The following is a 144,179-nucleotide window of genomic DNA, read 5'->3' as shown; positions in this document are numbered from 1 at the left end:
CTCTGTGATTCCGTGGTGAAAAGAGCTGGCGAGTGGCGACTGATAGATAATAAAGGAAAATAAATATTTTTTTAATTAATTGCATTATATTACTCTCAATATATATATATATATATATATATATATATATATATATATATATATATATATATATATATATATATATATATTAAGTAATTATATTAAGAAGTGTTGTTTCTTGATTATCTCAGCGTCTCGGTAAGTATCAATATGAATGCCGGAAACTTGTACAGTGCCGTCAAATTAGTTTGATTGAATTTCTTGTTTGATAATAATTCCATGACACAAGATTTTACACGACAGAAGATTATCATATTAATAATAGCAATATTGATAACGTAAAAAAAATCTTGTTATGACTACGATTAAACAACTGAAGGTTATAGAACGAAAATTAAATTTAAAAAGGTTAAGTCAACAAGAGGTATTTCCAGCTTATTACGACCCATAAACATTTACTGTTATGTTCACCTTCTGAGAACATGTAGTGTCCATTATTTACAAAGGCTCGCTGCTCGACTACCATATATATATATATATATATATATATATATATATATATATATATATATATATATATATATATATGAAAATAGAAACAACGGAGCACCTTGAATAAAGACGAAAGTACTGTTGTTTCCATTTTCCCGTGTGATTTTATCATATATATATATATATATATATATATATATATATATATATATATATATATATATATATATATATATATATATATATATATATATATATATATATATATATATATATATATATATATATATATATATATATATATATATATATATATATATATATATATATATATATATATATATATATATATATATCACTAACTTAATTGAAATTAATTTGTATATTGTAAATATGTTTTGTCGTATTTAAGACGTACTGTATGTTACTATCATAAGATAGTTAGGTGACGTTAGGTTAGGTTAGGATTGCTCAGCTAATATTAGGTTAGGCTTATATTAGGTTAGGTCTGGTGAGGCTAGGTTAAGTAATATGGCCAGTCTGTTTCTATAAAAATACAAAGAAGTTAAGGCTCATCTGTTTTAGTATCTACGGTTGTTATCATACATATTAACTGAGGCAGCGAATCAACTTCATAGTGAAAGAAAATCCGAGGAAAATGCCTTGTCAAGCAGTCAAGACTAATGGCGGCGTCACACTAGCACTTTTTTCGTCAACTTTCCCGGTTTCCAGCGTTTTTTCCACGAATTGTCATTTTTTCTAGCCCGTCTTGCTCAGACGAAATGTGTCGTTCCCGCCGGACTGGCTGGCTTGTGCCAATTTCCATGGTCAAATCAAGATCTACACTCGACATTGAGGGTATTTATATGAAATAAATATCGAACTGTATAAAATAACTAAATTTGATTTTAAAAGAATTCAGCATCTGCATTTTCAATAAACTGCTTTAGTGTAATTTATCATTGATGTTAATATTCGTAAATACATCTGATAAGTTTGTTTACGTTGAGTTATGCGTTCAATCTTCTTAACGGCCCAGCAATCTATTCCTGTGGACACGCCTGTCCGGAGAATACATGATAGACAATAATTTATGAGATCTCATCATTGCCTGTGGGACCCAAGGGTCGATAGATGCAGTGGAAAAAATAAGCGTGGAAGGCATACAAGGCTATCTTCTTTATTTATAATTGACGTACGTAGAAAGACTGGTGCCTTAGTTCTCTAGACTTGTGCGACAGGGTGTGCTCAGAATTTTTTTTTTAATTGATGTAATAAAATGACGGAAAATGTGCCACAAGTAACGCCTGCTGGATTAGATATTGAGGGACAGTGAACATTGTCCTGACCATCAAGTTAGTAAGTCAGTGACAGCAGCCCAAAGGTATGATAAGGTTAAAGAAAGAAGTTGGGAATTGAAATGGTACACCCCTTTTTTATTCTTGTTTTCCATTTTATTTCCCCCTCAGTATATATATATATATATATATATATATATATATATATATATATATATATATATATATATATATATATATATTGATAAAATCACCCAGGGAAAAGGGAAACAATGGAGAACCTTAGCTTTCGTCTTTATTCAAGACATCTTCAGAGGCAACTAAATTACAAAGACCAGGAGAGAGCTTATGTACACAGGGTGACCTTACAAAACATGAGGTCAGGTCAAAAAACATGACATCCACTAATCCACACACCAACCACACAGCAAACATTATCCAAGAGGAACTTTTCTGCCATAACAACTAATAGTCACGTCTGGGTTTGGGTCGGATATCTGCAAGGACACACAAACCGCCGTAGCATGTCTCTGTGATGTAGCAGTTCAGTTTCTGTCACAAGATCAAGGGTTGTGTCTGTGGGAGGAGGTGAGTTGTTTTTAACTGATGATGGAATCTTTATTGTCGTTTTCATTATTAATACAGTTTATTTTAATACCACTAATAATGTTAACAGCAGTGATAAATTTATTATTAGTAGTAGTAACAACTACTACTATTACTAGTAAAAAAATTGGCCTCCAGCCTCCCCTAATAGCCACGTCTTCGCCCCATTTTATTGCCTTAATATTAAACCAAATACAAAAGTAACTAGTAGGTAGTAGGCAGCTACCAAACAGGGAGGTACTACCGCCTGGAATGATATTAGAAGCATAATGTGTTGTCTAATGGTAGATCCTGCTGCCATATGGCATCACGAAAATTGCGACCAAGTTCCGTGTTACTGATCTGACTTTCTGCCTCATTCACACAAAATTGCAGGGTCTCAGTTGTTTCTCTTACCATTGACAACACAACATACATATATTGTTTCTCACTCCTGATCTTGTTTTCATTTTTGTATTTATTTATGGTTTATTATTATTATTATTATTATTATTATTATTATTATTATTATTACATTTTCGCCCCCCAGGCCCCGATGTGGGTCAGTGACCTGTGCCCGGGTGGGCTAATCCCCGTAAAAAAAAAATCTATGATGAGTTAATTAAGTCGCATATCTATGCGGCATTCAGTGATTGTTTCCTCAAAATCAATATCTGCGACCGTTGTCGACTTTGGGACTGAAGATCGTGTTCCCCTAGGGCAAAGCAGTGCAGACCTAAGCAGAGAGAGCAGTAGACATCTCAACCAGGCTGTAACATAACTTCTGGGCTGCTGCTGCCCTTCAGATAACACCTCCGCGAGTCTGGCATAGAAACATCTTGCACTTGGTCCCATCCCACCAGAGGTTGTGAACACCAGAGGAGTGAAGCTGCCTTGATCAACATTCTGAATTCTCTCCCCACACGTCCTGTTCTCGTCATTCTCGTTCCTCTTGTGTGCAGCATCGAGAGCTAGGCTACGGTGACATGCGGCCGTGGTGTCGAAAATCCTTATGTCAAAGAAGGCTCGCTGTCCCCACGTCCAGAATCCTCGAGCGCTGACGTCCACACGGGCTTCATTGGATGTGTTTGAAGTCCTGTGATGGAGGTTCTCACCATCCAATGGAAGGAGGATCGGTTCCACCGTGACATCATGGCAGATTTCCTTCAACATATTTGCTGAAATCCCTTACTTCGTCATGCCTCATGCATACGGAGCCCCCTTTCTTTCACACCACGTCGTGGTAGATGTATCACTACTACTACTACTACTTGCTAGCAGCATTTCCCCTTCCTAGAAGTGTAGCAGGATAAAAGTACTGTGTGCGCGTGTTTGCCTTCATGCAGTCATAAGTTTGTTTAATAAACTTATCAACGAGATTTAAACACATTTCCACACCATTTGATGCAAATGGTGGATATTAAGTATGCGGACTCCAAGTGGATAAAGTGTTCGCCCCCCATCGAAAATGTTATTGATTAGCGCCAGGCACATTTCCATTCTACCCCGCTGTGACTGGGTACTTAACTTTTCAGTTAGAGAAGGCAATGACGTCCAGACTGCAATCTTGTGTACCAAACCTTAGTATTCGGGCTGACACGCATAAACCAATTTGATTTCGCTTTAATAAGGTAACCAGTCTGTACATTCGTAAAATATTTTCAGATGCCTAGTGTTATAATATTATAATGGTTGCCTCACGTGTTTGAGGCGACTCTAGGCGTGACTTAGCTTAAAGTGAAGCTGTCGCCCACACAACAACACATCTTGAGTTAACGAACTGTATGACCCAGAACCTGAAGCTAAATCAATACCTGTTATGAGAATGTCAATGGATAAACATATCCATTGAATACATGTAGCGTAATTATGTAATATCATACATAAAGGTCCAGTATATGGAAGTTAAAATGGAACAAAACCTCGCTGTACTAGAAACAAATCTTAAGTTACCCAGGGGTGACTAGACATTGTGGACACGTTGTATACTGTAGTTTACACCTGTGAATTAAACTTCTTTTTTTTTAGTTTACTTGATATAAAAGAAACTTCGCTCTAAAAAGGTAATTCTTTTAAAAAGAAAGGGCAAAAAATTAACATTTGACTGTTTATTTAAATATGTTTGTGGATATCCTAACTACTGATACTCGAGCTATTGCCTTTAAAGTTTAAAGGGTCAGGTCAATTGTGAATTGCTAGATATGTGTAGCTTTATTGTATTTATATAGGAGGAGGTATCTCAATATAACTGTACGTATCGATTGTACTGTCAAGTAATAACATGTATCCTACTCCTCCTGGCAGTTGAAGCACACAAGACAAACGAACAACAGCACAAACAGAAATAGCACATACACACCGAGCAGTGGCAACATCCAGGTACGCGTTAGGTCATGGTATTCCCCACTTTCACTTAATTGTTTTCCTACTATCTTGCTCGACTTCATGGTGCATCACCATACTCCTGCTGTGATGCTTGTTTAATTTTGGTTCATGTTAGGTTCCCCCCCCCCTTCTCTTGTTCAGCTCCATTTTTCTTTATTTACATGTAAAACCATCTAGAGACCGGACAAATAGCTCGCATTCTGTATCAATTGGTGATGATATATAGAGATAATTACCGAGTAAGCCTTAAAGAGCAACTGAATTTTTTACCAAATAGGGAAAAAAATTATTAATATAATTTAATTGAAAATAATTTGAATATTGTAAAATTACTGTTTCATTTAAAGCGTCGTTTACTATAAGACAAAAACAATTACAGGAGGTGAGGTAAGGTTAGACTGGGTTAGGTTAGGTTTGGTTAGGTTGGGTTAGGCTTTCTTCGACACTATTAATTAATATATATATATATATATATATATATATATATATATATATATATATATATATATATATATATATATATATATATATATATATATATATATATATATTTGCAAGTAAATCACTGTAGGTGCGCGTGATCTAGGTATATGCTGATAACCGCAAGGAAACAAGAAAACACGAAGTTCCCAAGCGCTTTCGTGCAATTCATCTTCAGGGGTGATATATGATCTAGCTACATGATAGTTTATATATTTTTATCACGGTAGACAAAGCTATACAGGGTGGATACAGGTTGCATAACTCAGGTGGCGGCCATGAAAGAACACAATTACAGGTGATGAGTCAGAAATTCCTCTGTCGGACGTCACTAATTCACCCGGACTTACCCGCTATTATTTTACTTTTTTATCTCGCAAATTCTCGCTTGCCCTTGAAATTTCAGTTTATGTTTACATTAACGATATTATTAAGTTAATGCTGAATATTTCTGTACTAGACATGTTATATTTATTACAAAATACACACTGTACGGTACCAGGAGACTATTATCAAATAATACTGTACAGTATGTCGGAATGTAAACAGTTAGTGAAATTTTTCGTTACGTTGATATTCATAAACACTCCAGGTTTTATTCACGGCGCTACACAGAGGTTCTGATGCAGGATGAATCCACATGAAAGCTGAGTCAGTCTTGAGCTGTGTACAACGTGGATAAGTTCCTCCTTCACTCATTAACTTTTCCCCATAAGAAAACTAACGAATATGTTTTGTAGCACATTAATTCAGTTCCAGTGTATAATGAATAACTGTTCTTTAAAATATATAACAAGGTGTACTGAACGTCTAACAGATAAACATAACAGAAACACACGAACAGAGAGCAGCGCCTTGTTTAGTTTTATGTAAAACCTTTATGTACTGTAAGTATTAGAAATAACAATTTTATTTTAGAAGAAATATTTTTTAAGTTTTTCATAGGCGTGACAGGGTTACTTTAAATAAAATTACCAATAAAAGTCTTAAATACCAATACAGTATAAGAATATCCTATTATGTAATTAGTTAACTATATTTATCGTTGAGAGCCATCAGTTTCTGCTAGTTTATTGTCCCTATGTGGTGTAATGAATGCGCATAAGTGAAAACTGCTCTGGAATGGTAAAATACATATACAGTATGTAAAGTTTAGAGTTTAGGCAAGGATTTATATATATATATATATATATATATATATATATATATATATATATATATATATATATATATATATATATATATATATATATATATACACAGGAAGAGAATGGTGTATTGCCTAAGTCTTAATGAAGTGTCTATACGGTTATCAGAGTTCATAGTGTAGCCTTAGAATTTAATCGAAACGACTTTTACTTTACTTTTAACCTTTTACCCACTGATCGGCTTGTTAGTCGCTCGGGCGGTCGGTCACGTCTCTGTTACGCACTGTCGGCAAGTACTGGGAATGCACTGGCTCCAGAATGTATTTGTACCTGCTCCAGTGTTGGTCAAATCTGGTTTTGAATGATATCATACTTGGTGCCGTCACAATGCTCTCTGGCAGATTGTTCCAAGAGTTCACAATTCTCACTCCGAAAAAGTTTGTCCTCACAATTTTCTGAATTTGTGATTTCTTCAACCTTAAGACCCCTTGTGGGGCAGCGTCCGCCAACTCTAGATATTAACACCACGTTTCAGGATCTGAGTCCAAACATCAAGTATCTTAAGTAATTGCATCAAGCGGGAGCGTCCCGGCGTAACAGCCCAAAATATACCCCCTCCCCAGACTATACCCGGGGTTAAAGTGGGCTACCCTGTTTTATACCCCGGGTATATTATGGGCTAGTCCAGTTTATACCCCGGGGTGTAAAACAGGCTAGGCTTTTTCATACCCCCTAGGCCAGATTATACCCCCCCCCCCCACACACACTCAGAAACCAGCCCTATGAGAGTTCTGTTTTGAACTCAGTGGTCTGGCTAAACTATCTTAATTTAAATTAAAAAAACACTCGGATATTAAATTTTCACTTGTTCTGGCCCTGATGGGGTAATACCACCCCACACCTCATTCCTAAGCCTATCTCTTCAGCCTATAAAATTTGCTTTTCTGAAGTCTGTTACAATTCTATTATTTTCTTCTCATTTGTTAAGTTAAGGTCAAATCTGATGACTTTGTGACCGCTACTTCCTAATGTTTCTCCAATTTCTAAATTTGTAATTGTATTTTATCTATTACTTAATACTAAATCCCCCGAGTTACCTTATTTATGAAAAACACAAGGAGGTATAATCTGGACAGGAGAGATATAGTCTGGTCTAGCCCAAAATATATAAATTATGATGGAAAAAACTCTGGACATTGAAATACAGACTTATTTATGAAAAACACAAGGGGGTATAATCTGGACTAGAAAGGTATAGTCTGGGCTAGCCCAAAATATACCCCAGGGTATATTTTGGGCTAGCCCACTGTAACCCCGGGTATAGTTTGGCGGGGGGTTAATGTGGGCTGCTACACCGGCATAAAATCATGTTGACATTCCTTTACTGGGTTGTTTCGCAGTAGATGTTTCATCGTGGCATCTCTAGAACTTTCCACATTATTTGTGGATTGGTGATCTCTCTGCTTGAATATAGGACTCAGATAACCCATTTTCCACTCACTGGGGACCTTTTACTCATCCAAGCATCTGCAGCACACGATCTTAAGGGGCTCCGCGAGCTCTTTGCATAACTCTCTTAGCACTCTAGGATGCACTCTGTCAGGGCCAGGGGTCTTAAGAACCTTTACATTTGACAGTATTTTCTTATACACTTTTTGAGGACAAAACTTAATGTGCGTCAGCGCTGTGTCAAACCGTCTTCCCTCAAATGCAGGGAGATTTATCGCATCGTCTCTTGTGAACACTGAGGAAAATAATTTGTTTAACTCCTCCGCCTTGTCCTGATCTGAGTTCTGTAACTACCATCTTCAATTCTCAGAGCTGATACGTCCACACATGTCTTTAATTTTGACTTTGTGTAACGGTAGAAAGCCTTTATATTTGGTTTGGTCTGGTTTGCAATCCACCTCTGACACCCTTGCAGCCCTTCTACACTTCTACATTGCTTGGTTCCTGGACCTGGCATTCACCCTTCTGTCTTGCTCATCAGATACAGAAACTATTACTGAAACATTTTTTTTACTTCTTTACGAGCTCATATGATGTCTTACATATCATATGATCATTCTCCTTTATAACTATACAAATTACTTTCTTTTATCGGCATTTGATTTTTGTTTTTTCAATATATTTAATTATGGATAAATTTCAATGTCTCTCATTTTATTGTTCCCATAACAGACAGCGCTGAGACAGTGTACTCATTGGTGGACGTATACTGTAATGTTAACGTGCACCACACAAGGATCACCTGCACTTTTCCCTGGCCAAGAGGTGCTTTTTAAAGGCTGCAGCCAAACTTTTCACGGTGAGCTAACGTGTAGTATCTCAGCTACCTTCCCATTATAGGTGTCTCCATCACATGTTCCAAAATATCCGTATTCCTGTACCTTCTCAAGATCTTTACCAGTCAAAGTAAGTTTAACATTCAGTTCTATAATAGTATCATGAATTACTGAACCTAAAAATTTGGGGAATTTTCCTAACTGCCTCAATGGTAACTGTTTCCCTGTAACTAACTGGTTTATTTTACAGGAGTGTGATAGCAACCTCACATCTTTAGATTATTTTTCTGATGCATTGCTGTTCTTCAGTACTTTATAAAGGGTAAGACTGAAAACACTTCCCAGTGGTTTTCCCAAATCAAATTGTTTCTTTGGTGACTAATTTCTTAAAAGGTTCTCAAATACTGCAAGATTTGCCATCTACAAATAATCACATCACTCTCTTTATCAAAAGCTTATTGCAAAGTTAACAAGGAGTCTACACTTACCTGTTTCATAATTATAAAAAAATATTTCATCACACACACAGACACAACTGTGATGCTGTATTCTATAAAACAAAATAATTGGAGCGACTTTTCCAGGCCACCATTTTGCAGATATTTCACCAATTCCTATAAATACTGAAACTATTTTAGCTTTCTTTCGTTTTCTAGGTAATTCATCCTCATTAAAGCTTGAATATGTAAATCCAGTAGTTGGCCATTGTCTTCACTTACATAGCAGTCTAGCGTATCACACATACGGGTTCCCATCCTTAAGTAAGGCTGTTTAATGCCTTTTTCTTAATTGTATTCACCAACTGCTGTCTGGGAACAAACACTTCTCATACATTCACATTGGATTCTATCACTCTATGTCCAACAGTTTTCCGGGAATTTCACTTGTTTCTTAAGTCATTGGTAGGGAGGACGTATTATATACCAGCGCCACTCTCCTACTGATTCATGCGTCTTGACCCACACCTGCCGAGTCAGCTGTTGTGATAAAGTTCTCTCTTCTTCCTTGTTCATCTTTTTATTTTCCTTCAAGATGTCTTAACAGTTTGACTAGTCTGAACTTATGAGTAAAGAATGTTCACCGTCATATATAATAATAAATAATAATGATAATAATTAACGGTTTATTGAAAAAGTTCTGCAACCCGAAGGCTGAAAATATACATTGGACATAAAATGACTTATTACATACATTGGTGGTTTAACAAAAGCCTTCATTAGAGAAAGGTAAAGGAACATACAGTGAACATATAGATTAATGTAGGTGTTGAACAGCAAACATGTAGTGTAGTAACTCCCTCCCAGATGGTGTTAGGAGGAACTCACGTGGTGTAGTAGTTCCCTCACAGATGGTGTTATGAGAGACCTGACGTGGTGTAGTAATTCCCTCACAGATGGTGCTATGAGGGACCACGTGGTGTAGTAATTCCCTCACAGATGGTGTTATGAGGGACCTCACGTGGTGTAGTAATTACCTCACAGATGGTGTTATGAGGGGCCTCACGTGGTGTAGTAATTCCCTCACAGATGGTGTTATGAGGGACCTCACGTGGTGTAGTAATTCTCTCACAGATGGTGTTATGAGGGGCCTCACGTGGTGTAGTAACTCCCTCACAGATGGTGTTATGAGGGGCCTCACGTGGTGTAGTAATTCCTTCACAGATGGTGTTATATGAGTGAGGTGTGGTCCCAGGCCTTCCTATCGTAGACGGATTAACACATCGCTGGTTGTTGTTGGGTCTCACGGGCCGTTATCACTGGGTACCTGGGACCTCACTGTGTGAAGGTTAACTTGGGTACGACTGTTACTGTTGAGTTGTTCTCACTGACTTAAGCACTGTTCACAACTGTTCACCGTTGTTTAACACTGGTTCCATTCCTTTCCTAAATGAAATTGTAACTTCTGGCGAGAACTTGTTGATATTCCGGTGGGGAGGAGGGTTCAGGGGAGGGAGTTGGTATGGGCCAACTTAACAGTTGACCTGGCTGCTCCAAGAGGAGCGCCAGGTACGTTTTCCTGAAGTGTCGTAAAAAATACAAAATCTTGCCACTGTTAAAGATAATATTTTAGATTCCCTTATCCAATAAGTTTTCTTCTTATTTCACTCTGACTCCCGTTACCAAAGTAAGAAGAAATAAAAAACACATCAAACCTGAGAGGGACTTATTTATTCAGATTCTGTCAAAGATTTTTTTTTTTTTGCAGACTCAGTAGTAACTATCACAGTAGATATTATCACTTTCCAAAGGGATATATGTTATTAGAGGGCTCAACGCACACTCTACCACAACACACGCCAGTAGAACAACATTTCTTGGTACCCAAACAGTTCCTGTCACTCTCACAGTCACGGTTGTGTGTGTCTTCAGAGAATTCCCTGTGGCAGAGGTGAATTATGATTAAATTGTCATCGGAGGTTATTTATGGTTTACTATATTTTTTATGTATTGTTGATAGTGTTATTGTATACGTTATTTTCCTATTGTTTGTTACATTTTTTACTGCCATATTTATTATTAGTAGGAATGATTATATTACCTGAGTTGCTAATACATTATTTCCACACGATTATTCACTTCTCTATTTGCTTACGTTCATACCTTTACACTGATCAGCCTGGAACTTGACTTCCATAAATATGGCCTAGGGTAAAGTTCCTTGGTTGTGGTGTACCGAATCTTAACCTGGACCTGTGCTATTTACATTTCTTTTATATCTTGAGAACTGATAACGAGAATTTCTTAAAAATATAAATCTAATAAATTTTCTGGCAGAGTTCTTGATTGTTCGCCTGTCATGAACATTCAGAGATAACGAGTTGTATGTTAATTATTGAGTACACATTCTTCCTAGAATCTTTACATTTCTAGTTATCATTATTACTGCCGTTGCCATTATTACTATTATTGCATATATCACTTAACTAAAGAGTTAACGAACATGTTAAATTGTGTATCTGTTAAAATTTTAGCAGCCTACGTTTAGCAAAAGCTACATGTCAGTATGTTAAGGTATATACTAACTAAAGCGTAAGTAAACCTCGTTGTCACATCTGATACAGCAACACCAAACAAGAAAATACCTAAAGTCAGTAGTGGCAGAACGACGGAAATATATAATCTATAACTTTCAGAAGTATACGAGCATAAAATGTATAGGCTAAAATTACCACCAGCAGACATACTGGAAAGCAAAGGTTTATGCACCATACAGCTATACAGTACACCATATACCAAGCGCAAATTTTTCTCGCCAAACCAGCAGGTAAACTTCAGCAGGACCGACCCTCATCTTGAAAAGCTTACCTGGCGCGGTGTATTCCTGGGGGCGGAGCAGGGAAAAGCGGACATTCTCCAGGTTTCTGTCCGCCATAAAGTGATAACCCCTCAGCGGCAACTACTACCTAAGGATTAAATGGATATTGAGAAAAATCGTAATAATAGCATGGAATAAATCTGGGGTACCAAGAATGTGAAATAAATGTTTAGCTGTTGAGTCTATCTAAAACACAAATTTAGGGTCTTAACAGTTTAGCTCTGCTTTAACAGCAGACTGGTGTATTTACTTACATCAGCTACATGTACCTGACTTGACAGTAACTGGCGAACACCTTGGGACACAAATTTTCTATCACAAATATAACTACTTTAATGATGCTAGACACTGAAAACAGATTGTGAAATATTGCTTTCTAAATATTATTACTATTTTGTTAGGGTAGCTAAGTACAGTGTATCCAAAACTTGGAGTTGAACACCACCAACAAGTAACCCGCGTCCGACCTACCCGGACAGATACACATTATTATCTCTTAAGTCACAACCAAACATTGTATGGGAGGAAATGATATCGTCGGTATAAAAGAATTTAAATGTGTAAAAATAGTGTTTGTCAGGATTTATTAATTACTTGCTACAAGTTCCAGCTCTGGTCTGAAGATGGTCATTAAGCCTTATTATTCATGGTTCATATGATAAATTCTAGATTAAAAAAAATGCACTAAAAATATTATTAATGCCAAAACTTTATGCATTTAATTTCATAACAAAACGTCATCCCCGGAATTCCCTTTTATGTTTGTGTCCTGGTCTTTTGTTTCTCAAAAGCGCCAGTTCTTCTAAAGAACTGTAAAGTCACGGACCCCAGAATAAAAAAAAAGAAACAATATATAAAAAATCACAAAGTGACAGTTCGTATATCAGAAGCCTCTTGAGCATTATAAGCTTTGAACAGAAGTCAGCTGCTTCATGGATGTAGGCAACTGACACAGCAGTCTGGGTGCTGTACTGGAAAAAGATAGGACAGCGAAAGAACAATACTATATAATTCTCGACTTACCATAGCTAGGACGACCATTACAGCCACTGAGGCAGAAGCCAATTTTGTCAACATAATGAATGATCGTTGTCGTAGGTCGCTCACTGGATAACTTGATGAGTTGTGGGTCACTCACTAGTCAACTTGGGCTTAGAGAAGAACTGTATATCTATATGTGCTCAGATCATATTCAGAAGCACAAGTGAAAGCAAGGTAGTGGTCGAGTCATTTATATATGTTGTGTGAAGGCCAGCTAGCTTGGCCTGCGGTGTATTGGGATTCCCGTATGCTGACGTAATAGCCACAAATACTCTTAAGCCCTTACTTTTGTTTTATAATAGATAGTCATAACAATTATAGAATCATGTACAGGTAAAAACTTTGCCATTGTAGGGGTATCGAGATATTAATGTTGTCTCGCACTCAGGATGGAAGGAAACTCTAATGTGGTTTTCTTATATAATATAAGTTATATGATAGACAGTCTGGTGCTGGAGGTGCCGTGTGGTGAGGAGCTGCTCGGTAGAAGACGTTCGGTGAGTAGCGTGTTGAAGGAGGTAGATGTGCAGGATAGGGTGTGTCAATTAAGGGGGTGAACTGGCTAAATTGAAAATCGAGTAATTTGGTAGCAATTTATTGTAGTCTTTAAGCATGCAAAACAATATTCTGGCATAAATTTTTTTTTATAATAAGTCCTACCTACATCAAATGGATTTTTAAATGTACATATTTGTGAATTTATAACATAACCAGCGTTTGCACACATGTTACTGTTTCAAGTTTCAAATTATTATATTTTATTATCCGTAGTCTATTTGAAAGTAACCAATGCCTTCATACTCTCTTTGCTTTGGTTTCTTGTCATCAGTAGTCTGCTTGCTATTTGTGCTTTGATGTAACCTTCTCGCCTCTCGTGGCTGTAAACATGGCCCGCTGCTTCTGTGACCATTTTCACACATCTCTCCACACTTTGAGTGTGGGAAGGCCACTTCGGCACCTGCATTGGAGTCTCTTTAAGGTTTCTCAATTCTTGGCTAGTTAGACTTGTTGTCAATGGTGGCTCTAAGACTTCCAAACTCAAGTCAACCAATTCTGACAATTTGGTGGCATTGACGTTTATTGGGGGAACTTTTCTTGAATGAAACGAACAGTCTCCCAACTGGTCGTCATCTATTAGCGTTCCTCTAATCTTTAGAATGACTTCTACAGCCTCGGTTCGGAGATTGGTACATTGACTGCAAAGCATTGCTTGCAAAACTGCTTCTGATCGAGCATACCAAGCGGACCTTCTTGCCACAGGTAACACGATGTCCCTCACTACCTTCCTCTGTGTTCTTACTAGCTGCAATTGAAACAAAAGGTGATTGGGCCCATCCACCCACATAGGATTAAGTTTCACACTAAACCACTGGGGAAGATAAACTCCAATAATAAATTCAACAATTAACCTCAAATTCTTCAGCACTTTGCCCTTCAATTCGTGTTTGGAAATCCAAATCCTGCAGAAACGAAGAGCTGTAGTTAACCAACGGCTGTGACTGACAGGTCCAATCTCCAAGAGAGCCAATGACTGAGGCACTTCTCCTGATCTTATTGCTTGGGCAATACGATAAGCATAGGATTGATCTGTGCTGAGATCTTTGATGACTCCTTCAGACAACGCCGGAAGGGGAGGGCCAACTTCGACCTTTGGAAAGGTTGTATTTATTTCTAGTTGTGTTGCTTCATCCAGCATGATGCCAAGGGGACCTGACCACTTGTTGTTGCTCTTTGTAGGACCATCAAGTTCCTGGATGAGATGACGAAGAGGTAGCTCGCCTGTATGTAAATCACATACAATCCAAACAAGTCTTCTTCCTAGTTTTTTTTCTAAATGCGTCATTACACCCCCCTGCCGTCCGGTGTTCACTGCAGTTGAATCTCCACCAACAGCCTGCAGTGAACTGCCAAGTCCTCTCTCCTGAACCCAACATAAAATATGATCAGCAATGACCTCTGCATGTTTCTTCCCTTCTACTTCAGTTTCGGGAGCAAAGTGAAACAAAAACCGACCACCAGGCTCAGAACAGACAGAGTAGTGTTCTTCTTTGATGAGACCTGGAAACTTTCTGTTCACTCCCTCTACTTCTAGCAAAACTTTTGTGTCATCTATTCTTCCATCAAACAAAAGACAGGAGAGCCCTCCCTCGCTTAAATCTTTTTCATGCTGATCAGATATTTCCTTCATTATTTTTTCTTGTGCTCTTCTAATTTTATTATGATCTATCACCAAAGATACATCCTCTCGGCTGATGAGGCCTGCATCTATCCAAGCGGCAGTTGCAATTTCTGCAGCCTCACGAAGTCCAGCATGGTGGCGAATACTAGCTAAAGCAATGTTTGAAATATTTCTTGTGTTGTATTTCATTTTCTTTGGTAAAGGTTCAGATGGCTCTTTGGAAATCTGATAAACATCTTGACACATGATGGCTTCTTCACTCTTCATTTTCTTCTTTTGTTCCCTCTCTCGGATTTGTTCTCTCTTCTTGGCATTAGCAATCTGCTTCTTTGTTTCTGAATAATCTATTGAACCCATTTGCATACTTCCTTGGCCTTCTGCCTTTGTCCTCTGTGCCTTTATAAATTCAAGCTCTAAAACAGGGATCTTCTTTTCACGAGGACAACCACAATCAATGTGGGAATTATTTTCTCTCTTACCTGAGTGAGAACAGTTGGATTCAGAACATAATTGTATGGAGCACTTGCAGGTCAAAATGTCAAACAGAGTATCAAGTGTGTGCAGAAATTCATTTTTCCTGGCCAAGTTTCCTTTACCAAGTGATGTTTCAACTGCTTTGTGCCATAATTTCGTTAGTTTTAGCTCAATAGTTCGACACTGATTAATCACAGGTGGTTTGAATAGTGCATTAGCTTTTGTCCATTGATGCAGAAGAGGGACTATCATGTCATTTATGAGTTCTTTATCTGTATAGTTCCTTCTGTCCTTTGCATTTTTTTCTCGAAGGAGTAACCCTAATCTTAGCATGTCTCTCACTGTTGGAAGTTCTGATACAGGAAGCTCCTTCCCTTTACCAACTAGCAGGCTCAAGTGGGTTGACAACTGACTTCTTGTCTTCAATTTTGACATCTTCACACTATCTGACAAATAGAAAAATATTTCAATGTTTCATAATTCAATTGTTGTTTCAAAAATATCAATTTGTTTATCAAAAATGCTGTAACAGAAATAACATAATAATTTCTTAGAACATAATGTTTTATACAATGATATAAGTAACTGCGACAATCAATATGCCCTACTTACAATAATTAAAATGTAGAATTCGTCTGGTAGAGTAGGTGCAAGTGCAATGAGAGCAAACCACCGTCTATGATATCTAGAAGGAGAGTGAGCCGGGCGCCTTATCCTCACGCTTGGTACAAGTCAAAACAAGAATTAAACTGTCCCACACGGAGAGCCTGTTCATGTTCATGTTCTGACATGCATATTGTACACAAGCTATAGAACCATAAAATACTCCATAATCCATATGCTTACATGAGATTAGTTAATATCAAGTGAATAATTCTAATCAAGTCTAATTTGTTGAAATACTGATATTTGAAACTTTAAGGTATAATTGATGTAGGTGAGGGTTATTTCAATTCATTTTTGTTTGCTAATCTCAAGTTTAGACATAAAGAGGCACAATATTTTGACTACCAAATTTGATTTTCAACATGTTGACAAAATTGACACACCCTAGTGCAGGAGCTTCGTTAGAGAAAATGTTGCCTGTTGCTGGCCTCCTGGTTGAATGAATGCTAACAGCGTGGAGCTTGCTGGAGGAGGTGTTGCTTGTTCAGGAAGATGGGCAGAATGAGAGTTGGTTGGTGAGGAAGCTCAGAGAAGGACAGCTGGTGGGTCGCCATGCTCGCTGGCGGGAGCGAGGGCCGCCAGGCAGGCGAGGAGAAGCGAAGGCAGCCAGGCAGCGGCGGAGGAGGAGGTGTTGCTTGTTCAGGAAGAATGGTCAGAATGAATCTCAATGGAGAGAGAGAGCTTATATACCCAGCAGCCGCTATGAGTCATGTTGGGAAAACCCGAGAAGTCGCCGGTTCCTAGTTTCGTTGCTAGGATACGGCGGCCCATCTGGTTGGTTGCTAGGGAAGGCGGTAGCAGGTGGTGGCTGTGGCTACGCAGTTGTAGGCAGTTGTAGGGGAGACGTCCACTACACCATATTAGAAATCCATATTATACATACTGTAGATGAGCGTTTGCTCGAAAATAAGGCCAAAACCTAAGAAAAATCCAATTGTTGGGTAAAAGGCTACTCACTGCATTCATCTAATAGATTCGTTAGGCGAAATTTTATTTCCGTATATATTTTGTTATTGTCTATTGTCAATTCTTCTCCCCTCCTCCCCCACCCAGAGTCACACATACTCCACGAATTGAAGGAAATAGATAAGCAACGCTCGAATTACCTCAAAAACAAGCGAAAACTAAAATAAAATTCAACTAATGATGTTTGTGGTCAGCAGCCAGCATGTGGTGGAGACAGAAGCTCGCCTCTGACTCTTCGCCACTGTTCACCATACTAAAACTATTTTATCTTTATTATTCGTGATAGGAAGGTGAAGAAAACTGAAGAGACGCTGTGGGGTATGGGATGTTTGTGTTCACACTCAGGATGGGATGGAGAAAGGAAACTCACAATGTGCTCTCTGTATACATGTTGTATTGGATGTAAAATGCAGCTTGGTGCTGGGAAGTGGCAGCGTGGTTACAAGCGTGATGTAGAGAGAGCTGATTGGTGAGGGTGCTCAGAGGAGGACAGCTTGTCGGTCGCCATGCTCGCCGGCGGGAGCGAGGACCGCCAGGCAGCGGCGGAGGAGGAGGTGTTGCTTGCTGGTTGGTGTAGGTAGAAAAGAGAGATATCACCACGAGGTCGGGTCGTAAATAGCGGGGGGGTAGGCGTGGCTTTGTAGTTGACCTCCGTGATGTATGGAGGCGCTGGTTGACCCAGACCACGAGGCATACACTGGGGAATTCGCGGGGTCGGTACGCAGCGACAAACAGCGTTAGTAGGGGAGAAATCCACCACAATACTCCCCCTTCCCTCCAGGCGGTGTAGGAGACTTGTTGTCTGCAGAGTTGCATGGCACATGTGAGGCGGAACGGGCGGTGCATGCCTCATGTGGGACATAACGGCAGGCGTGGATGAGCTGGCCGCTAGAGGAGACAACTGTCTAGATACACAACATCTGTGGGAGTAGAGAGGGAGAAGGAGGGTTGTGTGGAGATGATGAATGTTGTGCTTCCCTCACGGCAGGTACAGAGTCATCAGATGCGCCTGCTGGGGTGTGTGGGCCTGGGTCAGGAGCAGGGGCTGCGTCAGCAGAAGCGGATGAGGGCTCGTGACAGCAGCTGGGCCCACGACAGCAGCAGGGTGCAGGACAGTAGCAGGGAGTACCTGAGGGAGAAAAGAGGGGTGTGTGGGTCCGCACTCAGGCGCATGGGCCACGTCGGGAGCAGGGGCTGCATCAGGAGGAGCGGCAGGGGGTACTGCTGGGCCGGGGGCGGCGTCTGAGGCAGGACGGGTGTGCTGGGGTCGGTATTGATTTTGATTTTGCCGCTTGCAGCGGCTACTTTATTGTGCACCCCACACTCATCCTGTGAGCGGTAGCGCAAAAGGATTACAGAGTAGGGTTTACAAAGGGTCATAATAATTAACCCCGGTTGTCAGGATATTATGGCACCGAAAGTTACACAGTATTTCATTTACATTATTTGTTTAGTTCTATACATAAGGGTAACTTATTCACAAATGCGTGAGAACAGGCGTGTGAGGCAGTATGTCTGGCCTCACACTTTGTTATTCACATTTACGTGGGAGGTATTCAAGCACATTGCGTATTTGGTTCTGTACATGAGAACTGATATAGTTACTGAGTGCAAAAAAGTGGATACAATCTTAATATGTCGGCTATCTTGCCATTAGAGATGAAGTGTTGTGCCATTTCACACACAGTGTGCTTGGACCTGTCCCTAAAAGGTTCTATCTTCACACAGTCGAGGACGTAGTGTTCAAGTGTGTGGCCATATGTATGGCCACACACTTTACATTTAGTTTTGTTTACATCTGCTTGAGGAACATACTGCCAGAGGTACTTATATCCTAACCTTAATCTAGCGGTTACAACATCTTGTAATCTAGTGATCTTGTTACTTGCTCCATATACATGTTTCACTTGATACATCTCATCATGGTAAACTATGGATCGACTAGTGCCTGTTTGCACTTGTCTACTTGCGTCAAACTCATCAATAAGTTCTTTCCTAATTACAGTTTTAAGGGTTCTTTTTGACAGACCCAAATTGTATTCAACAGTGTCTTTGTTAGACGCGAGTTTGGCGAGGGCATCAACTCTGTCATGTTTTATGAGGCCTATGTGAGAGGGGATCCACAACAGTTTGACCCTGACACCCCGGTCAACAAGGCACGCATATTTGTGTCTGGCTTCAGAGACAAGATCGTGACAACCTGAGTCGAGGGTACCAAGGGCAAGTAGTGAGGATAGAGAGTCAGTGATGATGAGACTGTCAGTAACAGTGGTTTCAATGAATTTAATAGCTGTGAGTATGGCAACTAATTCAGTTTGTAGAGTGGATGCCCAGTTGTTAATTCTAACTCCTTTCTCAATTATATTACCGTCAGGTTGAGTCACAACAATAGCACTTCCAGCCCTCCCACAGGCGGTGTTTAGAGATCCATCAGTGTAGATGGTCTGTGTGATATTATCATCAGTCTGTAGAGTGTGTATGTGTTCAAGAGCTCTCAATTTGGCAGTGTGTTGGAGATAAATGCTTTGTATAATTAATTTTTTAGGCGGATACGTCGGTATTGTGATATCGAAGGGAACTGTCCGCCAGGGTGGCAGGAAGCGCTGTTGTGTCTCAACTTTGTACAGGTGGTCTAGTCCAAATATCTTCATATGTGTAGCTGTAGTTTGGATCCATTTAGACTCAGTAGTCCCATGGTTCATACATTCTAGCAATTTTAAGGAAACAATGTTATCAGGATCACCACGCAGAAGCCTCAGGGCTATCATGAGGTTGACTTCAATTATTCTATCTTTAACACTGGGTATACCTAGTTCTTTCCTCATATTAAGTACTTTAGTGCTCATGGGACATCCTAGGATAATTCTGAGGGCTTTATTTTGCATTTTCTCGAGCTTGTCAACGCCTTTCCCGTCACGAATGACCAGGGCTGGTGCGTGGTAATCTATCAGAGATCTTATATAGCCTAGGTACATTGTTTTAACAATTCTAATATTAGCACCATAGTGCGGGCTGTACCCCGCTACACTTCTAAGAGGTCTCAGTCTGTCAGTACATTGGCGGGTTAGCTGTTGTATGGCAGGTAGGGTACAAGGGACGGAAACACCAAGATATTTAAAAGAAGAAACATAGTCAATAGTGTTGTTACCTATCTTGAACTTGGCGGGGCCGCGTTTGCGGTTACCAGCTTGTTTGTTGAACACCTTAGTTTTGTCAGTGGAGATAATAAGACCGAGGTGTTCACAGGCTGCGTATACATGGTTCAGGGTGGTTTGCATTTCACGATGAGTTTTAGTATGTATAAGAATATCATCAGCATAGCTGATTGAGATATTGCTGGGGTTGTCTGGTATTAAATTTAATAATGCATTCATAAGAACATTGAACAAAGTGGGGCTAAGTACTCCACCTTGAGGGGTACCAAGTTGCATATCTTTAACTTCACTTTTGTAACCCTGAAACAGTGCAGCAGCCCTTCTGTTGGTTAGGTAACCACTTATCCAGTGTAACAGCCTACCTCCTATATCCATTTTGGCTAGTTCGTACAATATCAGTTGCCTATTGGCAATATCAAATGCAGCTTTTAGGTCAAGAAATGTGGTGTATCTGTGCCTTTCATCACCATGCACAGTTAGGAATGTGGTGATGCAATTATGTACACCTTTACCATGGGTGAAGCCATTTATGTTAGGAGACATGTGTTCTCTGATTCTATATAAGAGTCTGCCAAGAACCATCCTCTCAAAGGTTTTACACAGGCAGCTGGTTAGTGATATGGGACGAAAGGCATCAGGCTGTCCTGGTTTCGGTATTGGTACAACAATACTGCTGGTCCATGATGTGGGTAGTTGGCCCTCGGCATGACTCATATTGTACAATACCAACAATGGATTGCCTGGCACGCGCCTTAGTAGTCTAATGATGTTGTAGGTGACTCCGTCCTCTCCAGGGGAAGTAGACCTACCCCTGGCGAGGGCGGCGTCAAGCTCCCACTCAGTATATGGAACATCACACTCATCGTGCTGTTTGCCCAGCATAAAGCTAATAAGATTACTTCTCTCTACAGACTTCGCATCAAGGAGTCCCCGAGTCCTAGCTGGTAACATGTCATAGCTCGACACATGAGCCCACTTTGTTATTAGCTCATTCGACTTTTGCAGAGGGTTTGGATGGGAGACGTGTCTTCTGTTTTTACCTCTGATTATGTTTATGTCTTTCCAGGCTTTGCTGAGGGATGTGTGTTGGTTCAGGCTGTTGACATATGTCTCCCATGCATTTTGTCTGAGTTCGTTTACACGTTCCCTGACAGCAGCAAGGGAAGCTTGATACAATTGTAACATTTGAGGTGTTCTACATTGTCTGTAACCCTTACCCACCCTCCTGACCCTAGCCCTGAGTTTTTTCAGCTCAGGGTCATTATAGCACTGCTGTTGCCTGTTCCCATTATGCTGACCACGTTTTCTCCTTTTTTTGGTGGAGGCATTGTTGGTGAAGTATACATAAGTCCTATCTATCAGATCGTCATGGAAACTTTGGTAATTGTCAGGCTTGTAGTCCTTGTACCAGTCATGGATGAAGTCTATGAACTGGCTTTCATGTTCTTGCTTGACTGTGATTCTACGTCTGTTGAGTTTACCACCAGTGGGGGTGTCATTGGCTACATGTATACTAGCTTGGATTGGGCTGTGGTCAGACATAAGATCAGTGACAACATCAGAGCTATGAGTTGTGTATGATAGATTAAAGCCAATACATTTGTCTAGACCCCCGCCATAGATGTGTGTTGGTTCATTATTACCTATAATTTGAACATCTTCATATGCGCTGAGAAGTGAGATAAGTCTCCTACCATTGGTGTTAGTGGTGGAGTCACCTAATTTCTTGTGTCTAGTATTCAGGTCACCCATTAGGACAGTGGGCTCAGTGTGTAAAAAGTCTGGGAGATCTGTGTATTGAAGCTGATCTGAGGGAGCATAGGCGTTTAGCACGTTGAGTGTGGAGTTGCCCAGGTGGATAGTGATCCCATGGTACTGAAGGTTGGTAGTCTTTTTGGATACAAGAGGTACATGCGGGAGTGACTTCTTAACATACATCAAACATGTGTGAGTAGAACTAGGATCATAATACACATAATTGGGCAGACTGGGTGGGGGCTTACCATTAGGTGTGAGACACTCCTGCAGACACACAATATCGATGTCCTCAGTCACAACTTTGTGGTGTAGGTCAGGGTATCGTTTTCTAAGGGATGAGATGTTCCAACTCATCACCTTCACCGCTCTGTATCTTTGTCTGGTATTAACACTGGCCATTATGAAATGTATTTGGAAAGAAGCAAAAGGCACTGTATGATACTGTTCTTTTCTGCGCTGCCTGTCCCTTCGGCAGGCAGTAGGCCAGTTAACCTTTTGGAAACATTTCTGGAGCACGTACGGCTCAACAATTGTTGTATTTCATTGGCAGACAACAACACACTTTGGTTACACTCGACATCACCACCATTTTCTGTTTGTGCTTGTTCATCTTCACTGACCATGTCCACAGAGGCATCAGTAGAACTGTTACCAGTATCACTATTTTCCTCTGCGTGGACACTAGTTCCTGGTGGGTCTTGAGTTTCCACATCTGGTACTGACATCTGAATGTCTTCAGTTTGACTGTAATTTTTCCGAAGTTGCTGCACTGTGTTGGTGGTGTTTTTTTCCTTTAGTGTATCACAGAGGCTCCCAAACATTTCAGTTAGAGCTGTAAACTGAGCTTTGAGTTCTTTAATTTCATTTTTCAAATCATTGATCTCTTCACGATGTGCAGGGAGTGTGTTGGCAGCTACCTGTTGTGTCGGTACGTCTGTGTTGCCCCATGCTGATCTTTCGATGACTGCTGGTGATGATCCTGGAGCTTTGGTGGGGAGGGCAGGCCAGGGGTTGGCCGTAGGGAGTACCCTAGCAGCATTAGTGTTTCTTGAGACCTGCCTGGGTGGCGGGTCTGGGCGCTGAAGGGGTGTAGGAGCTCTAGAACAGTTAGGGTGCCATACAGGAACTCCAACTGTTTTGCAGTTAATACACTTCTGTTGGATGACACCCCCTTGAGCAACTGTATCTCTGCAAACCTGTGTTGCATGTTGCCTTGAGCAGAGACCACACCACGGCTTAGTCGAGGGGCATAACCGGGCCACATGGCCCCAGTGCTGACAGTTGTAACACCTCCGGTTAGGGGGCTGATAGAGTGTTACCTTCAGAGTCCGATAGGCACCACGGACTCGAATGGTCTTGGGTGGGTCTTCCGAGCCAACCCAGTCTGCAATGACTGCATTCTTGCCCCTGAGTCGCTTCGTCCTTCTGATGTAGGGATGGGCTTCTAGTAGTGTAGGGGTCTGGTACTGGTCGAGCCCTATGATTATTATGGTTTTCTTGCTCGGTGGTTGGGATGATTGTTCCATGGTTATTCCCCTTATGCTATTGGTGAGGAGATCCTGTATGACTGCTGGGTCGTTTCTAATCAGAACATGATCTTGTGTACCGACTCTGAACTGAAACTCAGCCTCTGGGTGTTTGTCTTCCGCATCGTTCAGCCAGAGATACTTGTCTTCAGGTGATGTACCTTCAGGGAAGTATAATCTTACTCTCATGGGGGTTTGTGGTTGTAGTTGATTGTCTCTAAGTCTTTCTGCCTTTTCGGCCTTCCGCTTGTTCCTGGACTGAACTAGTTGAAAGCCATCTTCTCCGTTGGTGTCAAGGTCAACACCACAGTCGCCTGGCTCACTCAGTGCATCAGGAGAGTTAAAGCGAGCAGCTGGGTCTCCAGTCAACTCAGACATGGTGGAGTTACAGGGCTCGACTTATATGCCTACGTCAGAGGGCCGAGGACTGCTTGGCACTCCTAGGAAGTCAGCGGTGGTTGGGAGGCGTAACCCTCTTAGAGGACAAAGGAGATTGGCATCTACTGTACCGCGTATTAGCGGTGTGAGGGGAGGCCATGAGCGGGCCTCCCGCGGAGGGAGTGTGGTGTCGGGGGGACTAAGGTAACAGGAGTTTTCTCAGTTTATAAACACTTTTATTACACTACACTTGTTCTTAATAGCATGTCTGTTTTTCTGGTTAGATACAGTATCAAAGTCAATTTTAGTTTCAAAAGAACTAACCAGCTTGGCACACTATGAGGACGGGGGTTTGTGTAAACAAACCCTCACCACATGGCCGAGCGTGACCACAAGGGTATAGGCCTTGCCTCGCGGGCACCTACACCTACACACGACACAGTGCTCAACACACGGTAGTTCACTTGTTATACAGGCAACATATTTGCAGTTGTTGACCTATCCCCACCCTACTGGGTGGTGTTGTGTTATTTCGAAGTCAAGTGTGAAGCCGACCCACTGTTGTTCTCAGGTGGACTGATTAGCACCTCCTTGTCAGGAGATGGCGGTCAGTACCCAGCGGTGCTTATCTCACTGGCGGGTCACGGCTCTCACTGGTACTGTCTAGTACTGAATTCACTGGCTTAAACACTGTTCTTAACTGTTCAACACTGGTTCCACTTCTTTCCGAAACGAAATGTCACTTTTGATTATGTTGATATCCCGGTGGTGAGGATGGGTCGGGGAGAGGGACTTGGGGAATGGGCCGAACATTGGCCAAGGGTGAGAGCTGCTCAGCAGGAGCAGCGCCTAAATAGGTCTTGACCCTACGGTGGTCAGGTCATCACTGTGGGGTCGGTAGGACGTGGTGCTTGGGGCAGGAAGAGGAGCTGGTGTCTGCTTAGAGAAGCAGTGATGCTCTAGGGTGTCTAACCTGCGGTTTAGAGACAGTAGCTGTAGAGTCGATGAGAGCTGCTTCTGGGTGGATAAGCCAGTCTTCCATGTTGCTTGAAGACTGGGAGCGTGATCTGTTTCTCCTCCATCTTGTGTGAGTGCGATTCTCCGGGGGTCACCATTTGTTTCTCCTCCATCCTGTGTGAGTACGAATCTCCGGGGGTCACCATTTGTGGGGTACGGCTACGCAGCGACAAACAGCGTTTGTAGGGGAGAAATCCACTACAACACCTAGATGATATAAGTGAGAAGTCATTGGAAAAAAAAGAGAAAAGAAGAAGGGACGACACCGCCACCAGTACAAACACCAGCACGTACCTATGCCCCGTTGTTGTTATTATTATGATGTTATGGCGACTAAGCACCCACGCCTTTACAGCGTGCCAAGTTCAACCCAGCCCTTTATTACTACTATACACCTCTCCCGTCCAACCTTCAAACCTCTCCCGCACCAGTGTAACAGAGACGTAGCCGACCCCCCAAGCGGCTAACGAGCCGATCAGTGGTGACGAGGATAAAAAGTAGATGTGTTTTCTGCTTGGATATAGCTAATGTAAGACAAACAATTGCTTCAATAAGCCAAGCAGAAGCAACTCTTCAAAGCGAAATAATTCTATGAATAGGCAACGCACTCATCTTGAACCTTACGTAAATTGCAATACTGCACCTGAAATTCAGAAGTAAAAAAAATCAACATGTACAACTGAAAACAATGGTCCACGTGGTCTGTTACTTATATGACTATTTTTTTCTGAATAAATATCAATCTATGTTTCTCAGAAAGAAAATCTCTATTGAAGATACTCTGCTCGTAAATGTTATATACACCGCCCCTTGACGGCATGAGGCGGGAGTCTCACACCACAACACAACTGGTGGGAGTTGTTGCTCCTGGGCCTTGCTGACGGAATTGTTGTCAATTTTAACCGTTTCTACTGAATTAACTACCAGGTATGCCATTTTCACTGGGAGCAATATTACACATAAACGTTCAAAATGGATCGTTGAATTTATTGGTTATTGTTGCAACAGTATCCGAAGTTTTAAACGCCACTCAGAAAGTATATCATATACTGGTATATTTATGCAGTAAAGTAATTATACAGGGGCACAAGTCAGCGTTTGCAGGTTTATATATAGTTCAGCATGCATATAGACAACACAGGTGCATGCCCAGTACTTGCCAACAGTGTTTTACAGAGACGTGACCGACTACCCAAGCAGCTAATGAGCCAAAGGGGATAAAAATAAAAGTTATCAGTCTCTTATTTCCAGTGTCAATTTATATTAGAGGACATAATTCGGTATTATTGTAGTTTCACTCCCATTTGGTTGAGAGCAATTTTGGGTTCACCGGAAGTTACTATATCTCATCAATTGCAACACCCTTTTCTAATACCACTTCCATTGCAAGTGGATAATAACCAAGAAGTTAATTCACGTAGAAGTTCATGTTATCTCTACAAACTCTCTTTAGGTTAGGTTCGGTCTCGGTTAAGTTAGATTTGGTTAGATTAGGCTTTGGTTAGTTTTGGTTAGGTTAGGTTTTGGTTTCATTAGGTTTTTGTTACATTAAGTTTTGGTTACATTAGGTTTTTCTTACATTAGGTTGGGTTGGGTTAGGTTAGATTAGATTATATTATATTATATTATATTATATTATATAATATAAGCTTCCTCTTAGCTTCCATTTTTGCTCTCCCCCCACCCAAAATCCTCAATTTCCCATGGGTCCACCAAGATTGTTGGAAGGGGTAGTGATAACTCAAAATCGACTGATTTATGATGGAAACGAATTTCACAAAATACCGAGGGAAAAATTAGAATTCTGGTAAAAACTCAATTGGTAGTCAAATTGCGATTTTACCCATAATTCAATATTGTTGTTGTTAATGATAAGTTAAGACAAAAATCAAGACGAGTTTCATCTATGACACTTTTGTCACATTTTACCCATAACTGAGATATCAGGAGTTGAAAATGAGGGATTTTTTCCGGCTTTGAGAGACTCGTTTCGTTATCCGAAAATTTCTCGTTCCCGAAAGTTGCTCTGCACCAATTGTTCCAGGTAACAGAGATATCACTGTAGCTTTATCTATTATTTTATAAATACAGGAAATGTATTGATTTCTTTTATGGTTTAAATGTCCTGAATTTGTGTTGAAAATGGGTGTGGAACATTTCATTTTGGTTTATGGAACACATCCGAATTTTTCGCATTTAACAAAGTACCTATTTGGTTTATACGAGGGGTTTCAGGAATGCATCCCTTGCATATATTGAGGACCTACATACCCTGTATTCAAAATTCCAAATAAATGTATATGTGTTACTGTAAGATACCGACATATACAGAAGTTGAAACTTTCTAGATCCATTGAGAGTGGTGTTGAAAGCTTCAAGTACTGGTATATTTACACTTAGTGAAATTGTCAAATAAGTTGAGTGTTGGGGTTAGCAATAGAGGTGAGAATCCATTTTCTGCCCTATCTGAAACTGGCGGCCAGACACAGGTAAGTAATAGACTCATATTGGTTTCCACATTCTTGTACAGTTGGGGTCAAAAGTCTTGAACACTTGACAGTATTTGACATGTAAGTACTGATGGTTACAAGTGTTCCCTGAAGAATGCAGTGATGGGTAGGGAAACACCGTGTAACACTGAAGTCCGTTTATTATGGATGAGAGAAATACAAGTGGTGACTAGCGTGTGCCATGCACGGCTCACACAGTCAGACTGAGACTGCCTTGCCATATGGCAGCCTCGGGGCAATGTTGCCACATAACACGTGCAGTGTTGCCACGATTATATATATAAATGCTACTAGTATATACAAGGTTGCTACTCGGCACAGTAGCTTAGCATAACCTACATCTCCCTCCCCCCTCACGCTCATAGTCTTTGTCTTGAGCGGACTTCTTAGTCCTAAGTCGCTCCGAGCGTCGAGGTGCACTGTGGGGCGGATCCTCGTGAGGTGTAGGTGACTCGTCCTCGGTCAGGGGGCCAGCAGCAGGGGGTGGGACTGGCCGGAGGAAGCGGCGGTTCCTCCACCAGACACGGCCGCTCGGCATCCTGACCTTGTAGTCCCGCGACCGGCCGACGCCCATCACTATGCCCACCTTGTCCCAACGTGTCGTCGTCGGGTCCTGGACGCGGACAAGGGCACCAATCTCCACTGGCTGAAGAGGGCGGGCACGGTCGTCATACCGAGCCTTGGCGTCCTGGGCACGTGAAGCGGCGCGGCGGTCACAGCTCTCGGCTCTGGTCTGCCAGTCCTTCGCAAAGGCCTTGGCGTGTGTAGGAACGCAAGAGCGGAGAGGGTGACCATACAGGATCTGGGCAGGGGAGCGTCCTGTGTGGGTGGGAGTGGACGCGGGTTCTGGGCAGCTCCGTGTGGCAGCGCCAGGCGCGTCGCTCGTTGATTCACGCACCCTGCTGGCGGTGTACCGAGCAGCTGGGATCTGCTCGGGAAAGTCTCTGGGCACCACGCCTAACTCCTTGCAGTGCTCCCACGACAACAAGGGTGTAGCGAGAGTAGGCTGCACGTCGATCCATCCATGACACGACCTGTCGCCGTAGGTGATCTCTGCTTGAAAGGAGCCCACAGCGTCTGGCATCTGGGAACCGTCCGCATTGTAGTACTGCAGCTGCGGCGGTGGTCCCAGGTCGCGTTTGGTGAGGCCCAGTTTCTGGAGGTGCTTCAACCCAATCACCGTAGTATCAGCGCCGGTGTCCGGTATCACCTCGATGTGACCCGACACATCACCGTGTGTGACGGCGACGCGGATGGTAGGGGAAGGGGTAGCCCTGGGGCGTGTGGTCGATTCCACCCTCCTGATGTGACTCCGCTGCTGCTTGGGGCTGCGTGGGCCATCTGGAGGGGGCTGCGTGCGAACCACCCCGAGGGAAGTGCGCTGCTTTCCTCCTCGTCTCGGGCTTTTGGGCTTGGGTTGGCGGCAGCACTTGTCGTAGTGTCCATAGCGACCGCAGGCCTGACACTTGCGGCCTCGTGCAGGGCACCTGTCTGTGTTAGACCAGTGGCCCTTACGGTCACATCCACGACACAGTGCGTCGGCGGCCGGGCATGTCTTGGGGCATGCTGCTTTCCACAGCTGCCACAGGAAGCACTAGGCGGAGGCGTGGAAGAACGTGTGGCAGCCTTCGCGTTGTTGGCCGCCTTCTTACCCTTCTTGTACTGAGAGATTGCTCTCACAGCAGGAGGGGCCCGTAAGGCAGAGGTGGCGGACTTGGTGGCCTCGTATGACCGACATTCAGTCACTACCACCTGGAGTGTGGAGGAAGCGTCCAGGGGGATGAGTCGCTGCACCAACTCTTCCTGCCTGACACCTGCCAAGATCCCGTGCTTGATCCAGGCTTCCTCACATTCCCGGCTGTGCGCCTTGCAGACGTCGATCTCCTCTGACAAACTCTTCAAGCGTACAAAAAAGTCGTCAAAGGATTCGTTCTCCGCCTGCTTGCAGCTGGTGAAGGCGCGGCGACGCAAAGCCTCGTTATTCCGACCCTTAACATGCTCCTGTAAAAGGTCGAGCACATCCGTCACTGAAGAGGTAGAATCGGGAGGCACTTGCAACGTGTGCTCCAAAACTCTCTGGGTCTCCAGCGACAAACACATCCGCAGTTGGATGAGCTGTTTGTTTGGAGGCATGCTGTCAAGGTCCACCATCGTGGAGTAATCTGTCCAACGCCGCCTCCACTCACGAAAAAGCTGAAACGTGACGTCTGGTGAGAGGGCGGGTGGGGGTTGAACAGATGCCTTGGGAGCTGTTTGTTTGGAGGCAAGAGTACCTGGAGGACGCTGGTGTGGTGGAGGAGGGAGTGTACTGGCGCCTTGAAGCGCGCCACCTGCGAGTGAGGGAGGGTGGGATAGCGCCAGGGTCGCCAATAGTGCCTCAAAACGCAACTTTTCCTCCTCTCTTCGTGTCTCCTCCCTCTGAAGTTCCATCTCTCTGCGTCTCTCGTCCCGGTCGTCCATCCACCTCAGAATTGTGGCAATGTCCGTCACTGGAGGTGGAGGATGAGAGTCTGTGCCCGGTGGAGGAGAAGGTGGTGGGGAGTCGTGTCTCCCATCTTGACGTTGTCCCTTCTTGCCTCCCATCTTTGTGTGTGCGTGGACTGCACTGTTTAGTATATAAAGTGGCGCCTCAACAGCTCGAACCACATATATATGACATAAACAGCGCAAAAATCACGCATATGGTCCAGGTCCACTGTTCTGTCCGTGAGTGAGTGAGTGCGTGCATGCGTGCGTGTGTGTCTGAGAGAGCGGAGGGAGCGTGGTCCGGCAAGACCGTCAGTGTCCCCCGGATGTCGCACGAGAAGGGTGTACGCCTGCGTGCTCCGTGGGTACCACAAAAAAACAGGCCAATGCTCAACTCAGCTCTAGACACACACTAATACACTGACACTAACACTGCCACCGTCACTAAAACGCACTGTGACGGCCCAACACTGCACATCGCGGCGAAACACAGCGCAACACAACACAACACACTATGAGTCGACGCGCATCACCGGCAGACGTAACTGTCGGCATTGTTCACACACTTTGTAAGTCCACAGATCCTAGACACTGCGCCATGAAAGTTACTAGTGTGCCCTGAAGAATGCAGTGATGGGTAGGGAAACACCGTGTAACACTGAAGTCCGTTTATTATGGATGAGAGAAATACAAGTGGTGACTAGCGTGTGCCATGCACGGCTCACACAGTCAGACTGAGACTGCCTTGCCATATGGCAGCCTCGGGGCAATGTTGCCACATAACACGTGCAGTGTTGCCACGTAATTATATATATAAATGCTACTCGGCACAGTAGCTTATATGCATAACCTACAAGTACTGTACCCGAAGATCTTTGGTATTAAGGAGAGTTTTATCCTATTTTGTGGTTCAGGCATAATATGTGATGACAAGTGGTGTTATCAGTATATCCCAATCATATACAGGTACTCCTTGACTTGCGACCTACTCAACTTACGACCACCCGAACATACGACCGCCGCAGTCTTACAAAAAAATTTAAAATTGCGTATTTTTTAGTCCTGACGTTAGTGATCGCGCTGTGAACTGACAAAATTTTTGTTTGTAATTCCCTTTAAAATGGCTGGCAAGCATAAAAGTGAGAGTTCTCGTGGTGCTGAGAAGAAAAAGAGACACCCATTTTAGATTTTCTATATTATTTACGCATTTTCGACTTACGACCAATTCGACTTATGACCTGGTCGTCGTTCCTTAACCCCGTCATAAGTTGGGGACTGACTGTATGTACAGGTATAACTCAGAAGTAGATGTCAGATATTGCTAAGTGTTCAAGACTTTTGACCCCGACTGTACATAATATCTTTTAATCCACAAGAGTTAAAATGATGTTTGGGGAAAATTTATACAGTACAGTGACCCCTCGTTTAACGAACACCTCGGTTAACGTAATTTCGATTAACAAACTGCCTTCCATTAGGATCTTCAATTCGGTTAACGAAAAAAAATTCGGTTAACGAAGTTCTTACGAACCGACCTCAACATGTTTTCGCTTGCACTGACCGGGCAACCAGCTTTAGTATCAGTCCGCCAATACATTAATCGGTTCTAGGGCTTAAATTCCTTACTATTTTAGTAAATATCAAGAAGTTTATACTATTCAATAATTTTAAAAGTTTAATATTCAATTTTTTAGTCATTTTAACAATTATTGAACATAATTGAAGGTAAAGTGACTAGTTTAATGCGCTGCATCCAGCCTCTTAACACAGCAAACAGGAGTTAGTCTCTCTCTGTTTTCAGTGGAGGTAACATCTTGCTTGAGACTCTCTTCAACTAAACGCTTTTTTTCTGTGTTTCCAAGCAAATTATTGGTCATTTTGAAATATATTTTACATATTGACAATATATAATGCAGTGCAGTGTTGATTTAAAGAAACTAATCTTGAATTACACCAGAGAGCTAAAATTTTATGGGTGAAATGGTGCCATGGGGTGACTTCTCTTCCACCCCAATGCCTTCTCTTCTTCCTTCTCCTCCACCCCCATTCTAAACCCCATCATCATCATCCAGGAGCCTTCTACATACACACCTCAAAGTAGGTGAACTTTTCTACCATTTTTGTTGAATTCAGGAAATTTTCAGTGAGCTGGAACCAATTACCCAAAACCCATTGAAACAATGGTTTCGGTTAACGAACGACCTTCTGGAACGGATTGAGTTTGTTAACGGAGGGGTCACTGTACTGTATACAATAGTACTTACATGTTATTTTTTGCGCACTGGGGGGGTTGATCGGTGAATCACTTACCCGCAGTTATCGGGTTACGTAATGTAGGATTCAGTGTGAATTAATGAAAATCTCATGTGACATCAGGCCCAGTACCAAGCTACTGTATACAGGTATATACACTATATAGCTGGGGTATATTTTTTCATACTTTGTTTTTATTCATTTAATGGAAATTGTTAACAAGGAGACTGAAAAATATTACTGGAGTTGAACCTTTGAAAATATAAGATTTTATAATTAATCAATAATAGTCATTCTTTATTTCAGATTTCAAGGTTTACACTTCTGAAACACTGAGAACAGCTTGTCACCATGGGGCTGAAGCGACAGAAGTCTCCTGTCCGATCAGATCCTGACCTTATGAAAGAGGTTCAGAAGCAGTTGAGACTGAACCTACGCCTTTGGGGAACTACCAAGGAAGCTGGTGAGAGATAAGGAGGACTGTTGGTGGTAGATCCATCCCTGTAAAGTATGACTTGTTTCAGGTTTCTAGATTGACTTATGGTGATCCAAAGTTGTGCATAGCACAGTAGGTGAGGAACCTTTAGTATTTTGCATGACAAGTGACGTAACTGTTAGAATTTTAATTGAAATTGAATTGAATTGAAACAGTTTATTTAGCCAGAAAAACACAGATACAGAGTGCGTAATATTAACAATACAGTGGTCCCTCGGTTAACGAGATTTCGGTTAACGAGTTACCTTTCGTAAGATTCTTAACTTCGGTTAACGAGCAATCCCTCGATTAACGAGTTTCTTAAGAGCCGACCTCCACATGTTTTAGCTTGCATTTGGTGGTCCACCAGCTGTAGTATTAGTCCGCCAATACAGTAATCGGTTCTAGGGCTTAAATTCCTTACCCTTTTAGTAAATAACAAGAAGTTTATACTATTCAATAATTTTTAAAGTTTAATATTAAATTTTTTTAGTCATTTTAACAATTATTGAACATAATTGAAGGTAAAGTCACTAGTTTGTGGCGCGCCATCCAGCCTTTTAACACACCAAATAAGCGTTAGTCTCTCTGTTTTCAGTGGAGGTAACATCTTGCTTGAGACTCTCTTCAACTAAACGATTTTTTTCTGTGTTTGCAAGCAAATTATTGGTCATTTTGAAATTTATTTTACATACTGACAATATATAATGCAGTGCACTGTTGATTTAAAGAAAATAATCTTGAATTACACCAAGAGAACTAAAATTTTATGGGTGAAGTGGCACCATGGGGTGACTTCTCTTACACCCCAATGCCTTCTCTTCTCCCTTCTCCTCCACCCCAATTTTAATTCCCATCATCATCCAGGAGCCTTCTACATACACACCTCAAAGTAAGTGTACTTTTCTACCTTTTTTGTTGAATTTAGGCAATTTTCGGTGAGCTGGAACCAATTACCCAAAAACCCATTGTAACAATGGTTTCGGTTAACGAGTTTTTCGGTTAACGAGCAACCTTCTAGAACGGAGTGTGCTCGTTAACCGAGGGACCACTGTATTAACATGGCTGAGCCAGTCGAGAACCTGAGCTCTCTTTTAGGCACCTGATAATATATACTATACATTTATCTCAAGGAAGTATTATGTAACATTTAGTATCATCTGGAATAGTACAATAGCATGGTGGTAATAAGAACATCTCATAATGTTACCACGGTTATCACTTCAATATTTATTAATTTTGTTTACTGTATTTATAATTTTTTTTTTTTTTTGGTCCAGTTCTAATGGACCCTAATCCAAATTGGTCACAATTCTAATGTTTATATTTAATTGGGGACCATTTGGCCTGAAACTTTTTTCACAGTATCAGGGTTCAAAGTGTCTTCAAATTCTGTGGTGAAAAAGATGTTAAAGTCAGGTTCTGACTCAAATTTTATCAGGCATATGAGTTTTAATTTTTTTTATTTATGTCCGAGTGAGGAATAAACCTTCTTGGACAGCTAAGTTAGTGGATTGGTTAAAAGGTTTAGATCTTTATCATTTTATGTCGCCATTTGAAACCAGATTCAGAAATCCTTATCATAAGGGTGCCATGTACATAATGTGGCCATGGTTTATTGCTAAGCATGCATGTAGATGTTTGTAGTTTTGTGTACAGTATTTCTATTTTGGCTTATAGAGAATGCCGAGGTCAAGATGTAGATTTTGTTAAAATTTCATTCAAGGGTACTTCTTTATAAGCTGGTTAAGGATATTGGTCAAATTTTTTTAAAATTTGAGCAGTTAGTGTTAACCTGTACGTGGTTGGATTATGGAATGTTACGGTAAATGCCACCTCCTTTCCATCTTCTTATGATCTGTCACACTTCAAAAAGCTAGTTTTCTGGCATCTTCATAGTGTAGATTAACAAACTCCTTTTTTCCTCTATTTCTTTTTTATTTCCCGGTTGTGGGTCAATGACCTGTACCCAGGTGGGCTTTTCCCCATAAAAAGAAAAAAGAAAACAAATTGTTTGATACTGGTTTGCAAGGGGATCCAGATTAAGTGACTATGGGTTGGAGGGAGTTTACTGTATGTTTATTCCACTCTTTTGAATAATATTGAGAGAGTTTAGGCTGTCTGACACAGCTGGTTGCATTGTCTCCATTATCAGTGTTTGTTTATTTAGGTTTACTGTTTGTTTCTGGGTTGGTGAGAGGCAACTTAATCTGTGTAGTATGGCTATGCAAATATGCTGAAATAATAATACAAAAGAATTACAAAAGATAATACAGTACTGTATGAAAGAAATAACAAAATATTTGAAAAAAAACATCATGTAAACTGAATACAGTCAACCCTCGCTTTACGCGGTCCCACATTCCGCGTTTCCACGTTTACGCGGTACCCTGCCGAAACCAGGATGCTCACATTCCGAGGTGCGTGTACCCCTTTACGCGGAGAGCGGCTGGCGAGCCGCGCCATTTTTGGATCCAAACCTCCCGCCCTCTCCCGCCATCCGCCATGTTGTGTAAGCGGCGCGAGCAGGGTGTGCACAAGGTCGCCCAGTCATCAAAACATTACCGAGTTCTTCACCCGCCACCCACCACAGTCGGCCCAAGTCAGTGAGTGATAATTATAGTGAGGATATGGACTTTGAGGGGTTTGACAAAGAGGCCCTGCAAGCCTCTGTGGTGGATAGTGATACAATTGATACAAGTGATACAGGTGAGGGCCAATAATCTGCCCTCTGCCTCGGAACCAACCCCCCATCCCCGTGTGCCCAGCCATCTTTTCTACTAATGTAAGTGTTAAAAAACCTAATATTATTGATATTTCTCTTAAATATTAATTGTGTGTGCATACCATCATAAAGTTAAGATAAAATTTTTACTACAACATAGTTGTGTGTTGTCAAAAAGTGGAGTTTGGGGGTCGGCCCGGTCTCTATTTCAATTAATCCCATATGTTATGTTGTTCACTTTACGCGTTTCTCACTTTCCGTGGTACCCTGTGGGTTGAATTAACTGCTTAAAGTGAGGGTTGACTGTACCTGTACTGTACTGTACAATCTAAAACTATATAAGTAAAAAATTACCAAATGCATGATACGTACTTGTAAAATAAAATTCCTAATGTTAATAATAACAAATCATGGTATTTTATGTTTATTGTTTGCAGGTAAAAGGCTAAAATCTTTGTATAGTGAGGAAGCGCAGCACCTGAAGGACCTCATGACCCGAACACTCACCCTGGGAGAGAGCAACTCAGCCCTTGTACTTGCTGCAAGGGGCATGGGCAAATCATCTGTGAGTCCTTAGAACTTAGTTAAAAAGTTTACACACACTCTATAAAAAATTAATACAGTGAACCCTCACTTTATGCGGTCAATTGAACCCACGGCGGCCCACGTAAAGTGAGAAACGCTTAAAGTGAACAACATAACATATGGGATTAGTAATTGAAATAGAGACCTGGCCGACCCCCAAACTCCACTTTTTCAGACACAATACCTACGTTGTAGTAAAAATAACTTCTTAATTTTATGATGGTATGCACACACAATTAATAATTAAGGGCACACAGGGATGGGGGGTTGGTTCCGAGGCAGAGGACAGATTATTGGCCCTCACCTGTATCAATTGTATCACTATCCACCACAGAGGCTTGCAGGGCCTCTTTGTCAAACCCCTCAAAGTCCATATAAGTCCATATCCTCACTATCATTATCACTATCACTGACTTGGGCCGGCTGTGGTGGGTGGCGGGTGAAGAACTCGGTAATGTTTTGATGACTGGGCGACCTTGTGCGCACCCTGCTCGCTCCGCTTTCCGCGTAAAAGGGTACACACACCGCGGAAAGTGAGCATTCCGTGTTCGGCAGGGTACCGCGTAAACGTGGAAACGCGTAAAGTGGGACCGCGTAAAGCGAGGGTTGACTGTATATGTTAAGTGTAAAATAGTCCAGTTAGCCTCAGGGTAAATGAATTTAATTTCTTGGTGGACTTACCCTATTCCTTACCAATTTAGTTAGGAAGTGTGATAGATAAAGGAAGTTTTAGTAAAAGGATTTATTCTTTGGGTATGTGATTGATGTAGCACCATTATACCATGTGAATACAGTACAGGGTATTAAGTACGATTAATTTAATTACCATTATTACAGCTGGTAAATACTGTAATAGAGAAGCTGGAGGCTTCAGGCACACTGGGTGAGGGAGTGGTTGTCAGACTGTCGGGACTCCTGCAGACAGATGACAGGCTGGCCCTCAAAGAGATAACCTGCCAGCTGAAACTGGAGAATGCAACTGCTAATAAAGTGTTTGGTTCTTTTGCTGGTTAGTAATGTTATATTATTTAATATATGTGCACTGGTCTGTAGTTAGTGATTTTGTAACTTGCTGACCTTCCTTGGACTCAGCTATTTTTGTGTCCTTGTTCAACACTGAAGTTAATTAGGTTGTTTGATGATCAATATTTCATTTGTTTGCCATAAAGTTGAGGGAATATTGAAAATGCAAGTCCCAATTTTGAAGTATAAGAAGAACAGATTAAAAATAATTATCCTGCTACCAGTCAGGGCATCGTTTTTGGTTGTATGTTTAAAATAACTTGAGAATGGGTTTGTAGATTTTCATAAAATTTGGTAAATTTGGTGGACATGTAACAAGATCCTTATGATAAACTTTGGGTGGAAATGGCATCAAGGTTGACCATTTGTTGCCATGTACATTGTTAACATGTAGGGTTTTCAGGGATTAAAAAAATGATGACATAAGATAGTTTCTTGTGATGACTGCATTAATTTATGGTAACAGCATCACTAGTATTTACCAATTACACTTTTCAAATTATATGATCTCCCACCAATCACATTTCAGGGCACAATTATTCTGCCAAGTTTTAAAATAGATTTGCTAGGCCTCGCCATTTCCTCTAATATGTAATGGAAGCCACACATCCACAACATGGCTAAAGCTGCCTCCCAAAAGTTGGGAATGCTGTACAGATGCCGTAGTTACTTAACTCCTAAGCAGTTGCTTCAAGTTTATAAGGGATTTATTCATCTTAACTTGGAGTACTGCTCTCATATCTGGGGTGGCTCTTCTTCTGTCCAACTGTTAGATAGAGTGGAATCAAAGGCATTTCATCTTATTGACTCTCCTCCTTCAGTTGATAATCCTTCTTCCCTTTCTCTTGGCCACAATGTTGCTTCACTCTCTTTCTTTTACAGGTACTTTAACGGGCATTGTTCGGTAGATTTGGCATCCTGTGTATTGCTGGCAAGGCCGTGGGCTCGTAACACTCGTCTTGCTCGCAGTGCCCACTGTTTCTCTGTGGCTGTCGGTCACACTATAATAACCCATTATAGTATTCCTTCTTTCCTCACACAGCCAAACTGTGGAACGCTCTGCCTTCTTCTGTTTCAATACTCATACAATGTCTCACTTTAAAAAGCTGGTTTTCCGGCATCTTCGTGGTGTAGATTAATATAATCTTTTTCTTTTATATTTCTAATTTCTTTTTACTCTTATTTTTTCGCCCCCAAGGCATTGTGGGTCGATGACCTGCGCCTGGGTGGACTATTCCCCATAAAAAAAAATCAATATTTACCCTGATATGGTAACAGTTTGTGGAATAGATTCACAGCTGCTTGGATGGTCTTTGATTTACAATTGTGGTTAGTTGAAGTGACACCAAGAACTTGTTAATTCTTGGACTGCCATTACAACAAATAATTCCTGGTAATGGATTCTCTCCCCAGAAAATTTAGCCTTTCTTTTGGAATCTCTCCGCTGTGGAAGTAAAGAAACATCCAAACCTGTCATATTTATCTTGGATGAATTTGATCTGTTCTGCCATCATCGCAACCAAACACTTCTGTACAACCTCTTTGATGTTGCCCAGTCTGCACAGGTAGGTAAAACATTTCTAAACAAAAGAAACATACCCACTGTAAGACTTATCCATATTTTGTATTTTTTTTTTTTGTTCAGTGTTAACTAAAGAGAAGCACCATAGCAGGACATATCTGTTGCAGCATTTAGAGATACTAAATGATGGAAGGGTATAAATTTATCCTTGCTTCTGGCAAACCTATTTCATAATATAACAATCTTTATTCACTCACATGATGCATAACTATTGTAGCTGTGTGGCATTGTAAGGGATCATCCAGTTTCAATGTAATTTGCAGTCTTCACTAAATTTCCTCTATTAATTACATATGAAGTATTTTTGCTGTGTTCCTATAGAGGGGAGTGGAAGTTACCTATTCATTTTGGGGTCACTGGATTCAATGTCAAGTTATTAAAATTTTACAGTTTTTTCCTTATTTACCAGAGGCATTCTAATAATGTTTTATTTTGTGAGAATTAATTACAAAAATTAAATAAGCCATGCTCCAATATACAGTACATACAGTAGATATATAATCACTGCTCTGTGCATACTTGCTCAAATATGCTTGCAAGTTCTTAAAGCACTGTAAAGTACATCTTTTAGAAAATCAAGGGTCAGAAATATTGAAATTATGATTATCATTTAATAGGGATAAGTGGGACATTTGTCTCTCTTGCCCATTAGTGCCGTGTTCCTCTTTTTATGCTTTGTATGCATCTGTGTTCAAAGAGGTATTACTGTCAGATTTTATCCATTTTTAATTAATATTACTCTATATCATTATGTGAATATATATGAAACTAGATCCTCCAAAATGTATTTGTTATGTGTTGTATACAATGAACGACAAAACTATCTCCCCATTTTTGGGTAAATATACCGCGAAAAACTCGAGCCTTCTAACATGCTCTCTGGGAAACTTTTGAATAGTTAGTGGGTCTGGAGAGGGTGATCCTGAGTTTACAGGTGCATAATTTAACTCAGGTAGGGTAAATACTGTACCTTTGTATTAAGATAGGTAATAAATTGATGGAGAAGGTTTGGCTATAAGGGAGGTTGGAGGCCATAGGAAAAAATCTCTAGTACAGTGGTCCCTCGGTTAACGAGCGCCTCGGTTAACGAGATTTCGGTTAACAAGTTACCTTCCATAAGATTCTTAACTTCGGTTAACGAGCAATCCCTCGATTAACGAGTTTCTTAAGAGCCGACCTCCACATGTTTTCGCTTGCATTTGGCGGTCCCCCAGCTGTAGTATTAGTCCGCCAATACAGTAATCGGTTCTAGGCCTTAAATTCCTTACCCTTTTAGTAAATTTCAAGAAGTTTATACTATTCAATAATTTTAAAAGTTTAGTATTAAATTTTTTAGTCATTTTAACAATTATTGAACATAATTGAAGGTAGGGTCACTAGTTTGTGGCACGCCATCCAGCCTGCCAACACAGCATACAGGCGTCAGTCTTTTGTGTCTTTTCAGTGGAGGTAACATCTTGCTTGAGACTCTCTTCAACTAAATGCTTTTTTTCTGTGTTTGCGAGCAAATTATTGGTCATTTTGAAATTTATTTTACATATTGACAATATATAATGCAGTGCACTGTTGATTTAAAGAAAATAATCTTAAATTACACCAAGAGAACTTAAAATTTTATGGGTGAAATGGCGCCATGGGGTGACTTCTCTTCTACCCCAATGCTTTCTCTTCTCCCTTCTCCTCCACCCCCATTCTAATTCCCATCATCATCATTATCATCCAGGAGCCTTCTACATACACACCTCAAAGTAAGTGTACTTTTCTACCTTTTTTGTTGAATTTAGGCAATTTTCGGTGAGCTGGAACCAATTACCCAAAAACCCATTGAAACAAGGGTTTCGGTTAACGAGTTTTTCGGTTAATGAGCAACCTTCTAGAATGGATTGTGCTCGTTAACCGAGGGACCACTGTAAAACCCCAATAATTCAAAATAATTGGGGCTCTAGCCCTTACAAATAATGAGATTTTACGAAATATGAGGCGAGACCGTCTCCCAAGGGAAAAAATAAAACACTGGGCAATGATGGAAAAACAAGTGGAAAAAGCTTGCGTGGTAGACCGTAGATGTGCACTCCACAACTGACCGACATGCGTGATACATATAGTACTTGTTTACACTGAGGCGGGCAGCTGCATCCCATGGCAACATGTGCATCATATATACAATACAGTATGCAAGTAAATCACTGTAGGTGCGTGTGATCTAGGTATATGCTGATAACCACAAGGAAAGAAGAAAACACGAAGTTCCCAAGCGCTTTCGTGTAATTCACATCTTCAGGGGTGAGTACAGACTAAAGAGAAATACAAACCAAGGTGTATATATACAGAGGAGGGTGAGACCAGGTCCACAATGGTCAGGTATTAGGTAATGACCCTACTAATCTTTAAATAGCACACAACGGTTGGTGGTCAGGTCAGATGGTCAGGTGACCCGACCTTCTCACCTGGTTACAAATCTTCTTAATTACAAAATTGTCCAGCTTGTACATGCCGTTACTCAAATTCATGTTGAATGCTTCGGTATGTTTAATGAGACTAGATTCTATGATGTTCCTACTATCAGTTGAATTACAAGGTAATACTGAGGAGGCATTATCCCAGTCAATGCAATGCTTGTTATCCCTCAAATGAACAACCAGAGCATTGGATTCCTGGCCTGTCCTAACACTATATTTATGTTGTTTAAGTCTAGTTACAAGATCTTTACCTGTCTGGCCTAAGTAAAACATATTACATTCCTTGCAAGGAACTTTATAAATGCAACCAATTGTGTTGTTGGGGGAGTTCTTGGGAACTTCGTTTTTTCTTCTTTCCTTGTAGTTATCAGCATATACAATACAGTATACGTAAATATCCTACAATCCGAAATTTTACCAAATACTGTATAGGGTATTACAAAAATTATATATACAGTATATATATACAGGTATTTATATATATATATATATATATATATATATATATATATATATATATATATATATATATATATATATATATATATATATATATATATATATATATATATATATATATATATATATATATATATATATATATATATATATATAGTATATATATATATATATATATATATATATATATATATATATATATATATATATATATATATATATATATATATATATATATTATTACCTCTAGTCCGGCAACCTGGGACCTGACGGTGCCGAACCATGGAAGTGGGACCATGGAAATTCACCCTTTTCCTGGATAGATAGTGACTTGTGCTTATGCCTGGAAGCACTAGCACCACTTTTCCGTCATGGCCTCTTTGAAGACATATTGAAGGGTTAAATGTCGTATGAGTAGCTTCTCAAATTTCGGGAGTTTTAATTCTTAACGTATTTTATTGGAACACAAAAAATAAATAAATAAAAAATTTGGCCGTGGAAACTTGAATTTCGGCCAGGTTTGAGCCAGCCATAGCGTTGGGCGACATGCATGTCGTTGTAAACAGCGTCATTTCTCTTTATGTACAAAAGATTCATTATTGTTTATTACTGATTGTCTTTTTATTGAATTAATGTTTATGTGTGCAAATGAGCAATACAATTCATTAATAATCGTAGAATGTTAAAACACACGAAAATGACACAGCATTGTTTTCGTGGATTTTACAAAACCAGTGACTGACTGGTTCTACATATAAAACTGAAGAAAATAAGACCTTGGTTGTATAGTAAAATTAATATGGTTGTTTTAAGTAATGTTATTTAATGTTAATAAATGGAACAATAAGTAGCAAAATAATGGTAAAGAAAAGAGATCTGCATATGTAAGTGTGCATGCGCTGCGTGGCTATATCGTCATTACTTTACATAAGAATATAAACAACATATTTACTGTTCATTATATATTTTTAATTAATGTTTCTGAATTTGTTTTTATGAATTAATGCGTGTGTGCAAAATTAACAATACAATTTATTAATATAAGTGGAATATTAGAGAACAAAGGACGGCTGCGGCATTGTTTATGTTAAAGCATACGAAACCAGTGACTGATTGGTTCTACATGGAATTTGTTTTATTGAATTAATGTACGGTGCAAAATTAACAATACAATTTATTAATACCACGTGAATATTAGAGAGACAAGACGCGGCCGGCATTATTTATGTTAAAGTTATTTAAACCAGTGACTGATTGGTTCTACATATAAAACTGAATAGCAAATAAGACCCTGAGTTTAGCTGTATCCCTTAGCTGTAGTAAAATTAATGTAAAAAATTAATATGGTTGCTGAAGTACCTGTAATGTTATTTAATGTTAATAAATGGAACAATATAAGTAGCTAACCATTAATGGTAAAAAAAAGTGAGACTGCTCGTATGTAAAGACATGAAAATATATCGTCATTACTCTACATAAGAATATGAAAGCAACACTTATTTACTGCTCATATATATTGAAGGTTAAATGTTGTACTCTGTATAGACAAGCAGAGAGAGAGAGAGAGAGAGAGCAGTCAACTGCCGGATGTAAACAAACCTATTTCCGCTGATTAGCCCACCGGGCATAGGTCACTGACTCCACATTGGGGCCTGAGGGCAAAAATTTAATACTCCTGTAATAAATAATAATTCAGATAAGTAAAAAAAAAAAACTGCCTATCTACCTATCAGTCGACCCTGGTTTTTTGACCAAGAAATTGTTAATTTACGATATTCCTCGTTTATAGTTCGACCCACGTTTTTGAGGGTAATGGAACAACAAAACCTTCACTAAAAACGCTCTACGTCCTATAAACTGAGGCTCGCCGTGCATGAAATACGAGTGCCGAATGCAAATTGTTTACCATTTATTATTACGACACTTTACACTGAAACGCGGGTAGTTTAAAAAAAAATATTGTATATTTCCATTCAAGTATTTATTCAAGTCAATTAGGAGGGAATATTATTGTAATACAACAGTCTTTTAACTAAACCATTCAAAAAGCGATTACGGTAACATCTTTTGAACGAAAGAAAGCGAAAGTCATTGCTTTCGTCACGCTTTTCTCCCACTTTCCACTGTAATACGTACGTAATTTCAGCAAAAATATTACATTTCCGTGAATGTATTATATCAAGCACAGTATGAATAGAATATCATTGTAATATAACAGAATTTTAACCGAAAACTATTAAAAAAACGAGTAACATCTCAAGAACATCGGAAGCTTAGGTAAAGTCTTTTGTTTTCGTCATGTATTTTATCCTATTTTACATTGAAATACATCACGTTTCAGCAAAACTACTATTTATTTCCGAGAATATATTCATTCAGGCGCAGTTTAGGTAAAATAGACGAGTGATGTAATAGTTTTTTAACTGAAAACGATTCGAAAAACACGTACCCTCTAGCCCTGTTCAAAGAGAGGACTGGGAGAAGCTGTTTGGTGCTGCAGACGATGACAAGGAAAATGATTTTGATGGATTTTAATGAAAATATTCAGAAATATGGTATCGTAGTATTTATTCAAGTCAATTAGGATAGAATATTATTGTAATACAACAGTTTTTTAACTGAAAACCAATCGAAAAGCGATTACGGTAACATCTTTGGAACAGAAAGCGAAGGTAACATCTTTTGAACGAAAGAAAGCGAAAGTCATTGTTTTCATCACGATTTTATCCCACTTTCCACTGTAATACGTACGTTCAGCAAAAATATTACATTTCCGTGAATGCATTATATCAAGCACAGTATGAATAGAATACCATTGTAATATAACAATATTTTGAGTCCTACTCTTTCCATTTACAGAGTACTGTACAAGCCCATAATAATGGCTCCTAAAGTAGATAAACTTCGTTGTATGAAGAGAAAGAAGAACACATTGAAATTGAGTGACAAACTTGAAATAATTAAGAAACTAGATTGTGGTGTGAGCAATACTGTTCTAATGGAAACATACGACATTGGAAAGTCTACAATTTATGATATATAAAAGGCAAAGAATAAAATTTAGAATTCACAGCTTTTTCATTAAAACTGCTCGTTTTGATAAATGAAGCATGTTATATTTGCAAATGAATAAACTATCAAAATGTACCTGTTCATTTCTTCTTTATTCTTCATTAAATTTGAATTTTAAAAGTACTGCCTGAGAATCCGGAAAATCCGAAAATCCGGACCGACCCAATCCCCAAGCAGTCCGGATTTTTGGACTTCTACTGTATATATATATTATGAATTATTGGTGATTTTGAATTGGGTATATATATATATATATATATATATATATATATATATATATATATATATATATATATATATATATATATATATATATATATATATATATATATATATATATATATATATATGAATTATTGGTGATTTTGAATTGGGTATGAATTATGAGGTTTGTACTGTGAAATATATCATTTACCACATTAACCACTTTGGGATGCTTATGTTTTGTATAGAGACTCAGAGCTAGTAATTTCAGATGAATCATGCTACCTAGGGTACTGGGGTACTGTTCATATGTAGCTGAGGTAAATGTTTGATTATATTTTGCCAGCTTTAAAAAACCATCAGATGAAACTGGGAAGATAGTTTTGTCATTCACTGTGAGATAGGATTCCTCTTTTTGTTTTTCAAGTCATTTTATTATCATTTTTATTGACAACTCTTAATTTGCCCCTTAAGTTTTTACGAGATTGAACCTGCAGGCACCAATCTGCGTGTTGGGTCTGACTTGTCGTCTGGATGTAATAGAGCTCCTGGAGAAGAGAGTAAAGTCACGCTTCTCCCACCGCCAGATCCACCTCTTTCCAGAAGACAAATTTGACCCTCATTACCTGAACATCTTCGAACAGTTACTGGAGCTACCAGATTCATTCCCATCTAAGGTACAAGAAATGATAAAAACTACACTAATGTTTCTTATTTATTAAGTTCATATACAGTATTTGTCAGATTTTTTTGCTCATATTCATTAATTAGCAGAACTATTACCATTCCTCCAATTGGCCTGTACTCATATTCATTAATTTGGTGGACACAGTTGACCATATTAGTTTGTACAGTACTCTCAAACCCTCCTGGACTGTAACATCATAATGCATTCCTTAATCCTTCCCTTTTCTGTGCCCCACAATAGGCTTGGGGAATGATGGTATCTCTTTGTGTATGTATGTAACCATCTGCCCCAGTCTTGTGGACACAATAGCTTATCACTGGATTAGAGGATATTGACTGAATATATACTACAGGTGTAAGCCCTTAGTAGACCTTTGAGTGCTATCTGCAAAATCCTTCAACATTTGTGCTGAGTGCAGTTATTATTGTCACAAAAAACTGTAGACATATACAGTCTTTATGCTTACAGAAATTATCTCTAGAATGAGTAAGAGATGGGATATTGTGCTTTACATATGTCTTTGTTTTATATAGAAGGCCAAAGAAACTGTCAAATTCAATGACTGATAATAATGGAGGATTTTATTTTAAGCTGCTAGTTTGTCAGATTTATTTTTGTGGTACATGTATTTTATTTGCAGGATTTCTCTAGAAAATGGAACTCAGATGTGGCAGTATTGTTGAAAGACAGTGAGGTTATTCAAGTACTAAAGAGACTGCACAATACCACCAAAGATGTCAGAGCTTTGAAAACCCTATTGGTAAGATCATGATTAAATCTAGGCCAAACTCAACTGGTCCCTCTCCCTCTCCTTCAGTAACTCCAAAATTTTGTTCTGCCTAAATAAGATAAATTTATCCTCTTGAAAATCATAATAATCGATCTAGAACTACACTAAAGAAAAATCTGTATCTATTTCTTAATTAATTTTAACAGAAGGGAGTTCATCTTCCTGTGATCATTTGGTAGCCATTCAAAGTTTTCTGATATCTAAATACTGTATATGCAGTGCTTTCTTACTAAGTGTTTTTTACTCTTTGTCTTTTGTCATGCTTTAGTTACTGTGTGTTAGTCAACTGAGCAGTGACCAACCCCAGATGACTGGCCACATGTTCATGCGAGCTCAGTCATTGTTTGCTTCAGAGGCGAAGACCAACATGTTGCAGGGAATCTCTGTTCTCCAGCTTTGTCTGGTATAAATTTGTTCTTGGTATATGGCATTCTTTATATTCCATATAGGTATACTTCTGTAGAAGGAAATTCCAAGTTTTCTTCAGTATGAAATATAAAAAACATTTTTTGTAATGGTGTGAGGAATATAATTATTAGTATTATTTTTCAACTTTCATATTTTTGTCATCTCAAATTTGACCTGTGATGCAAAAAACCAGTGTCACATGTGAGCCTTAAAACAAGCAAGTGTAATTATTATTTACCACATGATATTCCACAGTATTTCTGAATGTACATTTTTATGCACAGATTATAGCCATGAAGCATTTGACAACAATCTATGAAGGGGAACCATTTAATTTTGAAATGGTGTTTCATGAATACCGAAAGTTCAGTCGGCAGAGGTCAACGATGCAGAGTTTTGAGCGACCGGTTGTATTCAAGGCTTTTGATCAGTTGAAGGTAGTGTGGATCTTTTATTTTTACTCATACAAACCTTTTCCAACCCTGATGAATGGTAGCTGGACTAGAAACATCATCATTGTTCTATGGCCACTTTTCACGCTTACTTTATCATTCATTCTCATTGCCATAACATATATGTTCTGTTATTATACCTGCTCTGCAACAAATATGATCATCATTGTTTTAATGGCCATTTTCATAAGGTTTAGCCTTGTTGCTTCATACAATTTTGGCATCCACTAGCAAATGGCAGTTCAGGAATACCTCACTATTTATAACCATGATTATCCACAATTGATGTTTTAGCACCTGTATATGATATTCACAAAGCATATCCTGCTTATTCGCAAAGAAAAATTACCCGCACAATACAGTAATATTTCAAACCGTGTGGGCTAACCACTGCTCTCATATTCAGCTGTAAGGTCCACTTCACACAAGAGTAGTTTTCCTGCATGTGAAGACCAATGTGGTTTAGAAATTAGTTAAGTTCAATGAGACCATTAACATGGAGCATGTGCAGGAGATGCTCAACCCACGCCTGTACCTGTATTCCTAAACCGAGGCATGAAAAAACAAGCCAAGCATTCTAGAATTCTTCATTTGGCAATGGTAAATGCAAGTTTAAATATTTACACTCATTTACAAATGTCACACACACACATGCATGCATGCACACTCACCCACACAGTTTTCTTTTGTTTTGTTTTAATGGTATTGTAGTTATTTTATTGCACTATATGGAGTGAACCTGTTTATCGAAAAATACTTGCGATTAAATAATAAATACAAAGAGCATAGGTGTGTGTATATGTGTGAAGTGAACGTATGTGTGGACTTGGCATGTCATCAAGTTAGTTTCTCGCTGTAGCTACATCCCCCTACCAGGCCAAGCTGTGTTGTTGTTATTTTTTCGACTCGTATTTTTGGGGACATACGAACGTAATTTTATTGTTTATTTATTTAAAAAATGTTTTAACTCTGTTACATGCACACACAATCGTTCATACAAAATGTGCAAAAAAATTTTTATCATAAGATTAAAAACAAAAAGATTAAATATTTCCTACATCTGTGGGAGTTAGTGCACCGATTGTGGGAGAGGAAGGATGGGTGCAGCATCGAGGAACTCGGCCTCCCCCTACCGGGCCAAGCTGTGAGCTGCATTATTGTTATTTTTCAACTTGTATTTTTGGGTAGATATATGTAATTGTTCTCGTTTATTCTTACAGTACACACACACATTTGTTCATACAGAGTGTGCAAAAAAAAAAAAGAATTATCATAAGGGAATAAACAGTTTGCACGTGCACAGTAGTTAGCATATGGATCATGGGAGGAGGAGAATGGAGCAGTATTAAGAGATCTCAGCCACTCCAGCCTCCCATGTCCTGTGTGTAGTGAAACTATTAATATACAGTGATAACTACATTAGCTTGAACAATTGGTGCAGAGCACTTCTGGGAATGAGAGATTTTCCGGTAACGAGACGACTCTCTCAAAGCTGGAAAAAAAATCCCTCATCCCCGGAATTTTTTGGGTAATGGAAAAATGATCTCTGAAGTTCCAGAAATTGCACATTACATCCTCTCTTGAGCCCAGAAAAATATACCTCATCCCCAGAATTTTCTGGAATTTTCCGAGTACTGTACTGGGAAAATTTTCTCAGAATCTTCCAGAAAATGTATCTCGTGGAAAATGTCTCCCAAAGCCGGAATTGTCCGGAAAATTACGGCTTTGGGAACGATTTTCTGAGAAAAATTCAACTCTGGCTATTGGAGAGTTCTGATTAAGAGAGATTCCGGCTAACAAAGATACTGCATTACTGATATCGAAAAACATGCAGGAAGAGTTGCTGGCTGGGAACTCATCACCCCTTATTTACATTAATACAGCTCCTCCCCGACTTACGACGGGGTTAGGGACCCAAATCCAGGTCGTAAGTCGAAATGGTCGTAAGTCGAAAATGCTTAAATAATACATAGCAAATCTAAAATGGGTGTCTCTTTTTCTTCTCAGCACCACAAAACTCTCACTTTTAAGCTTGCCATCCATTTTAAAGTGAATTACAAACGAAAATTTTGTCTGTGTACTGACGTTGGGACTCGAAAATAATTAATTTGATAAAATTTTGGTACGACTGAGGCAGGTCGTAAGTGCGGGTGGTCGTAAGTCGAGTAGGTCATAAGTCAGGGAGGAGCTGTATTTATGGGGAAATTGCCCCGTTATTCGCAATGACTTTTAGGTATGTATCCTTTGCGATAACTGGGGTATTCCTGTATAGTATTTTTTGTTTTAATTTATTTATTCGTATTACTGTAATTTTATTTATTCTTCACATTTACTGGTACAGTACCGGTGTATAATAAGAAAACTGTGGCTATAGGAGGAAAAACACACAAGGGTTTTTTCCTAAATAATCCCTGCTGAAATGGCAGTGCTTCTTATATGCTTGTGCAACTTACATGCCTGTGCATCTTATATGCCATAAAATACAGTACGGTAATAGGTCTAGAGCAGAAAATGAAAGTAATTAAGCATTATGAATGAGGAGAACTTTCGCCACGCTTTCATGTGAACTCTGTCTCACTACCTTAACTGCACACTGATTTTGAAGGACAGGGCTCTTATAAAGGAACATGTGAAAGGCTCGGTGCTTTTAAAATCTATTGTGATAACGGAGCAGCGACCGTGTGTTATTTGTGAAATGGAAAACTTACAGTGTAGATGAGCAAATCAGCACCAGTATTTAAGGTAAATAGAATTACAACACATACACTAGTTTTGTAGTTACTTAACTGTAGTGCTACTTTTTAATTAATTAAAAAGTATTATATCGTGTAGGTATGGTACAGTATAATCTCCATTTACGCGGTCAATTGAACCCGTGGAGGTCCGCATAAAACGAGAAACGCGTAAACGAAATAACAGAACATATGGGATTAATTGAAATAGAGACTGGGCCGTCCCCTTAACTACACTTTTTCCGACACAATACATACGTTGCAGTAAAAATAACATCTTAATTTTATGATGGTATGCACACAATTAATGTTTAAGAGAAATATCAATAATATTAGGTTTTTTAGCACTTACGTTAGTAGAAAAGATGGCTGGGCACACGGGGATGGGGGGTTGGTTCCGAGACAGAGGGCAGATTATTGGCCCTCACCTGTATCACTTGTATCACTATCCACCACAGAGGCTTGCAGGGCCTCTTTGTCAAACCCCTCAAAGTCCATATCCTCACTATCACTGACTTGGGCCGGCTGTGGTGGGTGGCGGGTGAAGAACTCGGTAATGTTTTGTTGACTGGGCGACCTTGTGCACATCCTGCCCGCGCCGCTTCCCGCTTAAATGATGGAATGAACCGTGTAAATAAAAATTGTCGGTCTGGCAAGGTGCTGCGTAAATGACCAAACGCGTAAACCAAATCCGCGTAAATCGAGACTACAGTATACTGTAATTGTATATACTCATACAGTACATAAAGTGTATTACGTGTGTTCAATGGAAGGGTCAATTCTGGTTTACGGATAATTCAACTTCTGGATAACCACCACTCAATTTATTTTTGGATTTTATAAGTGCAACCTGTAATAGGGGAATCATAGAGCCAACATTACAACACGGGTGTGAAGTGTAGGTCATGGGTTCTAGATTCAAAAGGAAGAAACAAATTAGAAACAATGGGAATGATTTTGCTTGAGAGCAATAATTGAGATGAATAGGATGTAAAGGAGAGGAAATGTTGATATAAGGAGATACATAAGAAAATAATATGTCAAACAGACAGCTGGCCAGGGTTTGCTCAGGTGATGGAGACATTGGAAAAAAAAATGGTGAAAGACTTCCAGGAAGTAACATCATATGCAAATGATAAGTACAGTACATGGCATTGAGTGATTTTTGAGGATGGACTAGTTGTTGATGGGTGAGGTTATGTTGTGTGTGGTGATGGATAAAGCAAATAGATATCTTGGGGCCATGTTATGGGGAGCACCATAGCAAAATGCATCTTATATACAAAAATAAGAGTGAGTGAATAATGTCAAATGATGAGAGGCTGTTTGTGGTTTGGGTACCTTGCAATATAGCAGGAAAAGCTTGTAAGTGAAAAAAAAATTATAAATTATTTAAAATATGTACATAGTCCATATACCTTTTATTAAATGCTTGTATGAGTTTTGGCACATAAGCTAGATATTTAATGAAACTGAAGCATACAAAAAACTGTTACAGGGAAATTGATTTTCTCTACATTATGAACCATGATCTGTTTTATATATTTTCTAACAGTGCCTGGAACTGGTGCGATCAGTGGACAATAACCGGGGAACCCAGCGTGAGTACCAGCTGGTCCAACTGATGATGACACCACTCCAGGTGACAGAGGCATTGGGCCAGCTTCCAGGCATACCAACTGATATTCAACAGTGGGCTGCATCTTCACTGGGATAAGATTAGTTTAGAAGTATTAGAAAAGTATTCATAGGCTTGGAATCTCACGGGGTCTTGGCTGTTACCACTGTCTGTTTGGCTGTGATGCCTCTTTCAAAATAACATCATCTCTCTCACTTACAGTCATTGTGACCCTGATGTGTTTTGACGTAAGTGACTTTTACACAAATTTCCAAGTCTTTATTCTTTCCAGCACAGTAGTTATTTTATATTCTATTTCTGTAAAGTTTTGATATTGGTAGAACTTTGATACAGTATTTATATAGTTTCAAGTGTAAAATAAATGACTTGAAAAATCTGAATTCCCATATTTTTTCACTAACGTATTCAGTCATTATTATACAGTTTCTACCCCTGGCCAGTATTATCTGAGGGATATTTTAGTCATTAATGCTTTGTGCATATCTGTTTTGTTGGAGTAGCATATAGTTTCATGTCACGTGTTGCTGCAGCATTAGCGAGGGAGCGGAGAGGAGTAAAGAGGAGAACAATAAGAAAAGTAAATGATGAGTGGAAGCAGACGAGAAGAGAAACAAGAAAGACAAAAGAAAAATGAGGAGAGAAGACACATACAGGTGGTGGCCATTATATGATTGATTGATATACGATCGATCAGTTTTACAATGTTAAGAAATTAACTCCAAATACCACTATGCGATGGCTAAGATTTGATTTATGATGGTTGCTAACCAAATGCTTTCCTGTATTGTCACTGCTAAGAAAAGGTGATGTGCAATAACTCACAATATTACAAGATATGATGGCGCAATTTTGGAGTGGACATTCTCGGTTTTTTATGGGGAATAGCCCATCTGGACACAGATCATCAACCCACAATGGGGCCTGTGGGACAAAAAATAAATGAGAGTAGAAAGAAAAAATAGAAGAGAAAAAAAGTACTGTATGTTAATCAGTGTTCACCTACTTTCATTCAAAGAGTCATGAAGCCACTTTAACACCACCCACACCGATTGTGCTGATAGTAAAATTAAAGAATTAAACAAATTTTGAGATGAATATCCCAGAATCATATCATTCTTGATGGCAACCTTTCTTTTTTCTTTAAAATAAAAGTCATACTATATTATAACTAAATTTAGGTAAACACTTTTAAATATCATGGGTACATAAGAACATAAGAAAATAAGGAGTCTGCAATAGGCCGGTTGGCCTGTGCATGGCAGCTCCTGTCGAGAGTTACTACCACTCTCTATCATCCATGAATCTATCTAGCCTCCTTTTGAAACTTTCCAGAGTTCCCGCACTTACTACAAAGTTGCTAAGCTTGTTCCACTCGTCCACCACCCTATTTGTGAACCAGTTTTTTCCTATCTCCCTCCTAAACCTAAACTTATCCAACTTGAATCCGTTGCTCCGAGTCCTATCCTGCTCGGATATTATAAGAACTTTATCTATATCCCCTTTATTTATTCCTTTCACCCACTTAAATACTTCTATCATATCTCCCCGCACTCTTCGTCTTTCTAGGGAATGCAAGTTAAGTTTCTTTAACCTATCCTGATATGGAAGGTTTCTAAGTCCCGGAATCATTTTTGTCATTCTCCGCTGCACCGACTCTAGTGAATTTATATCCATTCTATAATAAGGGCACCAGAACTGAACCGCATAATCGAGGTGCGCCTGACTAGCGCAAGATATAGTTGCAATAAGACCTCTGCACTCTTGTTACTTACACTTCTAGATATAAAACCCAATACTCTGTTTGCCTTATTTCGAACATTAACGCACTGTTTTCTAGGCCGTAGGTCCGGGCTTACAAGTACCCCTAGGTCTCTTTCACAAGTCGACTTCTCTAGGTTGATGTTGTTAAGGCTGTATACATTAAAAGTATTTGTTCTTCCAATATTAAGTATGCTGCACTTGCTGGTGTTGAATTTCATTTGCCATTTTTCAGACCACCCCTGCAGTTTATTTAGATCCTCCTGTAATGCATTTGCATCCTGCCCTGAATTAATTTGCCGCCCTATCAAGAATGTGGGGGAGACAGTTAGCATCAGTAATAACTTATGGATTTGAATCAAAATTTCTGGAGGTACTATTTGCCTGATATTGAACTTGACCTAACCTTACCTAAATTTCCTAACTTGTGCAGTGTCGTTTTGATTTTCTTAAAACGAAGATCTGCAACTGTTAACAGAACACAGTCCCGTTGAAGACGACGATGACAATGAAGAAGAACCTCAACGAACGCTAACTTCCAAGAGGATGGCAGAAGCGTTGAACATGATCCAACAAGAAATGCAAATCCTGATAGATGACAAACCGAACAGAGAACGTAGCTCAAAGATTCAACAAAACATTGATGACAGTCTTTGTTGTTACACTGAGATCTATAAGGAGAAGAAAAGAAGCACCAAGCAGTCAACACTGGATTAATTTTTTCGTCGTGGGACGGCAGAAGCAGCTTCTTCACAACAGCCGGCAGCCAAGGAGGAGCACACAGCAGTCAAGGAGGAGCAAACAACAATGGAGAAGGAGCAAACATCAACGGAGGAGGAGCAAGCAGCGGCGTAGGAACCCCAGTCAGCGCAGGAGGAGGCAGCCGCAGAGTCTCAGTGACTCACCACACTCCTCCTCTTCTGCCCTCCTCCGCTCCCGCCTCCTCCGCTTCACTATCCACCACACACTCGCTCTACCACCTCCGCTCCCGCCTCCTCCGCTTCACTATCCACCACACACTCGCTCTACCACCTCCGCTCCCGCCTCCTCCGCTTCACTATCCACCACACACTCGCTCTACCACCTCTGCTTCACTATCCACCACACACTCGCTCTACCACCTCCGCCCATCGGTGAGTACCAATACAAACTTAGTAGTTGTATATGCATGCACTATTTTCTACAGAAATGGCAATGATTTTCTGTATATGTACAGTGGTCCCTCGGTTAACGAGCACAATCCGTTCCAGCAGGTTGCTCGTTAACCGAAACCATTGTTTCAATGGGTTTTTGGGTAATTGGTTCCAGCTCACCGAAAATTGCCTATTCAAAAAAAAAAAAGTAGAAAAGTACACTTACTTTGAGGTGTGTATGTAGAAGGCTCCTGGATGATGATGATGATGGGAATTAGAATGGGGGTGAAGGAGAAGGGAGAAGAGAAGGCATTGGGGTGGAAGAGAAGATGCCCCATGTTCTCTTGGTGTAATTCAAGATTATTTTCTTTAAATCCACACTGCACTGCATTATATATTGTCAATATGTAAAATAAATTTCAAAATGATCAATAATTTGCTTGGAAACACAGAAAAAAGCATTTAGTTGAAGAGAGTCTCAAGCAATATGTTATCTCCACTGAAAAGAGAGAGAGACCTGTTTGTGTGTTAACAGGCTGGATGGTGCGCCAGAAACTAGTTTCTTTACCTTCAATTATGTTCAATAATTGTTAAAATGACAAAAAAATATTAATATTAAACTTTTAAAATTATTGAATAGTAAAAACTTCTTGATATTTACTAAAATAGTAAGGAATTTAAGCCCTAAAACCAATGACTGTATTGGCGGACTAATACTACAGCTGGTGGACCGCCAAATGCAAGCGAAAACATGATGAGGTCGGCTTGTAAAAAACTCGTTAATCGAGGGATTGCTCGTTAACCGAAGTTAAGAATCTTATGGAAGGTAAATCGTTAACCGAAATCTCGTTAACCGAGGGATCACTGTAATGTATTTCATGGGGCAAAGGGAGGCTCGGAAACGTAACTCCCATATTTTATCTATTTCTTATGGGGAAAATTGATCAGCTCAACGTTGTCTTGTATAACGTCGCGTTTTCAGGAACGTAACCCCGACGTTAAGCAAGGACTTACTGTATGTGTAAATCAAGAAATATGACCATTACAATATACAGTAGTATTAGTTTATATATTTCTCTACAACTTTTGTGTGGGATGGATTAAGGAATAGAAAACCATTACAAAGGATAGCTAAAGTATTGGCTATTGAATCAAATGAGATATAAATTAATGCATGTATTTGGTGACTGTATTCTCCTTTTATTCTCAAAAGGAAAGTACAAAATACAGTATAACAGTTGATAAACAAGCTACACGTGATACTCATGAAAGTTTGATCAGTTTACACATGTTTGTCTCAATCGTGTACATAAAAAGGGCTTAAACAGATATGAGCACAAAGTTCTGAATACTTAAGAAAAAGGTTCCATATATCATTATATATTTACAATCAAGAAAAAACAGAGTGAGAGAGCATTAATAAAGATACTACTGTATTAGTTTAACTAACAGACATTGCAAATTTATGCAAGTAAACTAGAGACTAATGGAATAAAATAAAGATAAGAACACATAAGGATATTAACTAAGTAATCTATGCTGAAAAATTACATAAATAAACCTAAACATGGCAAGACTCTTGAGGTAAAATAAATCCACTGTATTGTTAGAGAGTACAGTAGCTGACCATGAACTATCTTTTGTGACATGGGAAAAGTAACAATTGCTTCATAAATACACATACAAAAAGAGATGAATACTTATGAGAAATACATTTGCATCTAGGTTTGGCATTAATGTTTTGTGAGACACTCGGAATTATAACTTCGATTTAGTTTATTAAGCCATCATGACCTTCACTTTTTCTACTTGCATGATCGATTATGAAAAGTATATACTGTACTGCAACAGTACTTAATTATAAATAAATCAAATTGTCTCCAGTTAGACTGATAATACACAAGCATTTTATCCTAAAAATTTTGCCAAATGCTAATGTTTAAAATTTTGATATCTAAATATCCCCCAATAACTTTTTAATATTATGGCCTTTACTAACTTACTCTTACTTATCATTATACAGTATGAGGGACCTATAGATTAAGATTAAAAATACACTTGTAATGGTAATATATTGAGATTAATAAAAAGAACTTAATAACTAAACCCACTCATCATTTCAGAGACCAAACACTTTTCCCACATTAGAAAATTGAACTGTCAACCATGCTCCACTCACTTTTGATAACCATAGCAACTGCCACAATTTGTAAAAGATGATTGGCTGTTGGTTACTAGGCAAGACATGCCATCACATCATTAAAGTGTCAGGAACACACGTTAACAACCAGCTACTATTTTACTTCCAAGAAGTGTAATGGTTGGTAGGGACACCAGAAGTAGACAGACCTTAGTTGATAGGTCAACCCAAGACCTAAGCTATTGACAGTAAGGGGGTAAACATGTACAAAAGAAGTTTTACATAATAATGCTGCTTTCTTGTTGGCTTGAGTTTCTAATTTGTGCAATTTCTTGAGAATATATATATATATATATATATATATATATATATATATATATATATATATATATATATATATATATATAAGCACTAAGCTAAGCTCTGAGGCAACAATATAATTTCCCATATTAAGACTACAAAAGACACTATTCCTGGAATCCCAACTTTCAACATATCTAGAATTTCAAAATAAGATCATGGCTTTGTGCAAAGGGATTCAAATCACATAGTCTGCCTCTTACCTATCTCTACATTCTGTAGTTTTCTTTGTGACATTTCCCTAGTTTCATAGTTTAAACCTTTCGTAATATTTTATTCATTGCTTTAGAATCGATAAGCATACCTGTACAGTACTATAGTATGTGAAGGAAAAAATAATCAAAGATAGCATCATTATAGAATACTTTTGTCACAAAATCATTACCAAAACAACCTTTATATTTAGGCTCTCTTTCTTCCTTTGCATTACAGTTTGTTTTCCTACCTTTTTTGTTAATTATTAATGATGGTTGATCTTTTACGGTATCTGAATTGTCTGATTTTCAGAAATTACCAGAGAAGGATTACATGAAACATGAAATACTTTAAACAGAATATTATATCTTTTATCATAAAATGAAGCACCATGGTCCCCATAAAGGGCTAAAGAAATTGCCAGTGTGGCCTGTTGTAATGAAATATTGGTACAAGAAAGTACAGTATTTGAAAAATGTGGGGAAACCTTGCCAAAATAATCTAATATACTGAGTTGGACTCCTCAAATGTTTTACAGTACAGTAATAAGGTTTACAAAATTACTTTCCATGATTAAGTTGACACCCCCCCCCCTCCAAAAAAAAAAGAAATACCTGTAAATGAAAAAAAAAATAAATAAAAATAGAAATAATAATTATAATTATAATTAATAAAAAAATAACACTAAAATAAATTGTATACAGTAAATAAAATAATGTTGATACAAATAAAAAGTGAAATCCAAATGTATTTTACAAAAGCCCTAAGACTCAACTAGGATTAATATACATACTATATGGAAATAAATTCCTGGGTGCTATTTTAACACCTGAGATGAATGGTTGATAACTTTAACAATGTACAGTACATTCACCCACAAAAGTCCTGTCGCCTTTCCCCCTGAACCGTGAAAACCAAGATTCAAACTCATGAATCCAAAGCATTTATGGATAAAATAATGAATCCGTGTCTACTGCTTCAAGTTTATGAGTCTGATCTCAGGGTTTGTAGAACAGCAGGAGAGGCAACAAGGCTTTTGTGGGTGACTGTAGGCGAGTTGTTTCTTATTTGAGACGCAGTAAAAACTGATACAGTACCCACATAGCAAGTAGCTTTTTAGTTATGGTATAAATTAATTATAATTATGTATTGCTACATCATGGAGACTTGGGCACTGAGGGAGTCTAAGGAAACATAATACCTGTACACTACATAATTGACTCGAGGCAAACATGTAAAGTACAGCTTTCTTCAATACAGTACGATACTATAATGTGTCGGCCACCAAACCACAGACTATGATGTTACAGTTCACACCGTCACAGGGATACACATCTGCCTGGATTATTAATAAGCTGCCTATGACTATTAGTGTACCACTTGTTTCATATATACATCTGACATCCTGAAACAGTGCTGTCAGTAGTGGATTAACAGTGATTATATTCTGCATGTTGGTTATGTTCTTTACTATTTGCATTACAAGTAATTTCATTAACAACTGTGGCCTCAATACTAATGAATACAAAAAATAATTCCACAACACTAAAATCTAGTAATTTTCTACATTAAACTTAAGAAAATTATCACAGTGCACCAAAAATCAGATATGTACTACATTCATGGCACTCACTCAAATGCAGAGAAAACCTGAATAAACAGTACAGAGGTTGGGTAGACTAACCTATTATTTATAAAATCAAACTCGAGTACTGTACAATACTTGAATTAACTTTTAAATTCCTTAAATTGTTCATTTATGTGCATTCTCATAGAGTAGTATACTGTATATATTTCAGACTAGTAATACCCCAGGGATAAGTGGAATATAATATTAATGTTGTTCGCTTAGAAAACTTTTATGTGCCCATTTCATTTGGTTGACAGTTCATTCCCCTTACAGAGCATTGTTCTTTTAATCACAGAAACAATCAATGACTTGCATAAACATTTTGATGAAATGCATATACATTATGCATTGTCATAAACATGTATTGAATGTTATATGTCATGGCATTTTAGTGGATTAGATATCTACTTTAGGGCTAAAGGTATACCTCTATTAATCATAACTCTATTCATGATCTTCAATTTTGATAGTATTGTAGTGTAAATAATTTACACAAATATTTGTTTATGAAATTTCATTATTTTTGAAATGGAAAACATGTAACAACTCATTGTATCAAAGAAAATGAACATCATATGCTCAAAGCAGTTTGACTGACATCAGCATGTTGAAACGAAATTGTTTACAAGCCAACCACGTCTTTCAAATCCAGCTCCACACTTCAACAGACCTCACCAACAATTTCTTGCATTTTCAAAGTGATTTACCTTATTTAGAGATACAATATCAGGAGATTCATGAACAAGTGAAATGAGCAACAGTAATAATACACCCAGTGGTAATGGACCACAAGTTGGGTGTGATAAGACTCACTGAGGTTATTGAAAAGAAAACAGGTATGTGTAAGTTGTGTTGCAAAGTGTCATTATATTACATTTAGTGGGGAACATACCTTCAAATTTATATTGATAATCAATCAATAAATATGATTTGACTTACTGTTTGATTTATGATAGGGGTGCCAGGGAAGCAACTCTATCATAAACTGAGGTATACTTGTACTAGTGATTACAGTATAGTCTGGATTTACACGGTTTTTGTTTACGTGGTGCCTTGCCAGAATGAAATGTTTGAATTACGCGGAAAATTTCATCATTTACGCGGCGAGCGGCTGGAGAGATCCAGACGCGCCATTTTGTACTCATGCGGTCCATTCTTGACCATACACGGGAAGCGACGCAGTGAGGGTTGCGCATTAGGTCGCTCTTACGTTATCGCTGATGTCATATGACGTATCGGACTGCGATTGGGCCACGCATCCTTACCTCCCTCCCCCGCTAGCTGTGATTGGTTTAATGTAATATGACGTGGCTAGCCACGAGTGGGGAGAAGCTACTGACCTAGCCTGGCCAGTCTCATTGTTCTCAGTTCTCTCTTGTGCCCGCTATTCCCCTCACAATGGCTTCCGCTGGACCCCTACCACCCCTAGAAAAACCTTGAACCTGGACCAAGCCATGAAAACGTGAAGGAAACCATCGAGTTGGGGGGGAAAATTAATCTCATCCTTGACAAAGACACAGTCAAGCATCGGCATGAAGTGTCTAATAACCTTCTGTCGAAAATTATGGAGCCGTATGTCCAGATGTATCACGACAACATCAATGCTAGTCTCGCCCGAAACCCACCACAACCACAGCCAGCCCAAGTCAGTGATAGTGACAGTGACGATATGGACTTTGAGGAGTTTGTCAGGGAGGCCCTGCAAACCTTTGTGAATAGTGATAGTGATTCACCGGAGGGCAACTAATCTGCCCTCTGCCTCGGAACCAGCCGCCATTCCCGTATGCCGACCCATCTCTTCTACTAACGTAAGTGTTAAACCTTGATTTTTCTTTTACCTGGTACAGTATATTATTCTCTTATTGATATTTCTCTTCTATATTATGTGTGTGTGCATACCATAATAGAATTAAGATACTATTTTTACTACAACATACGTATTGTGTCGGAAAAAGTGGAGTTTGGGGGTCGGCCCAGTCTCTATTTCAATTAATCCCATATGTTCTGTTATTTCGTTTACGCAGACCTCCATGGGTTTAATTGACCACGTAAACCGAGACTATACTGTATGTATATACCCTGTATTAATTATATTCCTCACCCATTGTTATCTAAGATGGATCAACAGACATAAAAACCTCATAATAATGGAAGGGAGGAAAATAGTACGTGAGTACCAACACAGAATTGATAACAACCTTTTCTGTCAACTAGGGCTTTTAACAACCGATACCTTACTGCAAACCAGCTATTATTTCAGCCAATTAATGGATACACTAACGCCCATATTATTAAACATCATCTTCCCTTGAAGAGGGTCGTCGTGTTTCAACCCGAGTTTTAAACTAAATAAGTCCTGAGGGACACCGCAGTACAGTACTTAATGGGGTGGTGTGGCGGTAAAATTAACCAATTCCAATAAAATTAATTTATAATATTGGAATTAGTTCATTTTACCGCCACACCATCCCGTTAAGTACTGTACTGCGGTGTCCCTCAGGACTTATTTAGTTTACAACTTGGGTTGAAACACGACGACCCTCTTCAAGGGAAGATGTTGTTTAATAATACAGGCTTGATAATAATAGCTGTGTTAATTCAAATTATCCATGGACAAACTCTTAAGACAGCTGAGTAATTACCATTTATGGCAGGCACTGGGCAGAATGGGAAACTTTTACCCAGGTTAATCAAGTTTGTGGGTGACCAACAACTCACTAGGAGGTTCCTGGTGACCAACAACTCACTTGGAGGTTCCTGGTGATCAACAAATTGTATCATGCTTATCTCAGTATGGAGGATTCTTGATAGAGCACTAAAGTACAGTATCTGTACTCTCTCTATGTTATTGCAACCATAGTACAGAGAAGATACACAACTACTGTCTTCTCTACAGCAGTTATGAACAACTTACAAAACACTTAACCAATATTATGGCCCTGAAGCATTATGATAGAAATTTAACTGGTTCAATTATGGCCTAAAAAAAAAAAGCTCTCTGTTTGCAGCAATACGACTTACAAAACTTAAGGTAAGTACAAAGATATTTTTCCTAAATTTCTTTGTTAAAACAACCGACTTAAAATGCCCAATAAGTTACTGTACCTTTAGGTCTGAAACATATATAATCAATGTTCCATATTGGGCTTTCAGAGATCCATATTGACTTGCTTATCACCCAGAGGTAATTATTAAGTATGATTCAAACACAAACATTCATTTAAATAAAGGTACAAATTTTCTTAATACAGTCAGTAGGGTTACTGCAAACAAGCATTTTTCTAAGCCTATACAGTCTTAATAAAATATAATACCTGCATTACCTAAACGATGACTGGTAACAATATACTCTTCTAATATAAACTTCACATATCTAATATACAACACTGGTTCCAATTTAACAGCTAAAAAATTTTCCTCGTGTACTTTACAATATAAATCACATACAGTATAACTGGAATAATGTTGACAAATGCACACTTTGCATATTTAACAACCATTACAATATGAGTAATATATTTGTTACCATATTTAAATTTATGGCAAGGTTACAGTTATGATAAAAATATTAAAATTTCTAACTGCAGAACTAACAATTATAAACACAAAAATTACCTATTAGTAATTTTCACTTTTGCAATGGGTCACTAAAATACAAATACAGTAATTCTGAAATATTTGGAATGAGAATATAATCAACTTCTGCTTTACACAAAGCTTTCAATTTCAACAAGTGAAACTTCATAAAAATACAGATATTCTTCAAATATGGACAGCTAATTCACAAGGATACACCCCATCATTCAACAGTGCAGGCACGCGCACGCACACACACACACACACACAAAAAATGATAAATAAAATCAGATATTGTATCCTGGGAATCAATTCAATACTCATTGTGTACCCTGGAAAATTCCATCAATATAAAAGTCAATCTTCATATAAACTTAAAGCACTTTTGTTTGTCATGCGGAAGTCTGGTCTTAAAAAGAACAGAGTCAACACGATACTGTGTATTCAGAAGAGGATTATAACCATAAACCTGAAACAATAGATACACTATTAATACAACTTGTTTAGATTTCTGAATATTAAAATGTAATTATAGATGCTTGAATGAAAAGACAGACTTTCCAAACATGCCAGCTTAAGTTTATTTAATTCCAGTACTGAATTACACGGGCAGTAAAACCTGCTTAACATCACCGGATAAGTTGGTAATATTACCTAAAAATAGGGAATTTTACCTGTTAATAAGCACTGTACTATTATTTACCAACAAGTAATTTAACCAATAAATAGATAATAATTTATGCTCCTTACTCAATATTAACGTATGTCTTCCATTTATTGGATCAGCATGATCTTTAAAATCATTGTAAGGTATTTTTCACAATGGTAATTATTTACTAACCTGTGTAAAGAAGTTTATGCAGCTGTGCCGCTCTGTAAAATGCGAATCATCTTCAGAGAGTGAGACTGGACAACCAGGGCAGCGGAAGGTCCATCGTGAGGTGACCTGAAACTTGTTAGTGAGTAGAAAGGAATGCGCTAAGGCTACGAGCTACTTATGAAGCATTAGTCATCCCATGATATTTAAAATACCTGCACAGTATAGTCTTGATTTACGCACATTTGGTTTACGCGTTTGGTCATTTACGCGGCACCTTGCCAGAATGACAATTCTAAGTTACGCGGTTCATTCCATCATTTACACAGGAAGCGGCACGGGGAGGGTGCGCATTAGGTCGCTCTTACGTTATCGCTGACGTCATATGACGTATCGGACTGTGATTGGGCCATGCATCCTTACCTCCCTCCGCCGCAAGCTGTGATTGGTCTAATGTAACATGACGTGCCCTGCCACCAGAGGGAAGAAGTCGCTGACCTAGCCGGGCCAGTCTCATTGTTCTCAGTCTCCATGTATACAGTTCTCTCTTGTACCCGCTATTCCCCTCACAATGTCTTCCGCTGGACCCCCACCACCCCCGAGAAACCTTGAACTACCTGGACCAAGCCATGGTTATGTGAAGGAAGTCATCGAGTTGGGGGAGAAAATCAGGCTCATCCTTGACAAAGACACAGTCAATCATCGGTATGAAGTGTCTAATAACCTTCTGTCGAAAATTATGGAGCCGTATGTCCAGATGTATCACGACAACATCAATGCTAGCCGTCAAAGTAACATTACCTAGTTCTTCGCCCACAACCCACCACAACCACAGCCAGCCAAAATCAGTGATAGTGACTTTGAGGGGTTTGTCAGGGAGGCCCTGACATCTGTGGTGGATAGTGATTCACTTGAGGGCCACTAATCTGCCCTCTGCCTCGGAACCAGCCCCCATCCCCGTATGCCGACCCATCTCTTCTACTAACGTAAGTGTTAAACCTTGATTATTCTCTTATTGATATTTCTCTTCTATATTATGTGTGTGTGCATACCATCATAAAATCAAGATACTATTTTTACTACAACGTACGTATTGTGTCGGAAAAAGTGGAGTTTGGGGGTCGGCCCAGTCTCTAATTCAATTAATCCCATATGTTCTGTTATTTCGTTTACGCGTTTCTCATTTTACGCGGACCTCCACGGGTTCAATTGACCGCGTAAATCAAGACTATACTGTACTGACTTTCTTCAATTATTTTGTTTTATTTCACATTGAACTAGTATTTATCAGCCAAGCAAAGATAGATACAGTACAGTATGTAATTATATTTTATGCTTACAGAATGTGATGCTTCTTTTTTTTTCAACTTTGTTCATTCTTATCTAGTTACAAAATAAGATAACTTGAATTAAGTGCAGCAGACTCCCTTCATTGACAAGTCATTAATTTAATTAACTACAGCTCTCTTTGGTATTCCCTTTGTTCCATCTCCCAAAATTACTTAGGCATTCATTTAGCTTTTCCCTCTAACTTTATGCAACCCATCAACAGCATGTTAGCATAAATGATGTTGAAAAACTGTATGTAAATAAATCACATACTGTACAGCATTTCAATATTTAGCAGGTTTGACCTTTTCTCTAACAGCAAGTGACATAGATTATTTCTGTATCTTTACCTTGACAGGCGGCTTTCTGGTTATGTGTGAAACGAGGAAATTCATGGCAATGTCTTCACAATTCACGTATTCATCAACTTTGTCACGTATGGCTTGTGGCATCACATGAGAGTACATGCTAGCATAATATTTGTGGAAAAAGGCAGCACCTACAATAAAATAATGAGAAAGTTAGTACTTATTTTGTTAAAAAATATTCACAATATACAGTAAATAACACCTATTTCCAGAAACTAATATTTTGAATATTAGTTTCTGGAAATGGGTGTCATTTCAGCTATACGTTACCAATGAAATATCGGGTACACAAAATTGTCAACAAGCAAAGAAATATAATTATAATAATTGCAGTGAAATTCTTACCTGTTAATACCATGGATAGTTCACAAGAGTAGTTGGAATTGTAGAGCCAACCACCGTAGTTCAAGTCCCAGGCATGGTAACGACCAGGGAACCCCACGATCCGCTCTCTCTCCTCCCTCCAAACTCTGATGTGTTTTAAAATTATTTCCATAAGTACCCGTATTGTACTGTACATGACTCCTTAAGTACAAGTCTATACTAAAAAACTCAATATTTTTTAGATGAAAATAAATAGGTGTATTTCATCCATATTTCTTAAGATAACCAGAGGTTGGCCAAGACTGACATGGGAAGAAGTTGTAAGAAATGACATTAGTTATGAACCTGACATGAGAAACTGTAAGAGACTGCAGGATGCAGACCTGCCATCAGGTAACCGAGGCTAGCTCATGTAAGCGTGGAAAATGGCCCTAAAATGTTATTGTTGTTGATGATCTTTCTTAAGATTTTGATCTTTACAAGGCTTCAAGGGTAGTCATTTAAAGAATCTTATACAGTACTCTAAATATCTGAACTACTGCTCATCAACATATTTAAGCTATTAAAAGACTTGTGGAAGAACTGGAAATATGTATAGTACTAAAAATTCAAAACATATAAGTAGTAAACAGTACGCATAAAATTTCCCCTGAAATTATTAAAATAATTATTTTAAAAAATTATAGTGTAAATATAAAATTTATACAGTATAAGCAGAAAGTTTTATCAATGCCCTTTATCTCATATAATTTTTGTTACATAACATCACATAATTTTTCTAAGAGTACAGTAATGCTGGATCCTGGTCACAAACCTAAACCCAAAGACAATCTCATCATGCCGCAGGTGAGCATCATCATCAACTGACAGCACAGCTTCTGTCTCAATCTCTGAATAAGGCAGGAATCGGTTGTTGAGGCTGTTGCGCTCTGCACGAATCACCTGCAAGTTTAATTTTGGAGTTTCACAGAACAATAATTTTTGTATTAAAATGGTAATACATTTTATTTAAAGGAAAGTGTGCACATTTTTTTAAAGCCTTGGTCAGATCAATTTACTTCATGCAAAGGAGAAATAAATACATCAGTTGGCAAAGAGCAGATATTTGCAACTGTCGAAATGCTCAGTGAGTACAGTATAGTCCCCAGGCTGTCTGGCTGGAAATTCCTGGCTAAATATGCCAGTTTCTTACAAACTCACCAATTATCACATCATTGGTTGACAGAAGTTGGACAAAGCTTTTTTAGTTAGCCATAGCCACTAAAATGAACACCCTACTAAACATAAGTACAGTACAATGAGTGTCCTGTCTGCCATGGTTAGGTATACCTCGCTATACAGTACAGGTCCTGTACTAATGTTCATGGTATGAATATTTGCGTATATGAATATTCTATACTGTAAAGCACTTACACCTCTTTCTCACTACAGCATACGAAAGCTATTCTTGCTTATACAAACACAGTTCCTTAATGTAATGTACCAAATATACGTAAGTACTAAATTACAGTAGTTAGGTAAGTTTTTTTTTGTATGGGAACTCATTTAATCTTTTTTAGGTAACCGAACCCTATTTTTCCCATATGTTATTCGATTTATGAACATTCAATTTTCGAGGAACCTAAAGCCATTCATATAGTGAGGGATACGTGTACAGTACTGTATTTTGTTTATGAGGAATTTCATGGGCTAAAATCAAATCATAAGAAAAAACTTACTTTACAAGCATCTGATAATTAAATTTGTGGATGCAACACAAATCCTAAACTAGCTTTATTTGTACACTAACCAGAGGTATTAATTTATATAATATGAAATATTAAGTGTAATGTACCATAAAGAAAAGTACAAGAAGTCACTGACCTGAATGGGAACCTTGATATCAGGCCACCGCAGGTCCTCAGGTGGGAGTTTTGGCGAGTTCCATACAACTATGACTTTGTTGAGGTAAGGCAACCCATACAGTCGAGCCAAAGAATTCAACAACACCTTAATAGTAATGAAAAAGTTATAAAACAAAGATAGCAAAAATATTTTATACATATGATTACACTGCATAAGAGTATATTCAGCACTTTATAAAAATATCCTATAAAATGATCAAGAACATGAGACCATATAATTTTATTACATCTTACAAAATTCACATGTTTAGAAATAAAAAATGCATGCACTGAGATACTACTTTCTCTAGAAGTTTATGACTTTTTGCTGAACTTAATTTTTCAGAAAGTAATGAAATTGCTGGGTTCCATGTGTCAATGAGAGAATTATTCTAACCTGTTCTCTCTCATATGTTAACATCACAATTGTAAACTGCTCCTTTGGAGAGTTTCCTCCGAGGCTCTCGCTGAATTCCTTTCCTGAACCCCCAGAACCTGCATTGATTGGTCGAAAACCCAACTTGGATCCTGAGAATTTTGCTTCTGTTGGCAGTATGGGGTTTGTGGGAAGATTAGGGTAAAGGTTGAAGGGGTCACCCCATACGTTCCAAATTTCGTAACCATTCAAGAGTGAAGTGGTGTAGTTACGAGTGAAAACTATTGATGGGAAGGGAGGCTCAATTGGTCCTAGGTTCTCATCTGTGTCAGGTTCTGGTATGTTGGCATCACTCTTCAGGGGCTGTAGAAGGTAAATTCAGTAAATAATTTATGCATTGAAGTAATAATAAAAGTTCAAAGCTCTCAGGGGTGAACATTCACATACAGAGTACACAGTATTGAACTGGTATATGGTATATTCATTACAAATGCAAATATGGGGTTTGAGGGAAGGTGCTGAAGTTGACTGCAAAGTATGGCATTAATATATTCTAAACATATACAAAGACTAAGTAAATTTTATTATTGGAGTACATAGATTGAATCTGAGAGAAAAAGTTTTTATGGAAGCATAAGTTTAGAAAATTTAACATAAAAACGATTTTGACAGAAACATTAAGATTACTGTTTATTACATACTTTTGTGAGAGATGAATACAGATGCAAAAATTAAAGACTGATATTTAAAAATTTTCAAACAAAATGATATTTTACACAACAAAGGGAGAAATATCTTCGATAGTACAGTAATTCACTTACCACAAAGGAGCCATTGAAGACACTGACTGAGGGTTCTTCAGCTGCTGGTAGTGCTGGGATGTTTAGTCTTTGCCTCAGTGTAGCCAGAATGGAATCCAGCAAAACCTGAGTAGACCCAAGGAAACGTTCCCACACCATACGACCTTGTCGACGCATGAAAAGAATGTCCCCATCCGACACTGACCGAAGAAGGAAGTGAAGCTCTGTGACACGAGCTTTTGGTAAAACAATGGTTAATTTAAGCCAGTCAATGGTTTCACTTAGAGGTAGCTCAACATGGTTACCAAGAATGACTGGAATGGCTCCATATTTAATGGCCTCATAAATACGTGCTTGCAGAGTTACGGTGGTAATTTCAAAAGTAGAGAGGGGTGCCATTACCAAACAAAATGTGGAATCTCGAAGAACCTGGGTACGTCTGCTCTCAGTTTCACACATTTGCCATTCTTCCAAGTCCCCATAACCCCCACTCCCTTGACAGGTAAACTGAAGCAGGAACTGATCATCTGTGTGTGTGTGCTCAAGTTGCATAAGTTCCTCAACGACAGCAACTTCTTCTCTTATTTGAGGATTGCTTGAGAGAGGATGCTCCTCCTTATCCAAATAGTTTCTCAAACGGGGCAATTCTCCTTGGAATGACAACAGATATTTCCTCTTAGCAGGCACCAATGGGGGAAGGTTTTGCCAAAGGTCACCACCAGGAAGGCCAAGAAGGGGAGGAGTCACTAGGTCAAAACCAGGTCGATAGAGATGAGAATAGAAGTGAGACTGAACTGTTATAGCCCGGCCTGTATTGACACCTTCAAAAATATTTTTACTGTAAAAGGTTCTCCCAAGATTCAGAAGAACATGGTTACGGCCATCGCCATTCCAATATGGCAGGCTATGGAGAGTCTCTTCCAGATTAACTTTATCAACAGATGAACCTATACTCTCGCCCATTAAAACAACAAAAATACAAGCCTCAATTGGGTCAGAAGTAACTTGAGCATTGTAGCCCAAGGCTTGTTTTACAGTAATTTTTACAAATGCTTCCAAGTCACTCGAAGGCATTCTATATTTATCAACATCATAATTATATACGGGAAAGTTTGAGAGGAGTGAGCATTTTGAATAGTCAAAGCAGTTGTGCATACGGCACTGAGAAACACTATCTGAGCTTGGTAAAGGTAGAGGAATGTTGTCCTTTTGAGTGGCAGTGATCCGGAGAGGAGCCACAATTTGTGGCATGTTCTTCTCAAACACTTCACGTTGTGTAAGAAGAGCCTGAAAGAGTATAATGTGACTTAATTTAAATCTTAAAAGTATACCAATACAACAAACAGATTTGTTTAGCATATGTTTTGATTATACCAACAGATTTCAGCACTGTATTGTACAGTGTGTAAAAATGGTAAATCCATAATAAATAATGAAAAAAATTATATCCCTATACTGTACAGTAATATGTACTTCCTTAAAACTTGATGCTAAATATATACACTTTTATTTTTCATAGGGTCACTCCTATAATCTCTTATGCTCATCATTAAGGCTGCCTGAATCCTATTGCCCACAAAAATAATAAAGGACTAAATTTAAAAATTCGATTTTATGGCTGTGGAGATGAATCAAGTGACTTATTTTTATAATTTAATTTATAATTTTACCACTTATCAGCTTCTTAGCTGTTCAGGTGGCTGCTCAGTTCTTCGTTATGAACATAGAGTATTGTTCAGTGTTAGTAACTACAGGAAGAAACCTCTGATGTTTGATAGGGCCACACAGGATAACAACCTTCCCACATGTGTCTGGGCCATAATTCAAACCCATAACATACCTGGTATGGTGAGAGATTTAAGCACATTGTCACTGAACCAACTACACTATCTTAGGGGTTTACCGCATACTACGATATGGACACTGTCCTATGGTTTTATGAAATAGGATAAACAGTAAAAACAATCACTTTGCCTGTTAAGGTTATTATGACCACAACAGGGTGCAGAAACTAGGTGTCGACAGATTAAAGGCAGAGAAAAATGTGAGGACTGAATTCAGAGACTTTGGATAGGGGGTGCTTCAGAACTGGCAAGAGATATGTCTCAGTGTCCCTGGTAGCTTGTTTGTTTTTCAAAACATAAATAAGTCTTAGTTGAGCTGTCGCCCTCACTACACAGATTCAACTAATCCATATAAGACAGTATTCTTGAATCGGTATGCAGTCAGCCCTCTAGACACAGAGGTACAGGCTCTGTCAGGAATAATCTGCAAGTGAAAATCTCCTTCGACACTTGATGGATGGCTTATAGTCTATAGACACAAAATTCAGAGAGATGTTCTATGTGTATTATTAACTGTGATTTAAACCCTCTCTGTTCAAATCTGTAACATGTCATCCCTGTACCAATGGTGGTCAGTGCACTAAGCATGTTAAGTCTGATTTGCCTCACCATTAAAAAACTTCAATAATTCAATTGGGATAAGATGTCATTATTGTGCTAGGTGATGATGGTCAGCACATAATGTTTATACATATTATTCTTGCTTTTATTAACAGGGAGATGACTACAATATTAAATAACAATACAATTACCTGCTCAACACTTGTCTTGAGTCTTTCAAGTTCAGTCTTGATTCTGCTCTCTTCCTGTCGTAGACTTTCTATTCGGGATGTGGCCGAGGCTATGTTTTCCTGTAGCTGCTGTCGATGTTGTTCCATGTCACGCAACTCATTCAGCACAGAAGCTGTCCAGAAAAGATGAGTCATGAAAACAGAAGACATGAGGTAACTGATATAATTTTAATATATAAAAACAAAAGTACAGTACAACATGCCCTTAAAATTCGTAGGGGTTTGGGTCTGAAAATGGCCGCGAATTGCCAAATCTGCGAATATCATTTGCTGACCTGAGGAGGAGGGGGGGAGAGTGTTACATTTTTACTCGTGTCCAAAGAAATGTACAGTATTCTCCCTTTATGTGTTTGCCCTTAGGACAATTATTTCTTTTACCTGTACTGTACTGTATACATGTGTGTCTGTGTGTGTGCTCTTCATTTTTCTTATTTTATAGTTTTATACAGGGCGTTTATAAAGTTCCTATCTATTTCAGTGAAATAATGGTTTTTATTGATTTTTATTGCAGAACTCCATGAAGAAGAATGTGCAAGAACGTGTGCTGGTGGTAACACTGCGTAGTCAAGGAAAGAAATGCAAAGAAATTAGAGAGGTTTCAAAGAAAATTTCATAAACCAGGTCCTACAGACAAGACAATACGCATATTGTTGAATAAATTCAAAACAATGGGATCTGTTAATGATGAACCAAGATTTGGACGTCCAATTGTCTCAGAAGATGCTGTAAATGTAGTAAGAAATGCAATTATTTTATAATTGAATTTAACACAGTTCCCCGTTATTTCACTGAAATAGATAGGGACTTTATAAACCCCCTTTTTATACAATACTGTAAAAAAAAAAATTATTGCTAAACCGAATTAACATTAATGAATTAATGCTAAACATGGGATACCTGTACTAAGATTTATTTACCCATGGAATCTTACATAAATGTATTTTCTCATTCCCATGCAAGCAAGCGTGAGCAGACACACACACACACACACACCTCAGAAGCAAAACATATGATTCATGTTATAATCCAACAGCTGAGAGTAAAAGCATAGTTTATCATGGTGCCAAACAGTGTTCATTGTAGACATGAACAATTTAACCCAGCTACTAACATTAGTCTGCCCACACAATGAAACCTGTCATTACCTATATAGTATATCACTTTATGGTGAAGATATAAGTAATCCTTCTGATTCTTTTAAGGTATTTGATGCAGCAAATCAAATAAAAAACAGATAAAATAATATAATTTAAAAGTATGACTGTATTCTTAATGTTATACTGTACTTCTATTAAGAATATTTATAATATATACCCATCTGAACTAACCTTTTATAGAAAACAGCTCTTGAACTCTGGCCTTGGCATTATCACACTTAAGACCCGACAGATCAGCCAAGGGATCACTGGGGTCCAGAAGAAGATGCCGTTCATGACCCAAAGATGAGTCATTCACAGCCTAGAGTAAAAAGGAGGAATTACTAGTACAGCAGGTGGGGGTAGAACAGTCACCTTATATAGTAAAAAAAATACATCAAATAATTACTGTAACCCTCATACTATACCTGAGGTATGAACTTCACAATTTTCTTTTTCCCCCTTTACTGTACGAGGTTTTAATTTTGAATCGACTTCTGGCCAAACTTACTAATTTCAAATGACATTTAAGCCTGTTCATATTACTTGGGAACTTTTTCTTTTTAAATTCCTTAATATTAGTAAAATGATTAACATGAGATTATTTTACAGAATATTTCCAAACATACAGTACTTGAATTCATTTCACAAATCAGAAACTGCTGCAATTTGCCCTGTACTTTAATGACTTACATTATGTCAGTAACAGTCCCCTTGGTCCCTGGCATCTTCAAATGACCTTTGGGTTTTCCACCTAATAACTGAGTGAAAACCCCAGTGCATAAAATTAAAAAATAAATAAATAAATAAATACACAAACAGTATTTAATCTATTGTACAATATCTATATGAGGATTATGATAGTTAAAAGGATAATAACTTTTCTTTGTTGACCTCTGATAATTTCTGCCTCGGAGAAGCAAAAATTAACATGTAGGGTGTCAGAGATGGAGATACTTTTAAAGTGTTTGAAGAAGTTGTCTTTAGAGATGATCAACTGAGAAGTACAGGAAGATAGCACAAGGGAGAGGACGACACCCATTTAGGGAACAAGTTGGACATTAGTTAACCCTTTCACCGCATGTCACGCACTTGCCATTTTATTCTGGCTACCGCCAGACGATTGTATTCAGCTTACTGTAACCTCCTGCGGTGAAAGGGTTAATATCCAAGATTATGGGATAAAATGAGAAGATAAGGAAATGTTAATAAGGTCAGAGAAGCTGGAGTAAGCTCAAGTGTACATTTTTTGTGAATGAGAGATGGAATACCATCTGGACCCGAGGCTTTCATTGGGTCTAGATAGAAGGAGCAAAACAAAACTAAGTGGATATAAATAATTAAGATGATTTCACAGGAGACAAGAATTTAGTGAACTACCCCCGTCCCACCACTAAAGACTGCGATCTGTGGGACAAGTGATATAAAAAGGACAAATAACAATAGAGAAGGTGAGTAAGGAGGGAAAATGGAGTGAAATATACAGGAGTAGATGAAAAGGTTGGTAGTTACAACCTAAGAGTTAAAAGTCTATTTAGCCCAGGAAAGCTGTCAAGAAGAGAACTGAAGTTACAAGGATGTGTCAGTATTTCTTCCACACATACTATATGCTATGAATGCAAATGTTACAAAACAGTTAATAATATCTATATGGCAAAAAGTACTGAAAAAAAGGAAAAAGATTTACACATCTCTACAACATAATATCTACAAAAGAAGCATGGAGATGTACATATATACTAACTAACTTACCTTGGAGAGATAGTAGTGGGCACAAAGTGGGACAATTATCAATATCAAGAGGATGGTGGGAACAATTCTTGACGGTCGCAGTAACCATCCCCCAGCCATATTAACTTGTACCGGGCCTCCTCCAGTATTCAAGCGTCCATAAGAATTACTTCGCATTTTCCTGTGTTTTAGATTTTTTTTTTCAAAAGTCTATTTCAAGTGTAGATTTAATGTTATGGAATCCATCATAATATTTAAATTTTGTATATAATTACAGGGCAGAAAACCCTCACATCAATATTGAGACAAGAAGTGTTAATGTTACTCTCATTTTCAGTCTTTTATTACACTCATGTATATAAATATACATTGTTCACACAGTTCATAAACACCTCATTAAAAACTTCTTGAAAATAAATAATAAATGAACATAAAAGTCAATAAAGTATAATTCTTCTTGTTAAGTGGGTCATTCTCTCTCATGTAGTTCAATACAGTATCATGACGTGTCCAAGTATCGTACAGTACAGCTTCAGTCCTTTTCCTCCAGGCAATAAAACCTGTAAAATGAAATGCTTTATATAAAATACTGAAATACTGTATAACTAAAAAAGGAAAATAATGAAAATGTACCGAATGATTTAACTTCAATACAGTACTATCTTCACTTTTATGAAGTCTATAAATACAGCCGATGACATATTGTCTTATGAGAAAAAACACAGTGCAGTACTGTACATATTTCATATTCTGCTAAGAATCCATTATGAAAACACAGTAGAGTAATGTTAAATAACAGAATAGGCAAATACAGTACATCAGGCAAAATGAAAAGCCTATTTAACAGTCAGCATTTAGATAATAAGTACAGTACTGTACCGCATTAACACACATATCCCTGGCCCAGGATAAATGTGACCCTACAAAAGTTGGCAGGTTTTCTCTAGGTAGCTACTCCAGTTTCCTCTTATATTAACACTGGACAATAAGGGTCCTAACAAAATAAAAAAAGAACAGGCCGACCACCTGAATGGTTAGTACGCTGGTAAGTGGTACTGTAAAATGATAAATAAAGAAAAAAATACTGTATGTAGATATCAGTACGAATCAAACAAAAATCACTGTCCTATGCATTGTGAAATTGGCCGATTTTTCAATTTCTGTACAGTATACTGTTATTACAGTCATTAACTAACTGTTGTAAAAAAGAAAAGCAATAGATTGGTGCAGTACTGCATAACTAAATTAAATGAACTCAAACAACAAGTAAAAAATTCCAATTCGTAAGTTAACAACCCTTTCACAGTTTTTACTGGCAACATAGTAAATTGGTTACCCAATTTTCCCATAGGATCTAGTAAAGAAAACAATTGGACCAAAATGTTCACCTACAAGCAGAATCTGTGCCAGGATATTGGTAAATATAGTATGAAAATTTCGCATTAGGGTTTATCGAACAATTGTGAGATTATAAAATTATAAACACAACTTTAAAACTGCAGAAAATAATAATTCCCAAACAAAGATACTGTATGAATGACTTTGTCACTTTTCTTTGGGTGAACCAAGAAACACAACTAAATAGTTTAGCAGTCTTATCACAAACGAAATTGGCGACATACAATATATCCCGTGAACATCATGATCAATTACCTTAACAATATCCTGCTGAGCAAGATTAAGAGAACCCAGATCAAAGTCTTACAGGTCGCGGCCTCAAGCTAAATCCTGAGATACGTTTTTGTTATTTAGATGAATAAATATTTACTGCTTATATATTATGTGACTAATGTAGCTGTGGCATCAAGGGCAGGTAAAGGTAACTTACCGTACCTCCTCCACTCTGTTTACATTTTAACCACAGATGTCTGCCACCTGTGTTCGAAGTCTTTCTTTACCCAAATTATTTAAACTTATGCTACAATATAATAATTAAAATGGTTTAAAATGGCAAATAATTATATACTAATAATAAATATATGGATAAATAATTTATTGTAGGACTATCTCAGGTATTTATAGGTGTGTATTAGTGGACATGAGAGAGGACTCGGAGAGGTGGGAGGTGTGGCGGCGGCGCTCAACAGATGGCGGCACGGGTCGCAGGTCGTCTGCTGCTGAGACGTACACCCTATTTCTGACACCTTACTCTACATTAATGTGAGTATTTCTCAACATTTGGCCACTCATCCCAGCGTCTGCTCCCTGATACACGAGGTTGGTGACAGGAGGGTGGTAGTAGTGGGTGTAGAAGGGCGTGTTATGATACAATACCCCTCCCACTCCCCACTTGGCGGCCACAACCCAGCTCAGGCACCTCAGTTGGTCGTGTCAGGTGACATCATAGGTCAGGGGACGACACACAAGACACGCCACTGCTTGCTCCTCCTCTCAAACTCCTGTGAGACTCACAAGTCCTCGTTTTGGTCTGCTATAAGTGTTGGCCTTGGGTTGTGAACTGTGTACTCGCAGGCAGTGGCAGCTTGCCATTGTTATTTTTCTTTTACTCCAAGCTTATGTTTAGCTATAATTTTAGTGCTTGTTTGTGCAAGTGTTTTGATTGGTACATTGTAAGATAATTAGATTTTCGTTAATATTCGTGTACTTTTATATTGTTTCACTTTAAATCAAAATATTGATAAAAATTTTGGTATAAACCATATCACTGTGAGTACTACATCCAGTTGAAAACAATTGTAAATAAACTATTGCACTTTGTCATTTCTGATATTGAAATTAAAGAAAATATTTATAATGGTGGAAACTTATTTTGTGTCTAGTGGTGCTATTTATTATGTAATTGATTAATAGAATTTTTTTTGCTTCACCTCTTATTTTGGTATTTTACATTCTGGCAGTGGCTAAATTACCAGTCACAGCAAAATAGCCTGAAAGGCTATTATTATATCATTACTTCTATTACATAGACAATGGACCAGCAAAATCTCCCAAAACATCCTGTCAGGCTATTTTGCCATGACCAGTAATATAGCCTGTCAGGCTGTTTTGCCTTGACCGAGTAATGTACGTAGTCTATTCATTACCTTGTCTATCTAATGATCACCCACTGGAGGTGGTCATGCTGTGGGAATGAGGCCACTGGCCTGTGTAGAATCCCTCCAGTGTTCTTGATAATTTTGTCTTAGGCTATTTTAAAGCCCAGTACAGTACTCATCTCGATTCCATAGCTTGAGCTGGTAGACCGTTCCATAGAGTGACCACCTTCAATTTGAAGAAATATTTCCTTTTGTTCATTTTACATGATTACTTGGTGTGATATCACGAAAAAAATGTCTTGGATTCATATATTTCATCATATTCATTAGATGTAACAGAACTAACTTATCCTAACCAACTCTCTTAGGCTATAATGTGGTTTGGTTATGGCTGATGGGTGCATGTCATGTTCAGTACTTTATTTATTTTGTGCCATAATCTTATAGACTCATCATTGCCATTCGGAAACTGAAAATGTAAGTTATGAGGCCTATGTGTTATTTTCGTATCTTTTCTGTAATGTGAAGCACAGTTTAATAAGATTAGAAAAATTATGAAATAGATAAAGTAAAAATCGATATAGTAAAAACCCCAGAATTCAAAATAATAGCTGCTCTAGCCCTTATGAATTATGAGATTTTGCGAAATATGAGGGACACCTTCTCTCGGGGGGGAAAAAAGAACAACGATACTTTTCCATTATCTGTACCAGATTTAGGTGCTTGGTCCAGGGTTATCAAATATAATGGCTCAAACACCGGGCAATGATGGAAAAACAGTGGAAAAAGTTTGCACGGCAGAGCATAGATGTATATTCCAGAGAGAAGCAACATGAACTGACCGTGATCGACAGGTCCAACAAGCGTGATGCGTATAGTACTTTGTTTACACTGAGACAGGTGGTCACAACCCATGAAGACATGTGCGTCATATATACAGTAAAGGGGGCCCCCTATTTTCACAGATTTCTATTTTGCAGTCCTCTATTATTCGCGGATGACGCCCTGGATGTACCCAAGAATGTCTTTGGGTAGTTTTAAAGTTGCCGGCATTTCGCGACTGGGACAGGGAGCCATTTATTCTAGAGAGAGTAATTTCCTTTACCTTTGTTGTAAATATGTGTCTACACACACACATGCACATATATACAATACAGGTAAAGGAAATAATTGTCCAAAAGGCAAACACATAAAGGGAATACAGGGTATACATTTCTTTGTACACAAGTAAAAATGTACCCGCCCCCCCTTCCCCTGCCCCCCGGTCAGCAAATGATATTTCAAATGATATTTGCAGATTTGGCGATTCGCGGCCATTTTGAGAACCTATCCCCCGCGAATTTGGGGGGCCCTCTGCGTTTTACTGGGTAAATCCATTTTCACTTTCAGTGGAATCTTGCAACACGTGGCATATACAGTATTGTATATAAGATCGTGTTGCAGAAATTCATAGAGCTGGATTTTTATATCTTTGATCAGATTTTTAGGAATTTTTTCTTGTCCTTTGAGAGAATGAAAGACCGTTCTAGAAAACCATGGTGTGACTGAGCCTTTTATAGATGCTGCTGCATAGTATTTCACATGAAAGTGAGGAACATTAATTAGTGTAATAGTCTTTGAGACCACACCCAAACTTCCGTCCATGACTCAACCTGCACATGCAATGTACACGTAGTGATCTAACTTGTGTACTGTATTATGTGTTTATTATGCCTTTTGAAGACAAAGCTGCAGTTTAATATAAAAAGTATTATTTCAGTTCACAATAGATCATAAAAAAAATAGATTTAAATTATCTTCTGAATTATGCAATTTCCTGAAGTACTGTATGCAGGGGAAGACAGTAACCCTTCACTAAGACCCTAAGACCAAGTACAGGCAGTCCCCAATTAACAAACACCCGACTTACAAATACTGTGTCCCAATATAATTATAAAAAAAAATCTGCAACAATTTTTTTTTTTTTATACATTGCAGTCCATTGTACTGTATTGTTTAACTCACTTTATTTACAGTATAGTAATTACATTATTTGTCTTGTTTAGGATATTGTTGTTGTTTTGTATGGGCAGGGTTGTGTTTTAAGCTAACCAAACCTATGGAATGAACAGAGTCTGGTTCAATTGAAAAACAAACGACAAAAGTGAGGTCTTCCCTAGAGTTGCATTTTCAATAGTGTGTATGTTGAATTTTCCTTATAAGTAGAGATTTAAGGTTTCACTAAGCAGACTGACAGGATTAACTAATTACTATACAATGTGTTTCCATAACATCAATTAGGGAATGAAACTTGTGATAACTAATTTCTGATATGTACTTAGATATTGAATTTTATTTTGAAGTTTTAGTTTTTTGCTGTCAGTTTAATGGTTCAGTAGTAATAAACCAGTATTGTGGCACAGTGTAGTACATTACTTTTCATGGATTACAGTATATAGTTCTTGAAGTGAGGTAAGTCTAGAATGATGAAATAAAATATCTGCCAGTCATTACTCTGTTTTGTGCCCTAGATGACAGCTTTACGTGTATCAGTACTGTACTTTTACCTTCAAATGGTAATCATGGTGATGTAAACTCTTTTACATAATAATTATAAGATCTGGTGTAGGTGTGTGTCACTTCACTGTTAAACCAGCTCTAGTTCACAGTTATGTGTTACCTGCAGATGAGTTCAGTAAATTTTTTGTTAAGGTTCCTCAAGACTGTTGTCCAAAATAGAATTGAAATATATTCAGTTTGTGCGTAGCTCATGATAATTACTAAACTCTAATGCCACATGTTTTGAACTGAGGTCAGTTAAAATTTGAAAATTAATTCCTCAAACACTTGCCCCACACAGAATTAACATGTGCATGCAACTTGATGGGTGTTCCATTCTCAAGTTTATATAAGCTAAGTTGGTCAGTGTATTAGGTCTGAGTTAGTTTGGCTAAGTTTTCAACTTTTGGTTTTTCTTACTGTATACAGTACAGGTACAGGTACTTGAATGTGCATTTTTTAAGTTGGAGAATTGGGGGTACCGGTAATTTTAATTATACAGTACAGTCGTACTGAATACAACACCTTTTTATCTTGAGTAATGTTAAGTGTTTCTTAGTCCTTTTCATCTTCATACAATATTAACAAGCAATGATGACCAATTTCAGGTGAATGGTGCGATGGTAGGGGGTATTTACGAGGTGGTGCGGCTGGTGGGTGGACTTCGTGGCAACCACTTCACCACTGCCACCACCTCCACTACACCCAGAGCCATCACTGCAGCTCTTGCTACAAGGTGAGGCCACAGCACATTTTTAGTACAGTATTTTTTGCTTTCCTCATCAGTTCAACTGTTTTAAGAACTGTGGAGGGGGGGGGGGAGAGTTCAGTATGTTTTCTCTGCTGTCTTCCTTTTCTTACTGTTAAAAATTAGTAACTCGTATTCATTATGGGTAAAACTGGATTGGCTTGTCTAATTTCAGTACAGTGAGATCTGCATTACCCTGGTATTCTCAGTTCCATTGTAAACATCCAAGATGACAGTAATTTATAACCTTTATAGATTTCATTGATTGGAATCGATGTCAGGGGAGTTTTATTGTCTACTTTATAAACATTTGGTGCTTTATGAAGTCTACTGAATACTATGTATTGTAAATGTCAATAAATCTTTTTATTAGAGTCTTCTTTGTCCCATAAACTAGAGCTTCATGTCTTGGGAGTTTTACAGATTTCTTCAAGACTTGAGAAGCTTCAAATATAATTATTGCATGTGTTGAAAGAATATTCTTATACAGTACAGTAATAGTATTCAGATGATGTAGCTTGTTGATTCCATTGTTCAAGTCACCCATTATGTCTTAAGCCCACCTTAGTTTTGGGCAACATGAGGGTAGACAAGATATACCACAAACAGTAATAAAAAAAGACTTGGTAACACTTAGAATGTTTTCCTGGCAGTGGTGGTGATATTATCATCTTCAACCACCGGGAGGGGGAGTCCACCACAAGCAGAATACCCTGGACCACTGAACAGAACAGGAAGCCAGTAGCTTTAGCCTTCAGTCCCACAGCAGAATGGTTGCTGGTTGCAAGTGAGTTTCCAAAAGAAAGATCAGATATGTAATGCTGCTGTGATGAAGTTAAACTATATTGTTACAGAAATGTTCTCATTTTGGTTATTAATCTTTTAACTGTAACAGTATTGCTTTAAAGTTGATGTGTTTAATTACTGTAACTAACTAACATTTGAAAATGAGGAGGCTACTTTTGAGTCACCATATCTTATGCTAATGATGACAAATTTAAAGAACTACGTTCCTTCCCATTGTCTAATATGTTTTGATCAGAGACAGAATAGTATTTATACCCAATTCTCTGAAATAAATTACAGATACTGTATTAGTGAAACTGTATGCAGTATAAAAGTGCCAATTAAAAGATCAATGGATGGCGAATTGAATGATTGAGTCGGTAAAGATGATAAATGTATTGAGGGGGAATTGTGGTAGAGGAAGTAAGGATAAAAATGTATAGGGGAGGAATGCTTAGTGGAATGTTGAGCATAGTTTACTGTGTGGTTGTGGAGCATTGACTCAAGATGTAAGGGGATGTACTGTAGTATGTTAGAGGCTCAAGGGCAATAAGCGAGGTGAATAGGACATGAAGAATATTATACAGTACACAGAAATAGGATAATGAGGAAGTGAAAGGAGTACTGGACCGAGGGCCATCAAGGATTTTTGGGGTCACATCAACATATTATGGAAATGATGAATGAAATATTTGTACTGCACTCTAAAAACAATGTTACTACAGCTGTGGTTGGTTGGAGAAAAAAGTGATAACTGAGAATTAGGTGGAAGAATGGTGTGTAGGATATACTGGTTAGGAGAGCAATGAGTCAAGTGGGTGCGATTCTGGCCATCCGATACCAAGTGGGAAGAAGCTTGCGAGTAGAAAAAATTATCCAACTCTTTTTGGTTTGATAAAGAGGTGGATGACAGGGTTCTCCATATATAAACAGTGTACTGTACCTATCTTATGTTACCTTCAGTGTTGGAAGATCTATATAATTGTTGCGGAATCATTTCTTTTAAACAAATACCCCTGTACAAGTAATAGTACATTTACATTGCATTATTTATAGTAGCCCAGCTGTTTGTGTTTATATCAGAACATAATACTCTCGTAAAAAAGTGTAATATCACACAAATATATATACTGTACAGTAAGTCCTCGTTTAGCGATGTGGTTCTGTTCCTGAAAACCGCGACGTTAACAGAATCAATTTTCCCCATAAGAAATAGATAAAATACTGGAATTACGTTCCCCAGCCTCCCTTTGCCCCATAAATACATTACATATGCATAAATTCAATGGCATTTTTATAGAAAATAGTAAATATATAAATAAACTAAATAATTTTGTATTTTACTCACTGATGGGTGAAGGTGGAGCACGTGTGTGGTGGGTAGTGGAGAGGAGGAGGGTGGCGAGTCACCAAGACCCGGCCGGTGGCTCCTCCTCCTGCTCTGACTGGGGTTTCTCCTCCATTTTTGCTTCTTCACAACACTAGCATCAATAGGTGCTTGGAAGCCATTTCGAATGGTTAGAGTACAGTACTGTACAGAATTTAGAGCAAAAACACTTAAACACGCACGAATGCTGTGGAAGCCTAACAAAGCCTGGCGATGCTGTGACGCTCTGCGAGAGAGAGCATAGCGCGCCAAGATGAGTGAGGGTGTTGCGCCATATAAAGTAGTTCGTGACAAAGTTATACTGAATCAGCGGGACATTGTCCGAATCATGGGCATCTAAAGAATAGTGACATTATAACGTAACAACGTTGTCAGGGGCAACGTTAAACGATTACTTACTGTACTGTATTGCCCTTTTAACCCCCAACCCAAGGAGTAGAAGAGATTTAGCAGTCATAGTATCTTGTTTATGTTAATTTTTGTAAGTACTAATTACAGAAGTGTGTAAACTATTGCCAATCAAAATTTGAGACTAAATATATTTACAGTACCAGTCAAGAGTTATACTTGAAGCTAAAAAAAAGTCAGCATTCAACTTTTCATATAGGAGAGGTGGAATCTGTTATTACAGTGATATCTCCATTAGCTGGAAAAATTGGTGCAGAGCACTTCCAGGAATGAGAGATTTCCAGGTAACAAGATGACTCAATCAAAGCCGGAAAAAATCCCTCATCCCAGAATTTTCCAGAAATTTCCAGGTAACTGAAAAATTTTCTTGGATGTTCCAGAAATTGCCCATTACATCATCTTTTGAACCCTAAAAAATATCCCCTATCCCTGGAATTTTCTGGGTATCGGGAAATTTTTCTCAGAATTTTCTGGAAAATTCTGGCTTTGAGAATGATTTTCCGGGAAAATTTCGTTTCCTGCTGTCGTAGAGTTCCGGGTTTGAGGGATTCCGACTAATGGAGATATTACTGTATTATGACTACGCATCTTACACTCTGAGACTTAAAGTGACTGAAGTGGTTGAGGCAAGTTTATTAGATGTGCTTTGCACTTGGTCAGGACTTAGCTCAGAGATTCTGAATCACACTTATGGTCAAATATCAAAGATGTTTCCAACAAACTGGAGCAATTGGTTACAAATGCTATTTATTGGTTTGGCTTCTTTATAATTAGATTACAAATGAGGAAAGGGTTTTGTCATGATTATGTGGGGTAACTCATAAACATTAAAAATACTGTAATGTTGGAGACCACAATAATAGGGCATTGTGAGGAAGTCATGTTTGTTAGCATTGTGGAGTCAGGGTATGTTGTAGAGGCCAAAGTTTGGATATGTTGTTAAGTTCTAAGTTTGGGTTTGTTTTAGAGTGTAGTACATTGTACTGAGTTTTGGTATGTTCTAGAGTACTGAGTTTAGGTATGTTATAAAGTACTGTATAGTACAATATTAAGTTTAGGTTTAGGTATGTTGTAGACTCAAGTTTGAATGCTGCTTTGTTGAAGAACTTCTAACAAATTATATTTACTGTAATTGTGGTTCAACTCTTGGTAGATATACTGTATATACCTTTACTTTGTGTTTCAGGTGAAGATGGCACACTGTTTGTTGTGCCTCTAGGAAGTCGGCTCGATCCTGGCACTTCTCGTGATCATCGCTTTAAGACAGATGATGTGTTGGTTCTTCCTCCTAATGGTAGCCGAGCACGCCCCACTTCCCTTGTGTGGTAATTAGTGGAGGACGTGTTCAAGAGTATTTAACATGAAGCTGCAATTTTATATAATGTCATATTTTTATTTTCTTGTTTTGGATGCAGAGAAGTACCTGAAAACTTGAGATAAGGAATCTCATGGCCAGCCAGTACATGTTCCCAAGCAAGAAGTTGATACTCTTCTTAACAGTGTAGCAGATAGGATAAACTGTTTTGAATATACAGACCTGTAAATCATGAAAAAATGAGCTTAGTGATGATATTCCCATATAAGGAAGTTTGGACAAATTTTCTAAGCTTTTCATTTAGAGAACAACTTTGAAATCCTTAACCATTTCCTATCTACAAGATCAAAATTTACCATGTGTCCCCAGGTGGCAGACACTCGTGGGTGATGCCTCCTTGGCCATCATTGGCACGGAGCTCGGGGAACTGTCTTTCATTGAACTCAGCAGCGGAAAGGAAGTAGGAGGAACATACATAACTGTTCCTGTTAAACAGCTTCACTTGTGCCGGGATAACTCCTTGGATACTGTGTACTTGTTGGTAAGGAGTCTTATCTTTTCATCACAATTAACCTTTTGTGTTTCTCAAAATTGGGAAACACTTAGTCACCTTATTGTCAGTTTATTGTCCATAATTTTTTAATGGTGGAGAAATTCAACTGAATCCTTTTTGTACTCTGAATTCCAAATGATTTAGCATAGAAAATCATGAAAACAGTTAGCTATAAATAAATGTTTCTTCCTTTCAGGGAACACCAGCTGGTTTGTTTTATATGTTGTGGCAGTTTATTTTCTCTTCTGTTGTTAATGGGTTGTTACCAACCTCTTGTTTTTTGTAGGAAACTCTTTGACAGACAGGTTGTCCTCGCAAATTCATGGAAATATGCATTAAAAACATATGAAAATTTGCTAATCATTTGCTAAATAACTAATTATAATTGTACAACATAAATCTTAATTATTTCAAACTTATGCTTTAATGCCATATATATTGGACAGTTTTTTTTACACTGATTCCACTCTTTATAAACAATGTGGTTCAGACTCAAAAAATTTAGTGAGCCCAAAGTTAGCTTAATTTGAACAAATTTTGAATTGCATGCATCAAAAATGAATAAAAATTGCTATGATAAACAATAAAATTGATTTATAGTATATCATAAAATACATATTTTATGTACAAAAAACAGCTCTTCTTTCACTCGAACCATCCTCGAGGTGATGTGACAGTTCAGCAAGCAGTCACCTAGCTATCTCAGACACATGTGGCAGGCTGCAGTTGATCTGTACTGTGTATATCTCATGACATCACATCGGGGGAGGGAGGGCTGCTTAGCAGCGGCTGGGCTGGCTACACAGTTACAGCCTATTGCCTCATTACATACGTTCACTTCCTACACATACACACCCATGCTCTTCATTTTTCTTATTTTAAAGTCTTATATTATATTTTCTTTATTTCCAAGCCACATAAGAGTATTTTAATGATTTTTCTCTCAAACATGGTAATTGGGGAGTGCTCATGTAAATGCACTGATTTGCAGAAAAACAGACAACTGAGACACTAATTTGCGAGGTCAAGCTGTAATGTACTTTATAACCACTGGTACTAGTAAAAATATAATATTTTGCTCCCTTTGCAACCAATGCCCTAACAAGAGAGGTTAGGAGCAACATTTACCTTACAAGGCTAACACCTTTCCTTTCACTGTTTGTCATTGGTCATAATAGATTTCTAGTATCAAGCAATGTCCAGCTGTATCCCATTTAACAAAAGATTTGCCTTTACAATTCTGTATTTTCTCAAAGAGCTAAGTGCATTACCCTTGTAAATTTGAGTACTTTGGGTATATTGTGGTTCTCTGTATTCTTATTATTATTATACCAAACTCCAGACTTTGCTTACTTCAGTTTGTAAGATTTGTCTCAATGAGCTAATAATCCATTTACCAGTACAGCTGGCAGTCAGTGGTTGTGGTAACCTTACCCATACTGTGTCACAGGGCCCACCTGATTTCATATCCTTGTGGAATTTTGGCATGTTGGACAAGAATATCGGTTTGATGCTAAATACTGTACGGGGGTGCTACTATAGTGTACAGTCTACAAATATAATCTAACCTGATCTAACCTAAGCATCATGTAGACTGCATGCTATAATAGCACCGTATAGGGTTACATAAAGCCCTGTTACAGATGTTTGTTGGGAGTCTAATTGGAATTTACCCTATGTAGTAATGGAATTATGGTATATGTAATAACCACTACTTGACGATTATCTTGTATAACGTTTATGCCTAATACTTTGTTAGGCTTTCAGAGCAGTTTTGAAAATGATGATTCAAATGCCTGTTTCTAGAAAAGAGCTTAATTTGCATGACTAGGTTGCAAGGTAAGATCCTCAGCCTTGGTGGTGCCATAATTAGTTTAAACTAGAGAGGTGCCACTTTACATATTTATCTCTTTTTCTTCTAGATCACAGGGCCAGAGGACCGACAGTGGCGCTTGGTGCTGGAACAGCGTAGCAGCCAGTATCTCTTTCCCTTAGAGCATATCACTCCAGAGTGGCCTGAAGATGAGAGTCCCAGTGGGTCTTTACACCGCACGGGGCCTCCCACAAGGTCTCGACTTCTGGGACTCAAGCAACTCTCTGTGGAAAAATTACAGATGCTTAAACAAAGATTGGCTGAAGCAAAGACCGGATCCAGACGCAAGCCTTTAACTGAGAACAAAGGTTAGTTAAGGTTCCGCAATTGTAATATGATTATGAAATTAAATCTGTTAAGTACCTTTTGTTTAGGAAATTAATTTTCTTATATTACTCAACACTGTACAATGAAAGCCAAAAGTAGTGTCGTGAAATTTGGTGAAAACATATGCCGAAGGGCTAAACTTTTGGTGCGCTCTGCCTTGCGGTAGGGGCTCTCATAATGTTTTTCGAGTTATATTTAATCTTTGGACAAAACCACGACACGACTTTTGTCTTTGATTGCACCTTTTGTATAAGAGGAAGTTGAACTATCATTTTGATGCCTTGGCCAAGCAGGGTTGTCTAAGGTTTGCACCTAGTTTGTCATTGCCATATCTTGATGTACTTACAGTAAGCTAACTGTTAGGACATACACCTTTTAAAAATAAAGGAAATATGTTTAAGGAAGTTACCTTTATGCAGTATATGATTAGTCATATTAAAATCTTAACTGGGTTGAGTATTGTGAAGGTAACCAGATGGAAAAGGTTTGTCTCTCTGCCCATAGCCACTTGGACTCCTGAGTGATCTATTTGTTCGATGGATTAATGTTGAATCCTTCTGTTTTTTGTGTGAAAGTTGGTACAGTAATAAACAATACTGATTCATAGGATGTGGTTTAGGTGAGTGTACAATAGTTGGAACAGGTACAATAAGGTGTGAAATAAGTTGCTAAATGAGGTCAGGTCAGGTATTAGTGTCCAGTTTCTTAGGGTATGGGGGTGGTTATGCCATCAAGTGAAGTACAATAGTACCTCGATACACCAGACTAATGGGGATAGACCCCAGGTCAGAAAATGCGGAAGTACAGAAAAAGTGAATCTATAGAGGGGGAAAGTTTTTGGACATTACACTGCTTATTTGGACTCTTTCATGAAACCAGTTGTTTTTATAATGGTATTACTGCGCCTCAACAACTAAGCACGTAATATTTTTAGCAAAACACAGTTACATTAACAATAAAAAAATACGAGAGATAGAACAATGGGTTGAATATCAGACAAAGTCTGGTTGTTTACAACTGTTTGCACTGATATGATTGATACATACTGTAAAGTGTTAAATAAATACTGTACTGTACAGTACTGTAAGACAAATATAAGAAAAATATAAAGAGTGTAGGGGTATATTGTGTGTGGGAGATGAGTGTGTATCAGGGAGCAGCAGGCAGGGGGTAGCACGGGTGTGTGGCACCCACTCCTTCCCTCCCTCTCCCAGGGGTCCCTTTGACACATCTTTGTGATTTCCTCATAATTATCATATTATTTAGGTTCATTTGGTGCCGGGTTGATAAAGTATTATCTTAAAATAATAAACTTTCCCCCCAAAACTATCCCACACTCAACCCAAATGAGTATTAAATTCCCGGTTGTTTGTTTACAAAGCCGAAACAGGTTTATTCATTAATCAGTTGTCTAAGTGTACAAGTAGACAAATCAAGTCATCATTTATCACTCAAAGGTAGTAAATGCCGTTGTTAGGAAAATATATCCACATTAAATACTTTACAATGTTATAATGACCCTGTTGTAAGCTGATTTGCTGAAAGCTTTCTCTCTCCATCCTGAGTGAATATCTTCCGATACAGTTTATCCTTTTATTTTCAAGTCAAATTACAAATTATATATTGTATTTTTTCTGTTATTGGAGATGTTATATTGATCATGAATAATTTCACACCACAAGAGTCTGCTCGTACGAAAACATAATATTGAATCAATAAGTAAACCTGGCGAATGTGGCAACTCCTGGTCTGCCCCAACACTCCCAGCCTGTTTACATACACAGTGTCTTAACTCTTGTTAGGCCTACAGCAAATCTGATTAGAACACTGTACAGTATTCAGTGAGTAAGTGTTGTTCTTTTCATGAGAATTTTTTTTTATCCATTTCTTAAAATAGGTACTCTACAGTATTTTATTAATTTCTTAAGATAGGTACTCTCCCATTTCTTAAAATAGTTAATCTACATTGTTTCACCCATTTCTTAAAACCCCGTATTCTACATAAAATTTTTACGTAAATGAGTGTAGGTAGCGAGATATGGCACACTGATATAATGCAGAGGAGACAGGATTCAGACAGAGGCATGTTCTGCACAACACCCGTACATAGACGCTCAACTGCAAATACGATCACACAAGCCATCCAGACTGATCTTGGATTTCCGGACTTTTTTCAATATTTCCGGTGAATAAAGGGGTGGTCTGGAGCTCCTCAGAGGACCCCTGAAAAGCAAATTCTGGTGTATAGTGGTCGTACTGTATCTCCCTGTGTTCTAAAGTTATAAGATGTAGGATATCTTCGGGGGTAACATGTTACTTGTCAGTCGGTCAGGTCACAGTAGTGATATATCTGGTTGAGTGTTGACAGTGAACTGTGTTAGATAATGGCTGTTCGTAGCTCTCATGTAGTTAATACAAATGTGATAAATCATTTTAATGTAATAAATGATTAATATAGAACTTACTTTGAAATTGTCACTAATGCTTTTGCAGTGTGCGTGTGTGTGTGTGTGCGCGAATAATAAACGGTTTATTAATAGAGTTCCAGCCGGTGGCTGAAAATATACAAACTTACATGTGATTTAGACATAATGATATGCGTTCAATACATTTACAGGGCTGTACATTACGTAAATCAGGAGTCGTTTATTATTTTAAACAATAGATGGGATGGTGCTATTCTTATGTGTGCGCGCGCACACGTGCGAAGTTGTCCAGACTTGAGTTCAGATTAACCTTTTCACTGTGGTCATATAATTCTTAAGCCTAGCTACCTTGTGTGGCTGTTTTTAGTAAATTAGAAATAAATTAGCTGTCATATTTAAACTTTTAAACTATATTAGTGATAAAAATGTGCGGATCTTGTCTGGATACAGACACCCACCTGGTAGGTGGATTATGTAATACAGTAGTATGGTTCTGGGGTGGGGAGTAGCTCAGACCCAAATGCCAGACACACGATGGAACCATGTGTTTCTCTCCCACAGTATACTGTATATAAAATACTTTTTGTATGTGTACTATGTATCTGTTCCTTATGCATATCCACAATTTTGAAGATAGAGAGCTGAAATTTGGTAGGGGGAGGTGCAGGTGGCCTAAGGGATGGTCATACACTATCTCCTGTCTCTCCATCTGGGTAACTCAGCTAGTTTACAGTACTGTATTATATTTTCCTATAAAATCATCAATGGGTTTGTATAAGTGAATTTTTTAAACAGCATTAATTTTCAAGCAAAATAAGCTTATAATGCACTGATAATTGTTGCTAAATATAACAAAGTATGGGATGTGGAGGATGTCTGCTCCACCACACCTGCAGCATTATATTCTCATGTGTTTTCCTCAATAATGGACATTGCACGTGGGATTAGTTTGTGCACCAACTTACACACTATTATGTACTGTACACAGTATTTACTGATTTCCTCACACCACACCATCTCTTCAATAGTTTTACAGTGTGGGGTATGCCTCAAAGCATGGGTAATTGCAGATAGGGACATTACACTGTCAACACTTATGTTGTTCGCTGTTGCTTTTTCTACCCCCCTGGTTGTGTGGGCACACACATGGCATCTATGTCCTGCAAGAGGTTCAATGAAGTGCCTTTCCACTAGGTGTTAGGCATGTACTCCAATTTGGCCATTAGTGTGATGTTTGGTGGAGAACATTATTACTAAAGTTTGGCAGTGGCTGGTTACTACCTATTTTCACTTGGTGCTTGTAGTAACTTGAGAAATGATATGTCCAACATATGGATAAAGAACTTGATATACCGCTTCACATCAGCCTCATTTTGTAATCATACTTTAACAACCATGCGCTTTTTCTTTCTCACAACTTGCTGTTGTCAGTCTCTCTTGCCACTATCACACATCCCTCCTTTGTGAGCAGTAGGGAGCATGTGTATAACTCTATTAACACATCACTTGAATCACAGAATTTTCTTACTGTGCTGTATCATATGCTTGAGCACAGCAAGTTTAGGCATGCTTTTTCTGTTTGCTCGCACAGTTCCACATGCACCAGTATTTTCCTCGAGGAAGGAAAGAAAGAGGTCAGGGCTGGTATAACATTTGTCAACAAAGAGTACATGTGCTTTCTTGAGATGAGGAGGCAGTAATGTTTTGACAACAGAACAACAGAACCAAAAATACCGAGATTTTCATCATGCACAACCTCTTGCTTCCTTCCCAGTACAGTATACAGAATGAAGTGTGAACTGTAACCACTTTCACAGTCACACAGTTTTACTCCAAAATGAAGACACTTTGAAGAAATGTGCTGCCAATGCCAAGGTGACCCCCTCCACTTCACTTCACCAGGCTCTCATCTATGAAGACATCTTTAAAGGGTCTGAACGTTGTATTGAAATTTGTGCATACATAATTAAGAACTGGCAGATTTTTCTGTAGTTTATCACCTTGAAGAAGTTGTGTCGTCAGTGAGATAAAGCAAGTTTAGGATTGTGGAAGTCTATCACAGGGTATCAGTTCCCCAAAATCCTTTGTTTAAATATGGTATCTGTTGACTAGTAGTCATTTTTTTCTTTTTTATTTTGTGGCATCATTATACAAAAGAAAAGGTGCATCTCATCTCTTGTTGTCCACTCCACTAGTCTGCTATGAGGTTGAATAGTAGGCAGTGTTCCATGTACATGTTCATAGTAGCAATTAGTCTCCATCACTACATTGTCCACTAAGTCTTTATCAATAAATTAAAAAAGAAATCAAGTTCTTGTGAATTATCAGTCAGAGTGCCAGCATCAGTTACATGTACAGTATACCAGATTATGATGAATCAAAATTCAACTGTGTTGGATGGGCTGGTGAGACCCAGCCTCACCTGCCTTTTCATTGAAGGTTTGTTTCCTTGGCCGCTGCACACATGGATCATTGTCCTTCTCACTAGTGTCGTCCGAGTTTTTTTCATCACTTAGTTCTTCCTCTTCTTCACTGTTAGGCCAATATTCATCACATTTTAAATCACTCGTATCATCTGTTTTATGTGCATCAAGAATATGTTAGTAATTAGCACTGTCTTGCCTCGCCGCTGAGGTTGAGGTGGCTACAGCAAGAAGTATCGTTCTCTCTCCTTTGACATGATGAAGCAAACTGCAGAAAAATTTTTCATATTGTATGTCAACACTTGAGGGATTGCCACTTCAGCCTACTATAACTAACATTTGCCTGCCAAATTATCGAGTGCAAATTTTTAGGGATGATCTCTATACATACCAGCCACAGTGAACCCTCAACACAAAGAGACCATATGTGTACCAATCACAGTGAACCCTTACAACACAGAGACCATGTGTACCAACCTTAGTGAACTCTCATAACTCATAACACAGAGACCATATGTGTGTACCAGCCAGTGAACCCTCACAACAAGAGACCATATGTGTACCAACCACAGTGAAAGGGCTAAAAGCTGATCTGGAATCAAGAGTGGAAGCGGGTCAGAGGCAAAATCTAGATGGGATGGATCCAGATTGGAAGGGCTATAGTGTATGGTATCTTGGAAGAAGTATAAATACAAATTTTGGAGTACGTACTCTGGTGCAGATCAAGAACACATACAACAATATGTATGGTGGGGATCCATTAAAAGAAAATTTAAATGCATATTAGAAGGCAAAGTAGTGTAGGACAAACTTTATTTATTTTCTTTTTATTATTTTCTTAGATTTTCATATACCGGTATGTTCTCCATAAAACATATTTGATAAAATGTTTTGTTTTAGGAGTAGACACATGTGACATTGATGAATTGTCAGCAACGACCACACCAGAGCAGGCAATGACCACTTCCACTACTTCCATTGCTTCGGGTGGAGAGGGTGAAACTGCTCCGACTGTTGCTGCACGACCAGAGCGGCTGTGCAAGTTTATCCATGACGTGTTAGCCACCCCACAGTATGCCAAAGAACGATACTTATTAGCAGGACATTGTAAACCCAATTCTACCTTAATGGTTGGTGATTTCTGTGATTTCATTTGTTAGAAATAAGTTTAAGTAGTTTAAATTTAATGTAAAGTATTTTTTACAGTGGCATGCTTGTTATTTCTTTACCCTTCTTGTGATTTATGTTTCTTTTGATCCACCTCACTTAAAAGTGGTGGAGGAGTAATGATGGGAAGTAGATAGCTAGATAGAGATGGAATGATATAGTATGAATGAACTATACTGTACAGGTATTAGTACTTTGTAGCAAAATTTGGTGTGAGAGATATGCGCATGGAAAATATTTTTCAAAACCTCTACTTGTGGAGATAGTCACAGGAAATGGAGAGAATGAAAGAGATTGACCTTTGAATACAATATGCACTAGTAACAAAATGTTTAAAAACCAGGAGGAAGCACTTTGATTTAAACTTCTCCCTTTGTTAAGCTTCTCTAACTACCTTCCTTGTTTTTTGTTTTGAGATTGCATCTCAAGAAGACTGAAACAATTGGTTTTCATGGAAGTAATCTAGTGAAGAAAAAAGAGAACATAAAGAGTTGTACCATATCACAACATCTGTGATGAATTTTGTGTGTGTTGTAGGTATAAAGTCCTAAGGTGCCTCAATATGTACTTGGAGAGTCTTGCTTTGAATGATTGTGATAATTTTGGCCTTCAGTCATCCCTGATTTTTTGGAAATTTGCTTTATGGAAATTAACTATAATGGAAATGGTTAGTTTATGACTAAAATTCAATAAACAGAAAGCAAATATTGCTATAATGGAAATTTAGGTAAAAAACTCAAATATATTTCAGAAGAAAGTAAAAATATACATGGTTAAAATTTTTCTCCTCCCATCCTCCAAAAATTAATAAAAACTGCTATAATAAATATAAAAATGATGCATAGGACATCATAAAATACATTAACACACATTTTATGTAAAAAAAATAGTTCAGCCAGCCAGCTAGCTGACTCAGATGTATGACTGCTGTGACCTGAACATTAGAGTATTGAAGTGATTTTTCCACAACTTCTATAGTTTCATAATGTGTAGCAATGGCAACGTGTATAGCCATCTCACAGCTGGTTGCCAATGTATTATGGGGCTGTCTACAGTATTAATACAGTACTCACACACACACACTTATCTCTCTCTCTCTCCACTGATTTAATTGCTGCATTATGTGTGTTTATGTTGAGAATAGTATTAATAAAGTTTGTTGTTTGTTATTATTTGTACGGTATTTGTTACATTGTAGAGTCAAGATTTTGTGTAAGAACTTAATTATACTTTACAATGGGAGTTCAATATGTGGGATTTCTGTATATGACAAGATTTTATGGAACCTAACCCTTCTGGATATTGGGGGATGACTGCATTTAAAAATTATTAGTACTGTAATAAATTATGGGGGATTAAAGTGGGAAAATTTTCAAATTGATAGTGAATCATTCTACAATTATCCAGGATGAAGGTGTATTGATATCTAAAGTGCAGTATGCAGATGTAGGGATGAACAGCTTCAATCTTATTTGAATTTTGGGCATACCTGAAAATCAGGTTTGATATTTAGGGATAGAGGCTAATGATAAATGAATTAAGTGTGTGGAAGAGTTAATAGTTTGCATGATTATTAGATTTATATTTTTTCTTTATTGTGGTGGGGAGGAAGCTGAAAATTAGGTAAGTAATTAGACAAATAAATAAATAAATAAATAGATAGATAATGGTGAACTGTGGCTCTGTAGGCAAGGGATGAGTTTCTGTAGTTGGATGGATAGCCGTATCTCAGACTTGTTTGATTGCCGTAATATTTCAGATAAATTTAAAATTGCTGTTCATTTGTACAGTACCCAGAGAAGGCCAAATGAGGGATCAGTAATAACTTGAATCAGTTTTGGGTTTTATACTTTTTTTCTTTTTATCTAAGGAGAAATGTAGGGGAAAACAAGATAAATTTTTAAGTGAACTAAAACAACCAATGTTAATGAATATACAAAATGATATAAAACAATCCTGAAATTCAAAAAACATAAGTTGTGTGTCGGGCAGATAAAATGTTCATGCCACAGCACGAACACATCTGATAAAATAGCTGGTGTCTGGCTACTCTGTATTTAAATGTAATGGGAAAAGTGCAAGAGTAAACACAAATCCATAGATGAATGAACTATGGACAGACCTGGTTGTTAGCTTGTTACAGGTATGGGAGCTTTTTCTATCTAATAATTAGTACTCGGGTGGGCTGACATTCGATATAACATCCCTCAACCCTTGGTACTCTTATATATCAGAATTCAATGAGCCAAAGGTCTACAGGTATATTTTTGTTTTCTTGGTACCAATTATTAGGTTAAGTAGGAGAGAATTTATTTGTATGTGCTATAATTGGGCTTTAATTATTTCAATACCTTTATATCGGGCCACTGCTCCAACTTCATTCTTAGCTGAAATAGAATATACAGTTAATTTCTTAACTTAAGATACTCTCATCTCTTTTCTTTTTTTTTTTTTAATCCTTGGAAATTATGTACTGTACAAGTTTTCTAATGTTTATTATAATATTTTTTCCCTTACAGGTATATAGTACTGACCTGGAGCCAACTCCATTGTATGTGTTCAAAATCATACCCGATGCTGACAAAGTGGTGCTTCAAGATGAGATGATCTTCTTGTCAGACACGGAGTCCAACAGAAAAATTACAATGGTGTCCACATTTTTCTCTTCCTCTTCAAAAATCGATGGAACAATAGTAAGTGGTTAGAATTTAATTTTGTTATTCTGATATGAAATGTTAGAATCTTTTACAGCATATCTCACAGTTTTCTAGGCCTAAGAATCTTTTCGTGAAACTTGTTTTCATACATGCGTCAGGCCTCAGAGAGGGATACCTGAATAAGATAAAGAATGAAATGATATGTGATTGCCAACTTTATTCTGTTCCCAACCTTGTGTAATCAAGCATGTACACCAAGGCCTGAGGGTTTAAATTGCTTCACACTTTCTTAGTATTTTCTTATAATATGCAGGGATTCTAGTTTTTAAGCAAAAGTAGGAAAGAATATGTAAGTACATACTTTGCAGCTCAAGAATTATATCTTATGTTTTCTTACATCTTAGGATAGCAAAATCAATCCAGTAATACAAGAAATAGAATTACCAGAAGAAGAAGAAATTCTGTGTCTCTACCCAAGTCCTCCCTTGGTGTCATCAGAGGTTAACAGCAGCCCTCCGTGCTCTGGACGATCCTCTGTGTTAGGAAGAATAATACGAGGGGAAGAAGATGAGGAGGAAGATGTAGAGCTTCCAACTCACACATGGCCTCATGGCTGCTTAATACTAACCTCAAAAGCTCTCTATATATGTCAGCCAAGGTGAGATCTATCTCCCTTTTTCTTTATATTGTAAAGATGTCTTCAGGGTTTTCAATGTATCCAGCTGCTGACCAGTTTAACTGATGTGTAGGCCAGTCTCTGGGTTGAAACTCCAGGTCCCAGGGCCATAATTTGTGGTTAGGATCTAAACATTGAATTATGAAGATTATTATTGTATGATGTTTAAGGAAGTTCATAATCAGCCTACACACCCTCTTCATACAACCATATTCAGAATATCCCAAACTTAGTGCTCTTTTATCTTCAGCATTCTTTGTTCCAGAGCCTTTTTCACCATGCACACTTTCATAACCTGATGTATGTTTGCCAACATGGCTGATGAGGTTACCATCCAGTACTACAATTTCCATTTCAACATGCTTCAATACTACATGCAACAACCTATCCCAGAACTTGTAATTTTTTCCCTCACATAGCCCAACCTGTGGGGCGTGTACTGACACAACAATGGCCAGATTCTTGCCCATCAATAACTTTAATACCAAAATTTTCACATTTACCCTTTTCACTTTCAACACTTTCTCCACTCAATATTCAGCAATCAAAATCCCCAGTATGAATAATGTTGTACACAATTTAGTGATTCTAAATAATACTTCTTGGAATTGAGTTTCATTCTTCAGACCCCTTTTCTTTTTGTATTCAGAATGAGTGTGGAGTCTCTCTTCATGAACCTGGTGCTCAGAGCTGGTGACATCGACAGTGCCAACAAACTTGGAGTCATATTCTCCCTGGACCCCAAGCTATTTGAACTGGCTGCAGATGTTAAGCTTCGATCTCGCAACTTTAGTACAGCCATTGCCCTGTACAAACACTCTAGGGTAAGAGTAGCTTCATCAAAAATTTCATTAATATCTATTGTATGTGTGTGTGTGGAATGTTATTTGAGAATCTTTATTAGGTATTCTTATGAATTACTTTGTACCGTATATTGTGGCCCTTAAGTCAACCTGGCATATAAGACGACCTTAATTATTTCAATTGAAATTTTTTATCTAGGCCTATACCTGGCTCTTAAGTCAATCCCCTAAACTGCAATTTGAAAGCTATGTCCGTGGTTTCAGCTGAACTTGTCAACATTTACTTTTTAACAGCACTCCCTAACAAGTTTTACCAAATTGCAGCATTTTCAAAACGTTAAAATACCTTTCAGTGTTAACTACGTTTTTTATACAAACAAACATTACTAGGGCACACAAATGTGGTGAAAACAAATCACAGCAATACAGTTCCCATAAGCGTAAAAATATTTAAGATACACTGTACACTAGGTGAGTAATGACAATTTACTAGTACTGATAGTTTATTGTTAAATACTGTGACAAGTAAAAAAAATTCAAACTTAATAATTATGGTACAGTCAACCCTCGCTTTACGCGGTCCCACATTCAGCGTTTCCATGTTTACGCGGTACCCTGCCGAAACCGGAATGCTCACATTCCGCGGTGCGTGTACCCCTTTACGCGGAGAGCGGCTGGCGAGCCGCGCCATTTTTGGATCCAAACCTCCCGCCATCTCTCCCGCCCTCTCCCGCTATCCGCCATGTTGTGTAACCGGCGCGAGCAGGGTGCGCACAAGGTCACCCAGTCATCAAAACATTACCGAGTTCTTCACCCGCCACCTACCACAGCCGGCCCAAGTCAGTGATAGTGATAATTATAGTGAGGATATGGACTTATATGGACTTTGAGGGGTTTGACAAAGAGGCCCTGCAAGCCTCCGTGGTGGATAGTGATACAATTGATACAAGTGATACAGGTGAGGGCCAATAATCTGCCCTCTGCCTCGGAACCAACCCCCCATCCCCTTGTGCCCAGCCATCTTTTCTACTAATGTAAGTGTTAAAAAACCTAATATTATTGATATTTCTCTTAATTATTAATTGTGTGTGCATACCATCATAAAATTAAGAAGTTATTTTTACTACAACGTAGGTATTGTGTCTGAAAAAGTGGAGTTTGGGGGTCGGCCTGGTCTCTATTTCAATTAATCCCATATGTTATGTTGTTCACTTTTCGCGTTTCTCACTTTCCGCGGTATCCTGTGGGTTGAATTAACCGCGTAAAGTGAGGGTTCACTGTACAGTTAACCCTCACTTTACGCGGTCCCGCATTCCGCGTTTCCACGTTTACGCGGTGCCCTGCCGGAACCCAGGATGCTCACATTCCGCGGTGCGTGTACCCCTTTACGCGGAGAGCGGCTGGTGAGCCGCGCCATTTTTGGATCCAAACCTCCCGCCATCCGCCATGTTGTGTAAGCTGCGCGAACATGGTGCGCACAAGGTCGCCCAGTCATCAAAACATTACCAGTTCTTCACCCGCCACCCACCACAGCCGGCCCAAGTCAGTGATAGTGATAATTATGGTGAGGATATGGACTTATATGGACTTTGGGGAGTTTGACAAAGAGGCCCTGCAAGCCTCTGTGGTGGATAGTGATACAATTGATACAAGTGACACAGGTGAGGGCCAATAATCTGCCCTCTGCCTCGGAACCAACCGCCCATCCCCGTGTGCCCAGCCATTTTTTCTACTAATGTAAGTGTTAAAAAACCTAATATTATTGATATTTCTCTTAATTATTAATTGTGTGTGCATACCATCATAAAGTTAAGTATTTTTACTACAACGTAGGTATTGTGTCTGAAAAAGTGGAGTTTGGGGGTCGGCCTGGTCTCTATTTCAATTAATCCCATATGTTATGTTGTTCACTTTTCGCGTTTCTCACTTTCCGCGGTATCCTGTGTTGAATTAACAAAAGTGAGGGTTCACTGTACAGTTAACCCTCACTTTACGCGGTCCCGCATTCCGCGTTTCCACGTTTACGCGGTGCCCTGCCGGAACCCAGGATGCTCACATTCCGCGGTGCGTGTACCCCTTTACGCGGAGAGCGGCTGGTGAGCCGCGCCATTTTTGGATCCAAACCTCCCGCCATGTTGTGTAAGCTGCGCGAACATGGTGCGCACAAGGTCGCCCAGTCATCAAAACATTACCAGTTCTTCACCCGCCACCCACCACAGCCGGCCCAAGTCAGTGATAGTGATAATTATGGTGAGGATATGGACTTATATGGACTTTGGGGAGTTTGACAAAGAGGCCCTGCAAGCCTCTGTGGTGGATAGTGATACAATTGATACAAGTGACACAGGTGAGGGCCAATAATCTGCCCTCTGCCTCGGAACCAACCGCCCATCCCCGTGTGCCCAGCCATTTTTTCTACTAATGTAAGTGTTAAAAAACCTAATATTATTGATATTTCTCTTAATTATTAATTGTGTGTGCATACCATCATAAAGTTAAGATAATATTTTTACTACAACATAGTTGTGTGTCGTCAAAAAGTGGAGTTTGGGGATCGGCCCGGACTCCATTTCAATTAATCCCATATGTTATGTTATTCACTTTACGCGTTTCTCACTTTCCGCGGTACCCTCCGGGTTACATTAACCGCGTAAAGTGAGGGTTAACTGTACATGATAAGCAAATCATGCTGTACATTATATTGACAGTATATGGTAGTACACTGTACTAGCAGTATATGGCAACAAGTACAGAGGTTGACATTTTATACCTGTTGTAGAAGATGACCCCTAGTTTTGAATAAAAAATTTGAAGCTTCAAATTCGACTTATAGGCCACAATACACGGTACCTGTTTAGTCAAAACTACCGGTAGCTCTGTAGAGTATATTACCCCCATGTATGGCAATTGAGAATGTGAGCAAGAGTATTCCTTCTTGCTTTAGCCCTATCCCACTGCTCTCTACTTGTCTAATGCAATTTTTTCTTTTTCATATTCTCCTTGTTTTGAGGTTTCTATACCTCTTGATTTACCCCACTGAACCATGGGAGAGGAATAAAATTCAGATAGAAAGTGCTTAGCTGTCATTGATATCTTTCTCAATATTCCTTATAAATCAATCAGCCAATCAAGTGCCATCCTCATGTTGGAGGGTTAGTTATTGCATCTCTTTTCTTCAAATGTATTGAGGCTTTCTTTACCAATCCTCTCAGATTCTGCATCTCTTCAGTGATCCAGATATCTATTACCGGTAATTACTTTATATGACAGATTTTTTATTTTATTTTTTTTTATTTACTTTTTTTGGTGGGGGGGAGGATAAGTAATATATTGCAGTACAGCTTTAGAATAATACAGATAACCAGAAATTATACTGTAACTTTAAATTTTATTAATTTATCATTTGGCATGTGAGCAGTAAATTACTCAATGCTTCCATGTTCACAGGTCATGCTCCCTCTACTGTACTGTACTCATGTGGTAGTTGCAGAAGGCCATAATTGTCAAAATTTCATCTAGTTTTAAATATTTAATTACCATGATTGATTAATTTTGGTAATTTTATTTATTATATCAGTACAGTAATTAGGAGATGAAGTTCTAGAATAAATAATCATATATAGAATCCTTATACAGTATCTTGGCCACATCTTCCCAGCTCATTCCTAGTGATATAGCACTGTTACTTGGGCAGGGAAAGTTTACATTTTCCATTTAAATGTTAAAAAAAGTTGTTACACTTTTTCTTTTTTCCTTTCCTTGGGAATACTGTATTTCAGCAATCAGACTTGAAATTTTTTTGTTACCTTGAAGATATTTTTCCTTTACACTTGTCTGTTAAAATTTGACTGTATTTTAATTTTTAAATGTACTGAAGTGCTTACGTATTTCCAGTGCCCTCATGTGAAGTGCTCAATCAAGTTTGCTGCCCAGGGATTGGTGACAGAGTTTCTCACATATATGGGTACACTGACAAGTGGTGTCAGTGGCCCAGATTTAGGTGCAGAAGAACGGCGGAATTTGGCCAACTTGGCCATTATGTGTCATCTTCATCATTTATGTCTACCAGGTCCTCACAAGCCTCCCTCACAGCAACAAGCCTTGAGAAACTTGCTTCTCTTTCTCCGGGACAACCAGTACTATGATGAGATCCTGGCACTGACCCTGGCTGCTGGGGCTTGGCGTTGGGAGACACTGCAATATTTAGCAGCATCACGAGGACTATATTTAGAAAAATTGCAAGTATTGTTATCATCTCGAGCTTCACCAATTTTAGATACGTTAAGTGTTGAGCAGCTGTGTAGTTCCACCAACAAGGACGGTGTTTTACCAATAGCTCGAGAAAGGGAAGCTGGTTATCTACATTGTGTGTCTGATCCAGAGTTGCGTCAGGTTCTTCTGGTTCGGCCATCATTAGCACGGATGCACATTGCCCTTGTCTTAAGTCTGCTAGCCACGGTGGAGATTCCTATTCTCCGCCGCCTGGTTGACCTTTATAATCCCACACAACCAGCCATCAGACCATTCATGCAAACTACTAATGGTAGGAAACAAGCCTTTCCGCCTTTATCATCCATGGTTCAAAATTCATGTCTCCTACCATGTAGTAATGAAGAACTGGTGTCTGTAGAAGCTTTTATAGAGGTGTTTCTAGCCATTATTGTTCAGCTAAACCAAAGAAGAGGCTGGAAGTACAATCCCGACCTCTTGATGTACAAGATGGAGGTTTCCAAAGAGGTAAGAAAGCATTTACTGTACATCTACCTGACTTGTTTGGTCTCTCTCCCTTGATTTTTAAGACAATTTGACTTGCATTCTTATCATGGTGTATTAAACTTTGCTCATAAAATATAGATTACTATGCTATTCCATGTATTTTGAGTATTAAATCTTGTAGAAGCTTGGCAGGCATTATATATAGGCTATGACAAGAGAGTATATAGTTTACTGATGATAGTTTTTCAGGTTAGTTTAAAAAGTATATATTTTACGAATGATAATTTTTACAATGATTAGGGAGTTTTTTATATTTTTTATAATCTCAGAGATTTCCATTTGCAGCTTTTATGTTTATTGACTTTCCCTTTTCTCTTTCCAACATAGCAGAGTGTGCCAGTTCCAATAGAGAAGGTACGTCGCCAGGTGCTTTGTTGTGGTTACGGTCACACTGCTGTGGTCATTAGTGGTGCTGTCTACACTTGGGGTATCCCTGATTATGGTGTCTTGGGACATGGGCCCAGAACTACAACTAATCACAAACTCTTCTCTGGTCTCACTGTTTATCTGCCAGAAGATCAGGAGGTTAGTTTAAATTTATGTCACATCACTACTAATGAATCTAGTGTTTGGACTTGTGTGCAATTGTGTCAGTCTGTCAGCTTGTTCTGTTGATCATAAGTTTAGTTCTTTTTTACCCTTACTCACCAAACTTGGAAGGAAGCTTCCGATATGGAAAAGAAAACACACATTGATTTTGTGGTTAAAAAGGTTAAAGTTCAAGGCTGCTGGACCATAATTTTATATCTGTGTAGCCCTCATTTACCAAACTTAGAAGCTCCTTGTCACGAACAAGAAGACACCCAATGAGTTTAGGGAACTATAGATAACTAAAAGTACTTTTATTGACTCACATTGCTGCAAGTGACTCACTGGTGGTTGTATTGACACCAAATGAATCATAATGATGCCAAGTGAGTCACAAGTGCTCCTGATGATACAAAGTGACTCACAGATACTACTCATAATGATTGTGAATGTATCACAGGTGCTGAAAATAACACCAAGAGTTCATAATGGTGCCAAGTGACTCACAGGTGCTCCTAATGACCCAAAGTAAAATCGGTCAAAAAACGATCTTTACAAAATTGTGTCAGACAATATGACGCAAAGGACGAAGGATTTTGACAACCCTACCGAGACAACAGGGTCCCAGTGTTCATTTTGAAATACATCAACACTCTCCAGTAAAGATAGATTTTTGAGTGACCATACACCATACTTGCTCATAATGACCTCAGGTGATTCATAGGTGAACAAGATGACCCCAAATTGGTGAGTATGCCATGTCACTGCTCTAGTTCTTAATGTCCAGCTAGTAACTTTAGGTCTGTTATATTTGCCAAACTTGGACAGATTTTTATGAAGAAAGGGAAGACAACATTTTCTTTAGGCAAATTGGCATACTGTTTTCTAATCAGTTTTTTAATTATTCCTCATTCTTAATTATTTTCATGTGTGTTCCATTTTATTAGCTTTTCTTATCTTGAGTAAAGAATAGCTTTCATATTAATCTCTCGGACAGAGTATTTATCTCATAATATTTGTGTAGTTAATTTATACCTTTTAGAAATACTTTATCTTTTTTTTTCAGCTTCCTAAATCTCACTGATACACTGCATTCAAAAGTTACATGATTAAGCCCTTTCAGTAAGACGACACATTTAATAGTTCCTTAATTTCCCTATTTTATTTTATTTTATTTCTGTGCAGTCCACCATCAATGGCACCATCCCACATGTGATGGGAGGCTCCAGCCCTCTTGCTCCACTTATGAATGGAAAGGTTACATCCTCCCTTGTGTGTGACGGCTCAGAACCCCGACTTGTGTCGTACTTTGGCCAGATGCGAGCACTGTGTATAGCTGGAGGGAAAAACCATATGCTAGCAGTAACAGATAATGGGGTATGTACTTTTATATCTGTCAGTCACTTATACTGTATTAAGAATGCCATAACCAAAGGTCTTTCCAGTATATAGTTTAATATGTATGTGTGTGTTTGTGATGGGTGCATCTGGGGAGAGAGGCAGGAAAAAAACATTTTTACTCAATAAAAAGAAGAAAGCTCAGTTATTTTGTCATCTAGTGTTGAGTGAGACAACTTCCACATTGCCTCAGCACTTCATGTCCTCTTCATTACTGCACACTCATACACTACATTTAACTTTTACTGTTACCATCATCAATGCATCTGCCATCTCTGCCATGTGTTAAAGAAGGAATCTCATGTTGACTGTATTGTAGTCAAGCTGGTTGTCAAGACCATCTAATAAAATAATCTTTCACTTTTATACTCTCCTTGTCTCCACTTTGTGTCTTGTTTGCAATCTTGTGTCATTCTCCTGGCATACTTAATTTCTGTCATACATCAGAAGCTGTAGAAAATTTTTTGTGAAGTAATGCACAATTTGAAACAGTTATAAATATTTCTCTACTTGTGTACCAAGTGCATGGTCTATGGAATTTTGAAATAGATTTTCTAATCTTATAATTTTTTTTTATAAAATAATAAAATATTCAATAAGGAAAGTAATTTGTATTTATGTAGTTTATTATATTATATTTGGTAGTGTGGCACATATCATCTTTTTACTTGTTATATATTGTACATGATGGTGGTGTTACAGGTGTATGGCTGGGGTAGTAACAAATATGGACAAGTTGGCATAGGAGGAACAGGTAGATGTCCACGACCTACTCTACTAGCCAGCTTGGAAGGCAAAGGCATCATATCTGTTGCCTGTGGTCAGTTCCACTCTTTAGCAGTGAGTGAAGATGGAAAGTAAGTTTACTGGATGTTTACTTTTTAATACAGCACTGTATACACTACATAAAATGGTAATATTTTTGGTGTGAGTATATTATTTTGAAAAGTGGTAGATATGTCATAAATACCTCATCATTGGTTTTAATGTAAGTTTTATCTTCATTAATATGAAAGTCACATGTGAGTTTAGGTGCACTGTACTTCAATTTATGATAGGGTTGCATTCCTGGTAATCCTGTTGTAAATCAAGTAATCATAAATCAAATTGTATTTATTCATTGATTGTCATTATTAATTGGGAGAGACCTTCCTCGAAAAAAAAAAGACACTACTCCAACACATAATAAAATAACACTTTAGAGATATGTACAGTGCTGTAGTTGCATGTAAGCACTTGAAAATGGTTACCCATGCAAGCTTGGAAAATGTCTATTAAATGATGATACTGATGTAGGCAACAATTTAATTAAAAACAAATATTAACTTACTAACCAGATACAGTACCTTGGACATTGTGTGAGGTGGTGCTGCAGAGGTGTTTAGAAGGGTGAGGTAGGGGAATCTCCGTCCCCCTGTGGTTCATCTTCATCTTCCTTAGGAAGTGTTACCACTGGAGTACTGCAGTCATATGTTAATTGATGTGCTCCTCTTTATGTACAGCTGCTTGCTTCCATGGCATGATGTAGCCAATCAGAATGCTTGAAACATAATATTATGTAATATTGATCTTCTTTAGATATAAATTACATGGTTTCCATCTAAAAAAAAAATATTTATATAGTGTATACTGTAATACAGAAGTATTTTAAATAGAAATAGAGGTGTAAATTATATACTATAAGAAAATAGTAAATAGTTATTGCAAATCAAGGTATACCTGTGCTAGAATATTTTACATGTTTCTTGTTCCAGGTTGTACACATGGGGATGGGGCGTACATGGGCAGCTGGGCAATAGTAATGTGGAAGATTGTCTCACTCCCACACCAGTTCAGAGGCTTGCCAGAAAGGTAAGTTTTTACAGCAGTATATGTTTTTGGAATGATATTAGAAAAGTTCACCATTTTAGCTTGAAAAATATAGAAAAAAGAAGACAGAATTTATATTTATTACAGTTTACTCTCTTCACTTATAAGAGAAATCCTGAATACCGTGTGGTTGTTGTTAGAAATGAGAGTTCCTTCATTGATCCCTCAGTCCAGATCATAAGAAAAAGAAGTTTATTGATACATTAATAATTCAGTGTAGGAACTGATGTTTGTTATTGCTGGAAAAAAATTAAGTAAGGGGAAATACTGTACCAGATATGTACCAGTGCAAGAACCCTTTGAAGTCTTGACTATTTCTCTTTGCAGTTGATGGCTCCTCAATTATTTAAACATTTCAAAGAATAAGTAAGACGTTTACATGTTCTGTGAAGTAATGATTTTAAATCATCACTTTTAAAGTTGGATATGAAAGATGAAAAATTGTATTTACCCTATGCCCAGATTTGGTCAGTGGACAGTCATCACCCATGCCATGTGTCTCTAGTAATGACCCCAAATTTGTCAAGTTGTCAAGTCACATAATTTTTACTGGATTGATTTGAAATTTGACAGGATTATTCCTTACTGCTCAGATTTATTTTTTTTAGGGTTAAAATTTGTGGTCACTGGTCACTGTGGTCCCATTACTCTTTGCTTTGTTATTTTTAAGGGTGTGGTGCTATCATGGACTGAGAGGATAACAAGTATTTTGTGTGTGTAAGATTGCTCATGGTTTAATTAAATTTAGACATGACATAATGTATATCTGGGAAAATATTGTTCTGTCATATATGTCATATAGCATTATTGTTAATTTCCTTATTATTCACCATATCAATTCTCTTATTTATCATAATACAGTTTGTTATTCATTTTTTTTTTAGAACAAAATTAATTAGTTTTTTTTATCTTTCCAGCATATTGTGTTAGCAGACGGTGGGTATGCTCATAGTGTGGCCATGTCCTCAGATGGCAATGTATATGCCTGGGGGTGTGGCACATATGGACAGATAGGTAACGGCGGCATTGTGAAGGTGACGAGGCCGGAGAGAGTACCATTGCCTGGTCCTGCGACACATCTGGCTTCGGGCTACTTTCAGAATGTAAGGAAACAACCTATAACTTTGTGTATATGACTTTTTTTTTTTACTCCTGCAAGGCATATCTCATTATATTACAGGGCTACTGGAACACACACACACACACACACACACACACACACACACACACACACACACACACACACACACACACACACACACACACACACACACACACACACACACACACACACACACACACACACACACCACACACACACACACACACACACACACACACTCTCTCTCGTTTTTCTGTCTTTAGTTAACTTTTATTGTTGTAGGATCTTCATTCAACCACTTTCTCTACATCTATGGTCTCATATTGTTTTTCATACACCTGTTGCTTCTTAAATGATCCCCCCCCACCCCTATTGCTTCCAGTGCATCCGTCATCAGTTCTCGCACATAACACCCTTTAAGCAACCTTCCTATATGACCTCTGGGTAGAATAACATGTACTGTAGTTCATTAAGCCCAGAAATATGTCAGGGCATTCATGGGAGACTATATGATCTGAACCAAAGATCAAAGGTCGGTCATTAAATGAGTATGGAAGATTGACTGCTGTGTGAGTATTAAAAGATTGGTGGTGGTTAATAGCTATATGAAAGGGGAAGATTTTTTTTTTCTACCACTTATCAGCTTACTACTAGCCATTTGAGACCGGGAAATCTGTGATGTTTGGTAGGGTCATACTGGATAACACCCTTCTCATGTTATTGATTTTTATTGAATGTTATGTGAAGAATTGATAGATGTGTAAGGATAGATAGTAGCATGAGGATTGGTTGGTGTATGACAATTGGTTAGATTACTGGTGTATGGTAAATGATTGGTGTGTGCAGATTAAAGATTGTCTGTATAGTCTTATTTTGTTTTGATGTACAGAGATTATAGATTGTTTTGTATTGGAGATGGTCTCAATACCTACTATGTGTGATGAACCATTTCAAAGGATTTAAACCCTTTTTACAGAATATTCTGATAATTCCTGAGAACATTGGACAGTATTGCTGTATTAATGTCATATTCAGCTTTTGCTTGGTAATGAAGTGGTTGAGCTTTGTGCAAAACTATTTCAGCATTAATTGGGGATTAGTGTAATGATTTTTGTGCGTTTTAAGACAAGATGCACCTATACTGTACTCTTGCATTCGAGTTGAGAATAGAGTATGGATGGTGGGTGAATGATCCATCTTTGTGTAGTGTATAAGATACTTATTGTTCTTAGAGTACTTCAATATGTACGTGTATATGAAGGATGTTTCAGCCCTGTCCTCTCACATCTACATATTTACTGCGCTAGTTTTCCTTACTATTCCCCCTCACCTTTCTTTAATATTTCTATACCCTGTGATTCACTCCACAAAAGTGGGAGAGGAATAAATACAATAGAAACAAAATAGTTTCATTATCAAATACATAAAGAAATGTGGCTCCTGTTACTATTTTAAAGCCTGGTCTTAATTTTCCAGATTGCTGTAACTAAAAACCACAAAGTGTACATGTGGGGTAATAATCCTGCTTGTCTCCGAGTCCAAGCCCAACTTCAGAGGCGAGCAAGGACAACTCAGCAAGCAGCAGAGGGGATGAGAAAGAATAATGGGGGTGATAGACAGACTGTTGAAACTAGAAATGAAAGTGCAGATATTGGAGTTGAAGTTGAGAAAGAGGTAGAGGGTAGTGAAGAAGCGTGTGTAACTCTTAATGAGAAAAAGAGTGATGTTAATACCAATGGTGCTAATGATAATTATTCTGAGCCAGTAAATACTGTTGATGGCAATGAACATCTCTGTGATGAAGTGCCGATAAGTACAACCGTAGATGATAGTGAAGACACAATTACAACACTGCCTGAAGATGATGAGGACAGTGACAGTACTGATGGTGCCAAGTCTTTCGTTATATCTCCTGAACCATCGCCGGAAAAATTAACAGAGAATGGTGAGGGGAAGAGTGATACAAGTGACGATGTGCCCGAGAGCAAAGCCATGGACTGTGCCAACAGTTCCAGCACAAATCATAGCTCAAATCCTCATGCATCATGTAGCAAGGAGGATTCTTCTACTAGCAACAACTCAAAAAGTGAAGAAAGTAAGTTAGTCTAGTATATATTGATTCATTCATGACAAGTTTCTCCACAACAGGTTCCTGGAGGGACAGTTAATTTGTACATGTGCAGGAAGGTACAAGAAATGGCTTTGTATAGTTGATAATCAACAGGAGAAAAAAATGGCTGTGCATGCTGCCAGGTATTCCAGAAGTTCACCACACTTTTAGTTACACTCTGGTACATTCCATACAACTCTAGACTTAGATTTAAACAAATTAAATTTAAGTCATTGTTTATTACTTTATGAGAAAAATTTATAAAGTTTTATTTCCAATTATGGTTGTACAGTGATGCACTGTAAGACACTCGCCAAATTTCGTGTGAATGCCCAGCTATTGTCAACTTCCTGAGAAAAAGCACATGGTTGAAACAAATGCAGCTGCTGGTGAGCCTCCATGGCTTAAGACCACATTTTTTTTTTTTGCACTTGCTTTGGTTTCTTCTGGTCCACATATTAGCTCTATGCAGCCCGGCCAATTTTGCAAAATGTACTTAAGGCTAATGATTAACTTGGGATGTAAGGACCTGGGAGAAAAATTTTTTAGTGCCAAATCTAGTAGAATTGTAGTACTGCATTGTAACTGGCTTCAGTTAAAGTTCAAGCTGTCATTCTATTCCCCACCCATAAGAAGGTAGATTGCCATGCAGATGCAACCCTTTATTTAAATATCTAGTGTCCAGGATGGGAAGATCCTCTGACCTTCCTGAGTCAAGTACAGTGTTGGGTTTTAAGGGTTGTGACTCCATTTCTTTGGGCAGGATTGACTCTTTATTTTTGGATACTGTAGTTGCCAGTTGGGCCCAGTTTCGATTTTCATTGCAGATTTGTCCTATTGTCTTGTGCTTTTGAGTACTGTGGGTGTTTATGAGAAACAGCAAACTTAAATAAACAAGAAAACAAAAAGCTGACCCTGACTATCAGATAGCTATCATGAATTAAAGAAAGAATTAGGCTATTCTGCTTTGAACAATTAAATTACTAACCCAGTGAAAACTATTATGTCCTTTTTGACGAGAAATGGGGTGACTTCGGACAGTGTTTAAGGTTTTTTCTAAGCTGCAGTTTAAGTTTGAAGGCTAAAAGCATATGTTAAGTATGTTAATAGGCTATCCATTTGTGTCAGCAGAAATTCAACAAACGTCGTACTTTTTTTGTGAAGAGAAGAATTATAGGTGTCTGAAGTCACCCCAGAGATGGGGTGACCTTGGACGGTTCTAGGGTGACTTTGGACATCATGTTAATTCAATGGCTGTACAGGTAAACCTTGATAAATGATGGGGTTAGGATCCAGAAAACCCATCGTTAAGTGAATTAATGTAGATTGGGAGCATTGTAGGTGTTCGTGGTATAATGTTGTCTAGCACTCAGGATGGATGGAAACTCTAAGGTGGTTTTCTTGCATAATATAAGTTATATGATTTACAGTCTGGTGCTTGAGGTGCCGTGTGGTGAGGAGCTGCTCAGTAGAGACGTTCGGTGAGTAGCGTGTTGAAGGAGGTAGATGTGCAGGAGCTTCGTTAGAGAAGATGTTGCCTGTTGCTGGCCTCCTGGTTGAATGAATGCTGACAGCGTGGAGCTTGCTGGAGGAGGTGTTGCTTGTTCAAGAAGAGAGACCAGAATGAGAAAGCTGGTTGGTGAGGAAGCTCAGAGAAGGACAGCTGGTGGGTCGCCATTCTCGCTGGCGGGAGCGAGGACCGCCAGGCAGGCGAGGAGAAGCGAGGGCTGCCAGGCAGCGGTGGAGGAGGAGGTGTTGCTTGTTCAAGAAGATGGTCAGAATGAATCTCACTGGAGAGACAGAGCTTATATACCCAGCAGCCGCGAGTCCTCGATGAGTCATGTTGGGAAAACCCGAGAAAGTCGCCGGTCTTGGTTCCGTTGCTAGGTAATGGTAACATCTGGTGTCGCCGCTCGCTTGGTTGCTAGGATACGGCGGCGCATCGGAATGCGGATACGCAGTTGTAGGGGAGATGTCCACTACAATACTCCCCCTTCCCTCCAGGCGGTGTAGGAGACTTGTTGTCTGTAGAGTTGCTTAGCACATGTGAGGCAGACCGGGCGGTGCATGCCTCATGTGAGACAATGGCGATGGCGTGAATGAGCCGATCGCTGAAATACAACTGTCTAGATACACACTATCTGTGGGAGAAGGGAGACAAAGGGTGTGTGGGGGCGATGAATGTTGTGCTTCCCTCACGACAGGTACAGGGTCATCAGATGCGCCTGCTGGGGTGTGTGGGCCTGGGTCAGGAGCAGGGGCTGCGTCAGCAGAAGCAGATTAGGGCTCGTGACAGCAGCTGGGTCCACGACAGCAGAAGGGTGCAGGACATTAGCAGGGAGTACCTGAGGGAGAAAAGAGGGGTGTGTGTGTGGGTCCGCACTCAGGAACAGAGGCCGCGTCGGGCGGCAGGGGTTACTGCTGGGCCGGGGTCGACGTCTGAGGCAGGACGGGTGTTCTGGGGTCGGTAGGATGTGGTGCTTGGGGCAGGAAGAGGAGCCGGTGTCTGCTTGAAGACTGGGAGCGTGATCAGATTCTCCTCCATCCTGTGTGAGTGCTTATCTCCGGGAGTCACCATTTGTAGGTGTTCGTGGTATAATGTTGTCTTGCACTCAGGATGGATAGAAACTCTAAGGTGGTTTTCTTGTATAATATAAGTTATATGATTTACAGTCTGGTACTGGAGGTGCCGTGTGGTGAGGAGCTGCTCAGTAGAGACGTTCGGTGAGTAGCGTGTTGAAGGAGGTAGATGTGCAGGAGCTTCGTTAGAGAAGATGTTGCCTGTTGCTGGCCTCCTGGTTGAATGAATGCTGACAGCGTGGAGCTTGCTGGAGGAGGTGTTGCTTGTTCAAGAAGAGAGACCAGAATGAGAAAGCTGGTTGGTGAGGAAGCTCAGAGAAGGACAGCTGGTGGGTCGCCATGCTCGCTGGCGGGAGCGAGGACCGCCAGGCAGGCGAGGAGAAGCGAGGGCTGCCAGGCAGCGGCGGAGGAGGAGGTGTTGCTTGTTCAAGAAGATGGTCAGAATGAATCTCACTGGAGAGACAGAGCTTATATACCCAGCAGCCGCGAGTCCTCTATGAGTCATGTTGGGAAAACCCGAGAAAGTCGCCGGTCTTGGTTCCATTGCTAGGTAATGATAACATCTGGTGTCGCCGCTCGCTTGGTTGCTAGGATACGGCGGCGCATCGGAATGCGGATACGCAGTTGTAGGGGAGACGTCCACTACAGCATTATAACATGGGGTTCGGTGGGATACGTTTCCAGCCAGTCCCCAAACACACATGTATCACTAACAAAAAAAAATCCTGCACTTCTAAAATTAATAGAAAAAATTAAACAACATTCACCACTTCCTGAAGAATAAGCCGGGTCATCATCACATGTCCCCTTTGAGGCTATGGGGACTCTTGTAGGTGGAGTGGAGACGTCACTCTGACTCCCACACAGCTTCTGGGGAGTCTCATGCAGTTTCACACTGTCTAGCTTCACCTCAGAGACACGATTGTCTTCGACGCCTTGGTCTTCCCAGACATTTTCAAAGTTCCACTGCACACCTCATGTTCACAAAAAACAGAGCGAATTATGATCACAAAATCTGGTATCGGCCTATGCTGCTCACTTCATTTTCACAACAACAAAGGTGAACCACCTTACAGTCACAAAAACACAGAAAATAACACTTCACAGTCACCATAACATAGTTCAATTTAAACATTAGTGCTGTCCTCTCACTATAAGGAAAAAATATTGATGAAAAGTACAATGTACGATGCTGACCGATAATCAGGAAGCAATGCAATGATGGGTTTATGATCAACAAAGAACAAAGCTGTAGTGCGCAGATTGGCCGTGTGGCAGCACGTGGGTAGGCTAACACGTGACTGTACATAGAAAAATATAATTTGCATTGATGGAATCCTTGCAGAACTGTGATTAATTTGAGTACTGTATATACAACCCATAATTTGCATTAGAGATAAAAAAAAATTCTAACCAATGGATATTTGATGGATATCGTTAAAGCAGTTTTTGTTATTGTATATAGCAAAATGGTCTTTATTCATGACCATTGGAAAGCAGAATATCGCTAAACGAGACATCATTTATCGAGGTGTACCTGTTAAGAGCCTGGCCGGATAAAATTGGGCAGAAATCTGCAACAACAAAATTACATATACAATATAGGTCAAAAAAGGAAGAAGAAACAAGACATGAGAAAACTTAACAAGAAAATTGTATTATGTGAAAATAACATGCTTATTGGTTCTTATAGAGGCTCATTTTTTAAGATATACATTGGGGGAAACAGCAAAACAAATTTAACCATGTTCTTGCATTACCCTCTGAGCTTTAGATTAGTTTTATCATTGTTTCACATCAGTACCATGCACAATGCCATTACTGTGTGGCATAAGTTTTATATCATGCGTTCATGCAAGTACAGGGTATGTGAATAATATTTGGAATGTGCCTCCCAAGTCATTTCTGAGCTGTCCGAAGTCACACCAAATCGAAGACAATTTTCACATACAGCACCCCCATTCAAGTCACATTCTCGGGTATACTATAGGATACAGTGGTCCCTCGGTTAACGAGCGCCTCGGTTAACGAGATTTCGGTTAACGATTTACCTTCCATAAGATTCTTAACTTCGGTTAACAAGCAATCCCTCGATTAACGAGTTTTTTACGAGCCGACTTCAACATGTTTTTGCTTGCATTTGGCGGTCCACCAGCTGTAGTATTAGTCCGCCAATACAGTAATCAGTTTTAGGGCTTAAATTCCTTACTATTTTAGTAAATATCAAGAAGTTTATACTATTCAATAATTTTAAAAGTTTAATATTAACTTTTTTAGTCATTTTAACAATTATTGAACATAATTGAAGGTAAAGAAACTAGTTTCTGGCGTGCCATCCAGCCTGTTAACACACCAGACAGGCGTTAGTCTCTCTGTTTTCAGTGGAGGTAACATCTTGCTTGAGACTCTCTTCAACTAAACGCTTTTTTTCTGTTTCCAAGCAAATTATTGGTCATTTTGAAATATATTTTACATATTGACAATATATAATGCAGTGCAGTGTTGATTTAAAGAAAATAATCTTGAAAAACACCAAGAGAGCTAAAATTTTATGGGTGAAATGGTGCCATGGGGTGACTTCTCTTCCACCCCAATGCCTTCTCTTCTTCCTTCTCTTCCACCCCCATTCTAATTCCCATCATCATCCAGGAGCCTTCTACATACACACCTCAAAGTAAGTGTACTTTTCTACCTTTTTTGTTGAATTTAGGCAATTTTCGGTGAGCTGGAACCAATTACCCAAAAACCCATTGAAACAATGGTTTCGGTTAACGAGTTTTTCGGTTAACGAGCAACCTGCTGGAACGGATTGTGCTCGTTAACCGAGGGACCACTGTATATCAAGCACCCTAGATTGTTTCTAAATTTTCAAGATAAACAAGTTTCTAATATTTTTATCTTGTTATATTACTCTGTACTCTGGTATATTCCTACCAGAGAGAGTTTTGTAACGTTTGAAATTTGGGAAAAAAATGGATTTTGATTATTAACTTCTATTTATTATTTCCAGTTTAAACTAGCAAATGATACTCACATATGAAGACTACATAATTAGGGCAACATTTTGATAGTAAGAAAATTTTGCTTGCTGTATCTGTCTTTGAGCTGTCACCGCTTCAACTATTTTTCCAAAGCCATTTTATTACCTGATTTGATAACTGGTGACCACTGCTGTTAAGACAGGTTTGTATCAGTTTCATTTGTAACTTCAGATATGAATACTAGTCATATTTCCTACAGTACTCTATCGGTAAGTATTTCTCAAGTGTGAACGAATTTCTGATTTGACAAAATGTATAGTTACGTAGTTTGAAAAAGCTGATGTTTCCACTGTAGCTTAATAAGGACAAAAGTTATTGTTATAAAGTAAAAATAAGTATACAAAAAGCTTTGATTATTTTCTGTATCAGAAGTTAAATAAGCAGTTGAGCTCTGTCGGTACTGTTTAGGAATCCTCTTTTAAACATGGTATTGTTTGAATGCAATTTCTATTTTAAGGGGTATTTACAGTTCATGTGCCCAGTTTTCCCAGCAACTTTCAATGTAGTACACTTGGTTAACAAAAGGGTGTAGGGTACTCCCCAGTGTGGTTAGTCATGTGCGAGATGCTCAGTTTATCTTGTTATTACCTCTTGGTGGCATCATTTGGAGCAGAAACACCCCCTTCCCCATTGACTCCTGCAGAAGGCATTAATATAAATTCTCCTCCAACTGCTGATGGTATCCTATCACCAACAACTAACCCTCAACAGACACCATAAATGTCAGCTTCACCAATTAAGAGTTTTCCGTTATTGTGAGTTTTAAGATAAATTTATTATTGTTTGTGTTAACAAAATACTGTAATGTTTTTCATTCTCCCTTTGATTAGCTATATATATTATGTATTGTATAACTTTGACTGTCACAGTTTGCCCTCCTTGACACGGGTAACCACCTTCCACAATCGCTACAGCGATATCTCAGTTGGGGAAGGTTTTCGGTTCTTGCACAAATCACCAGGGGGTCTGTGGTCAATAATACAGTCGGCCCTTAACATTCGCGGGGGTTAGGTAACAGAGATACCCGTGAATGTTAAAAATCCGTGTACTATTGCTGCTGCCCCCCCCCCCCAAAATCCCTGGCCCCCCATGTCCTTATTTACCGTATATACCTGTGTGTAGTTCGAGTTTTTAAGACCAAATTATTTGGCAAAAATTGGGGGTTGACCTATAAACGGGTAATAGTTTCATTAGGTTGAAAAATATTTACCAGTAACTACCAGTAAACAATGGAAACGATGCACCAACACACCACCAGCTGTGAGTGTCGGTACAGTTGCCAGGGCAGATCTCTTGCGAGCCCAAAGTAGCCAAATCCATGGTATGGTAGCACAGGACGATGTAAAACAAAGTATTCATTTATTAAAGTTAATTTATAGATACTGGACATAAATTTTTGTTCATTACATTTGAAACATCAATCTTTGTTAATTAAATTTGAAACAAGAGAAAACTACGATACTGGATTTTCATTAAAATATTACATCACAAGTATATTTTACCTTAACTGTGACTGAATGAATATATTCTCGGAAATAAATATGGAAATGTAATATTTTTGCTGGAATGACGTACATATTATAGTGGGAAGTGGGATAAAATCATGACGAAAGACTTTCGCATTCTTTCTTTGTTCAAAATATTTTACCGTAATCGCTTTTCGAATGGTTTTCAGTTAAAAAACTGTTGTACTCGTACTGTATTACAATAATATTCTATCCTATCATTAGCCTTATAATCCCACAACTGAAAACCATTCGAAAAGCGATTAAGGTAACATCTTTTGAACGAAAGAAAGCCAAAGTCATTGCTTTCGTCACTTTCCACTGTAATACGTACATCATTTCAGCAAAAATATTACATTTCCATGTTCTCAGAAATAAATGGTAGTTTTGTTGAAACGTAATGTACAGTATTTAACATTAAAATGCAAAAATAGCTGTAAAAACAATTAATACACCCGCAATGTACTGGCTGGCATCTCCACTCGTCCCTGCTCCCGCCAGTCACCTCCTCCCCGCTCTATCCCTCCGCCTCCTCCACATCGTCACTACTGTTGTATTACAATAATATCCTATCCTAATTGACTTGAATAAATACTACGATACCATATTTCTGAATATTTTCATTAAAATCCATCAAAATCATTTTCCTTGTCATCGTCTGCAGCACCAAACAGCTTCTCCCAGTCTTCTCCTTGAACAGGGCTAGAGGGTACGTGTTTTTTGAATCGTTTTCAATTAAAAAAATTTTACATCACACGTATATTTTACCTAAACTGCGCCTGAATGAATATATTCTTGGAAATAAATAGTAATTTTGCTGAAACGTGATGTATTTCAATGTAAAATAGGATAAAATACATGACGAAAACAAAAGACTTCACCTAACCTTCCAATGTTCAAGAGATGTTACTCGTTTTTTAATAGTTTTCGGTTAAAATACTGTTATATTACAATGATATTATATTCATACTGTGCTTGATATACTACATTCACAGAAATGAAATATTTTTGCTGAAATGACGTAAGTATTACAGTGGAATGTGGGACAAAATTGTGACGAAAACAATGACTTTCACTTTCTTTCGCTCAAAAGATGTTACCGTAATCGCTTTTCGAATGGTTTTCAGTTAAAAAAATGTTGCATCACAAGTGAATTAGGATAGAATATTATTGTAATACAACGGTTTTTTAACTGAAAACCATTCGAAAAGCGATTACGGTAACATCTTTTGAGCGAAAGAAAGCGAGTCATCACTTTCGTCACTTTCCACTGTAATACGTACGTCATTTCAGCAAAATATTACATTTCCATATTCTCAGAAATAAATAGTACTTTTGCTGAAACGTGATGTATTTCAATGTAAATTAGGATAAAATACATGACGAAAACAAGAGACTTTACCTAACCTTCCGATGTTCAAGAGATGTTACTCGTTTTTTTAGTAGTTTTCGGTTAAAATACTCTTATATTAGTGATATTCTATTCATACTGTGCTTGATATAATACATTCACGGAAATGTAATATTTTTGCAACTACAATGCTGATGTCAACACAAGTGTGGTTACAGCGAGACTGACTGAGTGAGGGAGAGCTATGCGTGTGTGTGTGAGGTTGCGGGAGGAGGCGGTGTCCCGTGTTCGGTGCCGCGCGCGAGTTGAATGTACTTCAATTACTTCAATGTACAGAATATTCCTCTGGCGGGGCAATCCGCGTATTTGCGAATCCGTGAATGCTAAACCCACGTATGTGAAGGGCCGACTGTAATACAATCTTGGGACCCATGTAATATGCGAGTGTAAAGTTTAGGGTCTCTAACTTCTTCCATTTTGGAGCTATGGCTGGAACAGACAGACACTCACTCACAGATAGACACATCCTTTTATCATGAAATCAAAAGTCTGAAGTCGTTATTGTAAATTGAGGTATACTGTACCTATATAATTGTATATCTACAGTAACTTGATTAAAGTTGAGTATATATACATTTAGTAAGGTTTCATAAAGTAATGAATTAACTACATTAGATAGAATCATATCACTGGAAATTACTGGCCTATGTAGCTTTGTGTATCAGACATTGAAATTATTCCTTTTGTTAGGACCCCAGAAGGCCATATTATTGAAATTGAAATGTTAATAACAATGCAATGTACCTTTCGTGTTCATAGCTTTAGTCATGGCTGTGTTGGTCAAGTCCTATAAACAAAATTTTAGTGTATAGAAACAGGTGTTGGTGTTTGTTGTCTGCGAGATCAAGAAATACTCAAAACCTTATGATATTTAGTCCATGTTCTTGGATTAGTGTTTAGGGCTCTTCCTTAAATGATTTTGTGCTGAAGTGTAGGAATTTGATGCAGTATCATCTTCTGTCTTAGGTTTGTTCTGATGTAAATAAGGACTGATTATGTTCTTTCAGCTGGGAGAGATTTGATTATATTCTAAAAAGTAAATCAGAAGTCACCACTTTACATTAAGTGTTTGATCCTATTTCCTCCCTTTTCTTAACCTTTTTACTGCTGCTTGTAGTAACGTTGTCATCCACCACATGCACAGTTTTCACAAATATTTCAAGTTCTTGAAAAATATATTGTTATCTTGCAAAACTAAAAATATGCATGCAGGCTGAAGGGATAAGAAAGAATAAATTATTTATCTACCTTGGTTTAGCCGTGGCGAAGAGTTCCTGTACCACCACGTGAAGTGAATAGTTCCAAGTGACTAGGGGATGGAGATGAACAAACTTCCTCCATAACGACTGTGTTCTGAGGTGCGGCTAGGAGTGCAGGGATGGTGTAAGGGGTCCTTGAGGCCTATGGGACACAGTCTATGCCAGTGGTTCTTAACTTTTTTGGAGCTGCACCCCTCCTATGATCATCCATGAATCCAGTGCCCCCCCTGATCCTGAAAGGGCCAAAGAACACCTTGTTTCGAGTTCCAGTTTCATCGCCTTTATTTTCTTTCTAGATCCAAATAACCATACTCAATACAAATGTAATATTCCTTTAAGTTCAAGTATAGTTCATCGAGAGTTAATGGGGGATTGGCATTGCTTCTCCACAAGCATTTGAATTCTTGGTGAGGTAAAAGAAAGAGCACACTGCATGTAGTTGTTAACATTCAGTAAGTTTTGAGAATTAGTGTACTGTAACGAGCATTGAAAAGCCTGTCTCACAAAGGTATGTGGAAGAAAATGGACCAATCACTCACAATGCTTGTCGAGTAAGTTTTTGATAAGCAGGCAGTTATTTCACCCAAAACTGTTCCAGTGGTAGGATTTTGAAGTCATCTTGGGCAGCTGAATTGAAATTTATCTCCAGAAACTAACCTCCCAAATTCTGAAGGTTTGACAAATGTCGAGAAAAAGACTTAAATTTAATGAGGGCATCAATATGCATTGTTCCAACTCAGTCAAGCAACAGAACTGCAGCTCTGATACAAATTCAAACACTGGCATTGTTTTTCCACCATATTTTTAATTTTTCTTAGTTTTCTATTACATTTTTATCTCCAAAAATTTTGATATAATGCTCATGTGGGATCCCTGAAGTAGAATGATATCTTTGGCAATTCTATATGAAGTTAAGAGTGAGATTAATGAATGGCGAGTTTTCCCTGCCTGATGCTGCCATGCCAATTTTTTAATTACAAGTTCATTTCATTGGGAGTATACTGTATATTCTGTGTCAGAATTATGTTCAATCCTTTGGGCCCCCCTGAAAGAGTTAAACAAACTGTACTGCTCCAAGGGGTGCATCTCCAGATTAAGAACCACTAGTCTATACCGTAAGTGCTTCACTAGGCGCACAAATTAAAAAAATTATGCCAAAACCTTGGCAAATTAGTAGCATTTTGCAACCTTAATTGTGGACCACTCTGTTGGCACGTAGCAGCTGTAGAATTAATGGGGGATGTTCAATAATAAATTAAGATGAGCAAGTATTTCCAGGCAATTGGCAAAATTGTCTTTAAATAATGGTTTGTACGTTTCTCTGAGTAGGGTTGTTTCTTGGATTCTGTGTTATTGTTATATGCTCTCATGGGCTCAAAGGAACTACAATAACTCTGAAATAGACATTCCAAAAGCCTGATTAATATATAAACTTCATACCCTTTTCTGGTGTCTCCATGCTTAGATAAAAACCCTTGCAAAATCTCCTCCTTGTCTGGCTCCAGTTTTGGCTCCGCTTTCTAATTACAAACCTCATCAACTCTCCTTCTAATTACAACCCTAATTTTATTTTTTTCCCCAGACTCTATACCTTGTGGTGGGTCACGTAAGGTCAGTGCAAATACTGTACCATCATGTGATCCTAGTGACCTGGGTCACCTTCTGCCACAGGAAGTAGAGATGCCTCACGGTTTTGGTGCAGTAAGAGCAGTGGCATGTGGAAGTCAGCATTGTATCCTGTTAACAACACATGGAGCTTTATATGCCTGGGGAAGGAATATGTCTGGGCAACTTGGTGAGTTCTTTTATGGCTAGTAATGAACAAGATTCTTGGGTGTATACTTTTGTATTTCACACCTTTAAATTTATGAAAGGGATTGTTCAGATTTTCCTTTACTGTACATAGAACCTAATTTTTCATAAAAGAAAAAGATAATAGAAACAATGAGCCAGACCTTATTTAACTTCTAAACATCATCCCCAAAATTCAGTATGTACTGTAGTTTGTTCTATTTGTCATTGATTTACAGTATATAAGGTTTGGCATCCTGGTGCCCAGTCTCTTCATATTTTTAGAGGGCCATCAACCTAATCATTTTGGGGAACCCTATAACATGAAGAAAGGAGTGAAAAGCCATTGTAAATAATATTGAAGAGATAAAATTTAACACATGAATCAGAAGGTACTTCTTCAACTATTAACAGGTAACTCTTGCTCTCAGACCAATATATATATATATATATATATATATATATATATATATATATATATATATATATATATATATATATATATATATATATATATATATATATATATATATATATATATATATATATATATATCAGTTTGTAAATTGGGAGGGACAGTATTACATTTTCTCTATATTGCTTCAGATAAGGTACTACCAATCCTCTAAGAATGATCACATGTTGCTAATGCTCCCAAGGTGCCATAGAAACAGTGTACCGTAATGTATACAATTTCCATCAGTATCTAGGGTTTTTATAAGGTATTGGTATTATATTTGAGCCAGTGCATCAGTCTTCATTTGTAGGAACCAACACACCTATGAGCCACTGTGTAAAAGGGTTAATATAATGCTAACTTGTTCATCATATATTTACAGGAACTGGAAACCGTCGTGAAGTTTTGAGTCCGACTCGTATCCTGGACGAAGCCTACATTACTGACATAGCTTGTGGAGCTGATTTTACCCTTGCTCTCGAATCTCAGGGACAGCTATGGGGATGGGGGTCAAACTATTATTCTCAGGTAAGTACAAATATGGCCTGATTTGGGGACTTGTATGTACTGTAAGTGTAGCAAGCAGGATGGAAGGAAGGGGACAAAGATTGAATGTTGAAGGTTAGAGTGAGGAAAGGAAGAAGTGTCTTAGAATGGTGGAGTAGACAACTATGCAAGAATATCTTAGAGTTGTTTAAGGATGCAAAGGTGTGCGGGAAACACTAATTTAGCTTCTGAAATAGTTAGTGACAAAAGGCTAATTGTATAATAGTAAATACAAGTACAATTTATAATATATAATTACAGTAGGTCCTCGCTTAACGTCGTGGTACCGTTCCTGAAAACCGCGACGTTAACAAAATCAATTTTCCCCATAAGAAATAGATAAAATATGGGAGTTACATTCCCCAGCCTCCCTTTGCCCCATAAAATACATTACATATGCTGTACATAAATTCAATGAAATTTTCATAGAAAAATAAACTAAATAATTTTGTATTGTACTCACTGATGGGCGGAGGTGGAGTGAGTGTGTGGTGGGTAGTGGAGAGGAGGAGGGTGGCGAGTCACCGAGACTCGGAGGGTGGCTCCTCCTCCCGCTCTGACTGGGTGAGAGAGGGTGATGCGCCGTACAAAGTAGCCCGTGATGACGTTATTCCGAATCGGAAGGACATTTTCCGAATCATGGGTATCTAAAGAGTAGCGACGTTATAACGAAACAACGTTGTCGGGGGCAATGTTAAACGAGGACTTACTGTACTGTATATTATTCAGATTTTGCTCTTATTCTCCATTTTAGAATTACAAGTATTGTTACAGGATTAAGGGTTATTCTTGAAAGGAATATATATGGATGATTGTGGGTTTTGGCATCTAAATTTCATCTTTTAAGTTTATTAGCAGTTTCATTGGGTATTCCACCTTGGGTAAAGTTGAACCTGGGTAGTTAGTTAGCTGCAGAGACTTGCATCTGTTAGGGAAGGTGGGATATTACAGTGAACAGAATATAGTATCCAGTATTATGAAAATGTTGAATGTTTTGAATGTTTATAAAAATATTTATGGTGGTAATAAAAATTTTTTTAATGGTGATGTTACTATTATATTTACTCTTTGGTTTCTATTATATTATTGAGCAATCATGTACAAATAATAATGTATGCCATAAAATGTGATGAAAATAACATCAAAATCTAAAATTAATAAAATCATTAATGTGTGGTTGATTGACAGCTGACCTGGGGGCTGACCTCCTTCACCCCCCCCCCCTCCCCCCCGCCCTCCCACGGTTCCCAAGTGTTTTATAAGTTTGCTTAGTTTCATCCTTCACATTATACAATATATGGCTTTCTATTGCTCTGGCAATAGTCATCATTTAACACTCATTGTTGGGAACTGGAAAAGTAACCACACTCCTCGTGGTCTGAGTGTAGCCAGCATACTCAATGTGTCTCTTTCACATAATTTTTTTTATAGTTTTATTGATGAAATACAATTTAAATAAGAGAAACACCATTTTTTACAAAATTGAAGAAAATAAGTTCTTGATTTTTTTACAATTTATTTTTAAAATTCACATTTACAGTATACAGTATAGTCTTCATTTACACGGTCAATTGAATCCGTGGAGGTCCGCGTAAAACGAGAAACGCGTAAACAAAATAACAGAACATATGGGATTAATTGAAATAGAGACTGGGCCGACTCCCAAACTCCACTTTTTCCGACACAATACGTACGGTGTAGTAAAAATAACATCTTAATTTTATGATGGTATGCACACACAATTAATATTTAAGAGAAATATCAATAATATTAGGTTTTTTAACACTTACGTTAGTAGAAAAGATGGCTGGGCACAAGGAGATGGGGGGTGGGTTCCGAGGCAGAGGGCAGATTATTGGCCCTCACTTGTATCAATTGTATCACTAGCCACCACAGAGGCTTGCAGGGCCTCTTTGTCAAACCCCTCAAAGTCCATATCCTCACTATCACTGACTGGGCCGGCTGTGGTGGGTGGCGGGTGAAGAACTCGGTAATGTTTTGATGACTGGGCTACCTTGTGCACATCCTGCCTGCGCTGCTTCCCACGTAAATGATGAAATTTACTGCATAACTAAAACATTTCATTCTGGCAAGGCACCGCGTAAATGACCAAACGCGTAAACAAAAACCGCGTAAATCCGACTATACTGTATTTAAAAAATATTTGATGCATAACACATCCTACATTTTGAAGAATTTACATTTTCTGTGCCATCAATTTTTTTTTTATTGTGATATAAGCATTTATAAAGATATGAGAATAAATCACTCATAAAATAGAATTGAAATAACAGTAGAAATAAATGCAAAGATGTGTGCTACATCCAGGAGTGACTGTGCTTTGTGATAACTGAGGAGTGCAGCTGTCAGACCTACGAAGCAGATACGAACCAACTCTGATAAGCCCAACATTTACAAGTATATTCCCTGCTCTAAAGTTTCAAGGAAACAAATTTTTTGGGAAATACAGTACGATATATGCAAATTTGCATATGAAAACCATGTAGGGTATGAAAACTTTATAAAGATATTTATGTTGCTTGGGAGACCATTGAAGTTAAGGCATATGGCAGTAGGGGGACTGTTCCAATATACAGTTTGTGTAAATTTTTCTAATACTGTACCTGTATAGTGTACCACACAGAAATCTTACACAGTAATGTTTAATGAAAAAAACACTTAAATACTGTACTGTATAGTATACACCCTTTACTTATTTTTAACCTTCAGCTGTACATTTTAGGAATTAGGCATTTCGCTCAGGGGTCATTTCTCATTAGACCCAGCCCTTGCCAACTGTGGTTTTACCAACCACAGGGGAATTCTAGAATGTAACCATACTGTTGGTGAGGGATTACTGTATTCAATGTTTAAGGCTCTGTGCTTGATATTTCATTTCTGTCAGAACCCAACTAAGCATTACATCATCCTTGGAGAAATATATTAGAAAGACATAAACTTATGTTTCACCAGTTGGGCAAGAGCAACACCACAGAGGAAGACAAAGGACAGGCTGGACGCGTGTTCATGCTGCGGACAACAAAACGTGTGCTGAAGGTCCCACATAGTGTACACTCAAACTGTGAGTCTCCAAGAGTGATAAATGGCCTTCCTCCTCACCCAAGCCCACCTCCCCATCATTATGGCATGTCAACAAACAGCCAAGAGAGAGTAAGTGTAGTACATCATCTAAATGCTGATACTGAACTTGTTTAGGTTTATGACTCTTCATTGCTCTTTCCTGATACGTCACCGATTCCACGATGAATCCCAAAAATATTAATTTGGTTAACCTGTGTGTTACATATATTGTACTGTTGTAAGGTTGAATTTTTTCTTTATTAGCTTCCTGTATTCTTTTGAAGTACAATATAAGTAAATTACAAAATAGAAGTGGATCTCTGTAATGCTTGAATGGGTAATTTCAAGGTTTACTTTTACATTCTTAACAGTGACTTGTCTTCTTTGTGGTTCCTTCTACACAAGCTTTGAGTTTTATCTATTAATGTTTAATTGTTTTTTTGTTTTTTTTTACAAAAGTTCATTGCTATTTATTATTTACCAGTATGTTTTTTACCTTGCATGGATTGATTTTAGACTTCTAAGCTTTTAGTTTAATTTGGTGACATATGACCTAATCTGTTGCATCACCAGGAATGTAATTACCACAATCTATCAATCAATCTTTGTAGTTTTTACTAATATGTATTTTTCAATGCATATTTTTCAAATTTGAGGTCAGCAGAGTCAGCATCCCAGTTGGGCTGTGTTGCTATGGCGATTGTTGAAGCTAGGCAACTAGTGTCTATACAAATGGTGGTCATGTTAAACTTTAATTTAGATTTCCCTTTGTGGTTTTAGCTCTATTTATTGATCTAGATTGTGTAAAAGTGTTGCTTCAAAATAAGCTTCAAAATAACATAAGAAAGGTAGGTGATATGGTTTAAGAATGCTGGGAAAGGAGGTACAGGGAGTTGAGTTTGCTTTAGCACTCTGAGATGCCCCTCACCCGGCACGCATCCCCGCATCAGAAACATGAAGAAATCTCTCGGAAATTTGTTCCAATGCCTGAAACGGAGATATTTTTTCAGAATTTTCTGGAAATGTGCATGATACAATCCTAGGAAATTTGTTTCCATACCTGGAATGGAGAGATTTTCCCAAATACTGTGTTCTTGGAATGCTTGTAAAAAAAAATCCAATTTTTGGAGATTTATGGGGATCGGAGATTCCAGCTAACGGAGAGATTACTGTAGCTATTATTTCTCAAAAGGTAGGATGAAATATACAAGAGATATATGAGAAACTTTTTTTTTTTTAATAAAAAATCAGGTCCAACTATATACTGTATATGGGATCGGTTTATACACGAGTATATACTGTATGGTAGTTGTTCATTCTTGCTAAAACTAGACTTCATAAATTTTATCTTGAACCCCTCAGGTACTAGGAGTTTCTCTGTGCTGAATAAAATCATCAGGCATTAGCCAAATAAAATTTTAAAAGTGAAATCCAACATGCATAAGCTCATAAGGTTTCATTTACAGTAGACCCTTGCCATTCGCAGGTTTGCGATTCACGATTTCGACGATTCGCTGTAAGCAGATGGTGGCTATGGTGTCTAGCTTGCGAGCCTTTTCGCGCAGCACAACGAGTCATCCCACGCGCCCACAGCATCTCTCCCTCTGTTCACGCTCAACCATTGCCTGTGACGCAGCATCTCATGTTGTACTCTTAAAACTTTATTGTTTCTGTGTGAAATGGGCCCTAAAAGACTGTCTAGTGTCAGTGCTAGTGATGCTAGTGAAATGAATTGTAAAAGGCAGAAGTCAGTGATGACCCTAACAAAGAAAGTCGAATTATTAGATAAGTTAAAAGAGGGGAGGAGTGCTGCCGCGGCTGGTTGGTTGTTTGGTATAGGCATACAGTAGTGCACTTAGGTAGTATAAGTTGCTATTCGTGCCATTCCTTGGAACCTAGCCCCCACAAATAACAAGGGTTTACTGTATTTAATGGTACTGCTTGGTTTCTCAGTAAATTTTTATTTGTCTTTTTTTCTGCTCTGTCACTGGCTTTGCATTCTGTGAATGAAAAACATTTTAGTTGAAAATTACAAAAATCTATCACTAAGTACAAAAGTAAATTTCAAAGTTACCTTTGAATATACGTATTCACCAAAAATGATACATGTCTGGTAATCAGTATCCACGTACCTGTGTCTGATATTATGCTAATTTTGGATTTTTCTTTTTGTACATGATGATGATGAACCTTCTTGTCTAACAGAAAATAATGGTAAGTTTTCCTTTTCTAGCCAAAAGGTGGAGCCCATTGGTGGTTAAGTCAAGTTCGTCTAGACATGATGGATGTGCCAGTGGATGAAAAAGGAGGTGCCAGAACTGATGATGTGGATGATGGCTTGTATGGTGACTGTACTCTGCATGCAGCGCTCACCTTCCTCCATAGCAGCTATAATATAAAAAATGTTACAAACATGGTAGGTTTTATGTACACAGATAACACATCAGTTTTGATACATGTTCTTTCGTATTGTGCAGTGGTATACAGAACAAAACACAGATAGAGCATTAAATTACATATTGCCTTATTTCAACAGATTCTGGAATAGGATCTTAAAATAAGTTTTGCAACCTGAATTTGTATAAACTCATTCATTGCACCCAAGCTCTAAGTCACTCATAAGTTTGTTAAATGGTCCGTGCTATGTGTCAACTAGAAAAATTATTTTGTATGAATACCCTGAGTACTGTATAAAGTTATCCAGTGTCATATTATGTGCTACATGATTTGAGTTATTAAATCTGTTAGTTTTATTGTGTATTAATTGATTTGTTTATTTTATTATATTTTATTTTGTTTATAGCTACAAGAAGCAGAAGCCCACCAGGCTCTGGCAACACTTTACACCCTTGAGCGACAGTACAGCCAAGCAATGCACCACCATCTTTGTGCCCTTTTGAAGCAAAGTGGTGACCTGTACAAAAAAGACAATGGACAAAAAAATGAAGGGGATGATAGCACAAAAGAAAATCAAGAAGAAAAAAATATAAAGGATGAAAACTTTTCTAGTCAAGATAAACAGCAAAGTCTCCCCTCTTCTCCAGAGAAAAGGTCAGTACAGTAAACTTGCTTCCAGTCTTCATTTGTAACCAAACAAACTTTCTGAATCAAAAAAAGAAAAAATCATATGCCTATGATGGAAATTTAACATTAAAGTCTTAATATTTTGCACTGCAGAATACTGCAATATGAGATATTTTACAATGATGATGGTACCAAATATATGTACATTATCAGTTATTGATTTAATAAGGCTTTTAACGGAGTATTTACGTCATCTTAGACTCGGGGTCCGCAACCCTCATACTTCTGGCTACATGATGCCAGGAAATTTATATTTGTAGCCAGCATGATGGCATCCAAAATATATGAGTGGCCAGCTAAGTTGATTAAGTAAGATAAGGCTCTTTGAACACTTGATGCAGCAAACACCTAATCTGATAATTTTTGTGAGACTGGGAAGCATTATACCTGGGGACTGGCAATACAGTCAAAAGTACATAGCTCCTGTAATTGCAGATTAATATCTTGAAACAAGTAAAGTTCATATTGTTTTCAATGTTTGGGTCAACCCACTGTTGCCAGCAGACTTGTGTAAAGAACAAGTACTGTTTTGTTCAATGCTCACTAACACTCACAAAAAGAAACTTGTGGAAGCAGCTTTTATTAAATGTGAACCAGATTTTACAAAGATTGCAGAGGATATTCAGTAAAATTTCATGTGGGTCTTAGTAACTATTTCCTTTGTATTGTTGAATGTGAAGCATATTTTTCTGTTACATCAATAATTAATTATTGCCCAATTTCATGTTCTCTTTACTGAATTCAATACATATGCTTAATTGCACTGTGTGATGACTGTGTCTCATTACCAATTTCTTGTTTGAAATGTGGCCAATTACTGTATAAAGGTTGCAGACAATACATACTGGGTAATTTATCATGTTGTATCAAAGTAATATTACTAAAAGTTTTAGGCAGCTACCAAACAGGGAGATACTACCGCCTGGGAAGATATTGGAAGCATAATGTACAGTATTATCTAATGGTAGATCCTACTTCCATATGGCATCACGAAAATTGTGACCAAGTCTTAGGTTGCTGATCTATCTTCTGCCTCATTTACACACAATTGCAGAGTTTCAATTGTTTCTCTTCCTTTGACAACACAACATACATACAATATAATGTTTCTCACCTTTGATCTTTTTTCCTTTTTGCATTTATTTATGGTTGGTTATTTAAAATAAGGACAATTCACTTAAAGTATTGGCATCAAATTTTACCGGCTGGTGTACACTAGTGACTCACTTAAGCGTCAGTTATTTAACTGGAACTAATGTCGGTGTGAGTAAAATATTTCCATTTACTTGAAATAGATTTGCCGATTTATTTGTTGATTTATTTATTTATTTATAATATACTGTAATATATTAAACACACTGCAAGTATTTTCTTTAATTATATACTTGTTTTGTGAAAGAGGGAGGCTACCATTATACCTGGTAGGTGAAGTTGACCAGACATTTATGGTGATCATTAAGGACCAAACTCCAAATCCATGACATGACTTCTGTTCATCATTTATATCCTAAATTTACCACTGTCGGTAGTTTCAAGAATTAACGCAGTCATTTACTGAATATTATTTGTAAAAAAATAAATTTTAAATGAATTATTTATAGGAGATGAGTATTATGATCAGTAAATATACAGATATGCATTACTGACCACCTCCGAACACAAGGACGGCTAAAAATAGCCACAGGCGGTCACAGTCAAGGTCACTCCCTTTCTTGTCACTGGCAAATGGGGGGGCGGGGGGGTGATGATAGCAGCTGTGTTTATTACCGGGGTATATTGTTCTTTTACGTTATGTTAGACAGGTTTATAATACATTTTTATTATTTTAATATACCGGTAATCTTATTTTTAATCCAGCTTCCCAAATGGTAATCTTATTTTTAATCCAGCTTCCCAAACGTAAGTTTCAGTATAAAATAATTAGTGGTAGGACCTTGTGAGTGGTTTACGCACCACTCTTGACACGCTAAACCCGCAATATTTAAGAGGTAAGAATTTTATATCTGGTGCTTAAGACGACCCCCTAACTTTGGGCTCATTTTTTTATGGTTCAAATTCCGTCTTATAGGCCGTGATATACGGTACATGCATATCCATACAGGGGAAAACACAATGTACTCATTAAAAATAGATTATGCCAGGATCAAACAAATTGTGTTATTGTATTTACAGAATAAATACTGTAATTGTTAAACAAAATTATTCACAACCTGGTGACATGACTGCAATTATAGGGATTTAACTTTGCAATCCACCTGGTCTGTATTTTGTTTCAGTATGATTCTTGCCTTAAAGTTTTATATTTTTGCTTATGCAGTTGTAGACTGTTCACAGTGACTCAGAGGATAAGGGAACTACTACTGTTATTACACAAGATTCACTCTTTCATAATGAAGTTGGTCCTAAGCACTATGAGATAGTGAGTATATTGTATTTCTCATGTCCTTTGTACTGTATAAGTTTAAAATTATTTGTGCTTATTGCATAAACCTCTTTCGACCTACAGCAAGTCCATATTAAGCCTGTTTGCAGTCCTTGATATTTGGTACATATATATTCATTCTCATCAGTTGTATGTCTCTTCCTATAAATAGCTTGGTTGCTGAAGCGGTGCGGATAATAGATCACTACTTGAAGCTACAAACAGAAGAGTCGCAAACAGGCATGAGGCACGTTCTCCAGGAGGGTATCTCTCTTTGGTTGTCGCACGCCCTCCCGCTGGCACAGCTGGAGGACCTCTTGCTCACACACCTCCCCCGCACTGTGTACCCTTTGGCACTTCTGCTCTTTGGGTTAGTGGTAATGATTTAGTGCTGTTCCCTTCTCGTGCATGCATATTGAATTAAACAAAAACACAAATACCCCTGTACAAAAGGACTTGGGTGATGATACTTTCCAATTCTTGCCTCAGTTTTTGTCTTGGAATGCCCTACAAATTATGGCATGCCCTTGAATGAGAGTTTGAGATGATTTTTATGCAGTAAAATTTTGTTCTTTTGAAAAATGAGGAAATATTTTGGATAACAAATTTAAGTCGGAAATGTTTAGGCAGTGTGCAGATGCTGGTACACTTTATACCACTCTTGATAAATTTAGGTGTTAGACTATATATACTGTACAGCATACAGTATATACTGTATATACTGTACAGCATACAGTATATATATATATACTGTACAGGTATATATTTTTTGAGACATATTCTGATGAGACTTATTGCACTTATTCCATGAAATCTGTTGTACTTGTTGTTCCATGAAATCTATTGCACTTATTCCATGAAACCTATTGCACTTATTCCATGAAACCTCTTGCACTTATTCCATGAAACCTATTGCACTTATTTCTTGCCATATACTTGAGAGTAGAGTGTGATTCATGGAGTTCACTAGAAATGTTGAAAAATGCTCGAGTGTTGTAGCCAGTGGATAGGAGCTACAGTATCTGCCTTCCAGAGACATCCATTGTAATTTGGTCTTATCATTTCTTAGTGCACTCTTGAGACCATTCCTAAGAACCAGTTTATCCTGACTTTCCCTGAATGGTCTGTTGTCACCAGTCCACTGTAATGGATATAATGGTTCCTTGAGAGGTCCTCAGTAATACCTAGAGATCTGTTTAAATTTCTCATCAGTACTGTGTGGATCCCTGCAGTTTGTCCTTGCGTTCTGTATTGATCAGGGTGCTGAATTGATCATAAAGAGTTACAAATCTGAAAGGGTAATTTCTTCTTCTTTTAACCCAAAATGACTAGTTGGCTACCTTTTACTGTCTGTATTGCACTAAAAGTAAATTAATGGCTGCAAATGAAAGCAAGCTTACAAAAAAAATCTAAATTACAAGAAAATTAAAATTTTCGAATGCAAAATATTAATTTTAAATTAAAGTATCTGTACTGTACAGTACTAGATGAAATATTGTTAGACCACAGAACTAACTCTAAAAAAAGTTACTGGCGGCATGGCAAAAGGACTAGCATCAGTTTTGCACTCTGTTGATTAAAGGACACTTGTGAGTATAGAGTAGAGCACTTTTGGACTTGAAATACTGAACATATACCCCGGTATATATATATATAAATTTTTCATGTAACTTTTTTAGTGTCCATACTGTATGCATGCCAGGTATATAAGATGTAAGCCTACAGGGACCATCTCTTTATTCCCCAAGCATCATAGGGACAAGTGGGACGAGTGAGATGCACCTCTATACTGTATCTATCTTGAAGATATGATTAGGGATAGGGAGCTCATGCTGTAACAGTCATTCTGATGGTCCTCAGCAACAGTCATTCTACAAAACATGTTGACAGGATTTGGAAAGAGATCATGGTCACTTCACTGTCCATGTCATATTGCCATTTTTGTTTGAAGGATTCTTTGCTTTAATTTAATTAGACAGTGATGCACTGTGAAAGTCTAATACATGTAAAGTGTTGCAGGGTATCCTGGGAGTGTTGCTTAATTAACATTTAGTTTTCTTTGACCAACAACTCCATCCAAACCCTTAGGAATATTTGTTCTCACTTTAATTTCTGGTCATTTTCTAGTGGGGTTCAGCAAAAGTTCTCTCCATCTATTACAGTTATCACAGATTATTGTCTATTGTAAGAAATTCAGTTTAAACAAATTGATGAATTTTTTCACAAGAAATAAAGTTGCCTGCCCTTCACTGAACTTTAGGTTGGAGGAACTTTATCTAAAATGTTAAAAGACTTGAGTGTGTTTTAGCCTGATTTTTGTACAATTTTATAACCTGGAGTTGGATACCATTAGTCATTTATGTGGAAGGTCTAACATGTTGTCTCATTTCACCAATACACTATTGCCTTTCAACTCCTCACACCAGGAGTGTTGGGTTGTTAAATCCTCCATCTTGTATTCTGTTTATATTAAAGAAGAGAGAGCAGTTCTTGCTCCCGATTCCAATGACCTGTAAATGCCTGTGTGAGTGAGGGAAAAAATTTTCTTTGACAATAGTGAATTAATACTGCCTAAATCACTAGGTAGTGGCACCTATACTTATGAATTATTAGACTGCTGAACATGTTTCTTGATGTGAAACTGTTGTTCTTGACAGTGATGGTGCTCCAAATGATAATGAAGCTACCGAGGATCCCAGCAATGACCCTGCCATGAAGGTGCTCAGTCAGCTGTCCACCAAGTTTTGTCTCAATTTGTGTACCTCAGTTATCAGCCATCTCCAGGCAGGTAAGTGTTCATGGGCTTTTTATCTGTGTAAGGGAGCTGGTAATCTTTGATTTCCTCAGGGAGTAGTGAACCTGCCTTGCCACCTAAGGGGGTTCTTGGAAGTCCAACATATATTGCCCATTTGCATCCAGCCATAAAACTTGCTTTAAATATTCATGATGGCAACTGGGACAACATGCTATTAGGTAATCATAGCTAACCCACATAATCTTAGAAAATAACCATAAAACGGTAATAATATGATGATAATGTACTGTACCAAAATGGCTTTATCATTGAAACCTTGTTCTCCAGAGAGATGACAAGGACCCAGATCCTTGCAAAATGTTGTAGCTGTGAACCATTTTCCCTCCCTTTTTAAATAAATTTTAACTCTTAAGCTACAGCACCGGAAGAATTGGCTACTCTGCATATGTGCAATAAAACTGCATCTTTTAAATACTATTACAAAATAAAAAATTTCCAAATGCTGTAAAGTTATAGACAAGTACAGTGGTCCCTCGGTTAACGAGCACAATCCGTTCCAGCATGTTGCTCGTTAACCGAAAAACTCGTTAACCAAAACCATTGTTTCAATGGGTTTTTGGGTAATTGGTTCCAGCTCACAGAAAATTGCCTAAATTAAAAAAAAAATGTAGAAAAGCACACTTACTTTGAGGTGTGTAAGTAGAAGGCTCCTGGATGATGATGATGATGATGATGATGGGAATTAGAATGGGGATGGAGGAGAAGGGAGAAGAGAAGGCATTGGGGTGGAAGAGAAGTCACCCCATGGTGCCATTTCACCCATAAAATTTTAGTTCTCTTGGTGTAAATCAAGATTATTTTCTTTAAATCAACACTGCACTGCATTATATATTGTCAATATGTAAAATAAATTTCAAAATGACCAATAATTTGCTTGGAAACACAGAAAAAAGCGTTTAGTTGAAGAGAGTCTCAAGCAATAGGTTACGTCCATTGAAAAGAGAGAGAGACTAACGCCTGTCTGGTGTGTTAACAGGCTGGATGGCGTGCCAGAAACTAGTTTCTTTACCTTCAATTATGTTCAATAATTGTTAAAATGACTAAAAAATATTAATATTAAACTTTTAAAATTATTGAATAGTATAAACTTCTTGATATTTACTAAAATAGTAAGGAATTTAAGCCCTAAAACCGATTACTGTATTGGCGGACTAATACTACAGCTGGTGGACCACCAAATGCAAGCTAAAACATGTGGAGGTCGGCTTGTAAAAAACTCGTTAATCGAGGGATTGCTCGTTAACCGAAGTTAAGAATCTTATGGAAGGTAACTCGTTAACCGAAATCTCGTTAACTGAGGTGCTCGTTAACTGAGGGATCACTGTACAGTACAGTATGCAAAATCACAGTATATGGAAAAAAGGTCTTTTAATTATCTTACAACTCATGTGATGGATGTTTAGCTCCGTGCACAATTCCGTTCAGTAACACACAATGATGACCAAGGACCCAGCTATCATCAGGTGAAGTTAGGATGTTGGTGGTTAGCATTGGTTGATATTTGGGTGTTGGTAGGCAGCAGCATTACCATGAGGTAGTCATTGAGTTGTGTTTACTTATTTGTTTACTGTACTGTACTTTAATATAATTAACTTATTTTACCTTTACAGATATTGTACTTGTAATAATTTCATCCTACTTTTCTAACTTACAACTACAAAGGCTTCTGGAGGGAATAAGGTGTTTACCAGTGATGGCTGGCCTAAAACAATGTGTGGGAACACCATTCATTATTACTGACAAATGACCTAGGTTCAAGCATGGTTTACATAGTACACCATGGATAACAAAATCTGAATTACTGTACAGAATTAAATTGTGTAATACAAGCTTTGTGTATGTCCTTTGCTTAAAAAACTATAGGTACCGGTAGATATTTGGATACTCAAATAAATTAGATTAATGCAAGGAAAAAAATTGACAAAAGAGGCACAAGTGGATAAACATGGAGATATACAGGTTGTGTAAGTAACATACATTGAAAGGCTATTACAGTGTATGGTTTAATAAAATGTGAGATATCAGTAAGTGTTGTAGAGTGAACATGTATCAAAGAAAAGGCCTTCACTTCTCCCACTTTAGGACTTCTATCCAAAGGCAGACTGAACACTTACATTCCTGCTTGTTACCTTTTGTTTGGCTTTTTCATCTTGGTTGGATAAAATTGCTGATATCGTTTGATGGCTATCAGATTACTAAAAGATGGCAGTACGAGGTGAAAGTTACTAAAAGATGGCAGTATGAGGTGAAAGTTACTAAAAGATGGCAGTATGAGGTGAAAGTTACTAAAAGATGGCAGTATGAGGTGAAAGTTACTAAAAGATGGCAGTATGAGGTGAAAGGTTCGATATAATGTGAACTTGAGTGATATTTGTTGCCTTTGTAAGCAAACCACCAAAACTGAATAAGAATAAGCATAGATATTTAATAAGCAAATTAGCTTGTAGATTATAACTGACAGAAAGGTTAACATTCCACTTAGAATAGGTTGTGGAGAACTTTGAATAAAAGGGAGATTATTTAGTGAACGAGTCAGTTGGTAAAAGATGAGAAGCTGTGATAATATAGACAAATGAGGAAAATGCTTGGTAGGATGGTTGCTAAAAAATATGTTTTTATATAGTGCATAATGGTGAGATAGATGTGTAATGTGATGTTGGAAGGTAGGAAACCCAGTTCTGAGCAGGGAGCAGCTGGGTATTGAGAGTTGGCCAAGTGTTTTGTACAGGTAGGCTGAGATAGTTCTGCTATGAGAATGGAGGAGACCAACCGGGTCAAGAGACGCATGACTTTGAAAATGGAAGGGAGCAGAATAGGCCAAGAATGACATGGAGAGGTTTTAAGAAATTAGGCTCACATAACTGAAGTAGGATAAATTCCGTAAATGAAAAACAAAGAAAAATACAGTTAAACCTGGTACAGGTTGTACCTCTCTAGTCCGGCATTCTGTGGTCCGGAAACTCCCGTGGTCCGGAACGATTTTAGTTTGTCCAATAGGTAGATAGGCAGCTTTTTTTTTTTTTTTTTTTACTTATCTGAATTATTATTATTATTGCAGGAGTATTAAATTTTTGCCCCTCAGGCCCCAATGTGGGTCAGTGACCTATGCCCGGGTGGGCTAATCCCCTTAAAAAAACAACAACAAAGCCGCGGGAAATTAAGGTTTGTTTACATCCGGCAGTTCGGCTGCTCTCTCTCTCTCTCTCTCTGCTTGTCTATACAGAGTACAACATTTAACCCTTCAATATATATATGAGCAGTAAATAAGTGTTGCTTTCATATTCTTATGTAGAGTAATGACGATATGTTTTCACATGTGCGCACTTACATACGCGCAGTCTCACTTTTTTTTACCATTAATGGTTAGCTACTTATATTGTTCCATTTATTAACATTAAATAACATTACAGGTACTTCAAGCAACCATATTCATTTTTTTACATTAATTTTACTACAGCTAAACTCAGGGTCTTATTTTCTTCAGTTTTATATGTAGAACCAATCAGTCACTGGTTTCGTAAGCTTTAACATAAACAATGCCGGCAGCCGTCTCGTCTCCTCTAATATTCCACGTATTATTAATAAATTGTATTGTTAATTTTGCACACACGTACATTAATTCAATAAAAACAAATTCAGAAACATTAATTAAAATATATATGAACAGTAAATAAGTGTTGCTTTCATATTCTTATGTAAAGTAATGACGATATGTTTTCACGTGTGCGCATGCGCACTTACATATGCGATCTCTCTTTTTTCTTTACCATTATCGTTAGCTACTTCTATTGTTCCATTTATTAACATTAAATAACATTACTTAAAACAACCATATTAATTTTACTACAGCTACAACCAAGGTCTTATTTTCTTCAGTTTTATATGTAGAACCAGTCAGTCACTGGTTTTGTAATCAACGAATACAATGCTGTATCATTTCCTCGTGTGTTTTAATATTCTACGTATTATTAATGAATTGTATTGCTCATTTTGCACACATAAACATTAATAAGACATTCAGTAATAAACAATAATGAATCTTTTGTACATAAGAGAAATGACGCTGTTTACACGATTATGCACGTCGTCTGCACGTTGGCGGGCCGTTCAAACCCGTCGAAATTCAAGTTTCCGCCGTCAAAATTTTTATTTATTTATTTTTGTGTGTGTTCCAATAAAATACGTTAAGAATTAAAAACTCACGAAATTTAAGAAGCTACTATACGACATTTAACCCTTCAATATGTTTTCAAAGAGACCATGACGCAGAGAAAGTGGTGCTAGTGCTTCCAGGCATAAGCACAAGTCACTATCTATCCAGGAAAAGGGTGAATTTCCATGGTCCGGCAATTTCCATGGTCCGGCACCGGTCAGGTCCCGAGGTTGCCGGACTAGAGAGGTACAACCTGTAGTATGGGTGCATTGGATGCAGGGTTATTTTTTGACAAAATTTTTTAGAAAAGAGTGCATCCTTTATGCCAGCAAATATGGTAATATGAAGAGACGTAAATTTTTTCCCAATAAAAGGGCAGACTAGCATGATGAGATTTTGCATGATGAAAACATGTACAAATACAGTACATACTATTCATTTTATGAACATGGCAAGGTGTAAAGGTTGGGAAGATTTAAGAAGTGGATTTACTCACTTATATTTTCGTATCTCTCTTAGCAGTTAAACTTCTCACCAATCATACTAATTGTTTGTTTTGTGTGATTATGAAAAATACCAAAATTGTCTGATTTGACTAATGTTCACTGATAATTGCCTCTTCAACAAACTTGGGAAATAGGTAATGTATTTTATAAGATCCCAGACAAGTTTGATAATTAGCTTCTATTATCTTTATTATCCAAAGTTATGGCATTTTGAACTATTTTGGCATGGCAGAGGAAGCTGCCTCTGGCGGTATTGGCCAACTTGTTGGGATGATAATTTCTCTTCACCTAAAACCAGGAGGTGCTGGTGGGGAATATGTGGACACCTTGGCTCTCATCAGTGGTGTTCAGCCCGGTACTGAACCCAGCCAGAGCAACAGAACCTCAGCTGTATTCAATGAAGAAAGCAGCCAACTCGATGTAGCTGTGGATGCATTAACAAAGAAGGCTTCTGAAAGTATTAACTTGACACAGGATGATATAACTAAACTACAAAAAGAAGAGAGTGCACAGGGCAAGAAGACAGAGACAAGAGGTTCTATTTCAATTGGCAGCCATAAACAAAAAGGTGGAAGCAAGATTCCCAAGGAACAAGAGAAAGATTGTGTTTTATTTACTTGTGGGCATCATTTCACTAAGAAGGATTTTAAGGTATGTATTGTGAATTATTTTCCATTGAATTCCATTTTTCCATATTTTTTTGTTTTTTTTTCATTATTTTTTTTAGGACCGGTGGGGAGGGGGGGGGATGAATAATTAAATAGATTTCTTCATTTTATTTTGATTTAGCCCTAGATTTGCAACAAATTTAATGTGGTTGCTTTGGCATATGTAGCTATGGATTTTGGGGGAAATTAGTTTACTTGCTTGTGGAATTGAAAGTCATCCACACTGCCCACTTATTCCATTTGTTTTATGTAATGCATGATGCTTTATATATATATATATATATATATATATATATATATATATATATATATATATATATATATATATATATATATATATATATATATATATATATATATATATATATATATATATATATATACAGTTGTACCCCACTTAACGCGGTCAATAGAACCCAGAGGGTCCCGTGTTAAGTGAAATCCGCGTTAAGTGAACAACAGAACATATGGGATTAATTCCAATAGAAACCGGCCCGACCCCCAAACTCCACTTTTTGAAGGCACATACCTATGTTGTAGTAAAAATAACATCTTAATTTTATGATGGTACATGCACACAATTAATACTTAAGAGAAATAGAGAAATACAGTCGCCAAGTTAATGTCCATTCAAATAATGGACTCAACTCCCTCCCCCTCTCACACTACACTGCCGGCTCTTCCCTCTCTGAGAAATTTTTGGGGGAAAACCACTAAATTTTAATAAATAATACCTCAAACTAAAGTTAGGATAATACAATTGACATTGCTGGATTCCTTGTAAGACCAGGAATATTTTGAATATAAATGTCATATATTTTGCACAAAAGATAACATAGTTACCTAGAGAAAAATTTTTATCTAAAATTTGTATGTTTAATGCAAAATATATGATGTTTATATTCAAAATGATCACCAAATTATAAGAATTCCAGCAATGTAAATTATATTCTGACCGGGTAATTTGTATGAATTTTATGAGCTAAAACAAATATCTTCAGTTAATAAAAAAAATAATAATCTTCAGGACACTATCTGTCAATCAAAGTACCCCACCTTGCCTCCCCCCCTCTTCCAACCGCGCGGTCAGTCCCAACCCTCCCCCCCACCCCCCACCAATCCTCCCTTCAAGAGTTTTCAACATTTAGTATTAAATAATACCTCAGATTAAAGTTAGGATAATATAATTGACATTGCTGGATTCCTTGTAAGACCAGGAATATTTTGAATATAAATGTCATATATTTTGCACAAAAGATAACATAGTTACTCTGAGAAAAATTTTTATCTAAAATTTGTATGTCTAATGCAAAATATATGATGTTTATATTCAAAATGATCATCAAATTATAAGAATTCCAGCAATGTAAATTATATTCAGACCGGGTAATTTGTATGAATTTTATGAGCTAAAACAAATATCTTCAGTTAATAAAAAAAAATATATATTTTCACAGGGTAACAGATGGTCGGTCGGTCCCTCCCTCCCCCCCACCCCCCACCAACCGTCCCACCAGATGTGTGGGAACACCAGAATATTTACCTTTTTTGTAATAAATAATACCTCAAACTAAAGTTAGGATAATATAATTGACATTGCTGGATTCCTTGTAAGACCAGGAATATTTTGAATATAAATGTCATATATTTTGCACAAAAGATAACATAGTTACTCTGAGAAAAATTTTTATCTAAAATTTGTATGTCTAATGCAAAATATATGATGTTTATATTCAAAATGATCACCAAATTATAAGAATTCCAGCAATGTAAATTATATTCTGACCGGGCAATTTGTATGAATTTTATGAGCTAAAACAGGCAGTCAGGCAGGGTGGCGGGTGGGGCAAATCTAAAAATAGCGTCTGAGCCGGACACTCACCGCGTATATGTGGAAAAATCCGTGTTAAGTGAAAGTTCAGCTCTGGCGAGGCACCACGTATATGATAAAACGCGTTAAGTGAAACCGCGTTAGGCGGGGTAATACTGTGTGTATATATATATATATATATATATATATATATATATATATATATATATATATATATATATATATATATATATATATATATATATATATATATATATATATATATATATATATATATATATATATATATATATATATATATATATATATATATATATATATATATATATATATATATATATATATATATATATATATATTTTTTTTTTGACAATCCCTTATCCGAAATCCTTGGGACCAGATGCATTTCGGTTTTTGGAATTTTTCGGTTTTCAGAATGGTTAGGGTTTTTTTTTTCTCTTAGAGATCAGCCACCCGGGCACAGGTCACTGACCCACATTGGGGCCTGGGGGCTAAAATATAATAATAATAATAATAATAATAATAATAATAATAATACATAGGTCTAGGTCGTGTTTCTCACTTTTGATCTTTTTTTTCATTCTTGTATTTCTTTATTATTATTTTATTATTACAGTATTATTGTTATTATTATCATTTGTTATCATTCTTATTTTATTTTTGTGTATTTTTTATTAAAATTTTTATTTACTATGAATAATTATTATTATTATGTAATATCATTATTATTATAATTATTATTACTATTACATTTTCACCCCCCAGGCCCCGATGTGGGTCAGTGACCTGTGCCCGGGTGGGCTAATAAAAAAAAAAAAAAAAAAATGCTACATCAAAAAAACATTTATCATTTTAATTTTTACATTTCGGATACATACATGTATACATATATATATATATATATATATATATATATATATATATATATATATATATATATATATATATATATATATATATATATATATATATATACATATACATACATACATACATACATACATACATATATATATATATATATATATATATATATATATATATATATATATATATATATATATATATATATATATATATATATATTGGCATATAATTATTTGAGTTTCAGTTAGAGTTTTAGATTCCTGTTGGAATTAAAGGTGAACTCTTCTTATTTACAACAGACTCGAGTTCTTCCTCAAATGGAAACATCGGTGATGACTGTCCCGGGCCTGCTGGGTAATACAGCACGGGTTTTGCTGGACCAGTACCACAGTGATCAGCCAGAGATGGCTTGCCCTCACTGTGTTCTGGCTCACCTTACAATAAAACTAACAAAGCACAAGCAAGCAAAATAACATAACACATAGGTTAATAATACTTTACTCCTAGCTGTCTTATGGGAAAGAATTGGTTGATGTTGCATATTCACATTAAACATGAAAGGTAGTCTAATATAGGACAATGAGTGTTGATGTTTATAGTCTTAAAATTGTTATAACAAGGCAAAATGTAATAACTTATTGAATGACAAGATGATGACATTTCATCATGAATTTTATTCTGGTACATGGCTGTAAAATTTTATTGTCAAAAAATTGGAAGGGAAATATCGCTGAGGGTGAATAGATAATTAAATATTTCAGTACTGCACTGAGACATGGTAGTTAAATTTTGCTCAGCCTTTTAATGACATGTTGGTGATGCAGAAAATTCATGTTATTAACTTACTGATTGTAGTTAAGCAGTGAAGCACAAACAACCACAATAATATTCTTTTAATTACCAGATAATGTTAAGTGGTGTAATCAATCAAGCTTTCAGATGTGACTTGATGCCTTAGGTATTCTCTGCATAGATGTGATCACTAAAATGAGTTGGAATGAAGATTGCTTGTTTTTTACAATTTATTACATGGTGTTATTACCCAATTTTACCATAGAAGGATTAAGGAAGATGTGATGTGACTGAATTTCTAGAGAGGGATATTGCTGATTGTAGTTTTAACTGAAAACAAAAAAAAATTATATTACAAGAAAATATTGTTTTGTGGCCTAAGCCATGAATAAGGTTACTAATTTTTTGTTTGATATATATATATAAATATATATTATTTTAATATATAAATAAGGTCATTATGAAGAGATGGGAGGTCGGCTGTGCTTCATTTTTTAATACCATCCATGGTGACTCTACATGGATATTTGTGACAACTATTTTGAATTTGCTTGGGTTTCAAAAGAACAGGCATAAACTTTTCCAGATACAGTATATTACAGTTCACAGCTGTAACAGATGTGCTAAGTAGGGTCTTGGAGAACCATTTTATACCACTAGTGCAATTGTCACTGAATCCTTTGGTGTATGGTAATTCTATGCATTGTTTTAAATCATCATCACAGTCACAAAGGCAGCACTGTAGAAATGAAGTCACTCTTGGGTAGTGATTAAAAAGTGGACACAACCTTACGTGGTATATTTTCAAATAGTCTGTGAGATGTGATTTAAACCCAAGCATTACAAGTGTAGAGTATCAGTGCCCTTTTATATATATATATATATAACAATCTTGTTTATCCTTACAAGCTTTAATTAAAGTGTCTGTACTATGTAAATAATTCAGGTGTGAGAGTTGCCATGCTGTATTTTAACCTGTTGCACTTTCATACCAAGATGATGTAATGCCAAATTAGGAAGGAAAAAAGTGCATATGGTAGGTACAAGATGGCCCCTATACATGTGATAACCAGTGAGTCAGTAGTTTACCTTTTCCCATGGATGGGATTGCAGGTATTAACCCCTGGAGTGTGATGGAACCTGTATTGACAGCTGATAGTGCTAGCTACATGTAGTGACATTGTCCACATGGGGTTAACACTCCTTCATCATTATCGTCTCTGTGATTTTGTACATCAGTAAGAGTAGCATTTATTATAAATGTTTATAAAAGAAGTAAACTCCCTGTGTATTGTTGAAAAGCCTCTACAGATGGGATGATGAAAAGAGTCATGGTATAACATGCTTTTATGTTTGTGTGTGTGTGTTAAAAAGTGTGAGCTTGTTTTGTATATAGATATGATTGCCTAAGAAGTTGTGGTTGCAGGGAATGTATTATTATTATTATTGTTATCATCATCATCATTATGATAATTATTATTATTTTTTTTTAACTTGCGGAAAAGGTAGAGGATTATATTAAAATTTTTATTTTTGTTGGACTTGATGATGTGGAAATTTCATCGACTGATATTCTTCACTTATAACTCTTATAAAGACAAGTGTAAATATGTATTAAGTATGTGGAAAGTGCAATATCTTCATGAAAATCACCATTGTGCATATCTCACATGGATTGGCTTCATACTCCAGATGTGTACAATACATTCACAAGTTCCTTGAAAAGGTCATTTTGAAACATTCTAAAAGCAGACTCTCCCTTTGAAGTTCCAAAAAATGTGACTAAAGGTTTAAATATTATATACTTTTTTTTCTTCCCCACTTAAGATATTTGGATTATCATAGATTGGGGTGTCTAATGTCAACATTTTGCATATATTTTGGGCGTTGTATACATTTGTAGGTACGATTTAAGATTCATTGCAGATGTAAGTAGGGGACAGTTTTATGTACTTCTTTTTGCTGTAATATGATAACGTTGACAGATTCTTCAATTCTACCGATATATTGAGATAAGGATGAGGGATAGATCTTCTCTATTCTTGTAGGATCTTTTATTTTTATTATTTTTTCATAATGAATTAGAATTGGAAAAACATATACAAAAAATTAATGAAAAATTATCTCTAGATACTGCCAGTCATTCAGTAATAATTGGGAGCTCAAAAAATTTAAGGTTTTCATGTAGGCTTTTATTCAGTTATCTTGGTTCATGTATTTTATGTTAGTCACAGTCACATAATCCAAGAAATGATATTGATGTGATCGTTTGTTGCTGAAGAAGTCTTTGGAACCTTCTTACCTTTTTTTCACATTTTTCTCTGTATTGGAGAGCAGTTATCATGCCTATTTGTCTCTCATGTCATTTACAATATTACCTTGAAACATTAAATTCTAAAGATGGAGGGATAAAAGATAAAAAAGATCCTGATAGCCAGCTTAGCCTCTGATTTGTCACCATCGATAACACTGGGCTGCATTTGAAAAAAAAATTCATGAGGTGCAGGGTTTCTTAGCTGATTCTTTATGTATTTTGCGTGCCGATTCCAAAAATGCCATTCATTTTGCCCAATCAGGTCAGATTTTTATGCTATGGGAATT

General features: G+C 37.9%; 4 protein-coding genes across 13 annotated transcripts; 2 read left to right on the top strand and 2 right to left on the bottom strand.

Moving 5' to 3' along the window:
• Positions 1–10,842: 10,842 nt before the first annotated feature.
• On the bottom strand, positions 10,843–13,231 carry LOC121874925 (WAP four-disulfide core domain protein 12-like). The gene is made up of 3 exons (XM_042379283.1): positions 13,033–13,231; positions 12,000–12,097; positions 10,843–11,071 (listed from the first exon to the last, which is right to left on the bottom strand). Exons 1-3 carry the CDS (start codon positions 13,084–13,086, stop codon positions 10,930–10,932), a joined length of 294 nt encoding a protein of 97 aa, XP_042235217.1. The 5' UTR covers positions 13,087–13,231; the 3' UTR covers positions 10,843–10,929.
• A 12,731-nt stretch (positions 13,232–25,962) lies between these two features.
• Positions 25,963–52,071, top strand: LOC121874924 (origin recognition complex subunit 4-like). Of its 3 annotated transcripts, none has more exons than XM_042379280.1 (10): positions 25,963–26,096; positions 32,705–32,861; positions 36,036–36,163; positions 37,021–37,192; positions 38,620–38,771; positions 45,480–45,659; positions 46,311–46,430; positions 46,729–46,863; positions 47,153–47,305; positions 51,608–52,071. In XM_042379280.1, the coding sequence occupies exons 2-10, from the start codon at positions 32,750–32,752 to the stop codon at positions 51,767–51,769; spliced, it is 1,314 nt and encodes a 437-aa protein (XP_042235214.1). In that variant the 5' UTR covers positions 25,963–26,096; positions 32,705–32,749; the 3' UTR covers positions 51,770–52,071. The 3 variants fall into 3 exon arrangements, with proteins under 3 accessions (XP_042235214.1, XP_042235216.1, XP_042235215.1); XM_042379281.1 differs by having other exon boundaries at positions 25,971–26,096; positions 32,689–32,861; XM_042379282.1 differs by lacking the exon at positions 46,311–46,430.
• A 10,037-nt stretch (positions 52,072–62,108) lies between these two features.
• On the bottom strand, positions 62,109–76,372 carry LOC121874923 (exostosin-3-like). 4 transcript variants are annotated; one of them, XM_042379278.1, is made up of 12 exons: positions 76,295–76,372; positions 73,904–74,442; positions 72,344–72,473; positions 70,977–71,128; positions 68,402–69,667; positions 67,602–67,943; positions 67,185–67,310; positions 66,136–66,263; positions 65,343–65,467; positions 64,980–65,128; positions 63,325–63,435; positions 62,109–62,952 (listed from the first exon to the last, which is right to left on the bottom strand). In XM_042379278.1, the coding sequence occupies exons 2-12, from the start codon at positions 74,057–74,059 to the stop codon at positions 62,848–62,850; spliced, it is 2,790 nt and encodes a 929-aa protein (XP_042235212.1). In that variant the 5' UTR covers positions 74,060–74,442; positions 76,295–76,372; the 3' UTR covers positions 62,109–62,847. The 4 variants fall into 4 exon arrangements, with proteins under 4 accessions (XP_042235212.1, XP_042235210.1, XP_042235213.1 ...); XM_042379276.1 differs by lacking the exon at positions 76,295–76,372 and adding an exon at positions 75,711–75,823; XM_042379279.1 differs by lacking the exon at positions 76,295–76,372 and adding an exon at positions 75,711–75,822 and having other exon boundaries at positions 63,325–63,429.
• LOC121874922 lies at positions 75,936–143,378 on the top strand. Of its 5 annotated transcripts, none has more exons than XM_042379273.1 (28): positions 75,936–76,042; positions 80,025–80,152; positions 80,818–80,951; positions 83,932–84,070; positions 84,430–84,601; positions 86,536–86,794; positions 92,656–92,792; positions 95,349–95,522; positions 95,891–96,144; positions 96,812–96,986; positions 100,860–101,702; positions 102,069–102,266; positions 103,455–103,646; positions 104,370–104,524; positions 105,422–105,518; positions 106,454–106,639; positions 108,115–108,733; positions 120,127–120,339; positions 121,175–121,320; positions 124,312–124,509; positions 125,906–126,046; positions 126,653–126,835; positions 127,223–127,470; positions 129,821–129,922; positions 130,098–130,295; positions 132,583–132,713; positions 137,698–138,050; positions 141,086–143,378. In XM_042379273.1, exons 2-28 carry the CDS (start codon positions 80,037–80,039, stop codon positions 141,257–141,259), a joined length of 5,937 nt encoding a protein of 1,978 aa, XP_042235207.1. In that variant the 5' UTR covers positions 75,936–76,042; positions 80,025–80,036; the 3' UTR covers positions 141,260–143,378. The 5 variants fall into 5 exon arrangements, with proteins under 5 accessions (XP_042235207.1, XP_042235205.1, XP_042235209.1 ...); XM_042379271.1 differs by having other exon boundaries at positions 92,563–92,792; XM_042379272.1 differs by lacking the exon at positions 75,936–76,042 and adding an exon at positions 76,169–76,283 and having other exon boundaries at positions 92,563–92,792.
• Positions 143,379–144,179: the final 801 nt, after the last annotated feature.

Source organism: Homarus americanus, unplaced genomic scaffold (genome assembly GCF_018991925.1).
Source record: "Homarus americanus isolate GMGI-L3 unplaced genomic scaffold, GMGI_Hamer_2.0 scaffold56009, whole genome shotgun sequence".
In the NCBI taxonomy this organism is placed as follows: Eukaryota; Metazoa; Arthropoda; class Malacostraca; order Decapoda; family Nephropidae; genus Homarus; species Homarus americanus.
The sequence above is the reverse complement of the archived record's forward strand: the minus strand, read 5'-3'. Positions and strand labels throughout refer to the sequence as shown.

What these genes read in the sequence shown, in the direction of transcription:
- LOC121874922 (XM_042379271.1), top strand. Translation starts at nt 80,037, where the DNA reads ATGGTAGGGGGTATTTACGAGGTGGTGCGGCTGGTGGGTGGACTTCGT. An exon ending in GCCTTTAACTGAGAACAAAG is followed by an intron (nt 86,795 to 92,562) that starts GTTAGTTAAGGT and finishes GTTTTGTTTTAG; the next exon opens with GAGTAGACACATGTGACATT. An exon ending in AGATGGAGGTTTCCAAAGAG is followed by an intron (nt 101,703 to 102,068) that starts GTAAGAAAGCAT and finishes TTTCCAACATAG; the next exon opens with CAGAGTGTGCCAGTTCCAAT.
- LOC121874924 (XM_042379280.1), top strand. Translation starts at nt 32,750, where the DNA reads ATGGGGCTGAAGCGACAGAAGTCTCCTGTCCGATCAGATCCTGACCTT. An exon ending in GGGAACTACCAAGGAAGCTG is followed by an intron (nt 32,862 to 36,035) that starts GTGAGAGATAAG and finishes TATTGTTTGCAG; the next exon opens with GTAAAAGGCTAAAATCTTTG. An exon ending in AGTGTTTGGTTCTTTTGCTG is followed by an intron (nt 37,193 to 38,619) that starts GTTAGTAATGTT and finishes TTCTCTCCCCAG; the next exon opens with AAAATTTAGCCTTTCTTTTG.
- LOC121874925 (XM_042379283.1), bottom strand. Translation starts at nt 13,086, where the DNA reads ATGTTGACAAAATTGGCTTCTGCCTCAGTGGCTGTAATGGTCGTCCTA. An exon ending in TAATGGTCGTCCTAGCTATG is followed by an intron (nt 12,098 to 13,032) that starts GTAAGTCGAGAA and finishes TTTAATCCTTAG; the next exon opens with GTAGTAGTTGCCGCTGAGGG. An exon ending in CCAGGAATACACCGCGCCAG is followed by an intron (nt 11,072 to 11,999) that starts GTAAGCTTTTCA and finishes CCTCTGCCACAG; the next exon opens with GGAATTCTCTGAAGACACAC.
- LOC121874923 (XM_042379278.1), bottom strand. Translation starts at nt 74,059, where the DNA reads ATGCGAAGTAATTCTTATGGACGCTTGAATACTGGAGGAGGCCCGGTA. An exon ending in TCAAGACAAGTGTTGAGCAG is followed by an intron (nt 69,668 to 70,976) that starts GTAATTGTATTG and finishes ATACTCTTTCAG; the next exon opens with GCTCTTCTTACACAACGTGA. An exon ending in GCATAAACTTCTTTACACAG is followed by an intron (nt 62,953 to 63,324) that starts GTTAGTAAATAA and finishes CTATTGTTTCAG; the next exon opens with GTTTATGGTTATAATCCTCT.